Source organism: Brassica napus, chromosome A3 (genome assembly GCF_020379485.1).
Source record: "Brassica napus cultivar Da-Ae chromosome A3, Da-Ae, whole genome shotgun sequence".
Lineage (NCBI taxonomy): Eukaryota > Viridiplantae > Streptophyta > Magnoliopsida > Brassicales > Brassicaceae > Brassica > Brassica napus.
In genome coordinates this window covers 26879913-27002062 of record NC_063436.1, presented here as the reverse complement: position 1 = coordinate 27002062, position 122150 = coordinate 26879913, and the positions used below count along the sequence as shown (strand labels likewise).

The window sequence follows — 122150 nt, the reverse complement described above, 5'->3', positions numbered from 1 at the left end:
CCCATTGATCAATGCTATAAATATTGGGTTTCCAACATAAATTTTATGATTTACACTAGCATTATCAGCCAAGCTCTGGAACAATTGACTATTATTATTATACTCATTGGAACTTGCGAAAGAATGCATTTGTATATACAGAGGGGACTTCATTAATTTTTTCCTGCAGAAATAGGTGTTAATAATTGGCTGTATAATAATTGTGAGACTAGTTGTAAATATGACCGAGAGCACAAAAGTTCATCGACAATTAAAAAATACACATGGAGTATGTCAAGTTGTAACTTTACAATAATATCTTAGAATTAACTAGTACACTTGATTATGATCTTCAATCATTTTAAATAATGCATGAATGGGTCTCAATATATGTACGTATATATTATGAGGCTTCACTTTTGCAAAAGAAGAAAATAAATCATCAACCAACATTGCTAATAGCTTCCATTTTGGACACTGATTCTCATGTTCAAATATATATAAAAATATAGAAAAGAGAAAAAATTAATACTTAAATAAACAAATGTAAAAAGAGAATACGACAGTCTGTCCAATTCATATGCGCAGAAATAAACACACGTAAATGTATAACCTACTCCTTTTTCTAACATATAATCTACTCCCTTGTTTGATAAAAAAAAAAAAAAAATCTACTCCCTTAAGTGACCATTTTTCAAAACAGTTAATTCTACTGATGTCAACTAGATATGTATTTTGGTAATGTAAATAGTGAACTAATTTGTTAAACGTTTTTCTCGAACAAGAACAACCATGCTTTTAGATTTGTGGAGTTTACTTTCATATTAATCTATCATCTGCTTTATCTTTATTGCATGTGACTACGAGTAAATTGTACTACTAACAAGAAAAGTTTACGAACGCCTGCGTCTACGGTTTACAATATAGATAGATGTCTGGTTTCACAGAGTAACTCCAAGTACCCGATTAGGTTCAGATGCACGAATGTATAAAACAGATAAAACATGTGATAGATTAAAATTGTTGCTACGCGTGCAACTTAGTTTTAAATTTTCAAGTTGCTTTACGGATTTATTGACAGATAACTTCAGATATCGAGTTATACAGTAATTAACCAATATGATACTTTATATAGATTTGTCTTGGAGCATTTCTTTGCACACGAAGGTTGAAGGTTATGGGTCATATATATCTTCTCTATATTTACTGAAGACTCGAAAACAACAAACTGTATATGTTCATAAAAAAGAGTACACACTGCTTCTTTTTGCTGATGCATTTTTATTGTGCACGCTGTTTTTTTGAACGAGTAATGAATTTTCCGACTTAAGGTGGGTGTAAGGCGGGTATTTGCTTTTTTACGTGCAAGGCGGGTACTTGATACTTATCTATATAAAGTATAAAATGCATCAGCAAAACACGAGAGTTATTTTAAATAAAATATTTACACTTAATATATATAAAAAAAGGTGGAATTCGATAAGAAAATATTGTTTACTTCTTACAACAAAGAAATATTTGTTTAGGGATTTGGTTTTTATGGTTTAGTTATCATTTTTTTTAGTCGTAAAACAAGTAACGAGTAATATCAAGATGAGTCATAACTTTTTCTGTGATACTTGTTATTTGCCTTGTACTTGCAAATAGCAAAACTCAACGACTTGATACTTGATTTAGCAAAAATGAGTACTTGAAAAACCGAAGCGAGTACGGATTAAATAACGGATATAAGGCAAGTAACGAATATTCGTGCCCAACCCTACTAAAAAGAGGACCGGTTATTAACTTTCACGTGCTTTCCCTTTTATTTTTATTATTTCATTCTCTAAATACTCTTTGAAGATGGTCTAAAGTTGCTCTTAGAAAAAAAAACCTATTCAGGTCTTTCAAACTTCAGGCGTCTCTCTCTTAGTAATATAAACAGTATGACTTCTACTGGTCGAAGAGATCCAAGAAGCATAAATAAAAAAATTCATACAGGTTTCAAAAGGATAAAACTACTTTGCATTTTGCATTTTTTGAATCAGTTTTTAATTTTTAATGAAAAATGGATTACTTTCCAATAGTTGCATCTAAAATAAGCGAAGTGCCAGTTGTCATTCGAGTGTGGACCGCCAACAATATGGGCCTATGTAGTCCTTTTAAAAACTTCTCCATTGAATGAATTTGTTACTATATTTAAAAAGAATCATAAGCTCTTGTTGAACGTGTTTGCTTTCCTCGCCAAAATGTAAGCCTCTCTGTTGCATCTTCTTTGAATAGCTCTAAGTTTCACTCTCACAAATCTTGTTTCCACTTATAAATGTCCGTCTTAGATCTAACTTATTAATGGTCCGTCTTAGACTCTCACGAAGTATATCGACAAAGAATACATAGCTCCTAGACTTCTCACGAGGGCATATCTGGGCCAATAAATATCTCACAGTGGAGCTAAAAAGATTTTGGCTGGCAGCCTGGCACCATGGGGATGTCCATAAATGATCTAAAGACCCATGTTAAGAACTGATAAAATTTAGCTAAACGTAATTTTATATTTCTACAACAATACATGCACCAATGATGGTCTAGTTTTTTTGTTGAACCCAATGATGGCCTAATTATATACACGAAACATGTGAACTTGAAGACATCGTATTTAATTACATTGTATCGGAGGATTATAATCTTCAGCCGAGTGCATTTATGGTCTTATAATGTAAGAATATCTTCGATGTAAAATTTTATTTTTTCTACCAAAATAGAATAAAATAAAAATAAAAAAAAAATTGTTTTAACCCAATTCTATATTTTATTCTATAATGGAGTAATGAACAAACAAAAAATTGTTTATTAAGAACTCCATTATAGAATGAGATATGTAGTTGAGTTAGAATATTTCTTATTACATACTCTATTTCACTCTAGTAAAAAATAGAGTGTCATTATAAATGCCCTAAGTAAGTTAAGCTAAGAGGGTGGTTACAAGGTCTAACATTGGAGATAAAACTAAAAAGTTGCCGTTGCTCTTTAATTAATAAGACCTGGTTGTATAGCACACGAATTTAGTTACGTTGGCCATGATCTCAAGCTTAATACAACGATTCTTATTCACAGATCAACTATATTACCCTTTCTCTTTAAGTAATTAGAACATCTCTAATGTAAAACTTCATTTTTTACTTTAAAATGAAGTAAAATAGAATATATAGTAGGGTAATGAACAAAAAAAAAATTATTATATTTTTGGAGTAAACTCATGTTTTACACCATAATGGTGTTAAAAATAAAATAGGGTTAAAGCATTTATTACTTCATGCTTAATTTTGTTCCATTTTAGAATAAGAAATTGCGTGAAGTTGAGATGCCCTTGAAATGCTATTTTTGTGTGCATTATACACTAATCTTACCTATTGCTATATCTAGGTGTTTTCCTACACTATATGCAAAAATAAAAGTTTTAAAATTTAAATTTTATTTAAAAATAAAAGTTTGTAAATTTTTAGATTTCTTATTTGCTTACAATATTTAATTTTATTTTTAAAATTTAATTATATGTACAAAATAAGATAAATAAATGAGTTTTTATTTAAATTTGTATTTAATATATATATATATATATATATATGTATATATTTAAAATTATAATCTTGAAACGATTTTTTTGGTATTTCTTTTGGTTAAAATATATTAAATCAAACTCTAAAAAAATAAGAGGAAATTTTGTTAGATATATAACTATGAAAACGTAAAACAAATAATATTTCTAAAATACATAGATATTAAAAATTGTATTGGGATTATAAAACTACATTTTAAAAACTACATAAAATTTTGAAGAATTATTCTAGTAATAAAAATTATATAATTAGAAAAATAGAATTAGATAATATTTTAAAATTTCTATAATATTATTATGTTTCTATTTCTACTGTTATACTTCCTCTGTTTCATAAAGAATACTATTTTAGCTTTTTTTTATTTTGTTTCAAAAAGTGTTATTCTATATTTCTGATGTAAATTTTCACATTAAATCTTTTTCTTACTGTTTTAAATAACAAATATATGTTTAGTTAAATTATTTTTATTTAAATAATTGTATAATAAATAAGGGTAGATTCGCATATTTTTTTAGTTTCTTAATCTGCGTGAAATGTGTCTAAGTGATACTTATTATGAAATGCAAGGAATATTATTTATTATTATATTAATGATGATTTATGAATGATTATCATATTTTTAAAAACAATTATCAAAAACTATAAATCAAAAATAAATGTAAAATGTCTATGTCACAATTGGTTTCACTGCATATCATTGTTGTTAGTGTTCCATATCATCATTTTTCTTCTAAAATTATTGTGGTGATGCATGACAAATCGTTTCTCAAATAACTTTTAGGGGATTGCATACCAACCGATCCACACAAAAAGTATATCATATATATATATCTACTGAGAAACAATATCTGTAATGTTAAAAAGCAAAGACAATGTTTTACAACTTGACGAGATACCATATATATATAGTGATATAGAGATATGGAAAAATTAATGTAATTCGCATATTAATTCTCAAATTTCGAACGCAATAAATAAATGAAAAATCAAGAACAACCACATCCTCGGAATATCAAGCTCCATACAAAATAGTTTCATTATTAAAAACAATTAAACCCCATAAAGTTGGACTGACTGATATCGATCTATCACCGCAAGAACCAAACATAAACAACGTATACGATGGATTATGGTACCATTAATTATAATAATTCCCTAACTTCTTACCTAAAAACGTGAGTTTTGATTAAAAGATCACCCGTGTACCATTCCGTACGACAGAGCCATTAGTAAAATGGCAGCCTCCTTCTCATCTTGAGGAAAAACTTGCTGATAAGCTGAGCTTTTGCTCAAAATTATGGCTAGCTCATCAAAATAACACTTGTTTGAGGAGGAAGATGTTGAAGAAGACGACATTGTGGATTTGCCTTGAGTCTCCAAAGCCCCGGTTATTGCGCCCGCGCCGCCCGCGCCCTCCATCATCGGCACCGCCTCCGCCACAGATGTGGTCATACTCTTATATTTATGTACCTTTGAAGCCAAAGGAGAAGAGAGACTACCAACTTTATTTGATCTCTTGTTCTTGTTTTGAATCTTCTTCTTCAGGAGCGGCGGTGACACGTCAGAGGTTGTGGTTGCGCCTGAAGCGGCCATAGCAGCCCGTCTCGCTTTCCTTTGCCTTATCCCACATGCGTTACAAAGAGACTGTAATAAGACAAACCAAAATAAGAGTTAGCTAAATTATCTCGTGACCTAGTTAGGATTACTAATTAAGTAAAATTGGTTTTACGGATTAGTTTTTGATAGTGGTTTTATAGATTTACGATTCTTATATTATTAATTAGTTCTATAAAAAGAAATCAATTCTTTGAGTAATTTTTATGTGTGTGGTGATTACCTTGGGACCTCTCGGGCCACTTCTCCAAAGAGGAGTTTTGGTCGTGTTACAATCGGAGCAAATCCTAGTTACGCAGTTGTTGCTTCCGTTATAACCATTCTCGTTCGCAATCATATTGTAATGATTTTTCGAAATCTTATTGAGATGATCTTCTTCGAGATTGCTAACGTTCAAGGACTGGTCGTTCTTAACGTATTGTTTGTTGTTGTCGGTGGGGGTGATCATCGTCTTTCTCTTCATAAATCTCACCTTCGAAGACATCCACTTGAGCGAATTACTTTCTGTCTCGCCTTTTGTCGGATATTGAGGAAGATCGGTTTGGTCATGATGATTATCATTCTTCCTTATCGTCAATTTAAGTCGTGTCTCCTTCTCTGGCGTCATTTGATCGCTTGATGATGATCCACCATCATATACAAACTTTTTGGTCTGAAATTTCCATATACCATGATAAAATACTTTAGTTAATTAAATTTTTATGTGAATACTATACAACTTCTCAAGTATCATAAAAATATTGGTACATACGAGTTTCACTTTAAAAAAATTATACCTCAAGGGGCTGGGAGATATGAGGATCAAGAAAGCCATGAAAAGTATGGTTGTTATACCCAACATGTACTTGATCTTGGTGAGAGTTGATCAAGAAAGGGAGGTAGGAAAGAGATGGTGAAGCTAAAGAAGATGATGAAAAAGTGGGATTAGATAGAGCTTGGTGATGGTAAACATTTTGTTGATGATCATGATTTTGATGAATAGAGGATCCAAAAGAAGAGAAAAAAGGTTGATGGTTTTGATGATCTTCATTGAGATCTATAGTGTAACGAAAATTTGAACCCATGATTGATAAAGATCTATGAAACAAAAAAGAGATGTAAGAAGAGAGTTTGGGAGAGATCAGGGACAAGTATAGAAGGATCTAAGCATACTACTGTGTTTGACATTTTTTAAATAGGCAAGAGAAGGGACCACGTACGAACCGAAAACAAATTAGAATATATATATTCATCAACTTACACTAGCTAGTAGAACTTTGAAGAATTGAGAAGATATAAATGGATAAACTGTTATTTTTAATAGTTTTAATTTGTGAGCCAGTTTTTATTCAAGAAAATAGGATTAGTATGCATAAACAGGAAATAAGTTATCTAACAAATAAAACAAATCCGGACATTTATATCATTTTCAGCAGTGTTGGATCATATGTATTGAAACTCACTAACCTGAAGAAGGAACAACTTTTTTTCTTTTAGAAAGAATAACTAACTTTTTGTTTTATCAAAAAAGGAGTTAGCTATATCATAAATTGCTTAGTAATATAATTTAAAAAAACTATTATGTTCTAAAGTAAAATAATGTTGCAATTAGTTTATGTTACTGTGAAATATAATATAGACATATTTTTTAGAAGTAGCTTGTTGATGTTTTGCACCTTTGATAGAACCGAATAAATAATAATTGAACTATACCATTTCTGGTTAAGTTTGGGTAATTCGACCCACTCCAAATGGACTGAGATCTAAACTAATTATAATTATTACTTTCGTGAATGATTATTTATCGCTGTAAAACTCTGGGAGAAATCACACACAAAAACAATAATAAATCAAGAGGTTCACGTGAGCCCATATCCGAAAACAATTTGCATGAGACAAAATGTGTAGGAGTGGTACTGGACGACCCCATGGACAAGTAATGCCGCAACCCTAAGTCAGAATATGTCATCTCTCATGATAATGATCAAATAATATACCATACACAAAGTGTAGTATGTATCAATATCGGTAACACGTGATCTTTCCAGGGGCTGTGATTCATCAATAATCATTTTGAGAGAGAGGGAGAGAAAAGACAAGAGATAGGTTTAGAATGGCAAAGGAAGGTTGCTCAAAAAAAATGGCAAAGGAAGAAAACATCACCACCTTAGTATTCGCCAAAACCATTCAATTCCTTCTGATCAAAATTTTACAGGTCAGTCAGGACCCCCACATGAATTTTCTTTTTAAAATATAAAATTTATTGTATATTTTTAATGTCATAAGTCTACTAGCTGCTGCATGCTCTAAATAGTTGTATATCTACCGCTTTGCTTATGAAATTCTGCTTCATATCGCGGGTGAAACTGATAATTCGTCCAGGATTGCGTTAATTATAATATATCCAAATCTCATAGTTAAAGCTTGCATAATGGGATTCAAGGTTCTAGTAAAATTCGGGAGGATAAGGATGGAAGATACATTTGATCCAAAGGAGAAGAACGTCTAAAGCTTGAGGGTTTGTTAGAGGATCACTTTTACTCTTTGAAATTTAATTCAATATAATATTTCGAAAATATGAAATAGCTATGATCATTTCAGATTTTAGGAGGAACAAAAGATCTATAAAAAAAATCAAAAACCGGATCACAAACCAACAGAAGAAAATACAAAAGCGGTGGATCTTTCACCTTTCAACGTTCCTTAGCTACAACTTGCTTTGTGCATATACATCCAATTATAGTCTTATTACGTAGCCCCATCACATGCATGTCCATTTTAATTTTTTTATAGAAAATTTTTTGTACCTTTTGGGTAAGTAAATGATTAAAACTAAACATTAAAACTTAAAATTAAAATTAGTTTCCAGGTTCCAAAAGTCATTAACAACTCAAACAAAAAAGAGTGAAAGACGTGTAACGTATGCATGTATCTAATTTTTCTGAAGAAACCAAAAAAAAACAATGATAAGTTAATTTAAGGGAGAATTCGGTGTATATACATAAGAGAATATAAAATAAAGAATATAGCTATACTACAGTAATCACTATTTGATGGGACAATTTGACATATTTTTAATTTTATTCTTCTTACAAGCGTGTCTCATGTACATCTAAGTAATAAACATATTATACCGTACTATGTATATTAAGTAAATAGTATAGAAAAATACAGAAAAATATTCAAAAGTAGCTTGCATTTGAAAAGGAAGAGCAACAAGGGAAAAAGAGGAGATGAAGAGGAGGAGGAGGTGGAGGAAGAAGGAGGGATGAGAAGTAAGAGCAAGGGCAGGAGAGAGGAAGAAGAAGAGGAGGAGGGAGGAAGAAGAAGAAGAGGAGGGAGGAGGTGGAGGGAGAACCGGAGAAGGAAGGAGGTAGAAGAGGAAGAGGGAGCTCCAAAAAATTATACTATTTACGTAAATAGAATAATATACTGCTATAAATATTAGTAACACATTGTTTTATATACGTTTAATGAAATGTATTATTTTATTTTAATAAATAGTATAGTATAATTTTTGTCCGATATTGTTTTAAAATCTGTTTTAAAAATTTTAAGTTATGCCATATGTAAAAAAAATATGTATATCTTTAGTAACATAATAATTTGGTTGAATTATATTTGCTTTAAAAGATATACATCAATAAAATTTGGAGAGAAAAAGAATAAAAAAGACAAAGAAAAAAGGAAAATAAAAAAAAAACAAAAGAAAAATAAAAATTAATGGTTGAGATTGTTCAAAGAGTAAAATAAGTAATATTACATAAAATACGCAGAATACTCTAGCCTAATTATTGTTATGGACATATACTTTATTTCTTTTTTGTTATGTGCATGTGCCCTAATTTCCCTTAATTTAACTCCCGGTTGATTTCAACTGGTGTCCATCAATCAACTTCTAAAAGTTCTAGTTGCATCCATTGAAACATATCTAAGGGCAATTATGGAGCCTATACATGAAGAAGAATTTGAATAAAAATAAATGAAGTAAAATTCAGATAGATCTATATTTAGGAAAAACCAGAAGTGGCATGAGTTAAAAATAAAAATAAACGATTTAGAGATGGGATACGTATGTCCATAGGGATCACAAACTCCAACAAGGCAATAAGTGACACTTTGAGAGGAACAATACACATATTTAGACATACATATGGTGTTGTACGTATATCAATATATATGTGAATGTCAGTACAATTGGGGTCATGTCCAACGTTTTGGTACTTTTCACGACTTGTCTCTCTCTTTTTTTTTTTTGGTTTCTTCCGTATTAAAGATTTCACAAAAGGGACCATTGAATCTCTGATCTTCACCACCGTTTCATCTGTCTTGTGACACATCTCTTTCGCTTCCATATTCTCATCTAATATTTATCTCATTATCACATATATTTCATTCATTAATTAAATCGCATTTTCTAAGATTTTCTTTCGCTATTGTTCAGAATAATCTTTAGAAAAATGTGAATTATGTGGTGTTCAAATGTAGACGTCAAAGGATCTGAGTTTGGATTCTGTGTGAAGAAGTAACGTCGTCTTTCGAAGTATTTCACTCCCAATAATACTCCATATACTATGGTAAGAGTGAATAGGATTTTCAAAAGATACCCATTTAATCTACTAATAATAGCAATCCCAATTAATTCCAAAGGTTGTGAATCCACTTATGTTGAAAGGTTGTGTCTTTTGAAAAAGAAGTGTAAAGGATTGTGTCTTTTCTAAAAGTTCTATGTTGGAAGGTTGTATCTTTTCCAATTAATTTCTAAGATTGTGAATCCACTTATGTTGAAAGGTTGTGTCTTTTGAAAAAGTAGTGTAAAGGGTTGTGTCTTTTCTAAAAGTTCTATGTTGTAAGGTTGTGTCTTTTCCAATTAATTCCTAAGGTTGTGAACTTCAATTATGTTGAAAGGTTGTATCTTTTGAAAAATATGTGTAGAGAGTTGTGTCTTTTCTAAAAGTTATATGTTGTAAGGTTGTGTCCTTCTAAAAATAGTCTAAAAGTTGTGACTATTCACTAGTATCTTTTAAAAAGTGAGAAGTTGTGAGTATTAGAAGAATGCAACTATTCATATTGAAGGGTTGTGACTATTCAAATAGGCTTTAAAAAATCTATAAATAGTCTCTCCCATGCATTTTTCAAATCAAATTTTCACTAATCTACTAATAATAAAATGGTGAAAAAAATAATGTCAAAATTGCAACTTTTCATCTAAATAAGGTGTCTTTTCATCTCAAAGTGAGATTATTTTTCTACTAATAATAGCAATCCCAATTAATTCCAAAGGTTGTGAGTCCACTTATGTTGAAATGTTGTATCTTTTGAAAAAGAAGTGTAAAGGGTTGTGTCTTTTCTTTTTTTTTGTCACATGATGGGGTTGTGTCTTTTCTAAAAGTTTTATGTTGGAAGGTTGTGTCTTTTCCAATTAATTTCTAAGGTTGTGAATCCACTTATGTTGAAAGGTTGTGTCTTTTGAAAAAGTAGTGTAAAGGGTTGTGTCTTTTCTAAAAGTTCTATGTTGTAAGGTTGTGTCTTTTCCAATTAATTCCTAAGGTTGTGAACTTCAATTATGTTGAAAGGTTGTGTCTTTTGAAAAATATGTGTAGAGAGTTGTGTCTTTTCTAAAAGTTATATGTTGTAAGGTTGTGTCCTTCTAAAAATAGTCTAAAAGTTGTGACTATTCACTAGTATCTTTTAAAAAGTGAGAAGTTGTGAGTATTAGAAGAATGCGACTATTCATATTGAAGGGTTGTGACTATTCAAATAGGCTTTAAAAAAATCTATAAATAGTCTCTCCCATGAATTTTTCAAATCAAATTTTCACTAATCTACTAATAATAAAATGGTGAAAAAAATAATGTCAAAGTTACAACTTTTCATCTAAACAAGGTGTCTTTTAATCTCAAAGTGGGATTGCTTTAAAAAATATTGGTTTTATTTAAGTAATGTGTTAGTTTATATAATAAGTGTTGGTATTTTATAAGAACTCTCCCAAAAATTAAAAAAATATTATAAATGAGACGGGTTATATTAACGTAAATCAACATATATTTATTACAATATTCAATTTTCTGGATATTCATTTTCAATAAATAAAGCAGGTAGATAAATATACAAAATAACAATTACCAACATATAAATTATAATTGTTTAAAATTATAAACTAATAATTTTAATATTATGTCTTAAATAGGAAAAAAAATTATATATCATGCAAAAAAAATTGCATTTTGTTCAAAAAGTGGTTGAAGATAACTATCATGTGAAAAATGTATGAAAAAACTTAAAAATGATGAAGACATAATTGTATGCAATATGTGTTTTGATAAAAAATTAAAGGGAACATTAAGGTTTATAAAATATATATATATATATTTGAATACTTTGTAAATCATATTTTAATCATCAAAATTAAATTTAATTATTTATATGATTTAATTTTTTTTATCAGGCATATAAAATTATAAATTATAGATTATAATATATTCTTTATAAATGAGTTCCCGTGCGATATCGCACGGGCTCTTTGCCTAGTTATCATAGTATAAATGTAGAACAAACATGAACCAATACAGAACATTATATTGATATGTCGGTTTTAGTAGTAAACTTTCTTATGTTTTCATAAAAAGTAACCAAAAAGTTACTATTTTATTAAAAAATGCGTATGTTTAAAGTGGATGTTTCAGGAACTCTTAAGAAAATGTCATATTAGATAGCAATATAACAACTCACAGGCGGATATTTAAACTGGAAATATCTATGAAAAAAAAGAAGACATTTCGACGTGGTTGCACCAAATTGCTACTGAACCTGGACAACCTTTAGCTAGAACGCTTCTATAGTATTAGAATTGAAGTACTTTTTGGTATTATTTGAAAACATAGATATCAGTATAAATGAAAATTGTTTAGAAACATAAATACTAGTATTTTTTAGTACTTTCTTTTATTTACATATATAACCATTGTATTTACAATAAATTAAATACTTCTTTTTGTATTTCTTTCCGTTTGATATCCAAAAACTGCTCAGCAACAGTCGGACAAGTGGGAAATGTTGAGGTAAACCAGAAAAGTTTGGGTAGAGCCGGATCGAAATGTTGGCTAGGTAAACGTTTACAGATTCTATCACTACATTTAAAATTAATTTAAATTAACTAATTACAATATTGAAGCTTATTTAACCAAATCGATATTTTTATGTATTGACCATTATTAATATTATACAAATATTAACTAAATAGCATGTATTAAAGGGAGATAATCTTTTCCTATATTATATCAAATTGTATCAAATTATAAAATTTATAATATAATATTATGTACAAATAAAAAAAATTATCAAACGTCTATAATATAAAAAATATTTTATTATATATTCAAATTACAAAATATAAAAGATATACATAAGATTTTTTTATAAAACCAATGGTATATGAGTTTACGTTAAATATAAGTTAAATCAAACATCCGCGTGGAGAGCGCAGAAGTTCTAGTTATTAATTAAAAGTAAAGAGTTAGTACTAACAGGCCTTAATTAGAAGAAAATGTTAGCCCATTTGAACTTGAAATTTGGATGGACAAATCCGATTTACGTATGAGGAATCCAGTGGACTTATGGGAATATATGACTCAACTCCTCTCTATTTTTTATTTTTTTAAGAAGCACATGTGACTTTGACCAAAAAAAAAGAAGCACATGTGACATGTACGATGTGTAAACTAAGAGCACCATTAGACCACCCGCAACGCGGGTTCTTAGTTGTTTCTTAGCACTAATCTTTATGCAAAACAGATTAAAATAATATTATAAAAATTTTGTAAGCTAAGAAAGGGTCCTTAATTAAGGAGTTTAAGGACTTGGTCCTAGATGACTTGGCAACGTCTGATTGGTGCGAGTTAGGGTTGTGTTTCGTAAGGGGAAAAAAAGCATTCATACGGCAATATGCTTGGCCTACGGAATCATGTTCACATGTGAATTTGTCATATTCTACCGACATGCCTTCAAATCTCGGTAATATGCTTGGCCTACGGAATCATGTTCGTGATAGGCATATACATGAACAATTGAAATATGATTTAATTGAAAATATTTGGAACAAGTTTGGTAATGATGAATATGTATAATTATTGTATGTTTACATTTAATCATTCAATAAATAAAATTTTCAATTTAAATATTTTACAAATTTAATATTTTTTATTCTTAAGAACTTCATAATAGACATACAATTTTGATTAGAGTCCTTAACTATTCAAAAAAAAAATAATATTATTCTATTGTTAAGGACTCCAATGATGGGTAACTCCATTGGAGTTACTCTTAACCAAAGACTCATTTAGGGATTCTTATTTTTTTAATACTTTTAAGTTGTAAAAGTAAATTAAGAGACAACACTAAAAATCCAAACATTTTCGTGCTCCAATGGGAGTCTCTTATTTAGGGATTCTAAAAAAAAAAACTTTAAACATTTTTTTATTTTACTTAAAAAAATTGATTAAATAAAACATATTAGAAGATAATATTTTAAAAATAGATTTTTAAATAAAAACCTTAAAACAAAGATTAATAAAATAAATGAGAATAATTTGAAAAACATCCGAAATAAGAGAGTGCATGAAAAAGCCATGAGATGAAAACTGTTTTTGTTGTATGTGAAAATACAAATGCTTTCTGAGACTTTGGAACTTGAAGGCTAAGAAACATAGAAAGCAAAAGAGATAGCTTGAAGTCAGAAAGAATTTGAAGGAGAAGGGACTTGTAGAAAGAGAAGGCTTTCATTACACTTTCATTACACAAATACGCAGCAAATAATACATGTTTCTTTCCAACTTTTTCTAGAAACAGATTTGCTAGCAATCATCATCACCCAACACTCATCCAGATTCATCATACCACTAAACATCTTCACCACTAGATTTCCTCGTAGGACTGAACATGAGCAGTAACTCCAATGGAACTCTCTAACATCCTTGTCAACAATTGCTTCCAGATAGCTTTCTAGATCCCTCCAGAGTGTAAAATCTCCTACTTTGTTTAATCAACACAACCACAAACTCTATTCCAAATCCATATATATTCCTTCCAATATAATCTAAGCTCATAGCTCACTGCCACCATATTAAACTGATTCAAATCAAGCAACATCTAGTTCAAAACAAAATCTCATACGAAAACTCTTACAATTGCATTGAATTATCCCAAAACAAGTTCTGAAAATCTTTCCAATATCCAGCGGCAACTTAACGCATTATATACAAAAGCCATAAGATAAACTAAGAAGACAAAATCTAGTACAATTCGAATAAATGCTTTATCCTCTCTCAAGATCATAGAGCTTAGAGCTTAACCAAATACCATCAAGAAGCTCCTTTCAAGGCTTTCTTCAGCTCCTCCGCCACGTCACCCTCTTCCTTGCTTTTCTTCCCTCCACAATCCGACGACGCCGTTCTCTCGCTGCTCCACCTATTATCACCATGAATGTCAACTAAACCTCATTGCATAACTAAACCTCATTGCATAACTTCACTTATTGATTCTAATTAATATACCCGAGTACCCAGTAACCTCCCTTTTTCTTTTGGAATTCGTTGTTAACTTTACAATATGGTTTGGGTACCGCTTTGCCCACATTGTTCGTCTGATTTGTGACCAACATGTAGATTTTTAGTCAGTAAAATATTATATTTAAAAATCAAGAAAAATAGTGTTTTCAAAAATCTTTTGAGAAATAGTTCGTAAAGATATAAAAAAATTTGTAAATTACTCGACTGGTTCAACTTCAAGGTCACCCGGCCAAAGCAACAAGACTGGTGTCTCGTTGCCTTTCCCATAATTTACTTGGGAGAAGAAAATATATGCATTCCGACGTACAAAAAAATAAAGTAGACATATGCATTCAATAATCAATACATCTCTATAATGTTAATCTCTATAATGTTAATCTCTATAATGTTATTTGAAAAGTCAGTTTCTTATGTGGCGGGCTCAAGTTAATTCTTATGACGGTTAATTACAAATGTACTTTTAATGAAATAAAAATATTATACGTAATTGTCATTATTTAAAAAAAAAACTGATTTCCTTTTCTTTTTGTTAAAATTTAAGTTAAGTTTATAATTTAAAATTCCTTTTATTTATATTTTAACAAAATACACATATGATAAAAAGGAAATATTTACTCAGTTTGTAAATGTAAATATATTTAAATATAAATGTGTTTTCATTAAAAAGGAAATTTCACAAGAAATAAAAATTATATATAATTATTAAATATTTTACTACATAATTATATTAGTTTCTTCAACCAAATATAATAAAAATGTGAATATCAAAACAAATCTGAATTCTTATATTTGGGTTATAATATTTTGTGCATCTTCATACATCAAAATTATATAATGATCCGAATTAATAAAAATTAAAAGTAAAGAATAAATTATTTTTAAAATATTTTTATTTATGTGCGAACTTCGATTTTTTTTTTATATATTTTCGAGTCGGTCATCACTTTAGTTTTCTTGTTACAAGACAAGAAATATGAAATTATAAAACATATATGAAAATAAATATACACAACGTGGATGATGAAATAAACTAAATATAGTGACCACAACTGTTCGACTTTATTATTTGTAATAATATTTTATTCACTTTTATACATATAAATTAAAGAATGACTCAAACTTATAAATAAATTGAAATAAATTATTAACCAATTATCATAGCTAGGAACCGATCACCATTTTAGTTTATATTATTTCTATTTGTTTTTTCCAAATAACACAGGGAAAATTATATAAAGTTTACAAAAATCTATTATAAATCTAAGGCACAAAACTATACGGAATAAACGAAATTATTAAAAAAATTACCTAATTTTGAATAAAAAAGTTATGATTTAGTTTAGAACAATAAATACAATCAATCCAAATAATAATTAAACCAATCAAATATGTTATACCTAAAGTTACATTTCTAATTCAAAAAATACATAATATTATTTAAAATAATCTTTAATTTTATACAATTATTGATTGACTTTAATTATAAATAAATCAAATAAAAATACAAATAATTATTATAATTTATTTGTTTTGTAAATTTCAAATCCGTGTATATGCACTGGAGAATCACCTAGATCTATGGATCCGCATGTTAATGTAAAGGTTAGATGATTAAAAATTATTTAGGTAGTTAATCTAATCAAATTTGACAATTATAAAATGGAAAGTAAAAACAAACTAGTAAAGTCAGTCAATATTTCTTTTCAAGAAAAAAAGTCAGTCAATATTTCCATAGACTGCTTTAAATTTCATCTTTCTATATATTTTATTAAATAAATTACAGATTTAAAAATTGAAAATCTATATTTTCAAATGTAATGGAATTGTGAAATCAAATATTAAATTGTAAATAATTGCTCTAGATTTTTATAATTAAATAAGATGGCATGTGCATCAACCTTAATATATAAATAGCTTCAGAGAACCTCACTAGTTCCAAAACCCACGAATACCTCATCCAGTACCTAAAACTTTCGTTGGAATCTTCTTACCAGTTTGTCAAAACAAAAACATCCAAAGGTTTGGTTTTTGCAAATACAGGAAGAGATGGGGCTTAACTTTAGGTATAAAGCATGGGTTTTTCTGTGGGTTCTTTGTTGTTCATCGTTGATTTGTTCAGTCAAGGCAACAGTAACTTACGATCATAAAGCTGTGATAATCAATGGTCAGAGAAGGATCCTTCTATCTGGCTCCATTCACTACCCAAGAAGCACACCTGAGGTATTCTTCAACATTTTTAATTATGTAGAAAACAACCTCTTAGTGATATATGTATAGAGTATAGTTACGCACTTATGCTGAATCCAATTATATATTTTTTCTTCTCTTCTTTTCTATGAATTTTTATGTGTTGTCAATGAATCCTTGTTCCCAAAGTTTTTTGTGCATATGGGCGTTTACGGGTTTGCTTATAGTAAAAGATGATTAAATAAAAATCTTGTGAATGCTCTACTTTATATGCAGATGTGGCCTGAACTTATACAGAAGGCAAAAGAAGGAGGCCTGGATGTAATACAGACTTATGTTTTCTGGAATGGGCATGAACCTTCTCCTGGACAAGTGATTTTACAAAACTAAACAAATATATTGTTTGTTTTTGTTTAACTCATAATCCAAAATCATAACCCGTGACTAATGCTTTCTATTTTTTTTCTTTTGTTTAGTATTACTTTGAGGAAAGATATGATCTGGTTAAGTTCATCAAGCTAGTACAACAAGCTGGTCTCTACGTTCATCTCAGAATTGGTCCTTACGTTTGTGCTGAATGGAACTTTGGGTAAACTTATGTTTTAATGTAAATCAATTTTGTGGAATTGTTTCTCTTTATCACATTATATATTCAAACTTTGTGGATTTCAGAGGGTTTCCTGTTTGGCTCAAATTTGTTCCCGATATGGCTTTTAGGACCGACAATGAACCTTTCAAGGTTTAAAACTCTCATTTTCCTCTAGAAAGTTTCCGTTGTTTGGGGGTAATTTACTAACTTGAAAACAATTGATGTTATAATGAAAAGGCTGCAATGCAAAAATTCACTGAGAAGATTGTGGGGATGATGAAACAAGAAAAATTGTTTGAGACTCAAGGAGGACCCATCATTCTGTCGCAGGTTTGTATGTTTTCTTGTTGTTATTAGAAAAGCGAAAAAATATTATTTAGCGTTGACAAAAAATGAAAAATGAAGATTTACTGTCAAAAAAGTTTAGAATTTTATTGCATGTGTATAAAATATGGGGAAATGGGCAGATAGAGAATGAGTATGGACCAGTAGAGTGGGAGATAGGAGCACCAGGGAAGGCATACACAAAATGGGCAGCTCAAATGGCAGAAGGGCTCTCTACAGGTGTCCCATGGATTATGTGCAAGCAAGATGAAGATGTTCCTGATTCGATTGTATGTTTTCTTCTTTATTTTTTCTTTCAATTTTCTCCCTTTAATTATTACGCATCTGCTTTTATTTTTGTTTATCTGGTTATATATTCTGTAGGCAAAAGAATTAACTTTTTCCGTTTTCGTGTATTTAAAAAGAAAAGAAAAGAGAAAGCAAATACTTTTTCTATTACTATCTTGTTTCTCTTTAAATAATATCATAAACATACCTTCTTGTTCTTGTATTATTTCAGTTAAAGAAGAAGTTTGGTTAGTATTTCATTTTTTCTAGTTATATGTTCTTTAAGCAAAGAATTTTTTTTTCAAAAAACATTTTCTTGTCTTCTCTATATTTTCTCTTAATAATACGCATACGGCATACCTAATAATTATTATATATGTTTTCTTTAAGCAAAAGAAGTTGTTTGTTTATATATGTCTGAATTATTGAATCTCTTTTTGTGTTTTGTGTTCTATAGATCGAATCATCTTTCCTTATTTATTTTCTTGTTAGGTTACTTTTCTAGACACAACAATAAACTATTGAAAAATCTATTCACCACCATTGATTCGTTTTTTTTTTTGGTACTTGCTCAATAGATAAACACATGCAATGGTTTTTATTGTGAGGGTTTCAAACCAAAGTCAGACAACAAGCCGAAAATGTGGACTGAGAACTGGACTGGTTGGTAAGTCACACAACACAACTGTCCACACAAACCAACCAATTTTATTTAAAATATATCCAAACCGTAAATCCATGATTATTTAGGCATGTTTCACTACAAAAATAATGTGTGTGAATCTGCACATAATTAATCAGGTATCCTGAGTTTGGAGGTGCGGTACCATATAGACCAGCCGAAGACATCGCCTTCTCCGTGGCTCGTTTCATACACAACGGTGGCTCCTTCATGAATTACTATATGGTAAATTTATTCTTTTGAATGATAAATAAAAGATTTGATTATTAAATATATAAGAAGAGTTAAGAAATGTTGTTAAACAGTACCATGGAGGAACAAACTTCGACAGAACAGCCGGTCAATTCATCGCTACTAGCTATGATTACGACGCTCCACTTGATGAATATGGTAATTTTAACTCTAATAACCTGAAAACAAACAATAATGAACATTTTCTAAAGCTTTTTTTGGTTGTGTTCAAAAGGCTTACCGAGAGAACCCAAGTATAGTCACTTGACAAAGTTACATAAGGTGATCAAGCTCTGTGAGCCAGCATTGGTCTCTGTTGATCCTACAGTCACATGGCTAGGCGACAAACTAGAAGTAATGGATACAATACAAATACACATGAGAAGAGAAGAAAAATATTTAAATATTATTTAACTTTTTGTTTTTTTTTTCTTTCAGGCTCATGTGTTCAAGTCCAACTCATCTTGCGCGGCTTTTCTCTCAAACTACAATGATAGTTCTGCTGCAAGAGTCTCGTTCTGGGGATCAACATATGATCTGCCGCCTTGGTCTGTCAGTATTCTACCTGACTGCAAAACCGAGTACTACAACACTGCAAAGGTAGAATCAACATACAAAGCTTACCTTGTTGAGATCAGTGAGAGTGACCTCTGTCTTACATGTTACAGGTCCGTACACCAAGCATACATATGAAGATGGTTCCCACAAACACAAAACTATCGTGGGGATCATACAACGAAGAGATTCCTTCTCCAAATGACAATGACAATGGTACGTTTTCCCAAGATGGGCTTGTGGAACAGATAAGCATGACCAGAGACAAGACGGACTATTTGTGGTATCTAGCAGAGTAAGTAAATATACTTGGAAACTGATCTTGACTTGCTAAAACGTCACTCTCTTAACTGAGTTTATGGGAGGAACTCATGGTTGGTTCTGTTTGCGTATATAATCAGCGTTGAGGTCAGTGATGATGAGAAGTTCTTGACAACTGGTGAAGACCCTCTTCTTACTATTGAGTCATCTGGCCATGCTCTGAGTGTATTTGTTAATGGACAACTTGCAGGTAATATTAATACAGGCCAAACTCATCCTCATGGTAGCTTGTCTTTGTCTTTGTTAATTACAAAAAAAACTTCGCATTGTTTCAGGAACTGCTTACGGATCACTGGAGAACCCAAAGCTAACATTTAGTCAGAAGATCAAACTACATGCAGGAGTCAACAAACTTGCCCTGTTGAGCATAGCAGCGGGTCTCCCGGTTAGACATCTATATGAATTACTTAGTTTATCTCTTCAAGTTTTGCCCACAAAAAGGATTACATTCTGAGCTTTGTCTTCCCTTATTTCTCATAGAACGGTGGTGTGCATTATGAGACTTGGAATACTGGAGTTCTTGGCCCAGTCACACTGACGGGAGTTAACTCCGGAACATGGGACATGTCTAAGTGGAAATGGTCCTACAAGGTGGTTCTGAAATTAAAGAGAAATAACTTAACTCTATTTTTTTTTTGTTCTGAATCTTACCAAACATCATAACAATGAAATAAACATGCTTTTTTATCTATGTTACTCAAGCAGATTGGTACTAAGGGTGAGTCTATGAGCCTTCATACCGAGGGTTCCACCGTGGAATGGAAAGAAGGATCATTGGTGGCCACGAAACAACCCTTAACCTGGTACAAGGTAAGGGAAACACAAGGATTGATGAACTTTACGTGCCAATCAAGTTAGGTCGAAAAACGGGATTCTTACCATCTCTTTTTTTTTTTTGCAGGCTACTTTTGACACGCCAGCAGGCAATGAACCGTTGGCTTTGGACATGAACACAATGGGGAAAGGCCAAGTTTGGATAAACGGGAAGAACATCGGGAGACACTGGCCTGCATATACAGTTCGTGGGAATTGCGAACGCTGCAGCTATGCTGGAACCTTCACCGAGAAGAAATGTTTGAGTAACTGTGGAGAAGCTTCTCAAAGATGGTGAGTGAGAAAAACTACCTAATCTTCTTCTTCTTTAGGCCAAATTTAATCTTTCATTTTTGGGTCTCTTGTTTTCAGGTACCATGTGCCTCGTTCGTGGCTGAAGCCATCTGCAAACCTTATAGTTGTACTCGAGGAGTTGGGTGGTGACCCCAATGGGATCTCTCTTGTAATAAGAACAGGCAAACAATAGCTTCTGTCTCCATTTGTATAGGATGAAAAGCTGTTTGTTTGTGCCTCTCCTTTGAAAATTAAAGACAGAATTAGAAATCAGGGTTCTGTGCAAGTAAATTTTAAGAATAAAGGTTTCATCTGTATCATGTGTCTATTCATAAAGTACAAATTAGTGTTTAAAGAATATTTTACATTTTCTTATATATCTACATCTCCCTATTGTGAATGATTTATGTAACGTTAAGATCATCAAACCTTTAGATATTTTCTATCAGTTCTAGAGTAGTTTACGCTGGAGTTACTTGACATACTTCTGGTCTGATGTATACTTTTTCCTTGCTTTATGAATTTTACATGCTCGAATTATCCTCTCAGTAACGTGATTTTGTTTTATTCGTTAGGTATAAAGTAACCTGTATCATTAGTTAGTTTTAGTTTCCCATGTGTTATAAAAAAATATTTTTATTTAGTTAAAATCTTTACCCATGTATCTTGTATATCAATATTTCATATTTAATATAAATAAATATATATAAATGTAACTATAAAATAAACATATTTTTTTTTTTTGTTTTGATATCCATATGTATATATATCAAATATATATTAAATAGAATTTTTTTATTTGGTACAAATATATATCAATTGTGGTTAATAATCTCTATCCACATAACCTATGTTTGCTGATCACACGACTCTTGCTTTTGTCCTTCAAAAGAGATCCCTGACCACATAACATATGTCCTTAACCGTTTCTCAGTTCAAGCATATGCTCGAAGGTGGTGATTATGGTGGATTGTTCCTCCTTTAAGTCAGAGGAGATAGATTACGGGTTTTGATATTCTAGATCTACAATAGAAAGAAGGACATTTAGGTGAATCTATAACATATGATTAGTAGATTGAAAGGGTAAAAGATGTTCAGATCTGAAATTATTGATCCGCAGTGGTGAGAAAGATCAAATCATCAACGTCTAGTGTTAGAAGAGAAAGAGAGAGTAGATCATGATAGAGAGAAAATAGAAAACTAATTCTAATTTTGAAAGTAAATTAGACATTGTCATACAAAAAAGTATGCTACATGGAGAAACACATGGAGAAAGTACGTGTAAGTTATATGGACTCGAGAAAAAGTATGTGTAAGTATAAATTTTTCAGATATAAATGACTAATAACGTTCCTTATTTGAAAAACAAAATTTCTGCAGCAGATATTCAATCATCAAGTCGAAAACTAATAAGAAAGTTATAACACCGAAACAGGAAAACACTGACTCTGAAGCTCATTATAAAAATCAGTGGAGTCCAGAATCATCACCATTGTCTTAAGAGTCAGAGAACGGTGAAACTTCGAGATGGCAATTGGCAAGTCTCATAAAAAAAAATCTCTCATAGACGAAGAAGACTCTTATTGACTAATATAATTTCCACTTTCCAATATCGATATCGATTTCATTCAGAAATTTTATTGGGCCTCCAATAATAATGCCCATCTATAGGGAAGCCTAGCGTAATTGATATTTACAAAAGCTTTTTTTTGTCATTGAACTGAGAAGACATGTAGATATGATGGACTAGTAACATAGGTCATAGGGAAATAATATATAAGCTGGCCACATATTGATGCTTATCTCTCTAAGCTCCCGAAATTTCTATATGGTGATCAACCGCATGCAGGAATGGTTAACACTAGCAGCATTGATACATACTGATTCGTAGTTAGTACTTGATCCATTACACGTAATGATTCTCAGAATAAACTGTAATGATTGGGATGAATTGATAATCATAGAAACACTACTCAGGATGTGGTCCATTTACTTATGATGTTGTCATGAGTTTGTTGGAAAAAAATACTCAAGAGTTGAAAGCTTCTTTTTTTGTCAGAAAACTCAAGAGTTGATAAAATAAGCCTTTTCTTTGGTTGTCTGTGAATGTTTTTGTTGTAAAAAAATAAAGCCTTTTCTTTTGTTAATGGAAACAAGAGTATGTTGCATATCATAATACTCGAATAGTCTGTTTCACCCATAATGGGAGGCATCAATTATATGAATGGGATGTAAAGATAGACCACTTTATTCATTATTTTCAGAATATCACAAAACATATAAGTAACCTGGTATATAGTACAATTCTTTTGATTCTGGTTACTGGTTAGGTTTTGATTACGTTGAACATCCTTGCTTCTTCCCTTAACCGCATTCCCCGCAAGGAAAGCTAAAAGTATTAACATAAAAATAAGCAAACATATATTAAAACATCTATCCACTACAATACATGTTTTCTTGGCCATCTTCTCAATTTCTCTAAGATATATAAGAGCCTCTTATATATCATATTGATTTCAAAATATCTATGTTGTACAACTTTTTTATATTGGTTCATTGAATTTGAGGTGTCTTGGGTATTTTGTTCACTGCCCATACTCCAGAACCAACTTTCACATTTCCATTTCATTTACACATTGTCCAAAAGAAATACAGCACAAGTGGCACAAAACATATGGAACTTGATAAAAATATGTTGTATACTAGTAACGTTCTGTTGACAACCAATAGTATATTGTTTATTGGGAAATTGTACCCTATATACATGAAAAAAACAAAATATACTAACTAACCAAAATTTCTCTCTCTCTCTTACTTTTTCTTTCTATTTCTCTATTTTCTCTCCCAAAATCTAATTTTTCATTTTTTTTGGTTATTTGGCAAATAAGCCCTTGTTTATTTGACATATAAGATTCAAGAAAAAAAAAAGAGAGAGAGAGTTTAAAGACAAGATATTTACGAAATTTAATGGGTTGTCTTTGTCAGTGCAATGAATCTTTTTTTCTCTCGTCTAACACATCTCGAACCGTACACGTCACACTCTCTCGTTCACCAAAATAGACTTTTTCTTCCTCTACCTGTCGATCATCCACCGGTTTACCGCTGAACGTGGGACCATTATTATTCACGTTATTTTCTTTTTTTCTGAACAACATTCACGTTATTTTCTTTCTACGATTTTTGTTCTTTATTGTGATAAAAATATGTTCCATACAAATAGTTTTGTTTTCTGGTCAAATGGTCAATGCAAAGAGTAATTAGGTTCGAATTAATGGATTTCTATCAAAACATTTCGAAATAAAATGATTGCAACTAGGTTTTAACCCATTTTATAATTGCGAGACCGGTTATATTTTCGTGATGTTTACAGGAAAATACAAAGACCAAATTCTTTCTGTTGTGCAGAACCATTCTATATATGGAGTTTTAGTGGATTAAAGATTCAATTATATAGGTTATGAATATGGTTTGTTCCTACGCTAACAGATATATACAAACATAGTTTGAAGTTTGACCAAAAAAGGCTTACAAATTATAAAAATGATGATGTAATGATCCCCCTTAAATTATAATTATTAAGATATTTTACCGGTGGTCTTCTATTTTTCCAGAAAATAAGAACATCCAATTCTTTTCTTATCTTAATTATACGGATAAAATATTATTCTTATACTGAAAATGACAGAAGTTTTGATTATTATTTTGTTTAATTTTTAAATGGTATGCGAATATGATGTTTGGTTTATTTAGTCCAAAGGTTAGAAGTTACGAATAAACTTTCGTGTATTTCGGATTAAATCTGTATATATGACAAATAAATATATTGTAAATTACAAGACTTAAATCGGAATGTGACACGTACGTCTATAAGTGAAAGTCATCTACTAAAATATACTAGTACAATCTATATTATTAAATCAGAATCCTTCTTAAGATTATGCCCTTGGCTTTTTTAAAAAATTACAAAACATACCACAACTATTTTTAATATCTTTAATGATCTACAAAAATTTAAAGTCCATTTGATAGGTCCAAATTGAACCATTATTAACCCATTAGGCCCATTTTGTTTAAAATATATTTAGTGAAAATCATTAAAAATATTGTTTTACTTTTTTATATAGGGATTATACATTTAAGAGATAAACAAATATATTAACCCATTATACCAATTTGTGTAAAATATCTATACTTAGAATCATAAAAAGCCAGTTTTATTTTTAAGCTGAGATTTTACATTTAAGAAATAAACAAATTAATATATGTGATATATTTAAGAATTAAACAAACGACAGATTTGCAGTCCTATATGTGTAAACACAATTTTACTAATAACACATAAATTGCATTACAATTTATAAAAATAAAACCATATTAGATAATAAACTATTCAAACACATACTCACACTAATTAGAATTACAATTTATAAAAATAAAACCATATTAGATAATAAAATATTGAAACACATCCTCATCTAATTAGAAATAATATTAAAATTGAAAAATGACATTTTAATAGATAAAATACCCGCCCTTTCAAAGGGCGGGTCAATATCTAGTCTATATTATTAAAGCAGAATCCTTCTTATGATTATACCCCTGATTTTTCAAATTAATTACAAAAGTTTCCATTACCTTTTTCAATTAATTTAATTAATTACAAAAATTTCCATTCTTTTTTCAATTGTTTTCAGAAATTAAAAGTCCAACACATTTGTTTCTGTCCAACTAAATAAAACAGCCAAATAATTTAAATAATTTATCCATCATTTTTTAACCCCATTTCGTGTATGTTTACTAAGTTAGTAATACTAACATATCCATATTCGTTTGTGTTTTAACCCCATACCCTAAAATTCTATTCAAACCCTAACTCTATTCAAGCCCTATTAGCACCATCAAAACCCGTTGTCCAAAAAACACAAACCAAATATATAGATGTTCATTATAATGCTTGTGTCTTATATGGAATTCGCCTTTCAATAATATAGGGTTAGCATATTTTGAAATCATTGGTTCTCAATGTTATTGACCTTTTAAACAACAAATAATATTTAACACATTTTAATATTAATATTTATCAAAGTTGGTATATAAATATAAAACATAATAAATAGAAACTCACAAATTTTCGGATTCAAAACAAATAAATTCCAAGAATATTCTCTATAACATCCATTTTCGTAATTGCTAAATACAATAAATTCAAAAGATAATATATAGAAATAAAAAGTTTTGATTTAACTAAATTAACTTGATGACTACGCATAGAATATATTCTGTTTGACATGTTAACTGAAATTATATTAGTAATAAATAGAAACTCATAAATTTTCGGATTCAAAATAAATTAATTCCAAGAATATTCTCTATAACATCCATTTTTGTAACTGAATTTATATTAGTTGCCATATATTATGTTTGACATGGTAATTGAATTTATATTAGTTACCATATATTCTGTAAATCATATTAAATGTATTTAGTGATTAGTTTCATAAAATAAAAACTGACTATAAAAAATATAAAATCTATTAAAATATAGATTAAACAAATATTTATTAATTTAAATAACATTTTAAAAAGAAACGATCCCGTGCTTTGAAAGCGCGGATCAAAATCTAGTAATTTCATTAAACCGATTGCCTAACTAAAGTTAATGATTAAACAAAAAAATTTGGTGAAATGATTAAATAAGAGTTTTAGGTGATTTGTATTAAAATGACAAATTCACTATTATTCAAACATAAATTTTAAAAACTTATTTAAAATCCACTGTTATTAAATTTAACATTTCGTAGAATACTTTAAAATTCACTTTTATTGAAAATATTTTAAGTTGTGGACTTCGGTAATTTTATGATGTTTGGGTGGAGTTTCTTAGTTAAAAATAAAATAAAATTCAAATCATATGGTTTTAGGTTATATTCTAGAATGGTTTAACAAAAATCACATAAATCTCTACAACTTATTGAAATCAATTAAAACTTCGTTAAAAATCAAATCAGCTCAAGTGTTATATTGAATACATCCCCTTTAATTGAATGATGACTAAATATTAAATATTAAAGATAATGAGAATAAAAAGCATGTGATTTGTTTTATAAATTAATGGTTTATAAAGAAGTTTTAACGTAATGCAAATAAAACCATTCATTAAATTGTAAAATTCTGGTTAGTTAGATAATTTTTTTGTGAAGTTAACTTTTGTTTTCATAGTAGTTGTACTTATTCTAAAATTTTGTAATAGAATCATAAATTGTCTGATAAAATAACATAGGATTTTGGTTTTAGAATATTAGTCCGGCCGAAAAAACTACCAATGAAAAACCTACAGATTTTTGAACACTGAAAACGTATCTTTTATGATTTTAAAATTCCAAGAACGAAACATCTCCCCTTATTACAAAAAAAAACTAAAAGAAACAGATAATATAATAGAACATGACTTTATAATAAAATAAAATATAGATAAATACCTATATTTAAGTTAACATAAATAGCAGATTGTTGCCTTTGCATACCCTATATCCTCTTCCTTTTTTTTCTCTTTATATCTGTGAAGAAGAAGAAGGCACATGAAGTTTTAGAAGAAGAAAAAAAAACAGTCTTCTTTCAACTTTTAGGTAGTAGGAATTAATTAAAGAGAGAGAGAAATATTTGCACAGAGTCATTAAGAGGTTCTAACGAATTACCCACAATCTAGGAAACCCTGTTTGAAATTCAATTCAATTCATTCATCTTTCTTTTTGCCGTGTGGTTGATTTTTCCCGGGAAAATTGGTGTATCATCTGTTTCCTGCGGTAGCTAAAAGTTCCTTCTTTTTTTTATTCTTGGTGAGGAGTCATGGGCTTCTTGTCTACATAGCTTCTTCTAATAAAGTTGTTTCTCCTCAAATCTTTTTGTAGAAAATCTGTCGACTTTTCACTTTTGTTCCATTAAAGCTCAAAGCTTTACGATTCCAACAATGGAGGAAGTTTCTCCGGCGGTTGCTATGCCTTTCATGCCATTCCCCGAGACCCCCCAGATGGAGCTTGCAGGGATCATGCTGGGTAAAGGCTACTGCAACGGCCAATACTCATCTCAAGATTCCGACAACGGCGAAGAGACTTCTTCGTGTTCTGTTTCTGGAGCTCAACCTAGGATAGTTTCTTCGTCGTCAGACAAAGTCGCCGGAGAAGGGATCAACGGCTCGGACGAGAGATCGACGGTTCAGAGCGAGAAGAAGATGATCAGCAGGACGGAGAGCAGGAGCCTGTTCGAGTTCAAGAGTGTGCCTTTGTACGGTTTTACTTCGATCTGTGGGAGAAGACCGGAGATGGAAGATGCTGTCTCCGCGATACCTAGGTTCCTTCAATCTCCGACCAATTCGCTGGTGGATGGTCGGTTCAATCCTCAGTCAACCGCTCATTTCTTCGGTGTCTACGACGGCCACGGCGGTTCTCAGGTTAAAAAAAAGTCAACGGTCTCCCGAGTATATTCCGACCAGATCCGATGATTGCGTTGAAAAGTCAACCGCTCTGTGTTGTGTTGTGTTGTGTTGTGTAGGTAGCGGACTATTGTAGAGAGAGGATGCATCTGGCTTTAGCTGAGGAGATAGCCAGGGAGAATCCGATGCTCTGCGATGGCGACACGTGGCAGGAGAAGTGGAAGAGGGCTTTGTTCAACTCGTTCCTCCGCGTTGACTCGGAGATCGAGTCGGTGGCCCCGGAGACTGTTGGGTCAACCTCGGTGGTCGCTGTCGTTTTCCCGACTCATATCTTCGTCGCGAATTGCGGCGACTCCAGAGCCGTTCTTTGCCGTGGCAAAACTGCCCTTCCTTTGTCCACTGACCACAAAGTACGCATAATAGCTATTTTCCGACAAAACAGTTTGGATCTATAGTTAGATTGGCTGTGTCAGTTTTAAGAATCTATTTGTAATGTGTGTGTATGTAGCCGGATAGAGAAGATGAAGCGGAGAGGATTGAAGCAGCCGGGGGGAAAGTTATCAGGTGGAACGGAGCTCGTGTCTTTGGTGTTCTCGCCATGTCAAGATCCATTGGTAAGCTTTCCTAAAAAATCAATGGTTATTAAATAGATTTTTTTTTTCTTACAAAACATATATTGTGTGACAGGCGATAGATACTTGAAACCGTCGATCATTCCTGATCCGGAAGTGACGGCTGTGAGGAGAGTTAAAGAAGATGACTGTCTGATACTAGCGAGTGACGGTGTTTGGGATGTAATGACGGATGAGGAAGCGTGCGAGATGGCGCGGAAGCGGATTCTCTTGTGGCACAAGAAGAACGCAATGGCTGGAGATGCGTCGTTGCTCACGAATGAGAGGAGAGGAGAAGGGAAAGATCCGGCCGCAATGTCGGCAGCTGAGTACTTGTCAAAACTGGCGTTACAGAGAGGGAGCAAAGACAACATCACTGTGGTGGTGGTTGATTTGAAGCCTCAGAGGAAATTCAAGAGCAAACCCTTGAATTGAAGCAGATGGTCCTTGTTCTTCTCTTTTTTAATCACTGAATATGGGTCTCTCACATTATAATTTGTGTTTTCTTTTTAAAATTAATTTTTAACTAACATTATAAATTTACAAGCATATGATATAATGTAGCTTAAAGTGTTAAGCTCTTATTCGTAGCATATCCTAAAAGCCCCTTGTATTTTTCTTCCCGGGCTAATTGTAATATGGTTTTACAAACTTACAATATACATTATTGTTTATCCAAATAAATTTCAATACTTGAAAATATAAATGTCTATCAAGAGAATTCTCTCATAAGTCGCAACATCTCGTAAATATCGTCTCTTCCAGTGGATATAAAATACATATATATAACTTGGTGTTAAAAGGATTGTTCAAACTCGGTTCTAGCTGTTGGCTAGTGGGGGAATCAAAGATCCTGCGGCGGTGAAGTAAGACGAGAGATCCACATCCACATCTTCAAACATGTTTACGAACCTATGGTCCTAGGAATAGCAAGAAACAAAGAAACTTGTTAAGAGTGGTTTACAAGAAGAAAGATGACAGAGTTACTCTTGTATGATTACTCACCAGAAGCTCCATTGCTGATTTCCGGTCCCTTGGATCTTTTTGTACACTACACAAGTTACAAAGGCATCATTTCAAATCCTACTCAGGTACAGACATATAACGTGAAACGGTTTGAAAAAATCTGCCTAACCATTGCGAGATGAAGGAGCAAAACTCTGGAGAGAACAGGTGGGAAGGTGCACGAGGAGGCGGGTTTTCAACAATGGCGTCAACTAGCTCATACATGCTAGTCCATCCCTTCATGTTTTCAGGAGGAGTATACGGAAACTTACCCGTTGCACATTCGAGCAGAACCACTCCCAAACTCCAAATATCACACTTGTTCCCATACGCTTTCCCACTGATTCTCTCTGGCTGAAAAATAGATGAGAATAATACCCCGGTAATTCATGCAAAAGCTCATTTTGACTCTGATGCATGCAATATGTTCTAAAAATCGGTATAGAAGACAAATAAATTAAAGCCAAAACAATTTTCTTAAATTCCGATTTCTATGATTTAAATGGTTTAAATCGTATCGTAATAAAAAAATATTTTAAATCGGTTTAAATATATTTAAATCTAAATTTATTATATCAAAAAATAATGTTAGTGCACATAAATTTATCTATTATTTTTTATATATCTGATATTTATAATTCTTCAAAATAGTTTAATTTAAACTGAAAAATAAAACATATAAAATAAATATAGAAAATATTAAAATAAATTAATAATTCATTAATGTATAGGCCGCATAAGCACCAATAATACATTTAATAGCTAGTTTTCTAAATTTGTTGAACACTGATTTCATGCATGTTTGGTGAGTGTTGAGAGGTGAAACAGAGGAAACTACTCACCGACATATAGAAGTCTGTGCCCACGAAGGTATGCGCTAGACTGCTTGTGCTAGACAAGATCTTGCTGACACCAAAGTCTGCGATCTTGACTTCACCTCTGTGATTGATTAGCAAGTTGGAAGGCTTCAAATCCCGGTGAATGATTCGCCTCTCATCGTGAATATAGCACAAGCCTCGGAGCACCTAGTCGAAGAAAAAAAGCTTAGTTATGTGTTTTCCAAGAGCCAGATAAAAATAGAAACCGATGTTTTATAAGTTTTTCCGTAGAGTACTCGCTTGGAGATGGCAGCGAGCATGTTTTCAGGAACTCTCTGGACTTTCTTCAATAAATCCAAAAGAGATCCGCCGTCCATGAACTCCATTACGATTGAAACGAGACCGTTATGGTAGAAAGACTGATAACATGAGACTAGATATGGACATTGCGAGGCCAAGTTTATCCTCAGCTCCTGAGAAATGGCTCGACATGTGGACTCTTCTGTGTTTAACTGAATAACCTGAATATAATATAATGTCATCTTTTGTTCAGACAAGAGAAGAAGAACATTTGAAAAGAAACAACCAACAAAACAGAACCGGACCTTAGTAGCGAAAAACTGTTGAGTTAGTTTGTGTTTAACCAGCTGAACACTACCACTGCTTCCTTTGCCAATGACTTTGATCACTTCAAGATCAGCCAAACTCAACTGGTTGTCCAATGGATCAATAGGTGGTGGCTGCAAAAAAAAACAAAAAACAAAACGATTCAACTTTCTTATTGATTACAATGTAAGAGAAGAGTGTGAGATCTGATGTTTCAAGAAGCATGTTACAGCTCCAGGCTCAGACTGAGATACTGTCTGGATTCCATCTTTGTTCACTTGAAGGTCCCCATCCTTGAACGTTCCACTCTGTGTTCTAAACCATTTTCTTCAATGTTAGAAGACTCATCGACACATATTTGAACAATTTTTACACAATAGAATCACTTTTGGCAATGAAAACGAATCCTAAAAAGGTGAGAACAGTGTGCTCTGATTCGTCAAATCCTAACAAGAGATCTAGATTCGAGACGAGAGCATTTGAAAAATAAAAATAAAACAGAAACATTAGGAAGAATCCAAAAAGAGAGGGGAGAGAGAGAGAGGTACAAGAATTTGGAGATGGATTGCTCAGGAGGAGGGAGAGAGATGGGATTAAGACTCAAGCTGCCTCTCTTCATGTCTGATTAGAGAGATCAAAGCAACACGAACGGATAGACAGTAGCAGAGGTCAGAGAAATTAGAAGAATGACGAACGCTAGACCGACGTCGTGTAGCTCACCACTATGAATGAATATGAATAAGAAGAAGACGAAGACTATATGGTCATTGACTTCTGCTTGACTCGTATTTTCTTCCTTTTAAAAGTTTTTTTAATTTTATTACCAAACATCATTACATTTTAACTTCCCCACTTTTCAATGTTCCCATTAAGACAAAGAAGAGCGGCTAATGATGATGATTATTGTTTTAGTTGTACTAGTCTTATGATTAATTTTCTTTGAGGAATGGTCTTATTGTTGTGATATTATTGTTTATTTGCATTATTTAACAGCTTCTTGATATTAATTATTGCTTAAACACACAAAATACAATCCCCTATATATTAATCCCGTAGCATTACAACATGTTTTCGTAGCCACGTGTCATTACGAGAATAATTCTTAGAATTATTAGAAAAATAAGTTGGTCCATATAAACATATACTATGCTTTTTATTAAATTAACTATCAAATTAATTAATACTGTACAAAATAATATTTTTTATTTCCTTAAATAAAACATACGGAATTACCTAATATGATTAACATATATATGACAATTAATAATTATGAATAATACATATTTGATAAAAAAAAATTATAACCTCTCTTTTTGTTTAATTTTATATTATTAAATAAATTTAACAATCACATTAAGCATATAATAAAAACAATTAGATTTTTATATATTTTATTTTGAATTTTTAAAAACGACTATAAATTACTAAAAATGGTAAAAGTCCCACATTAAAATTTTGTGATCAATAGTTTAACTTTTTTTTGTTCAAGCAAGATACAACTTAAAATTATCATATATCATAGGAATGGACGTTCAGATACACGTTCGGATTTGTATCAGATATTTCAGTATAAAGGTATAGAACCTGTTTGGGTATTTCTACACTTCGAGTCGGGTTCGGGTATTTTATGTACGGTTTCAGATATTTTAGGTCGGGTTCGGATATTTAAAATTTGAAGAAAAAATATATAAATTATTTATTGTTTAAGTTTTTTGTATTTAAAATATATTTTAACTTAACTGCTTTTTTAAAAAAAATTTTAAAAGATTAAACTATTAATAGGTTTGGAGATAAAACTTTAAAAATAGAAGGACCCTAATTTAGTTGTTGTTTTGAAGTTTTAGATGCAACTTTTGTTAATGCAAGAAACAAGAACTTGATATGTATTTTAAGTGAGTAGCAAATGATTTTGTCCATAATTATACGTATATTATCTAATTTTGAGCAATAAGAATCATTAATATAAATATTTTGAATAAAATGAGAGAAATAAACTAGAAATATAAAGTTAAGTATACTTATGTTTGGTTATCTTCAGATAGATAACCATTCGGGTTTGGATATTACCCGTACGGATTCAGATATTACCCGAACTGGTGAAATAAGTAATTTGTTTTGTTGTTCTAATTATATGATTTTTATACCGAGCTGGTGAATATATACTAGACAAATATTTATATTTCGAGTCTGCACTTATATTCTATAACAGCTTGATATATTATATTTGAACACTAACTTGTTAATATAGTTTGCCGGTGATTTTTTAAAAAAATTTGATTCTTAGATATGTTTACGGAAATTTTACATATGTCTATTTTTTTTAATTGACACTTATATAATTCACTGAATACATAAAAGAAGTTAATAAAAAGAAATTTAACTCATATCAGTGAAAAAAAAGATGAGAACGAAAGCATAATTCTATAGAGGTAGAAAATGAAATCACTTATGGAGAGTCAATAGTAAGCAAATCGAGAGCAAAAAACCCAATTTCCTTTCGTCATTATACAATTGATGTTGCCTATTTGGTTTTGGTAATTTATATCGGCCGCAAAACTTAATTTCTTTTTGTGCATATAAAATTTTAAAAATAATTAAAATGAGATGTAATACATTAACTCTTCAACAAGGATGATATATTTAAGAGACCAAAATTTGTATTCATCATTTTATAATCGAGAAAAATTGTAGTGTTGCAAAATATTAAAATCATTTCATAAACAAAATTATTATAAGAACTCAGTCCGCGTTATCATCTAATCTATATTTAAATCGTCATGATTATTAAATAAACACTACATGAAAAAATAATAAAAAGTACAATATACATAAGTGATGTTGAGTTGGACGTAATTTAATATTTGTTGTACCTATTACCTAATTCTCTCTTTTTCAAAAAAAGTAAAAGCATTCTTTTTTTCTTTTCTTTTTTTGTAACAGTACAAGCATTCTTAAAACAAGTTTTTTTCTTTGAGAGTTTGATAAAACTATTTTTTAATTGGACTATTTGATCCACAATATAGGAGATCATGATAGACTATTATTCTACATGATTTTGATAGGGAATATGTGAGAATAGAAGTCTAAATCTCTATTAATGTGACTATTTGACCTAATATATATTTTGACTAAAACGAACGAAAAAAATCTGAATTGGTACTGTTTATGTGGTAACTAGTATTAAAAGAAGATGCTGTCTGAATTAGCAAAACTGATGCTTTGTTTGTTTGAAAAAAGTATTGTCCAAGGAAAGTTCCTCATAAAAGGTTGCCAAACAAAAGAAGAAACCATTGTATACTTATTTTTCTCAATCTCTTCATCTTTTCAACAAAAAGGAAAATTAAACACAATATGGTTTTGAAAAGTTACATATTATAGTCATTAGTCACTGGTTAAAAAATCATTTGATTTTTTTTTTAATTTGAAAATAACTGTTTTTAAATGGTTTAATCTTTCATAATTAACAAATCTATAATCTAAAAATCAGTTCACAATTACGAATATAAATAGTGCAATATATGAGCTGGTGATAAATACATAAACTGACAACTAAAACAATATACTTTGTGACATATATAGATACACAGTCTTGGAAGAATGAGTTATTGCTTATGAATTAGAATAATTTCCAAAATACTAAGAAAGAAGAAGACAACGTTGCTTTTGGTGTAAGAAAAAAAAAGTCATTGACTTCGATATTTCTTTTCTGCTCTCTCTCCGTAGTTAACGTTTACGAAGTTGAAGCAGCAGCCGAAGAAGAAGACGACGACTCTTCTCTTTCCAGATATTGTGATTATCTCAACTCTTCTCTTGCAATCAATCTCTTTCTCGAGTTTCTGCTCTTGAAAATTTCTGGTGAGTTATCTCTTTACTTGCCGAGCGATCTCCAGCTCGTTTATGAACGCTGGATCATTCAAAGTTCAAACCGATAGCTTGTAGTTGATATTTGTGGATCTATACTTATAGGGCATGATTAACCTCAATCTCTTAGTCGGGATTCTTAACGCATGATATGATTTGACATTTTTTTTTATATTTTTCGGCTAAAGACGACTTTTATATCTCTTATTTATGAGATGATTCTAAGCTTTTTTTAATTTAAAATCTAAAGAAAGCTAAGAACTGTATCTTAGCGGAAGTTAAGAACCCCAATTAAGAGACTGAAGTTAGTTATGGTCTTAGGCTTTGATTGGTAGAGCATTAGCATTAGCAGTAATAGTATGCTATAAAAGCAGTATGTTGCAGGAGCTGTATGCTTTTGATAAACTATGCAATTAGATGATTGGTAGAGAGCAGTACGAGTACGAGTATGTTATTTAAAATTATTATAAAAATTAGTATATAATATATAATATATTTATATTTAATAAATATATTTTCAATATATATATAAATATATTAACATATAAAATTAAAATGATATATAATTGATTTATTTTATTTAATAATTTAAATTTTATGTTTATATCAAAAAAATTTATTTTAAAATAAATTTTATAATTAAAATATCTACTTTTTAAAATAATTTTTCATCTTTAAAATAAATTAAATTATATTTTAAATGTGAAATACTATTTAAATTTTTTTTATTGTAAATTAATTTTAGAAATCAAAATTTTATTTTCTGGATATTAAAATAATTTTATGATATTATTAAATAAAATAAATGAATTAGTTATATATTTTCTTTAATTTTATAAATTATAAATGCAAATGTTCTTCTAAAGGTTACAACACCCGATAGATCATGTATGTACTTTCTAGGGGTCAATCCAAGGCGACCAACGGACCCATTACAGAGCTTAGGCTTCTGTGCCCCCAGCCACCGGACCACAGCCGCTCGATTTTTCAACGCTAAGTTTAGAATTCTAATTTGAATAAAATCATCATTTAGATGAAATTTTTGGTATATGTATAGTTTTGACGGTTTTTCCGGAACTATAATGCAACATCCCGAGTTGTGATATATGGAAAAAACATAAGAGAATTGATTTAGCTATCTATGTCACCAAAGTTGACTTACTTTTTCCGTCACTCTCGTTTAGAACTCCAAAGTTAAGCATGCTTGGGCTGGAATAGTGAAAGGATGGGTAACCTATCGGAAAGTGATTCGCGATACCGTGCAAGTGAGGTCAAAGTACAAGGAAATGTCATGTGGTGATTGTAGGACCAGCAAACATGACTTTCGGGCCTTAGAAAAATTAACGCACCGCCCGTCAGACGGGATAGAGCCACGGGCCAAGAGGGCGGACGTGAGTGGCCCATTAGCCGTGGGCGGCCAGGGCATTATAAGTGGTATTAGAACTAGTTAGCCATCTCGGTTCTGATCTGAGAAGCGTCTTGAGACATGTTGTGTGAATTGTAACAATCCGAGTTGTGATATATAGAAAAGGCATAAGAGAATTGATTTGGCTACCTATGTCACCAAAGTTGACTTTCTTTTTCCATCAAACATCCGTTTAAAACTCCAAAGTTAAGCATACTTTGGCTAGAGTAGCGAAAGGATGGCTGACCTATCGGAAAGTAATTCGCAATGACCAAAGTATGGGAAAAAGTCATGTGGTGATTGCAGGATCAGTAAAAAATGATTTCGGATCTTGGAAAATTTAACGCACCGCCCATTAGAACGGGATGGGGTCCACAGACCGAGTTAACGGGCGTGAATGGTCCATTAGCCATAGACGGTCGGGACGTTACATATAGTTTGACGGTTTCTAATTTGAATAAAATCATCGAAATTTCTTACTCTTGCATAATGTCATTCTCAGTGAGGTATTTGCCTCAAACTATACATATACCAAAAACTTATGCGGTGTTCTATGATTGGTTTAATCCAGTTATTTCTATCGGATTATTTGTGCAATTGACTGAAATCAAACATTTTTACACGATATTTCTGTTTTATCTCAAATGAGACTAAAATGTTCTAACCCTCTTTTTTTTACATCAAAAGGAAATGATGTAACCGATTTGGAGATCATTATCATTTAGTAAATATTTCTCTAAATGCTTTTCTAACAATTGTTGATTAGATAATGTAAAGCATAATGCTAATACTAATGTCCTACCAATCAAGGCCTAACCGTTCCACAAAAATTGATATTTTAGGAAAAAAATGTATTTCACAAGTATAATTTCTTTGAATTATTGAAAATTGATAATTGACTTTATTATAAATGATTTAGTGTACTTTATTAATACGTGTAAAAACTCTAAAAGTCTATCTAGAAGACTAGAACTGAGATGGTAGTAATTAATTCATTACAAATCTGATCTGCTGGACTCTGTTTTTTTTTTATTCTTTCATGGTTCTGTTTCAGCTCAGAAGTAGGAGCTTTGCATTCATCAACGCTCTCTTTCACTGAAGAACATATGGCAGAAAGTAAACAACCTTGACTTCTCCCTCTTTTCTTGTCTTAGTGATTTTCAAGTGATCCAAGTTTCATGAGTTTTGATCACTTTGTAGATGTTAAAGTGCATGGAGATGGAAGTGCAGAGCTGGTTAAATCCATGGGTGATAATAAATATGCTAGTCTCATGAGACCAGCTGGTAGATATTACTCTGCTATTAAAGGTACCATCTCTCTATGCATTAAGAAACTCTTTTAAGATGTAACCTTTAGACATCTTTTATTGAACTAAGTGACATTATGATAGATGCTACGGTTTGTGGGAAGGGAAGATATCCCTTATATATTAAAAGAGAAGCATTGTAATAAATGAATTCACATTATAATAGACACGTGGCAGCCTCACAATGATTTGATAATAAATATGTTAAACGCGTTCACACTATAGTCATAAATGTGTTCACACTATGTACTTTGTGATTTTTTTAATATAAAACTCACATACATAGTTCCAATAAAACTCTGGATTTTTCGGTTCGAATAAAAATAGATAACGAATCAAAAGCCAAACTATATATATATTATTTTTATTGTTTACATATAAAATTGAGCAAAATATTCATAAATTTTGATTCGATTTGTTATTCGTTTTGATTTGAACCAAAAAATCTTGATATTTGAAACTTTACGAAACAAATCAAATACTAAAATACAATATCCAAAAAAGAAGCAAATCACTAATACCAATATTTTTAGGAACATATATCTAATTCGATATGTTATATGCATATATATACATATATGAAAAGAATTATATATATTATACTTTATATCAGTTTTACAATATAAATTTATTATATTAGGTACTAAAATTAAAAGGTTATATAATGTTTTATTTTTGTAATAAAATGTTATTATATTATTTTTAAAATTTTATTTTATTTACGAATCAAATCGGATATTCTTTAAAATTCTAAAACATTTCGGATATCGGAGTCACCGAATATCTAGGTAACTAAAGATCGAATTGACAAGAATGCTTCCAAATATCCAGATACTTGATATGTGTCCAGCCCTATTTACGAATATAATTTTATTTTCTTTTGATGAAAAAATGACTAATGTCAAGGTCTTTTTTATTTTAAATAAATTTTAATTTTATCTTTCATGTATTATTCTGAACAAAAATGTCATTTAATATTAATTAACAATATCTTTATATATTTTTCAACTATTTTTATATACTTTTTACATAAACATACATGTGCACCTTGATGTGAGCATCTTATAACTAAGTATTCACCACAGCTGAAGTATCTAATTTTTTTGAAAGTTGAAATATTTTTTCTTAATGTTTCTTTCACTACCGACCAAATTGTAGTGAAATGATTTGTCTTAATAATTTTCTTTTCTTTTTCTTAAACTATTATCTGTTTAAAAACTATAATATGAAACTATTGGTTCGACATGACAACTATCTAAACTTCATAATATGAAAATAAACATATAACATTAATTTTAGGTTTTTATCCGAAAAAACCAAAAAATCAAATGTTTTAACCGAATAAACTAAAATGAATATTAATTTAAAATAATAGTTATATTTTAGAAGATTAAAAACAAAAAAACGTAAAACCTAACCAATATCCAGATTAAACAGATTTATTGTCTTTTTTATTAAAAATAACGAAACTAATAATCACATCCCGCGCAAGGCGCGGGTTATTACCTAGTACGCTTGTAAAAGACGTGGACGATGTGGAAAATGGAGCCTATGACAAACCTCTTCCATGCTTTGGTTGCGGAATCGGATGGTTCTCATGAGTAGAATATTCATTTAGTTTTTGTTTTGGGGTAAAATGTTAAATAATAGTATTCATTTTGTTTCCAAGTTAAGTCCACCATGCATGTCTGAATTAGCAAAACTGATGCTTTGTTTGTTTGAAAAAAGTATTGTCCAAGGAAAGTTCCTCATAAAAGGTTGCCAAACAAAAGAAGAAACCATTATATACTTATTTTTCTCAATCTCTTCAACTTTTCAACAAAAAGGAAAATTAAACACAATATGGTTTTGAAAAGTTACATATTAGAGCATCTCCAATGTAAAACTCCATTTTTTCCTTCAAAATAGAGTAAAAGTGAAAATGAAGTAAAATTGCTCCAACCCTACTTCATTTCCCACTCCATAATGGAGTGATGAACAAACAAAAAAAGAAATTACTCCATTTATAGAGTAAATTTCATTATGGAGTAAGATATGGAGTTGGGTTGGAGCATTTCTTACTTCATATTCACTTTTACTCCATTTTAGAGGAGAAAATGGAGTAGGGATGGAGATGCCCTTATAGTCATTAGTCACTGGTAAAAAAATCATTTGATTTTTTTTTTAATTTGAAAATAACTGTTTTTAAATGGTTTAATCTTTCATAATTAACAAATCTATAATCTAAAACTCAGTTCACAATTACGAATATAACTAGTGCAATATATGAGCTGGTGATAAATACATAAACTAACAACTAAAACAATATACTTTGTGACATATATAGATACACAGTCTTGGAAGAATGAGTTATTGCTTATGAATTAGAATAATTTCCAAAATACTAAGAAAGAAGAAGACAACGTTGCTTTTGGTGTAAGAAAAAAAAGGTCATTGACTTCCATATTTCTTTTCTGCTCTCTCTCCGTAGTTAACGTTTACGAAGTTGAAGCAGCAGCCGAAGAAGAAGACGACGACTCTTCTCTTTCCAGATATTGTGATTATCTCAACTCTTCTCTTGCAATCAATCTCTTTCTCGAGTTTCTGCTCTTGAAAATTTCTGGTGAGTTATCTCTTTACTTGCCGAGCGATCTCCAGCTCGTTTATGAACGCTGGATCATTCAAAGTTCAAACCGATAGCTTGTAGTTGATATTTGTGGATCTATACTTATAGGGCATGATTAACCCCGATCTCTTAGTTGGAATTCTTAACGCATGATATGATTTGACATTTTTTTTTATATTTTTCGGCTAAAGACGGCTCTTTTATCTAAAGAAAGCTAAGAACTGTATCTTAGCGGAAGTTAAGAACCCAAATTAAGAGACTGAGGTTAGTTATAGTCTTAGGCTTTGATTGGTAGAGCATTAGCATTAGCCGTAATAGTATGCTATAAAAGCAGTATGTTGCAGGAGCTGTATGCTTTTGATAAACTATGCAATTAGATGATTGGTAGAGAGCAGTACGAGTATGTTATTTAAAATTATTATAAAAATTAGTAGATAATATATAATATATTTATTTTCAATGAATATATTTTTAATATATATATAAATATATTAACATATAAAATTAGAATGATATATAATTGATTTATTTTATTTAATAATTTAAATTTTATGTTTATATCAAAAAATTTTATTTTAAAATAAATTTTATAATTAAAATATCTACTTTTTAAAATAATTTTTCATCTTTAAAATAAATTAAATTATATTTTAAATGTGAAATACTATTTAAATTTTTTTATTGTAAATTAATTTTAGAAATCAAAATTTTATTTTCTGGATATAAAAATAATTTTATGATATTATTAAATAAAATAAATGAATTAGTTATATATTTTCTTTAATTTTATAAATTATAAATGCAAATGTTCTTTTAAAGGTTACAACACCCGATAGATCATGTATGTACTTTCTAGGGGTCAATCCAAGGCGACCAACGGACCCATTACAGAGCTTAGGCTTCTGTGCCCCCAGCCACCGGACCATAGCCGCTCGATTTTTCAACGCTAAGTTTAGAATTCTAATTTGAATAAAATCATCATTTAGATGAAATTTTTGGTATATGTATAGTTTTGACGGCTTTTCCGGAACTATAATGTAACATTCCGAGTTGTGATATATGGAAAAAACATAAGAGAATTGATTTAGCTATCTATGTCACCAAAGTTGACTTACTTTTTCCGTCACTCTCGTTTAGAACTCCAAAGTTAAGCATGCTTGGGCTGGAATAGTGAAAAGATGGGTACCTATCGGAAAGTGATTCGCGATACCGTGCAAGTGAGGTCAAAGTACAAGGAAATGTCATGTGGTGATTGTAGGACCAGCAAACATGACTTTCGGGCCTTAGAAAAATTAACGCACCGCCCGTCAGACGGGATAGAGCCACGGGCCAAGAGGGCGGACGTGAGTGGCCCATTAGCCGTGGGCGGCCAGGGCATTATAAGTGGTATTAGAACTAGTTAGCCATCTCGGTTCTGATCTGAGAAGCGTCTTGAGACATGTTGTGTGAATTGTAACAATCCGAGTTGTGATATATAGAAAAGGCATAAGAGAATTGATTTGGCTACCTATGTCACCAAAGTTGACTTTCTTTTTCCATCAAACATCCGTTTAAAATTCCAAAGTTAAGCATACTTTGGCTAGAGTAGTGAAAGGATGGCTGACCTATCGGGAAGTAATTCGCAATGACCAAAGTATGGGAAAAAGTCATGTGGTGATTGCAGGATCAGTAAAAAATGATTTCGGATCTTGGAAAATTTAACGCACCGCCCATTAGAACGAGATGGGGTCCACGGACCGAGTTAACGGGCGTGAATGGTCCATTAGCCATAGACGGTCGGGACGTTACATATAGTTTGACGGTTTCTAATTTGAATAAAATCATCGAAATTTCTTATACTCTTGCATAATGTCATTCTCAGTTAGGTATTTACCTCAAACTATACATATACCAAAAACTTATGCGGTGTTCTATGATTGGTTTAATCCAGTTATTTCTATCGGATTATTTGTGCAATTGACTGAAATCAAACATTTTTACACGATATTTCTGTTTTATCTCAAACGAGACTAAAATGTTCTAACCCTCTTTTTTTGACATCAAAAGGAAATGTTGTAACCTTAAGAGTATTTGGAGATCATTATCATTTAGTAAATACTTCTCTAAATGCTTTTCTAACAATTGTTGATTAGATAATATAAAGCATAATACTAATACTAATGTCCTACCAATCAAAGCCTAACCGTTCCACAAAGATTGATATTTTAGGAAAAAAATGTATTTCACAAGTATAATTTCTTTGAATTATTGAAAATTGATAATTGACTTTATTATAAATGATTTAGTGTACTTTATTAATACGTGTAAAAACTCTAAAAGTGTATCTAGAAGACTAGAACTGAGATGGTAGTAATTAATTCATTACAAATCTGATCTGCTGGACTCTGTTTTTTTTTTCTTTCATGGTTCTGTTTCAGCTCAGAAGTAGGAGCTTTGCATTCATTAACGCTCTCTTTCACTGAAGAACATATGGCAGAAAGTAAACAACCTTGACTTCTCCCTCTTTTCTTGTCTTAGTGATTTTCAAGTGATCCAAGTTTCATGAGTTTTGATCACTTTGTAGATGTTAAAGAGCATGGAGATGGAAGTGCAGAGCTGGTTAAATCCATGGGTGATAATAAATATGCTAGTCTCATGAGACCAGCTGGTAGATATTACTCTGTTATTAAAGGTACCATCTCTCTATGCATTAAGAAACTCTTTTAAGATGTAACCTTTAGACATCTTTTATTGAACTAAGTGACATTATGATAGATGCTACGGTTTGTGGGAAGGGAAGATATACGCTTGTAAAAGACGTGGACGATGTTGAAAATGGAGCCTATGACAAACCTCTTCCATGCTTTGGTTGCGGAATCGGATGGTTCTCGTGAGTAGAATATTCATTTAGTTTTTTTTTTTGGGTAAAATGTTAAATAATAGTATTCATTTTGTTTCCAAGTTAAGTCCACCATGTCTAATTCATACTTACCTGCTAAATCTTCCTTTGACAGCTTTCTCATGGGGTTTGTATTCCCATTCTTGTGGTACTATTCGACGTTTCTCTATTTTGGGAACTACTACCGCAAGGATCCTAGAGAAAGAGCAGGACTTGCTGCTTCCGCAATCACTGTAATGCCTCTCTCCCTCTATCTCTCTTGACTATTTGAGATTTCCAACGAAATGATGATGATGAAGAAGTCTGGTGATGTTGCAGGCGATGGGATTCTCCCTCTTGCTACTGGTGATCGTTGCCTTCAGGTGGTTTTAGTGGCTTATTCTTACGTATAGACCATTATCTTGACATATATATGTATGATCTTGGTCCCGTTCTTGTCAAAAGGATTATAGAGGATGGACTTATATGTTTGTCTGTACATTCAATTTAAATACTATATACCTCATCTTTGCTCCAGCTCTCTATCATTTTCTTCTCGCAATCTACAATGTGTGTAAAGAGAAGAACAAAAGAAAATAAAATAAATGAGCAATTGTTTCCTTTGTTTCTTTCTTGAGGAGGTGATATGAGAATATGGTTTTAACGGTTTGGTTTTGACCCGGTAGAGAGCAAACCAATTAGATATTGGAATTACATTAATTTATTTAATGAAATTGAGGAAGTTGACGTTCACGCGCCACATATATAAAGCTTCTGTTTAATATAGTGTATTAGAAGAGTACTACAAGATGAACAAAAGGTTTGGGGGGAAGATACCGACCGGAACTCCGTCACTAGCGTTGTCAACTATCGTCGTTGTAGCCTCACTTCTCGGTGGAGCCTCCATCGTCCACAATTTATACAAACCAGATCTTGTAAGTTGTCTTTTTTTAAGAAGGCATGGAACATGTTCGATGAAATGTCTAGCCGAACCAAACATTTGTCCTGTTCTCTCTTATTGGTAGATATACCCATAGGATTGGAGAGATGATTGGAGATATTAATTTATATTTCTTGTTTAACCTTTCGTTGCAGAGATTACCTCAGATGGAAAATGATGAACCAGACAAGAAGAAAGAATCTGGAAACAAAGATTAAAAATCTTTTCTGATTAGTTACATTTCTTAATCTCCTCTGGCTTCGAATGTTGTGAACTTAAGACTCTCTGTATGTGATTTGCAACTTTCATTTACGTGGCGATTCCCAACACACTAAGTACAGATTTATGCATGCACAATAAAGATTAGCCTAAACCTAGATAGAAAACCTAGGTATTTATGGAGAGGAACGTTTGTTCTTCGGTTCCATCGTTTGAATAAACACACTATTGAGTAAAAAAAAAAGGCTAGATAGAAAACTAATTTATACTATTTAATTAGGTATTTTATTAGTTATCTCTTCTAATTCCCTGTATATAAGATAATTTGGACCGCGGCTGAAGGTTTTGGTCATGACTAGACTTATTATATCATCTACCCCAATATTTGTTTTCTCAAACAGGCTCGGACCAAGGCGGATAATACTGCATAGCACGACTGATATTTTTTTCAAATGCGATCTTTCATTACTTAGATATATACAAGATAACATGAACCAAATTATTATGTCAGGATTTACAAATGTGTTACAGCGGTAAAAAGCCACTCAAAAGTCTATAATACAGGGAAAAAGAACGCTACATGCGAAAAGAACAAACAAAAAATACAAGGAAACAACGTTGCATGCAAAAAAACAAAAGTAAAAGTAAAAGACTGTTTGGTGTAGATAAAAAGACAAAAGTAACCCTAGCTAATACCTCGGAGGAGAGAAATAAGCAGAGAATGGAGACAAGAGGCGTCTCGGGTTGAAGAGTGACACATGTCTCGGGGAAGCGATTCCGTCGATTTGGCGATAATCGGAGACGTTGATGAAGCCTCCCCTCTCGTTTCCATGGTGGTCACCGCCGGTTCTTCTTCCTGGAGACCTTCCCGGAGATGAGCTCAGGCCATTAAAGGTCTTGTACTTGACCATCTTACCAATGCCCCACAATTTTTTCTTCATCGGAGTTTCTTTATAAGACTCGGTCATCTTCTCGCTCATGTACAGCTTCACTGCTTCTAAACCTTGCTCCACCTTTTGTAACAGATCATCAAACTTAAACTATATCACAAACTTTATTATAAGCATAATGTAAGATTATTTTATAATTGATATCTATTCACGTCAGTGAAGTTTCTTGTATAATGTTAATTGATTGATTCCATAGTGCACTAAAAGAATGATCTTAGCGTTAACGTAACAAATATCATACACAAAACTGATATAATATTTTCATATAAAAACAATTCTTGCATTGTTTACAAATATCATACACACTAAAGATCAGAATGCTTGTGAGACAAGTTATGCTTTCTAGTCTAGTGAATATTCTGTTGGATGCGTCTTAATTAAATTCGATGTTATTACACTATAACATATGGCATAGTGATTTGTACCATATCGTCAAAAGAGTAGAATAATTTATGTTACTATGATAAAGTAAGATAAATTGTGTGTACCACTTCAAAAGGTGGGGAGACGAGGGGATTGCCCTCGAGGGAGAGCTTCTGAATCCGGCGAAGACAGCCTATGGAGTCCGGTAAAACCGTAATTCCGTTATAACTAACGTCAAGCTCCACGAGAGATATCAACAACCCCACGGAGTAAGGTAACTCCTTCAAGTGCTGGAAGTTCTGGCTAACGTTAAGGACCTGAAGGTTCACAAGGTTCTCTAGATCATCAGGGAGCGATCCAAGGCGATTAAGTCTGGCGTCGAGCACACGCAGCGACGTCAAGTGGCTAAGGGAGCTTGGTAACACGACAAGCTTGTTTGAGTTCACGGAGAGCTTCGCCAGATTCGTTAGCTCGAACCCTATTGTGTCTGGAAGCATGGTCAGTTCGTTGAAATTGGCGTTCAGCTCTTCCAGCGATCTGCGTTTTGGGTCGCGTTTTGCGTTTTGGTACATTGATAATAAGAGAGTTGGACGCGGTTGAAGGGGTCTTACCTGCAATCTTCTATAGTTTTGGGGAGATGCTGTAGATTATTTCCGGAGACATTAAGAACCTTAAGCTTGGAAAGACATCCAATGGAGTTGGGAAGTGTTTTGAGCTGATTGGAGTGCAAATCTAATGCCCACAAATTTAACATTCGTGCCACAAGAGATTCAGGAATTTGCTGCATGGGAAACTAAATATATGAGTTTTAACTAAATCATAAGTCGCACAAGTTCATAACTTGTGGAAATTCAAAAATTTATGTATAAACTTAAACTAAGGCTTGAATGGTAACCCGCTTCCCGCCCCGTCCCGCAGTTAACAGTAACAAAAATCTCTATATATACCCTATATCTATACATTTTTCTAACTGTTAAAACCGCACTACAACGGTTGTTTATTTAGAAAATAGTGTTACTGGCAGTCAGATGACAGATTCAATACAAGCAGAGTCAAAGAGAAGTAAATGTTCATATCAACTCGTATTTATCAATAATTATTGCTCTTCATTAATATTTTATTTATATAGAACAATTATGTCATGAAAACTTAAAAAAGAAAATAACGGACACTTGTGCCTTAATTGCTTATGCACCCAGGCGAATATGCTTTCCAAGGCTCGAGTTGACCAAATGAAAATGGGTTAGGAAAATTGTGTGCAAGATACCAAAGACAATACTTCATCCGTTTCCATCCGTTCCTGAAAGTAAGGTTTTTTAAATTTTTTTCTTGTTCCGCAAAAATATATTTTCTACCCTGTTCGGAAACTAGCTAGGCGTTCCTCGTACGCTCGGGTTACGCCTAGCGCCGAATGGAAAAATCGGGAATTATACAGAGACTAATCGGCGATTTTTCTAGACATATATTTTCGTTTGTTAAAATATACAATAAGGATCACATAGTGTAGCGGTTTTGTTGATCTGTTATTGGCAAACATCCCGGGTTCAAATAGCAGGAATGCCATTTATACATGTTTTTAAATGTCTTAAGCTAAATGAGGGGTAGTTTTGTCATTTCGAGTTCGTCTTCCTCTTTACAATATTAGGGTTTTCTGCAATTTCAAGCCCGACGGCTCTTTGATTTTGACGGATTTAAGATCACTTTTCTCTGTTTTTTTGTTGTTGTTTCCATGCATATTTCATAGATTCTATGCATATTAATTGATTCAGGCCGAAACATGCAATAACTGAAATTTTTTTTGAGATCCAACTTTTTCACCGAATTTTTTCAATTCGCCACGCTTGATGGCTGAGCAGCGCTTTTCTGGCGATTTTCCGGTTCTCGACGGTGCGTTTTTGAACAAGGATCTTCTATATTATTAAAATACTTTTTTATAATTTTAAGAAACATTAATTGAAATTATTTGAATTGATTAAATTTTATTGGTGGAAAATTATTAGAAAGTGTATAATAAAGTAAAAAATAAATTAAATTATACAATTCTTAATAAACGTGCATACTATAGAAAATCTTACTTTTGACAACAGAGAAAATATTAAATTTTCAGGAATTTTTTTTTAATCGGCAATCTATGATTTGTCTTGTTATGAATAATAGAAATTTGATTACTTTTTCTTTATTGAACAAAACAGGAAATGACAAATACCACAAAGTAAGGAATACAACGAATCATGCATATGCAAGAGATAATTTCGTTGCTTGAGTACATCTACGATTTTTATCATTTCTTTATCTGTTAGTTAGCAGCTTAGCAAAGATCTTTTATAATTAAAAATTAGAGCCCACAACTGCTCTAATTAATTCATTTAAATAGAGCACGACGGCCGCAACAAATTGTTATACTGTATAGTTTTATATATTTGTTAACCTATCGAGCCTTCGAGGAACACTAGTACTCTCAGATGATTTGTTTTTGTCTTTTGACTTAAGAAGTATATTATTTTTGATGATTTTTGTTGCTAAATAAATTTTATTAATTATCGTTCATACAAATTTATAAATGAATCATGAAATCATCAACTTTTTAAAAGATCGAGAAAACAATAACTTTTTAACAATTCAAGCACTTTTGAAATTTTGTAAGAGAAAGCTCCACTTAGGGTTGTAGTTTATTGTTAAGGTGTATTAATTTTTTCATTAGTGACAGAAATGTCTATTTTCATTAAAAAAAAATTATTTCCACGAAATTTTAGTCAAAAGCTGTATAATTACGGTTGATGAAAATTAGATATATGATCCAACATATTTATATATATACCTGAATATTGTTGTTAGAGAGATCGAGTTTTGAGATGGAAGCTAGGTTGATAGAAGATGCTGAGAGGGAAGCCAAGGACATGCCGCTAAGATCGAGAGTCTTGAGATTCCGTCGACGATCTCCTTCTCCAGCCATCACAGCTGCACCGCCATCAATGGCCGATACACTTCTCTTAGTCGTAATTTTCTTATGTGGAGTATTGATTGGTCCCATCTTATTGAAATTCTTCATCATCGCCGTTGTTGTCATTGTCATCTGATTCATCTGCTCGTAACCCATCATATCTTCCTATGTGTGTGTGCATATATATATTTGTATAATTGTATACACAGAGAAGAACCCACAAAGCGAGAATGCTTAGAGGAAATAGAGAGGAAGAAAAAGAGAGAGGTTATGTTGATTGTTATAAATGTGTTGAAAACATATCCTACTTATATAGTATATAATAAAGAAACTAGGTGATAACCCGCGCCGTGCGCGGAGTGTAAAATCTAGAAATAAAATTTGATTTGAATAATGTATAGAGTTTATATTACGTTGATTAGTGGTTATTGAACGTCTAAAATAATGAAAAAATATATTTTTGTCTCTACGCATAATAATTACAATTGGACCCGTATTATAAAATTAAGATATAAGGCCACAAAAGTTTGTACACCATACTGTATTGTATCTAACTTATTGGGCTTACAATATCAAATGGGCTATGTTTTTGTTTTGTTCTCTGTTTACTCAAGAGAAACGACAGAAAAAAAAATCTCTACGGTGTTTCGATGGTCGCAATAGAAAGGGGATAAGGGTTTCTCAATTCGGAGTGGACCCAACCAGCGAAAAAGGTGATGTTCCGTTGAACTTAATCAAATTGTAACCTAAATCTAGTTGTAAGATTGCAGAATATTTGTCGAATCTAATATTGTCGTTCTTTTGTTTTCAGATTCGATGGCTTAAACTGGTTCGCTTTCTTCAGCGAGGGTTCGTTTATCTCGCAAACCAACCGCTTCACCTTAGTCAATTCAGTCCCACCAATAGCATTCATATAGCAAGAAGATGACTTCATATTTGCAGAAGGTTAGTTCCGAATATAATTGTTGTGTTGATTGATTCAGTAATCATTGTAGGAAAAACAGCAACAGATCGTTTAGATAAATAAATATTTTTCTTAAATCTTAATCTTAATCTTAATAGTAACTAAAAAAGAACATCAGTACCTTACACATAGAAATCAATTGAGGAAAAAAAACAATAAGCAAAAACCAAAAAAAATAGCTCGAGTGTTCAAAACAAATAATAAGCAAAAAAACATATGAAAAAAGCTCCGCTGATTCTTCTTGCGTATTGAGTATCCATTCAAAAACAGGACTTGGGAATCCTGCAATTATGTATAATAAAACAAAGCCAAAATTAAAACTATTCTTTAGAGACTATGTAAAACTTTTAGACAAATAATAATTTAGTTTGAATGATTTTGCTTACCTCTTCTTAAATTCTTGAATTTCTGGTATGTCTTCATCAAACAAAATCTGAGAAACTTCTGTGTTTGTGATGAATTTGAAACCACCTACAATATACACAACATAAAAGCTATTATAACATATTGTATGAAACCATCGGTTTATTTTACTCTAAGTTGTAACATACTTGGACCCCACTCAATATATGTATAATTGTATACACAGAGAAGAACCCACAAAGCGAGAATGCTTAGAGGAAATAGAGAGGAAGAAAAAGAGAGAGGTTATGTTGATTGTTATAAATGTGTTGAAAACATATCCTACTTATATAGTATATAATAAAGAAATTGCAGAGAGAGTTAAAGATCGAAATGGAAGATATGTACGGATGATAACAGATGGCGTTGAAACCTGAAATTCTCTCTCTAGATTTATTCTTTTCTATCATATTATCTAAGGTAGTTTATCTCTTATAACCTTCTTTTTACATATCAAACAATTTTAATGTCAACTTTTTCTATATTTGTTTTACTTAGTTACGTACAAAAGCTGAAATCAGCTGCATATTGTATTAGTAAAAAAATGAACAAGCTTTTCTTATGAATTATGATATTGGTAACTAAAAATTGTACTTTGATGTTTTTCTGTCATTGGTTATGTACTTATATTGGATTTCTTTGTAGATTACTAAATTTAAAACAATAAAATTTCAAAATTTGTTCAGAAGACTGTAGTGCTTAAATAGTTTTGAAGTTGATAATTATTTTAATGGATAAGCTTAAACCTATATAATATATATATATATATATGCATATTTAACAACCCACCTACATAATTAGGTACTGCATATATAGTAATATATAATATATATAATACTATGTATAAAGACATATATAGCTGAGTACTGGACACAAACAAAAAGTTAATAAAAAGGATATGTTAGGACAGATATTTGTTAGGGCTTTATCATTCATTTTTACGATATTACTAGTGGTTTTCCGGCGCTACGCGCCGGTTTTTTAATTATTAATTGTTTAATTTTTATAAAATAATTTTAATTATAATAGCTAACTGTTAATATGTTTTTATGAAAATTAATCAATGACATACTCTTTTTCTGTAGCACTTTAGAAAATTTAAGTATAATAAATATGAATGTGTATTAATAATTTTATGAAAATATATTAGCCTTTTATATTTTGTATTAATTTTTAGTGGTTTAAAATACTTTGTAATAATTGGATATTATTTTTTACATTGTAGAAAGAGATACATGAATTTTGGATAGTAATATCTCATTTAGCTCATGATTATCTTTACAAAACTAAAAAGGTGACTTTGTTTTGTTACTTTGATATTATTTAAAAATATAATAAGATATATAAGTGGTCTAATATACTTTAATATTAGTACAATGGATGATTTATAATCTAAACCAAAGAATATAAAGCATACTTTGCATATTTTGGCAGAATATAGTTTCTGAAACAAACACACACACACACACATATATATATATTCACATATATTATTTAAAATATAGACCAATATCATCAAAACTGAAGTCTCATAATCGAGAGCAAAAAATATGAAGTATACTTTGCATATTTTGGCAGTGGCAAACATATATGAATTATTTAAAATAGACTAATGTCATCAAAAAGTGATGTCTCATAATCAAGAGCAAAAATCATTTTGACTTGACTATACAATAATTATATAAATAATTGTTATTCATATATATTTATTATGTTGGTTTGGTTGATGTATATTTTATTATGTTTAGAAAAATATAACTTTGATTATAAACTACACAAAGCTACTTTTGTAAGCCTAATACACCTGAAGTTCAATAAAATGTGTTTTTGAATTGTCAAGAACCTTGTTCTGTTTCTATGGCGCGAGATAAAGCGGTTCTGGTGCCTGAAGAACGCCTCACTTATTTAACTTTAACTGTTGCAGGCTGGTCTTTGCCAAGTTCCCCATAAGGTACAGTTTTTGTCTTCGCCATTAATGATTAAGAAACTTCAGAGCTTTTATGCTGAAGTAGTCAAGACATATGATATCGCAGGGTGGCTATGTAGGTAATGGAAAATGTTTATGTTAGGAGCTGGTAGAAAGAAATGTATAAACTTCTTCTGACTTCTGGGATTACTTTCTTGTCGCAGCCGTAACGGTTTATAAAATTAATGACCGGCCTGTTGTCAAAGGAAAATGATAAGTCTGTTTCGTGGGGTACATTTTTTATTGTGTTCAAACATATTGCGTTAAGGGTTTTTTTATGTTCTGTTTACTATCTAAATTGCTTTGAAGTAAGTTCAGTCATATTATTTTGTTGCTGATTTATGGAACTTTTGCTTTGATCCTGGTTCATGTGGCATTGTAGTTAACATTCTATTGCGATTGGTTATATATAGTGTTTGACCAAATAAGTTTAACAGAATCAACCTAATTATCAAAGTAATTTCGATGAGAGGTTATTCTCATACTAAAAACATAGAATTTGAGTACGAAGAGTTATTATTTTAGCATAAAATTCAGAGTATAAATCCCAGGAAACTCATTAAAAAAACAACATAGTTTTTTCAGGGCACGACTGTTCAAACCAGTGGTTGCTCTCTCGCCCTCAACAATCGAATCACCACTGCAGCCACTTTGGTTCAGGTCACGACTGTTCAAACCTATAGGACTCCTTTTCAAAGCACTACCACCAGGCATGTCATCACCACCCTGCCCATGAGTAATTGCAAAGAACAGTCAAGAACGGGAACCCGTTGGATACTTTATAGCAGCATTTTAACTTACATGATTCTCAAACAAAGGTAGTGGTGGTCGCTGGTGGCTTTTAAAAAAGCGAGAGATGGTGAAACTTTGATAGTTGGTAGAGAAGTTGAATGGAGAGAGTTTCAATTCAAAGGCCAGAATGCTGCCAACAATGTCTTCTAGACAATGTGATAGCGGCATTTCAGAAAGAGCCGACCTGTGTGCAAGCCAACCACATATGAGATGCTAATACCGCTTACAAAGAAATGTACCATTCAATGAGCAGAACAATAAGTAGATGTGATTAGCTAACACTCTCTTACAGGAGGCAAGCTGATGGTAAGTGTGAGAAACATTCGGAACGTTTGCTGGAAACTATTGTAGGGAGAGGTGAAGAGAGCGATGGTGTTTACCTCCAACTTACTTTGGGTTTATGTTTGCTGGCACTACCACCTTTGGTTCCACACCAGAGGCAGCAAACTTCTCATTGAGGAACTTAGCAAGGCAGTCAAATACACTGAGGTACACGCTTGACTCCCTGGATAGATCAAACCTAATACTATAATGAATTTCCAAACCAAGGAAACAGAGATAAGATGACCGGTTCAACATATTAAAACTTCTATGGTTGTCAAATACCTTTCAAATTTCATGGTTCCCATGATGCATTGAGTACTTTGGTCTCATCATTGGAAAACGTTTTGATACCCCTAACCTTCCCATAAGATAAATATCTACATGAAAACATAAAAATAAGGCAATAATAAAGTGAAATAATAAAAATGGAGTGATTATGAGGGGAATGTACTGAAACAGAACCTAACAAATCAGTTGGTGTTAGTGAGTGTCATGAGTTGGTCATAAAACGTTATGTCAAGATCGGTTGGCTGGGTGATGCGAGATCAACCAAGCCGGTCTGATCCGTAAATCTTATCGCGACAGAAGCGTCACCAAACTCATACAGCGAGCCTTGTCTCTGGAGATCTTTGAAGGTGTTAAGATGATGATAGAGGCTTAGATGAGCGTCGCCTGAAAGGAACAATAATCAACTGAATTTAAAAAATATTAAAACTCTAAATCTGAAATCAAATATTGAAATAAGGATTTAACCATCGAATCAATAAACATCACCTTTAGGGCCTCCCAAAACAAAGCAGTTTTGTCTGAAGAGTCTGTCTACAGCGGCTAACCTTCAGCTTTGAGAAATAAATTTGAGAAGTCAACATGGTCAGATCGGTTTGTATAATAATAAACAGAAGCTCTGGATTGGAAAAAGCAAAAGGAGTTCGATTTTTTGCTCATACGATTCGTATTTATATCCAACGAATCTGGTGAACGTCGAATTAAAGAAGCATTGAATATCAAGTAGTGGGAATAGTGGATACCTTGATTGATTAACATTTACGCAAAGTATGACCTCATATTCTGGGACCAATAGTTATTTTCAAAAGAGAAATATGGTAATTTCATAACCTTATTGTATACATATTAGAACTTTGAATTACTAACCTTTAACAAGTTGCTCTTTTTAGTCAATCCGATATCTTTCATCTGATCATATATTATCAGTATGGATGCAAAATGTTGTAGATAAACATGTAATTCACTAATTGATTGGGGCTAAAAATTTTTATAGAGATATCAAAAAACGGAACAAAACTGTACATAAAATAATATGAAAGATGGTGTTCTGTTCTTACTAAAAATGTCTTGATTAAAATGTACAAACTAGTGGAAGATGAATACGGTGAAAATGGTGGACGCCAAAATAATAAAACCAAAAAAAGAAGAAGAAGAAGAATTAAGGAGAAGAAAAGAGGTAGAAATAATCCTTCATCGACCATTTGACCCCTCTTTCTTTAGACCGTCCTCAATTTTAGACCTAATCATGGGCATTAACGTGGCTGTTAATAGATTTCTTCGAATGAATATTGTATGTGAGATCCAACACCAACAATCCATATGACACATACTAGAACCCAATAGCTATAACCATATCATACTTACTATGAATTCTTAATTACACGTACAGACACAGAAAATATAATTATAACACTAAATATTCTTTCGATTCTCATGTTTGTTTATTCTTAGTATTATTAAAACTTGTTTTTGTGTAGAAAACAAAAGGCAGTGAGATGGGTTTAGGTGCAAGCGCCCACAGAACTGCCACTAGGCATATGAGCACATGTGAAAGGGATATTAAGTCTTTGTTATCTTTGTAATTATTTGCTTTGTTGTTTGATATAAAGTTCACCATTTGTTCTAAAATTCAATATAATGATCAAAATATTGGATGCAATGAGTTCCTCCTCGAGAAGATTCAACTTAAATATACGTAAACACATTTTCTTCAACCGCTACGGAAGGTAGCGGTAAGAGCATCTCCAACCCCACTCTATTTTTCACTCTAAAATAGAGTTTAGAATAAAAAATGCTCAAATGGTACTCTATTTCTCACTCTATAATAGAGTAAAAAATAGGTTTACTCCAAATATAGAGTAATTTGTTTTTTTTTGTTCATTACTTTATTTTCTACTCTATTTTAGAGTACCATTGGAGCAAACTCAAACTCTATTATAGAGTTACTCTATTTTAGAGTAAAAAATAGAGTAAGTCATTGGAGATGGTCTAAGTTTTAAAAATAGATTTTCGTAATTGATAGGAGAGATAGCTTATATATATATATTAAAAATGCATATTCTAGGCTTAGTGCTAAGCTGTTAATCTGCTATCTTAGTCAAGTAGTAGTTAATTAATTGATTACCCGTTGTTTATTTGCTACTTGCAACTTTTCAAGAATATTTTGCTTGCAAGACGTACCTACTCACGATATTTTTTAGCCATTGCTTCTCCTCCAATTAATTAAATTTAATACATCTATCTTATTAAAGTAGAAATATTTTAAAATTTTGTTCGGAAACATTGATAGTAGTAAAAAAAAAATATAATGTTATTTGGAAACATGAATAACAGTAATTTAGAAAAAAAGAGTAATAAACTTATGCTATTAAAAAAATTAAAAGTCCATTACATTATATTAAAAATAATGAGTTTATGTTACTTGATATACATATTCAAATCAAAATAATAATTTAAAACTGATTTATATCAAAAATTCATTCAAAAATATACATATATTCAAAAGTTGATTTTTACTAACATATTTTACAATAATCATTATAAAAATGTTTTCAATATATATAAAAAATACAATATAAAAATGTTTTCAATATATATAAAAAATACATTACAAAGCCCAATTTCAAACACCAACTTAAATTATAGTTTTTATATTTCACATTGAAATTTAAAATTTTAATATATGTGATTATTTATATGATTGTACGTATAAAATATTATTAATTATAAGATTATTTATTTGATGGTACATATAAAATACGATTAATTATATGATAACAAATATTTTTGTAACCTATGATGACACATATAGGATATACTATAATAGTGATTAGGGGTGGGTGTTCGGATTCGTTTTTGGGTCTATTTGTGATTTCTTGTTCGGTTCAGATCTTTGAGGATTTGATTCAGAATTGGATAACTAATTTAAATTATTTTTAAAAATTAAAAATTTATTATATGCTTTAATTTTAAAAAAAATCTATAAACAATAGAATATATTACATATAAATTTGAATAACATATATCAGAGTACCTAACTTAACATATAAATTGGTTTGGTTTAAATATTTGGATAGAGAATTAATAATTATTTAAGTATTTTTGGAGTTTTGAATATATTTTAACTATTTTAGATATTTACGTTTGATTTTTTGTATATATTTTCAAGTATTTAAGCGAACTTAAAAGTATCATATATATTATGGATGTTTTTATATATATTAAATCTAAAAATAATTGATATATATAAGTATATAAATCTATTTTGGTTATCCAAATTACTTCAGTTCGGATCGGATTAGGTTTCAGTTATTCAAATACCAAAATTTTGAATAATTCAGATAATTAATCAATTTTGGTTCGGATTTAGTATTACTTATTCGGATTGAGATCGGTTATGTTCTTCAAATTCGAGTTTTTTGCCCAACCCTAAATAGTGACATAAAAAATAAATAATATCATATTTTTTTTAAATATATCCGCGTGAGCGCGTGGATCAAAATCTAATATATCTTATTTGTAGATCATCTAAGTATATGATTAGCCAATTGACAACAATGTTAGCTTAAAGAAATTATTTCAAATTTAATACAATATAAATTACACATAAAGACATTTTATTTTACTGTATATACATTAATACATACTATTTATAAAAGTTGTATTTTTTGTTATGAAATTTGGTTTTTGTTGAGTAATTATGGTTTACGCATTCACATATATTGGTTAGATAAAAAAAATAACTATTTTTTTAACGCTAGATGATTAGATTATCATTAAAACGAAGATTACACAAAATTTAAACTAAAGCCAATGAGTTATCAAAACTCCCGGAGTTCTAAACCAGCAGAAGAAAAACCATTCATTAGTGAGACACTTGAGCAAAAATATTCTTTAATGTATTCGGTCAATATAAAATTTATATATCAAATAAATTTGATCAATTAAAAAATATAGTCAGTCTTTTACAGAAAATATATAACTGATTTGTTTAGTTTTTGAAATAGAGAAACGTTTTACTAAAGCAAAATTGTGTATATATTTTAAGGAGGAATTTCAATTTCACCAAAAAATAGTATTATTTTCAAAATTTACGGACAACCATTTTGATATATATTTTAAATTTGTGATAAAAATTATTTTAAATCTTTAAATTCATATATAAATGTTTAAAAATAATTTATAAAATATTTATAAAATTTAATAGATCCAATATTACCCCCTAAATAATAATCACTAAATCTTAAACCCAAATACTAGATTATTTTTGATTGAATGTAGTTTAAGCAATTTCTATACATTTAATAGCAGGGCTACAAGACATTTTGATAAAATTTTGGTATTTAAAATCTGTTATTTTGTTATGAGACTTCTAGTTTAGTGGTTTGTTATTTTTTGTGCACGCTCAAACCAAATTTGCCAGAACTCTATTTTTGTTGGTTTAATAATTTTATTTAATTTTGTTATGGTTTTAACGGGTTCTATGGTTTTGATGTCACTAGTTTTGTAGTCTCCGCGCAAGCGCGGGGCCGGAGACAATGATGATGCTTGGATGGGATTTTGATGTTTGTTTTGTGAATATTTTTCTGTTCGGGTTTTAACGGAAAATGGTCAGGTTTGAAATTTGAATCTCCCAGCATGATTGAATTGATATAAAAATGATTAGGAATTCATATGCTTTTAATATTTCCATATATTATTTTATATGATGTTATCGAGTATTTGTGTTATTAGTGCTTTCATGTTCAAGAGTTGCGGTTTATGGTTCATAAGAGAAGCTTACATTAAAGGACACATTATGAGTTTTGTTTTCACTAGAAGACACATTGTAAAGATGAGACACTTTGTTGTGACAGCTGTATAAATTTGGACGAAAATAACCTTCCACTTGTGTAAGTAAGAGAATGTTGTTTTTAAGCATATAACCGTAAGTAACCAAATTCTTTTCTGGTTGCAATAAATGAAAAAGTTTTGAAAACAAAGGTAGGTATCGGAGATTGTTTTCGGGACGTTGGATTAACTGTTAGTAAGAAGATCTAATGGTTGAGAAACTTCCATCCTTAATGGCTGAGAAACTTCCATCCTTAATGGCTGAGAAACTCTCATCCTTCGATATACAAAGTTTGATTTTTACTTTTAAATACTTCTTATTGTAGTTTTGATTTTTAATTTTCATAAGCAGACTAACCGAGAACTATCATCATAATATAATCTCATGTGCTAATTTCTTATTGTCACGGTAAAATATCACTCATGATATCCACAGATCTGTTGTCCACGTATCTCATGTCCACCACTATCCTATCCACTGAATCTCTTGTCGAAGGAACTCATGTCCATCCATCTTCTACACATCGAAACTCATGTTGTTGTTTGCTATCCACAGAGTTGTTGTCCACGTATCTCATGTCCACGACTATCATATCCACCGATCTCCTATCCACGAAACTCTTGTCCATCCATCTTCATACACATCGAAACTCATCTTCTACCAGTCTCCAATCCATGCAACTCCCCTTAACTCATGTTGTTGTTTGCTATCCACAGAGCTGTTGTCCACGTATCCCATGTCCACGACTATCATATCCACCGATCCCCTATCCATACACATCGAAACTCATCTTCTACCAGTCTCGAATTCATACAACTCCCCTTCACCAATCTCTCATCCACCAAATGCCCATCCACAAGACCACAAGACGTCTCCAAATACATCGAAACTCATCTTCTACCAGTCTTCTATCTGTTGCGAAAAGCCTCTCGGGAAGGCGGTGGTCTTTTCCGTTCTCTGCAAAATCATTAAAAAAAAAAGACTAATTTTTGTTTTAGGCAGATAAGAAAAATTGGACTTATGTAATTGTTTGTGAAATCAAAAACTAACCTTCCCTGCTGGAGATTGAAACCGAAGCAAAGCGGCAGAAACATGTTGCAATCGATGAATCGGATTCTTGATTAGAGAAGGTTAGGCGATCCAATTTTGGATCGAGAAAGTGGAAACAGAGAAAAAGAGATTGGGGTTTTGTTCGTGAGAGGTTACTTGATTTTAGGAAAAAGAAAATTAAATTAATTGTTTTCAAAATAATCGGTTTGTTCTAGTTAGAAAATCCAATGAAACCCACTTTCACATAGTTGAGGGTTAAATTGGACAATTCAACAAGAGAAAGTACTCTATAAGACTAATGTGTCTTTATGGGTAATTGGAAACTTGGAATGTGTCTTCAAGTGTAATTTTTTCTGTTGTTATTATCTAATTAGTAGGTTGTTATTATATTATTGTTAAATAGTTGAATGACATTAAAAATAAAATGGTTTTCAAGATGTTTACAAATCTATTATATAATAGGAGAGTTTCTCTCCCCCTGATGCGACACGTCAGCGGTTTGTGGGTCCCACTTTTTAAAAGTGTGAAAAAGTGTCAAATATGTGATTCGAATCCAGGTTATTGAGATATAAACACCCACAACTATACCACTACACTAAAGGATACTTTGTACAATGATGGCCGAAACTAATATATATTATGAAGGTCGGAAATTAATATAACATTGTGGACCCCACCTTTTTTTTTTTTAAATTGATGGGTAACGAATGGACTTCGACAAAAAGTGGGCTTTGCGCTTATTGGTTTTCTGTTTATTAGGCTTTGTATCTGTCCAAAGTGGTGATACAGACAAAGCTAAGAAGATTAGGGAAGCCGCCATCTTCACCATCTCCTTCGTCGCTTGCGATTCTCCTTCCGGCAATCAGCTATTATGGTCGATCTTTAAGGCTCTATGCACGTTTTGCGCCTACCAAACGCTTAGTTTCTCCTCTAACGCCTTCAGAGCTCTCATATATATAGAATCCCTCGAGGTAAAAGCTCCATCTTGTCTCAAACTTTTCTTTCTCAGTTTTCCGATCGCTTTACTTTCTCACATCCGTCGCAAAAATGACTTATCCAGCTGCTCCAGCCGCTTCAGCCGCCATTGCCGCCGTTCCCTACTCCACCTTCAACTCTCTCCGCCTTGGAAGGTCCACTCAGTCCATTGTTGGTCGGCTCATCCGATTCTAGGATTCAAGTAACATTAACAAGAATTGAGAGTTTATGGACATCACCATTCTCCTCCTTGATGAACTGGTGATGATTGTTTCTAACTTATTTTTTATCACTTTAACTCTGCTTTGCTTATTCTTTGTTCATATATGAAACGTGTCTTCATGTTTTTGTTTTGGTTTTGTCTATGGGTTTTTTTATGAACAAATAATGATTTTTCTTTGTTTTTCTTACAGGATTCTGTGATCCACAGTTTCATCCCTGCAATCTCCAAACAAAATAGAAAAACTGAATGAATTATGTTTTTAGCAACCGAATCTAAAAGAAATAAAAGACATCTTACTTAACAAATTAAAACCTTTTATTTTGCAGATTCCGACGACGACGAAGCACCCGAGGACCAACGACAATGGAATGATGCGGACGAAGCCTAACTGATGTAAGTAAACTCCTCTTCAATAATGCATCACACTATTATCGCTCCCCAATCTCACAAACTTAAGCTCTAATCATGTCAGGGATCCCACAGGTGATGCTGTCCCGACGACAGAGAAAAAAAAAGAAAGATAACCTAACGTTTTTTATTTTTATTTTTAGTTTTTAAGTTCAAATCATGTTTTAGACATAGAGCCCAACATAACTTGAGCCCAAACATTTTAAACTCACAATTACTTTTTCATAATGTAAAAACGTCAACCTTCGTTTATGTTTTGTTAAACTATTTTAATCTTTATGTTTTGTTAAACTATTTCACACAGGGGGCAGATCTCCTTAGAAGGGGAGCCACTCACCACGATGCTTCCAGTTTCACCATTCTTGAAACTCTTATGAACCACAAAGCCAATATAAGAGCTCTGTTTCAATCCAACGGCTGGATTTTGTCACAGACCACCGCTAAGCCTGAAGAGGGAAGAGAAGTGGAGTGCTGCGTTTTGGAAGATGGTTACTTGGAGTTTACAAGATGAAGATGGAACCCGTGACGAGGAAGACGAGGAGAAGTGTTACTTGGAATATCCTAACGTTAAGGATGTAGACAATGTGTGATCTTAGCGATGAAAATTAGTGTAGCTTTAATATATGCTACTACGGTCCTTGAGCTCCCTAACAAGTACTAGCAAACAATGTGAATTTTGAAAAAATAAAATAATTTTGTAATGCAAGTAGTTTGAAATTTTGAGTATTTATTCAAACAACGGATATATACAGAGTTGATAACTTGATATGGACCCCCAAATAAGTTGGTGCTGCGCTGTCACAATATCTGTCTTTTTAATTTTCATATACCTGACGTAAGCTTCTTCATCTTCTTCTCTTTCCCTTTCCGTTGTTCCACGCTCTCTGTTTCATGTCTATGCCTTTTTCACATTCTCTATGTTTTACCTTAATTATACTTTTTGAATTTTTCTTCCGTTTTGGGAGATGTCTCTAACTTGAGTTAATCGTCAAAAGCTAAGATCAATTTTGTTGTCTTATTTCCGATAAATTTTATTCTTTAATTTGCACAAATCTTAAACAATACCAACAGCCCGTAAATCTTACCGTCCCACCGATATCCAAAGTAACCAGCCCCGCGCTTGCGCGGAGTGTCAGCACCTAGTTATACAAAGAAACATAGTTTAATCGATAGAAAAGAGAAAGAGGGATCATGCTTGTTTAGAGCTTGTGCGGAATGTTTAGAGGTTAATATTTATTAGTGAATAACTTTTTATTTACAGATAAAAGTTTAACAAATTGAATTGTGTCTGTATTTCCATATTTTATTTTTGTACGATTTAATCGGATTTTTACGTTATTAGCGATTTCATGACCGTAGGTAGCAAAACTTAGGTAATTGTTAATATAAAACTCTAATATTGGAACGTAAAACAGTTTTTTTTCCAAAAGAAATTTAATCAGTTTTTTTTTAAATGTGTCATGACATGTTTTTGAAAATATATAATTGTAGTATAGTTTCTTTTAGATAGATTAATAATGATATAATTTCATATAATTATATAGTTGTATGCCTATTTCATTCGTAGTTTTTTTATATTCCCTCTGTTTCATATTAAGTGTCGTTTTAGACTTGTGCACACAGATTAAGGAAACAATTAATTTTGCATGTTTTCTATATAAAAACACAATTACCTATACACCTAACCATATTTCAACCAATAGAAAAACAAATAACAGAATAAAATTAATAAATTTTGCATTAAAAACCGAAAACGGCACTTGTTTTGTAACAAAAAAATTTCTCTAAAATGACACTTAATATGTAACGGAGGGAGTATTTGGTAAAAATATTGTGGATAGTTTAAAAATGGGAATGGTGGACTAAAAAGGTTAAAGTGGTATAGGTTTATTTTCGAACACAATGAAAACGTAATAGCTGGGTTTTTAAATGCTTGGGCTTGAAAATCGGTGGGTCTTGAGTCACAATTTAGGTCTGAAACTGGAAAAATGTTTTAATCTCCTTTTATTTCCTCATCATCGACAGCTTCACAAGTTCTTGCGATTCCTGGCCTGATTGCATTTTCAGTGTGTGAGTTTGTAAAATTATAGTTATTCTAAAGCGTCATGGAAAAGAGATTTGCTCACCTCAGCTAAGGCTGTCTCTACTGCATTTCTTGCTCAGTGTTCATTTGTTGCTTTGTTGTTCTCGAAGTCTAAAATAAGAAGGTTTGAATTTGTTAATTGATTTTGACATTTAAATAAATTGATTATCAAGCTTGATGTGTTTCCCTTGTTAACATAGATCCATTAAACCACAAAATAAACAATAACTATTAAATATACTAAACACATAAACTACATTAAAATTCTAACTAAATTTATATAATATTAATTAAAAGAAATATTAAAATTTTTGACCAATGAAAAACAGATAAAAGGACAACCCTATGAATTGTTGGATAAATATAAATCTGAGGGTGCATATTTATTATTCTCTCTCTTTCTCTCTGCAGACACATATTTCTCATTCTCTTCTCTTCTTTTTGGTATGAATCTTCTCTTCCTCTTCTTTCTTACCATTTGCTTTTCATATTTGATCAACATAAAACATAAGAAAATGATAATGGAGTTGAAGAATACGAAGATTCGCTGGTGACGAAGCTCTGGAGGCTCTCTGGAGACGAATCCACGGCGGAGCTCAAGGTCGACTTCACGCCATCATCTCACATGTGCTCAAGCTCAACGTCACACCATCTTCGCATTCTCGCCGTCACGCCATCGGCTCGAGTTCGCCGTCAATCTAGCCTAACAGAGAGGAGGAAGATTCTTCCCAAATCTCCATTATTCTTTTTCATTTCTTGCTCTTTTAATCTGCCGACGCATGGATTTGATATGTTTGTGATGGTGAGATTTAATGTTCTTTTGTGGGTTTGATACCTAGAAGATCTTAAAGCTGAACCGAAGATCTACATATAATCTAACGGTTTAAAAAGCCTACGACAAAAAAAAAAGAAACTACGCAGCTGATATCATTAAATATGCCTTCAAATTGAAATATTCAAGTTTTAAAAAGATCTTACCATTTCTTCTTATATATTTTCATCATTTTATTCTCAGGGCATAATGAAGCAACTGTTTTTGTGATTCGAACGACATCGGATCTCCGTTTTTTTAGTTCAACTCACTCACGCTGAAATGCACGATAACTCAAAATTGAACAGTCTGCTGATGTTACCGACTTTCGTTGCTCTGTATTCTCCCTGAAGCTGCAACCAGTAGAAGAATCGTTGAGAGGTTTAGAGATGAAGGGTTGCTTTGTTTAAGATGAAGTATATATAAGGAGGATTTAAGGAGGTGTTACGAATTGAGACCATTAATAATGAATTGATTTAAGATGGGGAAATGGAGAAATTGACGAAGAGAAGCTGTTTCTTACTTTCCTGGAAACTCAAGAGTCAAAACCCATTTATAATAACATAATATCAAACTTTTTTATATTTTGAAGAAGCCCATTTATCATTATCACATTACATAATATCAAAAAAATAAAAAAAAATTTACTTTGAGTGAGACCCATATAATATGGCAGCTGTGTGGTTTGAACCCATAAACTTGTGTTCCTAATTAGAAGCCTTAGACCACTTGGTTAAAGTGTATTTTGTTGTTCATAGCTATCTTACAAAGATTATGGGCTTTTAAAAAATAAATGCGGGGCCTACAAACCTGCTGATGTGGCGCGCTGAAGAGTTTTGAAACTGCCTCATTATAGTGTGATATGGGTGATTTACTTGTGATTAGTGCGGACGATTTTTGAGTCTGGAGACAATTTTATTAGCTCATCAACTCATGTTTTTTTTTGGTAATAAATATTCCAGGCCCGGAACCACTGAAGTGACTCATTGGGTATTCAGAAACCAACTCAGTAACTCACCCAGTAGATCATGTATGTACTTTCTAGGGGTGAATTCAAGGCGACCAACGGACCAATTACAACGGACCAATTACAGAGCTTAGGCTTTTGTGCCCCCAGCCACCGGACCGCAGCCGCTCGGTTTTTCAACACTAAGTGTAAAATTCTAATTTTAATAAAATCATCATTTAGATTAAATTTTTGGTATATGTATAGTTTGACGGTTTTCCTAGAACTATAGTGTAAAATCCCGAGTTGTGATATATGGAAAAGACTTAAGAGAATTGATTTGGTTATCTATATCACTAAAGTTGATTTACTTTTTCCGCCACGCATCCATTTAGAATTCCAGAATTAAGCGTTTTTAGCCTGGAATAGTGAAAAGATAGGTGGCCTATCGGAAAGTGATTTGTGATACCATGCGAGCGAGGTCAAAGTACGGGGAAAGGTCATGTGGTAATTGCAGGGTTTGTAAACATGACTTTCGGGCCTTAGAAAAATTAACGCACCACCCGTCAGATAACAATACAATATATATATATATATATATATATATATTATCTTTTTTTTTAATTATATTTTTAGATTAATATTTAGTTATATAATTATGTTTTTAACTTTTCACTAAAAGACTTTTTCAGATAACAATACAATATACATAGAAATTATCTCTTTTTTAAATTATATTTTCAGATTTTAGGTAATTCTTACTATTATTAATTTTAATCAATTATCTGATCAAATAAATTAAATTTTCGTTTTTATTTTTTAATTTGTTTATATATTTTATTCATTAAGGGTATAAACGATATTAACCACTCTAACTTTTAACGTGAGAGCTCGATTACGAAAATTTATTTCGCAAATAATAGTATAGATTTATATTATATATATATATATATATATGTAATATGTATATTAATAACATTTGAAATAAATTATATACTATATAAAAATATGTTAATTTCAAAATTTCCAGTGAAAAATTATGGAAATCTTAATATTTTAATTTTGAAATTTGTATTGAAAAATCCCTCATTAAAAGTTTTGTGATTAACGGTTTAAATTTTTGTTACAGCAAATATACAAATGTTAAAAAAATAATATGAGTAGGAAGTGTCAATAATAAATATTTATATTAAAATATACTATATATCTATGTCAATATCAATATATTTCGAGTCTGCAGTTATATTCTATAATAGCTTGATATATTAGATGTGAACACTAACTTGTTAATATAGTTTTCGAGTGATTTTCTTCAAAATTTGATTCTAAGATATGTATCTGGAGTAGAACTAGTTTTTACAGATGTCCAAGTTTTTTAAATTGACACTTATCTAGATCACTTAATTCATAGAAGAAGTTACAAAAAAAAATTTAACTCATATCAATGCATAAAGAAGAGAACGAAAACACAATTTTATAAATGTAGAAAATGAATCACTTATAGAAAGTTAATAGTAAAAAAATCGAGAGCAGAAAACATAATCTTCTTTCGTCATTATTCAATCGATGTTGCCTATTTGGTTTTGGTGATTTGTGTCACCCGCAAAAATTAATTTCCTTTTGTGCATATGAAATATTAAAAATAATTAAAATCAGATGTAATACGTTAACTCTTTAACAACGATGATACATTTAAGAAACCAACATTTGTATTCGTCATTTTATAATTGATAAGATTGTAGTGTTGCAAAATATTAAGAGTATTTAAGAAAAAAAACATTATTATAAAAACTCACTCCGCGCATGCGCGCAGGTTATCATCTAGTACTTTTTTGTTTGTAGGTTATTCGCTTTTCTTTTGTTGGTGGTACTTGTGTATATTACATAGTTGGGACCGTTGCTAAATTTTATTGCGCTTCCATGTATTAGTACACTCTTATTCAAGTTATATTTTGAGTTTTTGACTGTTAAAAATTATTAATCTTAGTGACAATCACCATGGTAAGAAAATTTCTTTTCATTTCTTTTTGTTTCTATTGTGTTTATAAGTTTAGACCATTAATATTTAATAACATTATTTCAAATCTTTTGTCAAAGTACGGGGAAAGATCATGTGGTGATTGCAAGGTCTGTAAACATGACTTTCGGGCCTTAGAAAAATTAACGAACCACCCGTCAGACGGGATGGGGCCACGAGCCAAGAGAGACGACGTGGATGGTCCATTATCCGTGAGCAGCGGGGCGTTATAAGTGGTATCAGAAGTGGTTAGCCATCTCAGTTTTGACCTAAGAGGTGCCATGAGACCTTTTGTGGGACGCAACGAGGGTGTTGCGTTCTTTGAGAAGAAGTGAATTGTAACATCCCGAGTTGTGATATATTGAAAATGCATAAGAGAACTGATTTGGTTACCTATGTCACCAAAGTTGACTTACTTTTTCCATCACACATCCGTTTAGAACTCTAGAGTTAAGCATGCTTGGGCTAGAGTAGTGAAAAGATGGTTGACCTATCGAAAAATGATTCGCGATACCATGCAAGTGAGGCGAAAGTACGGAGAAAAGTCATGTGGTGATTGTAGGGTCAGTAAAAATGAGTTCGGGCCATAAAAAATTTAACGCACCGCCGTGGGCGGTCGGGCGTTACGTATCGTTTGACGGTTTCTAATTTGAATAAAATCATCGAAATTTCATATACTCTTGCATAATATCATTCTCAGTGAGATATGTGGTTCAAACTATACATATACCAAAAATTTATGCGGTGTTCTATGATTGGTTAAATCAAATTATTTCTATCGAATTCTTTGTGCAATCGACTGAAATCAAACATCTTTTACACAATATTTCTGTTTTATCTCAAACGACACTAAAATGTTCTAACTCGTTTTTTTTTACATCAAAAGAAAAATGTTGTAACCTTTAAATCATCAACAATGTGATGAATGTGAAAAGAAAACAAGAAAAAAGAAATTCAGCTTTATTTATTTTACATATATCATAAGTTAATACAAACATATAGATATTAATACTAAAAGCTTAATTCAAAATACATATTTCTTAACTTATATGATATTTGATTAATTAGTTTTAGAGCCACAGCTCTCTTCTGGAACTTTGTCCTCCGATTCGATCTTCCGAGCTTTACCATTGACTTCAGGATGACTTTGTTCACGATACCTTTTTTTAGTTCTTGCACAAGGTCCTTTCTCGTTTTCCTGATCTTTAGTCTCATTGCTAGAATGAACTAACCCCATGCGTGCAGCTGATATTATTGGTGAAATATCAAACTGACTGTGACACTGAGGACACATATATGAACCGTGATTTTCATTTGGTATGCCATGGGTTTGATACTTGTTTTCACCACCTTTGTCATTTGTGTCGACTTTAGTGTAATCGATAGGTTCAGGGTAAAAGGTTTCCCGGTTGTTATTAAAAACATTTGGAGGGTTAATGGTTGGATCAGAAGTTATGACACGTTCATGACCATTTTGGCTAGTGACCATATTATTGGTCGGAACCATAACATCATCATACATGTTTGAGATAGTTGGAGTGGCGTTACCAAAAACATTTGGAGAGTGATTTCTAATGGTTTGACCAGAAGTTATGACACGGTCATGACCATTTTGGCTAGTGACCATATTATTGGTTGGGACAGTAGCATGATGATACATGTTTGGGATGGTTGGAGTGGCCAAAACTGGAGAAAAATGAGGGTTAACAAATCCTGAGATTTGACGCATTCTCACAGCAGAAACCATGTTATTTCTCGGCTGATAAGCCATGCGTGAACTGTTGAATGTTAAGGTAGATGAATAGACTTGTGAAGCACGGTAAGAAGAAGTAAAAGGCGGAGATGGAGAAAACAAATTGGCATAGTTTGTGTTTCCAGAAGTAACGAACGTTGATCGAACCACCGTTCGGGTCTCGTTTCGGTTAATCTGGATGGGAACAAAATCATTTTGGGTCATGGTATTATCGGTATAAGGGATGAACTCATTTGGTAGGGAAGGCATCTTGAGAATGAGTGTGTGGTTTAGACCTTTGCATATCTATCTATTTATAGTGTTAGTATGCATACACATAGGCTAAAATATAAACTTTAAAATAGGAATCGCATATTCTATGTTGACTATTTTTAATTTCTACATATGAAAATCTTCTATTACATTTCTCAATATTGGTAATGAATACTTTTTATGTACATGGTCAGTCAACGCTTTTAATTCTTTTTTGGAGCTACTCGCTTAGATTTGTTAGGTGAGAATCATTTATGGTATGTGATCAAATATTTTATTTTTATTAGTGATTTTATGATATGCCATTAAATATTTTAGTTCTGTTTGTGATTTTTTTCACGTTTTTTATGAGTTTTATTTTTTTTTTGTTATGTGTAGCATACTTTTTATGTGTGAAAGAATATATCTTATCAAGTAATTTGAGCTAAATATGTGCAGTTGCAGTTTGGGAGATTGGTTGTTGCTATAACTCCTAACTAAGACTAACAGTAGAATATTTAGATGTTGTATTTTATGTGAATTGAAGCTTGTCATTTGCACTATACGGGGTTTTAATTGTTTCTATGGGTTGAACAACAAAAATAATTGTTTCTATGGGTTTACGTCTGGAGCTTCATCAGTTTTAATATATATCCACTATATATTAATCCTCGAGCATTACAACATGTTTTCGAAGTCACGTGTCATCACGAGAATGATTCTTAGAAAGATAAGTCAGTCCATATAAATTTATACTATGCTTTTATTAAACTACCTATCAAAATAATTTAGTATCGAATAATCATTTTTTCTTTCTTTAAATAAAATCTACGGAATTACCTAATTTGTTTAACATATATATGACAATTAATTGTTATGAATAATACATATTTGATAACAATTTTTGTATCCTCTCTCTTTCTGTTTAATTTTATATTATTAAAAGAAATTAAACAATTACTTTAAAGATATAATTAAAAAATTTAGTTTATTTCTTATATGTTATATTTTAAATTTTTAAAAACGACTCTAAATTACTAAAAATGGTAAAAGTCCCACATTAAAAATTTTGTGATCAGTGGTTTAACTTTTTGGTTCAAGCAAGAGACAAATGATCATATATCGTAGGAATGGGCGTTCGGATACACGTTCGGGTTTGTATCGGGTATTTAGAATTTTCAGGTATTTCAATATAAAGGTATAGAACCCGTTCGGGTATTTCTACACTTCGGGTGAGGTTCGGGTATTTTGTGTTTGGGTTTGAATATTTTGGGTCGGGTTCGGATATCTAAATTTTGAAGAAAAATTAAATAAATTATTTATTGTTTTAGTTTTGTTTTGTATTTAAAATATATTTTTAACTCAACTGATTTTCTAATTTTTAAGAGATTAAATTTTTAATAGGTTTGGAGATAAAACTTTAATAGGTTTGGAGATAAAACTTTAAAAATAGAAAACCACTAGTTTAGTTGTTGTTTTGTAATTTTGAAGCAAATGATTTTGTCCATAATTATATGTATAATATCTAATTTTAAGCAATGTGCATCATTAATAAAAATATTTTGAGTAAAATGAGAGAAATAAACTAGAAATATAGGGTTAAGTATACTTATGTTTGGTTATCTTCGGATATCCATTCGGGTTCAGATATTATCCATTCCGGTTTGGATATTACACGTTTGGGTTTGGATATCCAATCTCTCCGAATTCAATAATCGTTCGGATATTTTGCTATTTCGGTTGAGATTTTCGGATTGGATTCAAATAGGGGTTCGGGTATCGGATAAAATTCTCAACCCTAATAAATTGTATGAATATGAAGTCTCATTAACAGATATTCATATTATAAATATATATATATATGTAATATGTAAATTAATATCATTTGAAATAAATTATATACTATATGAAAATATGTTAATTTCAAAATTTCCAGTGAAAAATTGTTGAAATATTAATATTTATTTTTAAAATTTGTATTGAAAAATCTCACATTAAAAGTTTTGTGATTAACAGTTTAAATTTTTGTTACAACAAATATACAAATGTTAAAAAAAATATGAATAGGAAGTGTCAATAATAAATATGTATATTAAAATATACTATATATCTATGTCAATATCAATATATTTCGAGTTTGCAGTTATATTCTATAATAGTTTGATATATTAGATTTGAACACTAACTTGTTAATATAGTTTTCCAGTTATTTTCTTCAAAATTTGATTCTTAGATATGTATCTGGAGTAAAACTAATTTTTACAGATGTCCAACTTTTTAAATTGACACTTATCTAATTCACTGAATTCATAGAAGAAGTTAGAAAAAAAAAACTAAACTCATATTAATGCAACAAAGACGAGAACGAAACAATAATTTTATAAATGTAGAAAATAAATCTCTTATGGAAAGTTAATAGTAAACAAATTGAAAGCAGAAAACATAGTCTCCTTTCGTCATTATTCAATTGATGTTGCCTATTTTGTTTTGCTGATTTGTGTCACCCGCAAAAATTAATTTCCTTTTGTCCATATGAAATCTTAAAAACAATTAAAATGAGATGTAATACGATAACTCTTTAACAATGATGATACATTTAAGAAACCAACATTTGTATTCGTCATTTTATAATCGATAAGATTGTAGTGTTGCAAAATATTAAAATTATTTAAGAAAAAACATTATTATAAAAACTCACTCCGCGTATGCGCGCAAGTTATCATCTAGTATTTTTTTTGTTTGTGGGTTATTCGCTTTTATTTGGTACTTGTGTATATTACATAGTTGGCACCGTTTATAAATTTTTTTGCGCTTTCATGTATTAGTACACTCTTATTCAAGTTTTATTTAGAGTTTTTGACTGTTAAAAAATATTAATCTTAGTGACAATCACCATGGTAAGAAAATTTCGTTTCATTTCTTTTTATTTCTATTTTGTTTATAAGTTTAGACCATTAATATTTAATAACATTATTTCAAATATTTTGTCAAAGTACGAGGAAAGGTCATGTGGTGATTGCAGAGTCTGTAAACATGACTTTCAGGCCTTATAAAAATTACCGCACCGCCCGTCAGGCGAGATGGGGCCACGAGCCAAGAGAGAGGACGTGGATGGTTCATTAGCCGTGAGCAGTCGGGGCGTTATAAGTGGTATCAGAGGTGGTTAGCCATCTCAGTTTTGACCTAAGAGGTGCCATGAGACCTTTTGTGGGACGCAACGAGGGTGTTGCGTTCTTTGAGAAGAAGTGAATTGTAACATCCCGAGTTGTGATATATTGAAAATGCATAAGAGAACTGATTTGGTTACCTATGTCACCAAAGTTGACTTACTTTTTCCATCACACATCCGTTTAGAACTCTAGAGTTAAGCATGCTTGGGCTAGAGTAGTGAAAAGATGGTTGACCTATCGAAAAATGATTCGCGATACCATGCAAGTGAGGCGAAAGTACGGAGAAAAGTCATGTGGTGATTGTAGGGTCAGTAAAAATGAGTTCGGGCCATAAAAAATTTAACGCACCGCCGTGGGCGGTCGGGCGTTACGTATCGTTTGACGGTTTCTAATTTGAATAAAATCATCGAAATTTCATATACTCTTGCATAATATCATTCTCAGTGAGATATGTGGTTCAAACTATACATATACCAAAAATTTATGCGGTGTTCTATGATTGGTTAAATCAAATTATTTCTATCGAATTCTTTGTGCAATCGACTGAAATCAAACATCTTTTACACAATATTTCTGTTTTATCTCAAACGACACTAAAATGTTCTAACTCGTTTTTTTTTACATCAAAAGAAAAATGTTGTAACCTTTAAATCATCAACAATGTGATGAATGTGAAAAGAAAACAAGAAAAAAGAAATTCAGCTTTATTTATTTTACATATATCATAAGTTAATACAAACATATAGATATTAATACTAAAAGCTTAATTCAAAATACATATTTCTTAACTTATATGATATTTGATTAATTAGTTTTAGAGCCACAGCTCTCTTCTGGAACTTTGTCCTCCGATTCGATCTTCCGAGCTTTACCATTGACTTCAGGATGACTTTGTTCACGATACCTTTTTTTAGTTCTTGCACAAGGTCCTTTCTCGTTTTCCTGATCTTTAGTCTCATTGCTAGAATGAACTAACCCCATGCGTGCAGCTGATATTATTGGTGAAATATCAAACTGACTGTGACACTGAGGACACATATATGAACCGTGATTTTCATTTGGTATGCCATGGGTTTGATACTTGTTTTCACCACCTTTGTCATTTGTGTCGACTTTAGTGTAATCGATAGGTTCAGGGTAAAAGGTTTCCCGGTTGTTATTAAAAACATTTGGAGGGTTAATGGTTGGATCAGAAGTTATGACACGTTCATGACCATTTTGGCTAGTGACCATATTATTGGTCGGAACCATAACATCATCATACATGTTTGAGATAGTTGGAGTGGCGTTACCAAAAACATTTGGAGAGTGATTTCTAATGGTTTGACCAGAAGTTATGACACGGTCATGACCATTTTGGCTAGTGACCATATTATTGGTTGGGACAGTAGCATGATGATACATGTTTGGGATGGTTGGAGTGGCCAAAACTGGAGAAAAATGAGGGTTAACAAATCCTGAGATTTGACGCATTCTCACAGCAGAAACCATGTTATTTCTCGGCTGATAAGCCATGCGTGAACTGTTGAATGTTAAGGTAGATGAATAGACTTGTGAAGCACGGTAAGAAGAAGTAAAAGGCGGAGATGGAGAAAACAAATTGGCATAGTTTGTGTTTCCAGAAGTAACGAACGTTGATCGAACCACCGTTCGGGTCTCGTTTCGGTTAATCTGGATGGGAACAAAATCATTTTGGGTCATGGTATTATCGGTATAAGGGATGAACTCATTTGGTAGGGAAGGCATCTTGAGAATGAGTGTGTGGTTTAGACCTTTGCATATCTATCTATTTATAGTGTTAGTATGCATACACATAGACTAAAATATAAACTTTAAAATAGGAATCGCATATTCTATGTTGACTATTTTTAATTTCTACATATGAAAATCTTCTATTACATTTCTCAATATTGGTAATGAATACTTTTTATGTACATGGTCAGTCAACGCTTTTAATTCTTTTTTGGAGCTACTCGCTTAGATTTGTTAGGTGAGAATCATTTATGGTATGTGATCAAATATTTTATTTTTATTAGTGATTTTATGATATGCCATTAAATATTTTAGTTCTGTTTGTGATTTTTCCACGTTTCTTTTATGAGGAGTTTTTTTTTTTGTTATGTGTAGCATATTTTTTGTGTGTGAAAGAATATATCTTTTCAAGTAATTTGAGCTATATATGTGCAGTTGCAGTTTGGGAGATTGGTTGTTCCGATAACTCCTAACTAAGACTAACAGTAGAATATTTAGATGTTGTATTTTATGTGAATTGAAGCTTGTCATTTGCACTATACGGGGTTTTAATTGTTTCTATGGGGTTGTACAACAACAAAAAATTGTTTCTATGGGTTTACGTCTGGAGCTTCATCAGTTTTAATATATATCCACTATATATTAATCGTGGAGTATTACAAGATGTTTTCGAAGTCACGTGTCATCACGAGAATGATTTTTACAAAAATAAGTCGGTCCATATAAACTTATACGATGCTATTTATTAAACTACCTATCAAATTAATTTAGTACCAAAGAATAATCATTTTTTTTTCTTTAAATAAAATCTACGGAATTATCTAATTTAGTTAACATATATATGACAATTAATTGTTATGAATAATACATATTTGATAACAATTTTTGTATCCTCTCTTTTTCTGTTTAATTTTATATTATTAAAAGAAATTAAGCAATCACTTTAAAGATATAATTAAAAAATTTAGACTGTTTCTTATATGTTATATTTTGAATTTTTAAAAACGACTATAAATTACTAAAAATGGTAAAAGTCCCACATTGAAAAGTTTGTGATCAGTGGTTTCACTTTTTTGGTTCAAGCAAGAGACAAATGATCATATATCGTAGGGATGGGCATTCGGATACATGTTCGGGTTCGTATCGGGTATTTAATATTTTAGGTATTTCAATATAAAGGTATAGAACCCGTTCGGATATTTTTACACTTCGGGTGAGGTTCGGGTATTTTATGTTTGGGTTTGAATATTTTAGGTCGGGTTCGGATATCTAAATTTTGAAGAAAAATTAAATAAATTATTTACTGTTTAATTTTTGTTTTGTATTTTAAATATATTTTTAACTCAACTGATTTTCTAATTTTTAAAAGATTAAATTCTTAATAGGTTTGGAGAGAAAACTTTAAAAATAGAAAACCACTAGTTTAGTTGTTGTTTTGTAATTTTGGAGCAAATGATTTTGTCCATAATTATATGTATAATATCTAATTTTAAGCAATGTGCATCATTAATATAAATATTTTGAATAAAATGAGAGAAATAAACTAGAAATATAGGGTTAAGTATACTTATGTTTGATTATCTTCGGATATCCATTCGGGTTTAGATATTATCAGTTCCGGTTTGGATATTACACGTTTGGGTTTGGATATCCAATCTCTCCGAATTCACAATAATCGTTTGGATATTTTGCTATTTCGGTTGAGATTTTTGGATTGGATTCAGATACGGATTCGGGTATCGGATAAAATTCTCAACCCTAATTAATCGTATGAATACGAAGTCTCATTAATAGATATTCATATTATATATATAAATATATATATATATATATGTAATATGTATATTAATATCATTTGAAATAAATTATATACTATATTAAAATATGTTAATTTCAAATTTTTCAGTGAAAAATTATTGAAATATTAATGTTTTAATTTTGAAATTTGTATTGAAAAATCTCACATTAAAAGTTTTGTGATTAACGGTTTAAATTTTTGTTACAGCAAATACACAAATGTTAAAAAAATAATATGAGTAGGAAGTGTCAATAATAAATATTTATATTAAAATATACTATATATCTATGTCAATATCAATATATTTCGAGTCTGCACTTATATTTTATAATACTTTGATATATTGGATTTGAACACTAACTTGTTAATATAGTTTGCCAGTGATTTTTTTTCAAAATTTGATTCTTAGATATGTATCTGGAGTAGAACTAATTTTTACAGATGTCTAACTTTTTAAATTGACACTTATGTAATTCACTGAATCCATAGAAAAAGTTAGAAAAAAAAAACTAAACTCATATCAATGCAACAAATACAAGAACGAAAAAACAATTTTATAAAATGTTGAAAATGTTGAAAATGAATCACTTATGAAAAGTTAATAGTAAACAAATCGAGAACATAATCTCCTTTTGTCATTATTCAATCGATGTTGCCTATTTGGTTTTGATGATTTGTGTTACCTGCAAAATTTAATTTTTTTTGTGCATATGAAATCTTAAAAACAATTAAAATGAGATGTAATACGTTAACTCTTTAACAACAATGATAAATTTAAGAAACCAACATTTGTATTCGTTATTTTATAATTTATAAGATTGTAATATTGCAAAATATTAAAACTATTTAAGAAAAAAAATATTATTATAAAAACTTACTCCCCGCACGCATGTTATCATCTAGTAATTTTTTGTTTGTGGGTTATTCGCTTTTATTTTGTTTGTGGTACTTGTGTGTATTATAGGGGTGTTCAATCCGGATATCGGTTCGGTTTCGGTTCGGTTTTTTTCGGTTTTCGGTATTTCGGTTAGTAAAATATAACTACCATTCTAAATCCATATTTACTTCGGTTCGGTTCGGTTTATATACCGTCGGTTTTCGGTTTATTCGGTTTTATACCAAAAAACATAATTATTTATTTTGAGATCATATTATATGAATTTTAGAGTCATATTGTCAACATAGTCATTAATTAAAAATATATTACATGTTCAAATAAATGAACAAAAAAGTAAAAATGCTTCTACCATCAAATAAAATAATCAAATCTATAACTAAAATCAAAGCTTCAAATTTTGAAAATAAAAATAAGAAACAAAACAGAAATACGAAAGAAACGTTTTTTCACTCTTCCCTATTTATTGTTCATTAAAGTCATTTTTTTTCAATTGAACACGAAACTCTGTTTGTTTACAGATAAGAAAAAAGTTGTAAAAATTTTCCATTAATTATTGTCCATCAAATTTATAATTTTCATATTAATTTAGTGAAGATTAAAATAAAGCAAAAAGATCAAAAGAAGACTTAGAAAATAAGATGTATGAATTGCGATGTATTGTTATTTAATTATAGTTCAAGTGTTTTACAAATTAAGGCTCTTTATTACTATAAAATTTTAGTAATAGTTATTAACATAAATTTAACTTATGTAACAAATAGATTTTCATGTATTGTTATAAAATAGATACATATTTACGTGTTTCTACTTTTAATCGGTTTTGTTCGGTTTATTCGGTTTAATCGGTTATATACCAAACCATATCCAAATCCTACGGTTTTTATAAAATTATATCCATTCGGTTTATATGGTATATACCAAAACCAAACCATATTGTCTATTTCGGTTCGGTTCGGTTCGGTACGGTTCGGTTTTACCATATTGAACAGCCCTAGTGTATTACACAGTTGGGACCGTTTCTAAATTTTTTTGCGCTTCCATGTATTAGTACTCTTATCCAAGTTATATATTGAGTTTTTGACTGTTAAAATATATTAATCTTAGTGACAATCACCATGGTAAGAAAATTTCGTTTCATATCTTTTTATTTCTATTGTGTTTATAAGTTTAGACCATGAATATTTAATAACATTATTTCAAATCTTTTGTCAGTAACAATTTAACAATTGGTATTACAGTCGTTTGAGTCTCTTACTATGATGTCGAACCACATACTATGTGGTAAGAATTGAAACTTATTGAACCTCATATGTTATTAATATAACGTAAAAATGTCATTATAATAAGGTCTATAAAATATTTTTAACGACATACCGTAAAACTACTAACAGAAATAAAATATTTAGTGACATTCCATAACACCATGAAACAAATTTTAGTCTTCTATACATCATCATATAAAGTAAGATAAATTTGATTTTGAAAACGAATTAGCAATTACGATACTGAAGAGTACGAGAGCCACACGATGACATCGACGGTCCAGATTACTCAGCATGTTTCCTAAGAAAAGCCTCTCGAATTTGAAATCCCTAACAGTACCAGTCGAGTAAGAAAGCTCAAATCGAAGAATCATGGCGGCAACAAGCGACGAGCAGATGCGTTTGCTTCTCTCCAGCTTCGATCAGATCTACGAGGTGAAGTTTCTCGATACTCTCTTCCGATCTCTTGTTCATCGAGTAGAGCTCAGAATATTCTGTTTCTGTTTCTCTGATCGGATTCGATTATGCCGAGATCTCTATCTGAACCGATTGAAATTGAAATCTAGAAACTACGATCTGCTCATTGCTTAGGCTTCAGTTATACTACTGTCATCATCATTCATAGCTTGATTTGTTGCTCAGGATTTCAAAAGCGGGATGAGCGAGATGAACGTGTTCAGATCGAGGAGCAATGTGGAAACCAGTAGAAGAGAGGCGCTTGAGATTAGCAATAAGACTCTTAAAGAAGGTTCTGGTTTGATTGTGTTATTCTTTGTATTCACTAGTGGTAATCTAATTTTAAGTGATGAACCTGCAGAGAACGAAAGGCTGAAGAAGCTACATACAGAATCGTTAAACAACTTTGTCGATCAGGTCTTCTTTCCTTTTGAATCCTTCTCTAGTTAATATGTTTCGTGTGTGTGTGATTCTTGATTCTGGGAAAAATACAGCTTGAGCATCGAACTAAGTGCCACGGCTTGAAAGAAGAACTGAAGAGAGTGAATGATGAAAACAGAAGCAAAGAGCATGTGAGACTCCAAACAGAAGCAAAGATGATGCTTTGATCGTGTTCCTATCTGTTCTGAGATGCTTTATAAGCTGTGGCAGGAACATAGGAATGCTTTGGAGTCGCTTATGCAGAAGCATGTAGCAAAGGTTGAAGAGCTAGAGAACAAAATCAGGTTTATAAGCACCACGTTCACTACTCTTATTATAACTGACATATGTATTGTATTGTGTCTCATCTTTTCGATATTTACATACAGAAGCCTTTTGGTTGAAAAGGCAACAAACGAGATGGTGATTGATAGGCTGCGCCAGGATTTGGCAGCTAACAAATCGCATATTCAAGCAATGTCGAGGAAGCTGGATCGAGTCTATTCCGAAGTGGAATCCAAGTGTAAGACTTGGCAGACGCCTTATGTTTGCTTTAAGTTTGTGTTTATGTTGCTGCATACATATATTGGCTTCCTAATGGTAATCATTTTATAGATGAAGTCGAGGTTCAGGATCTGAAGGACTGTCTTCTCATGGAGCAAGAAGAGAAAATTGATATTACTAACAAACTTCAGAGTCTGCAGAAGGAACGTAAGAGTTTCTCCTCTTTGCTAACTCAGTGTCTGAAAATGCTTTTTAAAAGTGATGGATTACTAAGTTCCTGAGACGCTCTAGTTTGGTTTTATGGTTTTCGTTAGCGAGAGTAAGAGCTTCACATTACATTTTTAGTCAGTATATTGCAAACCTTAATGGCAGGTCCCTTTATATTCTATGCAGTGGTTATAAGTAGAACAACAGTAGCCGAAAAGCAGAGGGATACAACTTCATATCGACAGGTGGAGACTTTGAAGCAGAAGCTAATGAAACTGAGAAAAGAGAATGAGATCCTTAAACGGAAACTGTCTTCTTCATAGAACAGCCAGGAACAAAAACTTTGCTTGGCAAACACTTACTGCTCGGTCACTCAACGAGTAAGTTCCACAAAACCAAACCATTTTTAAATTCAAATGATACAGTTGAAAACATACAACACCACAAAGCCTGAATAAGAACTCAATATTAAAAAGATAATAAAGTACATGCAACACGCAAATCAATTTTGAACGGATAAATAAAACAAGATCCCGGAGAAAGCACACTTCCGGATTTGATTATTTGTTAGAAAACAAACATAGGATTCCTGTTGGTCTTTAGATTAAGGACCGTGTAGAATCAACGTCCGTTGTTGAAGACTCTGCAGTTTCTTCTGATCTCTCCAGCACGTCCGGTAAGGACTCCAATGGTACCCATTTTCTCCATTGCCTGAGCAAATCTCTGTCTGAAGAGTGAATTGCTTTGTGCAAAACTCGACACAATTCCACGGGTTGCTCCATCGAAAGCCAAGTTTGAATCAATCCTCATGACTGCTCTTTGTCTTTGCATCTCTCCAAAGATTGCGTTATCCACAACGAATGGAGTCCTTTGGTCCAAGAACACGGATGGGTCATTTGGGGCACGACATGTGTTCCTCAACCTTTGAAAAGAGATGTATTAGTTGGTCAGATATACATAAAATTGATGTTCATTTGATGCTATGTGTCAAAATACGTACTGAGCGTTCAGTGAGCGGTCCATGGCAGGGTCATTAAGCCTATCCTGGAAAAGACTGCAATGAATAGAACCAACACTGTGGCCACCACCAATTAGTGTAACCATATCGTTCACACTCATGCCTTTAGCTGCAAATGCTTGGATGGATGCGGACACAGGAATTGTTGGTCCGGGCAAGTTCACATCGGCTGGGTTTGACCTTAATCCATCACGTCTTCCTGTTTTTATCAAGAAGCTTGGACCACCAGCTAATTTGATCGCATCTCTGGTCGCTAGAGCTACAATGTCTGCGCATGAGACAATTCCGGGGCACGCAACCTCGAGCTGTCTCTTAATCTCATCAATGACCTCATAGCCTCTCACGCTTGCATTTGGTCCTGTGCTTTTCTCTGATGGCCTTCCTGGTCTTGGGTCAATCAAAAGGGAAGCATCACAACCCTACACAATCATTCCAAACATTAGTTGATCAATGTTAGTTACGTCTAGATATATTAGTGAGTTCATTATAATACATATTCACATACACAAGGAGAAGCTTACGAACCGTAACAAAGCAATCATGAAACTGCATACGAAGCAATGCTGCAGTAATGCTAGGGTCACGACGGAAACGTTCAGCGACGACAGAAGAAATGATAGATCCAGTGCGGTGGCATGAGGGACCGTAGAACGCAAACTTGAGTTGCGCCAAAGCAGAGGGAACAAGGAAACAGAAAAGTAAAAACAAAGCTGTAATTGACTTCATTTCCTTGCCTCTCCTGTGAAAACTTAGAAATATTTTTGGGTTGTGTTGTAATTGTTAGTCGTAGATTGCATATTTATATGTAAATTGATGAACACGACATTGACAAAGAGAATGTTTCATATCAAAGACGTGCATAGGGTAAAGGTAGATATTCACAATTGATGGTTTTATGTTTTAACATTATCTATATAGTAGTTGTGATTTAATAAATGTTTCCATAAACCTCTTCTATACTTCAAAAGACTGGTTCCGGCCAACTTGGAATATGTTTTGCGACATTCTGTCAATTTTGAATAGGTATATACCATTTCTATTTCGAGAGGTGGATGCCTACTCAGTAAAATATGCAATTTGTTTCAGTTTTTTTATTATATTTTCCCTCTCAAATAAAACAAGTTGTAAAAGAAAAAGAAACAAAGAAAAGTCTGCATGGTCTGGTTCTTGCTGTACAAGACGTAAAAATAAGATAGAAAATAATATAATACGCGTGTATTAGTGAATATAATCATTCAGGAATATGATTTGGTTGACAATTGTCCTTCAAGCCGACGCGTTCAAGTTTAACTAGAGCGTCTGGATTTTTACTCAGTCAAGACACTCCTGTACTCTCCTTTTCTTTGCACGTACACAACCGAGGCAGTTTTAGAGAAGCTCTCGCTTGTACACTCGTCTAGATCCAACCAAAAAAATACTAACCAAGTTCGACCAAGTTTCGTCCAAACGAGAAAGTTTCGACCCAATTTATTTCGGGACCAACTTGGTTCGTATGTGTTTGTATGTAAGCGTTATGTTAGCTTTTATAACCCTCGAGCTTGATTTAATTAGCTAATCTCTTTTGAATCTAAGAATACATTTTGGTAGACCTCCAAAAAGATTAGCGTTTCCCTGCTTCTTTAAAGAGGATTTTTTTTCATCTTTACATTTACAATTATACAATTTAGTATGTTTTACCTTCATCTTGTCTTTTAGTTTTTCTTGCAATGTTTTAGGGCCTACTTATTAGTCACAAAAAAAGTGTATCACATCGGTAATTGGAAGGGATTTGAAGCAATATATAAAATAGATGGACCACTTCTCTTTATCACCAATTGATTTTAGGTTGAAAGTTCATCTACCTTAACACTACTATATGTATGAGTAGTCTACTACTTGAGTCTTACGGTAGACCAATGATTACCGTGATGTGGTGATTAATTAATTTGTTAGTATATCTGATTAAATCCTTCATTTAAAGTATGCGTCTATGCCATAAGAACTTTGATCATTCTGTTCTAGACCATAAGTTTTTTTACGCACCAAAATTTGTTTGAAGAAAGGCATTTGCCGTAAAAAAATGCGTCAAGTAAACCTAAGTGAATAGTTTTTATCTTAACCACTAAGAAGATGTTTGAAAGGATTATACGTTTACTGGACTTAATTATTAATACTTGCTAATCATTCACAAATGAGAGTTTAATAACTTCCAATAGTTAGCAAAAGAAATCTAGGGCCATTGCGCTGAGAGCTGATTTGAATGAAATTAGTGGTAATGCTGTAGAATTGTGCTTAGTTTATGCATTTCAATTGTTTCGTTGCCTATATAATGATTTGCACTCTTGATCCAAACCACTACTATATATATGTGAGTGTACTGGTCTCGTTTAGTATATCACTAAATGAGTTTAAAAGTTTGTTTTTATCATATCATAATTAGAAGTGAAATTATAAAGGGTATTATAAAAGAACAACGAACAAATAGTTAACCAACATAAAAATGCACACAATAGAACAACATGAAAGTAACAAATTAAAGAAATTATGAAAAGTCATTAGAAAATGCAGTTACATATCAATTCATGGAAATAATAAAATATGATAGCAGAAATAAATAAAAAACAAACTTCGGTTTCGGTTGATTATTCAAAAGAGTAAAAATGGGAAAAGAACGAAAAAGAGTGAAAATAAGCAATGGTCAGGACAGTGTAGAATCAACGTCCGTTGTTGAAGACTCTACAGTTTCTCCTGATCTCTCCAGAACGTCCGGTAAGAACCCCAATCCTACCCATTTTCACCATTGCTTCAGCAAATCTCTTCCTAAAGAGTGCATTGCTTTGTGCAAAGCTCGACACAATTCCACGGGTTGACCTGTCAAGACCCATGTTTTGATCAATCCTCATGACTCCTCTCTGCCTTCGGATCTCTCCGTAGATTGCGTTATCCACGATGAATGGTGTCCTTTGGTCCAAGAATACCGATGGGTCATTTGGAGAACGGCATGTGTTCCTCAACCTAAAGAAATGTATTAGTGGGTCACATTCACATACATCATTTGATACATAAAATAATAACACATTTAGTCAAGTGATTTGTGTTAGTATTCACACACACACACACACACGTACCTAGCATTTAAAGTGCGGTCCATGGCAGGGTCATTAAGCCTATCCTGGAAAAGACTGCAATGAATAGAACCAACACTGTGGCCACCACCAATAAGTGTAACCATGTCGTTCGCATTCATACCTTTAGCTGCAAATGCTTGGATGGATGCAGACACAGGGATTGTTGGTCCGGGCAAGTTCACATCATTGGGACTTGACCTTAATCCATCACGTCTTCCTGTTGGTACTGAGAACCTTGGACCACCAGCTAATGCGACTGAGTCTCTGGTGGCTAGAGTTACAATGTCTGCGCATGAGACAGTTCGGGGGCATGCAGCCTCGAGCTGTCTTTTGGCCTCATCAATGATCTCGTAGCCTCTGACACTTGCATTGGGTCCGGTGCTTTTCTCTGATGGCCTTCCGGGTCTTGGGTCGATCAAGAGGGAAGCATCACAACCCTATACAACCGTATCAAACATTGATTGGTCAACGTAACGTCAAAAAGATAAATTAGAACATCAGCATTCATATAGTCTGTAACTAAAGTATTTAGTGATATAGTATTAATATAATGTAATATTCTAATCAATTTTTAACCAAAAACGACTATTGACAAGAAAACAAATCTTATATGAGTTTCTATTAAAAAAAAATTGAATTTCTTTTTTTTGCTAAAAAAAAAAAAAAAAAAAAAAAAAAATTGAATTTCTCAATCGGAAATTTCTTTAATCTTTCATCATATTTTATATTTTTGTATTTATTTTCTTAATTTTAATTATGAGAAACTCTTCTAGAGACTATGGATAGAGAGGATATATATGCGTGTGCACACAACATAATAAGGAGAAGCTTACTAACCCTGACAAAGCAATCATGAAACTGCATACGAAGCAATGCTGCAGTGATGCTACGGTCACGGCGGAAACGGTTGGCAACAACATTAGCAACGATAGATTCCGCGCGGGGGCATGATCGGCCGTAGAACCCAAAGCGGAGCTGCGCCAAGGCAGATGGGACAAGGAAACAGAAAAGGAAAAACAAAGCTGTGATTGACCTCATTTTGAATTATGAGCTCTTCTTTGCCTCTCCTGTAAATGTTACTTTTGGTGATGATATTCTAAGTGTCCATAACATACATATTTATATATGAATTTAGGGACAGGACGTAGGCAAAGAGAATGTCTCATTTAGAAGACGTGCATAGAGTAAAGGTGGATACATTGTCAATTTAACTGGTTTAAAGGAATATACATGATGTATCATTGTGTTTTAATAATGTTTCAGAAAATGTTTTAGCGTTTCTTCTCCACACGTCGAAGATTCAACATGGCCAACTTGGAATATTTATTGAAAAACTTGCGTTCAACATTGAGTCGGCTTTGAAATGTACCATTTCTATGTCGAGAAGTGGATTTAGTTTAGTGCTAACCCGAGTCGACGTAAAATTGGACCCTAAAGACCATCAGGACTAGAACAGCTGCTTGATTTGCTTCCCCTAGAGGCCGACACTGGTGCTGTCGCATTAAAACAGAATTTAAATTTATTTCTATTTTGTTTATTTGTTTATTGTGTTCCTCGTATCATCAGCACTAAGGCGATATTTTGACCAAGTTGTAAAGTAAATTTCCGATTTGTATAAATGAAAAAAATAATTCATATCTAGGTCTTCTAACTTCTGTCAACATCTCTCAAAACTAACAGGATTTCTTTTTAAATAAAAAAAAAAACAAGAAACTGTTCTTATTTGAAAGTAACAAGACCTGTCGTGTAAACATATCAAGATTCAAGTAAAAAAGAACAGGCACCTAGCTTTACATTACACAATCAACAACATTGGCTCTCTTGCACTTGTTCTTTCCCCCCTCTATCATAAATGAGCCACCTCTCTAAACCTCGTAAACAACCCACACAGCAAACGATTCATAAATTATAAGTGTTGTAGCCACCAGCATCAGAAGCTGGTCTATATTCCGTTCCATAAGTTTGCCCATTCAGTGACGGCGTGTATGCAGACGCTGACGGACCAGCAAGCTGAGAGTATGCTGTTGGTCTGTACTGCACCGTCTCTGTGCCCATGTAGCTGCTCGCGAGCGACTCTTGAAGGTTGCTCAGCTGAGGAGGGTACGCAGGTACATAACCAGTATCCACTCTAGCATATCCCCCTGAAACCGAAGCCGGTTCCTTGTGATTGCTGATGAACTCCTACACATAGGTAAACGACAAATACGGGCTTTTTACAATTCCATTTCGGGTAACATTTAAATATAGATGGAATGTGTTCTTACTTGGATTAGTTGCTGGGCAGTCTGTACTTGAGAAGACGTGCCTTTGATTTCCACTGTGATTTGATCAGGATGTGGACTTTCTTGAATGGTAATGGTAGCGCCGCTTCTTCTACGGATGAAGGCTATATTAGCTCCTTCTAAACCAATGATATCCTCCGCATAGGAGAAAGGTATTTGCATCGTTTGAGATACCTGGCAAGAAAAAACCATAACAGAAAAATATTCACTACTTCCAAGAGATTAGCTTAGAAGTGATAAGATCAAAGACACTAGTAGAAGACCAAAAAAGAATAAGTAAGAACGTGATAACTAACCTGTGTAACAAAAGCAGCAGAAACTCGAGCAAGGCCAGGGGAGTGTCTAGCGGCCAATGCAGGATCCTGACTGTAGATGGAAGCTCCCGAAGGCTGAACAAATGACTCCACCCGAGTATCCCGCTCCAAAAACAGAGCTTCCCTCCGTGCCAAGAGATCAGACTCGATTGCATTTGACAAAGCAGCATGGAGAGCTGACTTGTTGTTAGCTAACGGTTCCTCCTGACGAACTTGAGAGACTCTAGCTAGATACTACAGATCAAAAAAATTAACAAAAGCTAGATAAAACAGAGAGAAACGCAAGGAAGAAGTCGTTTCAGAGAATCAAGCTCACTTGTTTCTCGAAGAGAGGAACCACAGAATGGTCGACTAGAAATTTCCTCAAGTGTCCTACAACACCTTCTAACGCCTTTACGATCTTTAAAGCTTCCCCCTGCAAATCCACTATCCTCTCATCTTGCGCAGCATAAAACGGTGTGTCCTCTGTCAACAAGAAAATACAGTTTACTTATTATCATCCGGTTTAACAACTCCAGAGATGACAATTAACTGAGAAATAACAAACATAGATGATGATGTTAGTACCGTCTGATAAAATGCGAACCGATGCACCAGAGTTCTCTACTATAGATTTAATAGAGGACCCTTGTTTCCCGATTAAATTAATCGCCTGGGAAGAAGCAACTAATAAACGCACTGAAGAGAAAGCAACTCCAGCGTTCTGAAGATCCTCATCATCATCACTATCAGGCAACCCCGAAACTCTTCTGAACACCCTCACGACTGCCTCCATTGCAGGGGACATGTACGCCTCTGGCTCTTCCTTTGCAGATATCATCACCTAAACATAACAGTGGACACTTAAAACTACAATAAAACCCATAGAGCAATCAAAACTGAAACTTCGAATTAAAACGGAATAACTCAAGTGGACACTTCAAACTACAATCAAACCCAGAAAGCTTACAACTTTATCTAGAAAGAGCATCGCTATGATCATACCCCCATGAATATGAACACTGATGCTAACGAAACCCTAATTTTCTCTAATTAGGTTTAAGAAAGTTACAGCCTTTAGAAATAAGAAAAATCCCAATTCGGAACGATAAAGGAGAGATACTAACGATGCGATCAGGAGTTGTGGTGGGACCGTCGAGGACTTTGATGCGAGCGCGAGTCTCCTCGCACATCTTTCTGATGATATCTCCTTTGCGTCCGATAATAGCTCCGACCTTAGATACCGGAACGATCACACGGAACACGCAATCCCCAGGCCATCCTGGCCATCTCTCCGCCGCGGAATCGTTTGCATCGGGGGCGGTTTCAGAAGCTAAGCTATCCGGCTGATTCGATTCGGGGAAGGCGACGGAGGCTTCGTTGAGCAATGAGGAGGCAGTGACTCCCGAAGGTGTGAGGGTTTCATTCTCGGGGAAGTTTGTAGCACCGTTCTCGGCGGAATCGGCGACGGCGGCCATTAGAATCGGAACAAATTAAAAAAGGGGATAGCGAGCGAGGAGGAGAAGATGATTTGACCTTGGGTTATATACGATGTCGTTTCAGTTCAGATGTTTTGGGCTTTGGGCATGTTATGTAGATTAGGGCCGTAATGATATTCATTTGGGCTTCTTTTAGCCCATTAGCTATATACTTTTTTCTTCCGACAAACAGCCCACTATAAGACCAATAATATTTGAACTCGTACTTTATGTATATGTTTCAAGTTTTATCCCCGATTCGGTTACGTTTGTCTGCTCTGACTGTCTGCTTAACACTCCAGACGATATTATCCCTTATGGAATCTTTATTCTTTTTAATTATGGGATCATCTTTATTCTTTTTAAGTATGTTAGTTTACCTCTTATTACACAAAGTCAGTGTATGTTTTATGGGTTAATATATTCTCTGCCTCACGTGAAATGGTTGCATTATTCGTTTTACCGTAAGTTGGGATATCTTATGTTTTGTATGCTATGGAAGATTTAGTTTGCACATCTTGTCCTCATTTGCAATAGGCAATGAAAAAGAAAGGGACGTGACGTAGAAATTATGTGCTGGCCCAGAAGATACTTATCCCTTTGCGAGTCTTTTTTTGTATTTTAGGTTTTTATTCTTTCGACTCAAAAGCTTTTTTATTCCTATGTTTCAAAATTTATAGATCTCAGTTTCCTTTGGAACTAGAAAATATGGATCATACTTAGCAAAAAAAAAAGAAATATGGATCATATACAGCTGAAACATGCAGCATCTTTATGACCGGTTGAACTACTATTATGTAGATTTTATAGTCATCAAAACTTCGAGAAATGGTGTTCTTTGAAAGATATAGTCTTATATAGTTTTTGACTTTTCATTATTTTTATATGTTTTCATATTTTTCGAAGTACTATTGAATAATCATCACTAATCACTATCTAAAATGTTATCCTCCATTTCTTATACTCACCAATTACTTTTCGACATCATCATCAATATTTTAAACTCTATTATCTTTAGTATAATCTCGTTATGCGTTAGTTAATTATTACGGTAGTTCTTTTCGTTCTTGTTCTTTTTTTAAAGACGATTGTTTTTGTTTATTTTATATTTTCATTGTTTGGGTTACCCAAAAGGTTTCGAGAGTTTAGGACAAATTAAACGCATATTATATGTGTATATGTTAATGGTCCCCTCAATACACGCACATAGAAGAGAGTTCACTTGTAGTTTGTAACCATTTGAATCAATCTTGTACAGTGCCCTAATTGACTCTCAAGGGTCACGTGCTTAACAACATACTTAAACATTATCACATTTCCAGTTACATGTAATTTTTATGGTAGTCTTTCTTAATTTTTTTTTTTATAAAAACGAGGATCTTACTTATTTTTAGCACACTTTCTTTATTTCCTTTACATCATAATTAACATCTTTCCAACACCTACGAAAGGTAACATCTACCGTTGAAAACCCCGAAATAATGTTTTTATCCAAAGGTAAACACATCATCTGATGTGAGTGAAGATAACTCATCAAACATCAATAGCTTCGTGAAACAACTGTTAGAAGAAAAAAGTCAAATACACAATTGAATCTTCTATGTCCATCGAGCTAATGATGCTTCACAACAATTAGTTAACCATTCCAATAGTGACAAAGAAAAAGGTAACCATTCCAGAAGACATGCATTTGTGTTTTAGAATCAAATATCTTTTTTTTATTTTCTTGATTTAAACATTAAGAAAGAAAGAAAAAGTAACTGATTTAAAAGGAAAAAAAAGAGGAAAAGAAAAGAAGGAGAGGTCACATGTCATATGAAAAGAAGTGTAATAACATAAGAAGATTCCAAAAAAAAGGAACAGGGATGGACTTTGGAGACAGTGGGCAGAGTTCGCAGACAGGTTTATCCTCTCTTTACATCTTCCTCGTTAGATAAATCTCATGCAGCTTCACCATTGCTAAGTTCACCTACACATATTCACTCCACAAACATAAATATTATTTTTGTTTTTGTTTTTAATATGAAGAAAATGTGTTTACACACTATTGTTAAAACAAAAAAAGATTGGATTTTTTTTATCAAGATATGTAAGCACTAATAAGCAATGAGGATCATTCTACTGCCGTAATTTTGACTTTAAAATATATGGGTGATTACACTACTATTATGACTGCAGTACGTATTGTTTGAAACGATGTCTTCTCGTTTTAGTGGTCCAAAAAGACTACAGTAAATGACACAGAGAGACAGCATGAAGTCAAGTACTTTACTACTCCTATAATCACTGAAGATTAGTAGTTATTTTAAACTTGTACATTAAAAAATAATATAAGAAATTTTGTGAAGAGTTCCAACTTGGGACAAAATTTAGTTAACTTATTTTTTTTTCTTTTGCAACTTATTTCTTTCTTTATAGCAAAAAGAATTATGAAACCTCATAACTCAAAAGTTCACGAACGAGTTATCTTTTTGTCAGTTTTATGAAGATGGTGAAAGGTTTCAGAGTGTAAAGGAAAAGCACCACGTCATTGCAGAAATCTAACACATGCAATGAAATCAGGCCACATACACAGACATGATGTTTTGGGTTTTCTGCATACAAAGCTTAAATGTTTTAGAAGTGAGTGCTTTAGAGCATCAACATTAACCAAATTTTAATATTATAATAATATTAACCATTAAGAACTTGACGAATGTTAAATGATTTTTTTATAAGTTGTCGAGTTTCTTAAACAAGAAAATTTGCATTCTTTTTTTCTTCTTTTTTTCCTTTTTTAAATTTTGGTAAAGTGCTTTACTGAAATAGAGAGATTCACTGCTGCTGTGTTCTATTTTCGAAAAGGTTATTTCAATTTCTTTTTGTAGTATTATTATTGTTAATCCAACAAGCTGAGAACTTTGTTTTCTTTTGAAAGTCACAAAAATGTATTACTACTTTTTCTCAAAAAATAAATAAATGTAATACTATACTACTATTCATTATCTTCCAAGACATTACATGTTTTGTGTTTAATTCCCTATAGCCCTACTTTTACTCTACCTCTGTCTCACTTTTCACCTTTTACAGAGACTGTTTTCGCCGCAACTAACAGAGAGCCTCCATCTAATTGACTATATATATAACTTTGACAAACCCTAACGGATCTTTTCTCTTTTCTTGTACCATCTCGTGACTCTCCCTATCCAGTCGGTGACTCTATCTCTCTCTCTCTGTCTAATCTTAGATGTTCATTGGGTTTTCTTTCTTTCTTTCTTCAAGGTGTCAAATGAACATCTCTATCTTTTCATTTCCTTTCTAGTACATAGAATCTTCCTTTTCCCTCCTTAAAGTGTTGACATTTTTGCTAAATTTAGTAAACAAAGATTTTGTCAGAGGGTTTAAGGGTTTATCATCACCCTACACAGATAAACACCCCAAAACAAATCAAGATTCATTTCCCAAAGCCTTATTGTAACTTTCCTAAAAAGGAAACCTTAAATCTTCTCTCTCACACGATCATTTGAGTTGGTACAATTCTCAGAAATTTTCTGAATCGACTTTTAAAAAGAAAACTTAATTAAGAGTTAACCACCTCCTCAAGTCCAACAGTTATCAGAACAGTACTCCTCTGTTTTTTTTTTCTCTCTCTCTCATCGGCAGAGAAATGTCGTCTTGTCTAAGCGGCGGCGCCACCTGTACTTTCAAGCTGAAAACGATGAAATCTCCGCCGTCGAGAGCCGCCTCCTCACACAACACTCCTTCACCGTCATCTACAATCTCCGAATCCAACTCGCCTCCGTTCACAATCTCCACAAGAAGGCCAAGGACTCGGCGGAAACGACCAAACCAAACTTACAACGAAGCGGCGGCTCTCCTCTCCACCGCATACCCAAACATCTTCTCCTCCATGAGAAACACTCTGTTTCCCGGGACTAAGTCTCCTCTCAGCGACTACGACGAAGCCTCCCAGTTACTTCTTCCCTTTGAGACAATCGACGAGGTGTTCAATCCCGCAATACAGACCGAACCGTATCAGTTCTTGGAGAAGAAAGAGCTCAGTTTCAACTCGGAGGTGACTCGGTTTGAGTTATTAGACGCCTTCGACGCGGAATCGATTATTCTTGATGATGAGGAGATTGAAGAAGGGATAGATAGTTTTATGGGGAGCAACGAATCCAACGACGGAGAATGTACGACGATGCCTTGGTACCGAAGCTCCATAGGATTCAGCTCCCCCGGAAACTCCCTGTTAGGGCTCGGCTTGAGGAGCTCTCTTCGGGAAGAAGACGACGATGATGATGGGAGCTTGTGTAGATATCCCACTGTAGAACTCAAGCACATCTCGCCGAGAATTCAGACCACCACAACCGCCGCCGCATCAACCGATGACGTAGCCGTGGATAGTATCAAGAGTAAGAAAAAAAAGACGAAGAAGAAGAAGAAGAAGAAAGTGGCTGCGGCGGCGGCGGAATCAAGGAGCGTTGAAGATTTGACGACGGAGAAGAGAGTGAGTACGTTTTTGAAGCTTGACTACGAGAGGGTTTTAGAGGCTTGGTCGGATAAGGAGTCGCCTTTCTCCGATGAGATTCTTGGCTCGCACGCTACCGAAGTAGACATCCATGTACGTTATACTTTTATCCTCTAATTAATCTTTCTTTCCCGCCACATTTTTCAATTTTTTTTAACCATATCTTTAATCCTTGTAATTAATTTATTTACAAGACTTGAAAGTGGTTTGTTAACTTGTATTTTCTACTCTATTTTGTTTTAAAACTCTTAATAGTTTTCTTTTGTTCAATAGTCTTTTCAAAATGAGTGAGCTTTTGAAATTCTTAAACCAAGAAATTTAATGTTTTCTTCTCTATAACGGCACAGATTTAATCAAAAAACATTAGATGATGCTTTAATAAAGGATAAAAGATTTTGTAGCAGCAAATGCAAAAGTTACTTATGTATGAGGGTTTTTGGGACAGGCAATGTTGGCTGAGATAGATTTGTTTGGAGAAAGTGGAATGAGAGAAGCTAGTGTGTTGAGGTATAAAGAGAAACGGATGAATCGACTCTTCTCCAACTCTAAACAAATTCGATATCAAGTTCGTAAACTCAGTGCCGATCAACGACCCCGTATGAAGGTAATATCTCTATATTATTGTCTTTAAATGGTTATATATATGCATTGATGATTAGAGTAGAATGATACTATTGTTAATACATTTTTCATGTGAGCTGCGGTTTTAGGACAAAGATTCTAATATAATAATATGGTTTGTTATCTCATCGACAGGGACGATTTGTGAGACGGCCCAACGTAAGGAACTTAAGTGGGTTATTGTGAGAAGAAAAGAGTGGAATCTCTTTTGTTTATTCATGTTTAATGATCAAAGTTGTCTTTTTTTGTTGATCATTAGAGTTTATAAAACGCATGTAAACTTGCCAACAGTAATCAAGATGATCGGTATAATAACATATGATTAACATAACCAACAACGAATATAAAGTAAGATTAATATTTCCCCCAAAACCAAATTAAGAGTTTTAAATAATTTAACTATATAGTATTTAAGGATGTTGTTGCTGCTGGCTGCTGCTGAAGATTGAAGAGGTTAAAATACGGACCAACCTTGTTCAGAACTAGCCAACGGTGGCTGCCTTGCTGTACGATTTTTCCTCCATGTAATACACTTATTGTATCAGCGTTCTTGATCGTTGATAACCGGTGAGCTATCACCACCGTTGTTCGGTTTGTCATTAACCGATCCAATGCTTGTTGTACCTAATATTCATTCCACATATATCATAAACCCATAAGTCTATGTGGATCAAACCCTTAGAAAATCAAGTTCTTAAGAACTTACCACACGCTCAGATTCAGTGTCCAAAGCGCTTGTGGCTTCGTCAAGTAGCAGAATCTCTGGATTCCTGAGGATGGCTCTAGCGATAGCGATCCTCTGTCGCTGACCACCTGACATCTGAACACCACGTTCACCTACTTTAGTATTGTAACCTTCCGGGAGAGAGGTGATGAAGCTGTGAGCGTTTGCGAACATAGCTGACTCTATGACTTCAGAATGAGAAGCTTCTTCGTTTCCGTACAGAATGTTCTCGTAGATTGTGGTTGCAAAAAGCGCTGGCTCTTGTTGAACCAGACCAATGTGCTTCCTCAGGGCTTTCAAATCTAGTTTCTTGATGTCTTTTCCTGCAAAAGAAGCCAGCTTAATAAGCTAAGTAACTTCCTTTTGACGCAAGAAACCTAGGTTTCTCAGACTTTACTTGAGACACAAGAAACTTTGTGTTAATAGTACCAAGGCGAGAGCACTCACCCTCTATCATGATTGTTCCTGCGGTCGGGTCATAGAACCGGAGAATAAGTGAAATGACCGAGCTTTTCCCAGACCCACTCTGTCCGACAAGCGCCATGCTCTGTCCGGACCGAACTATCAAATCAAAGTCCTTGAAAACTACAACATGTGGTCTTGAAGGGTAGCTGAACTGGATGCCTTTGAGCTCAATCGTGCCTTCCACATTAGTCAGCTCCTCGCTGGTTTCTCCAACAAGCTGACTTTTACGGTCCAAGATCTCAAATACGGACGCAATCATCTGGTTTCCTTTAAGCAGATCCGGAGCTAGAGCCAATATTTCACCCATTGCTAATGCCGTCACGATCAAAACCATGAATGTTTTCATCACTGATTTAAAGCTAGATATTTTATTATCCATCAACGTTGATCCGTACCTATCAAATTAAACAATAAACAGTTCAAAAACATATACCAAACATACATTTGTTTACTATAATATTTATCAGAATATATGATTTATTAGTATTTTTATTAAACTAACCAAACCCTAACTTCAAACATACTCTCCGCAAGGCCAAAAACATTTGGAACTCCTAAGGCCTATAGGTGAAACTTTCTATATAGAGACATACCATAGAGCGAGGCCATAGGAAGAGAAAATGAAAAACTGAGAGATGCCATAGAATAGGCCAGCTATTTGTCCTCGCCTGAAAGAACGTTTGGAAGGTTCTAAAAGCTCTTTTGAGTAAAGTTCTAGAACCTTCTCTTCAGCACAGAAGGTGGCCACCGTGCGGATGTTGCTTACAGACTCTCCGGCCAACATGTTGGCCTTCAGATACGCTTTGCTCAAGTTTCCTCCATAGCCTTGCATGAAAAGTTTCTATACATACAACAAATATGACAAATAGGTTAAACTTAACTTATTGCCCACGTAAACTCAACCAGTGAATTTGAAAGACGCGAACCACTGCGTTTACCTCGCTGATATGTCCGCTTATAACCAACGGGTATGTGGCCAAAACGACAAGAGTGAGTCGCCAGTTGAGCATGAAGGAAATAACGAAAGACGTCACAACGAGACCTAAGTTCTGAAGTAGAATCGTCGACCTATCGACCACTATGGTCTTAAGCAAAGTTGCGTCGCTCTCAAGCCGCGACGCTAACATCGAGCTCGTGTTGTCCACCTCATCAAACCACCCCATTTCGTTCTTCAAGATCGCTACATAACCAAAAAAATAAATTTATTACTCATTTTAAAACTTGCAAAGAACTTCAAAGTAGTTTGAGACGAACCTAAGAACATCTTTTCGCGGACGCGGCGAGTGAGACGCTCGCCCATAATACCGAAGCAAAGATGCTCAATAGTGTAGACGATGAGGGTGATGGCTGAAGCAAAGCAGAAGAGGATAGCGATCTTCTTCACCTCTTTTTGAGTGTTGTCCCAACCCTTCTCGTAATAGGAAACTAAGGAGTGCGAGACTCCAAGGGCGAAAAGAGGCATCAGAGATCCAGCAATAAAGGCACATAACGTTCCACAAATACCGTACAACCAGTCCGGGCGGATCATAGAATAAAGACGTCTCATCGTTACTTTAGCCTCTTTGGACTGATCTTCACCGTCCTCTCGAGTTACTGATTCTTTCTCCAAGCAGGAGCTTGTTCTTGATTGTTCCCTCGAGTATTGTATACTGAAAATGCAAAAAAGAATGTTGGTAAAAAGATCTCACATCACATCAAAAAAATTAAAAAGATACTTAAAAGTAAAATATTATTCATTTATGGTCAATTGGTTTTAAGTCGTAAACTTAAAAAAAAACAATAAGAATTTGGTTTTCAATTTGTATTAGGTTTTGATTGTAAAAAAAACAGTTCTAATGAAAAAATTGAGTATACAGCAAATAGTACCTAGGTGGCCTGCTTAACGTGCGATCCAAGGAAGGGTTGCGCTCGAAGGAGGAAGCTTCCTGGAGACGAAGGAGAGCAGAGTAGGCTCCATCGAGATTAGATATGAGATTCTCATGATTTCCAAACTCTACGATCTTCCCTTCGTGAACAACTGCTATTACATCAGCATTTCTTACTGTTGAGAGTCTGTGAGCCACAACCACCGTTGTTCTTCCAACCATCACTCCCTCCAACGCTTCTTGCACATTCTTCTCCGACTCTGCATCTAGAGCACTTGTCGCCTCGTCGAGTAAGAGTATCGATGGATTCTTCAGGATTGCTCTTGATATCGCAATCCTCTGTTTCTGTCCACCTGAAAGTTGTATCCCCCTCTCTCCAACCTAAGAAAAGGCGCAAGAACATCAGTGTTTATAGTAATTTCTTGTGTCACAAGGTATCTATTTTGACCTACCTGCGTCTCAAATCCTTCGGGAAGGTTGTTGATAAATGAAAAGGCTTCTGAGAGCTTTGCAGCACGGCCAATCTCCTCATCCGTCGCGCCATCTTTGCCATACATAATGTTCTCGCGAATCGTTGTAGCAAATAGAGCTGGCTCTTGACTAACCAAACCAATATGTCCCCTTAACCACTTAATATCCAGCTCTTTGATATCACTCCCGTCCAGCAACACGGCTCCGGATGTGGGCTCGTAGAACCGCTCTATCAAGGATATGACCGTGCTCTTCCCTGAACCACTTCCTCCAACAAGCGCCACGGTTTTCCCGGCAGGGATGGCTAGGTTTAGCTTGTCAAAGATTACCACATCAGGGCGAGATGGGTAGCTAAAAGTCACGTCCGTGAATTGAATGTGGCCGTCTACTTTGCTGAGTTTACGGCCAGATTTTGCGCTTGTTTTAGCCGCTGTGTCACGTTCAATCATCTGAAAAATTGGATGCGCAGAAGCTTTGGCTCGTACAAAGGCTGAAATATCCGGCGCTGCCTGTCCAAGTGACCTACACGAACACGAGAACAAAGAGTTTGTGATACATAAAAGATACAAAGGAAACGTGTAGAGCAAGCAAGCAAGATGATAGTATACAGGCCGGCGATGACAACGTTGAGCATGGTAGTGAATGACTCGCCAGCATTGGCGATACCCTTGTGGACAACAACGCTTGTGAACCAGACGAGCAAGGCCCATGATAGAAACAAGACACAGTGCAACGAACCAAGACCTAGTCCTTTAATTAAACCGGCTTTTCTTCCGTACTTGTACGTGTTCTTGAGAGCTTCCCGGTATAATTTCGCTGCCCTTTCTTCACCGGTAAATGCTTGTACGGTCCTCACATTACCAATCACCTGAGTTCCGACAGTGAAATATAAAGTACACACAAAATCTTTGAGCTTTCCTTGTCAGAGAAGTAACTAACCTCTTCCGCAACCTGGCCGGCCTTGATGTATGATTTCCGGACACGGGAGATAAGTCCGATGGCGACAAACGCATAGAAGCCGCCAGCTAGAGCAATGAGAGGGACTATGGCCAGAGTGACAAGACTTATTTGCCATACGCTCGTGAATCCGATTGCAAAACCGGCTATGAACCGGCTTATATAGTGCAAGAAATTCCCTACCTGCAACGATTTTTACCGGTTATCATAAACCATGAACAAGATTTGCGTGATCACCTTAAAATTTTGAGATTAAGCGACCAGGCTGTTTAAGTGGCTGGCTTGATGGAAATAACCAAATATAGGTCAACATTTAAAATATAAACTAAATCGTATCAAACTCAAACGCCTTAAAAATGCAACATGCAATGCAACTATAATTTATTGGAGTAACAGAAAAAAATAAAAATATCAGTTTAAAGATTACCTAAAAGGCCAAAACCAAAGGAAATGCATGTAAATAATATTAATTCATTGGACTAAGCCATGGACCATATGGTGATACACATTAAAAATGATACGGAGTAGACAACCCATGTGTAGGTAAAAAACACAATCCATGTACAAGGTTTCTGAATTTTAATACCTATATATGTCATGTCTATAGCTAGTGTTGATCGACCAACGCGTTAGGCGGTATTTACACAAAAAAAAAACAAATGCATTTAGTAACTAATGTGTACCACACAAAAAAATTAATTAGCTATTATGAATCAAGTCAAAAAACGCAACACAAGTACACAAGCAAATTATACAATTAGGAGTTGATACCAGTTTCATTCGGCTTAAAGAGGTACCTTCTCGGAGAGTGCATCTTGGACGACGAGAATGTCAGAGGTGATGGCGGATATGACTTCTCCGGAGGAAGCTTCAGTATCAAATAAGCTTATGTCTTGACTTAAGATTGACCGGAGATAAGCTCTCCTCATTTTTGCTGCTTGCCTCTCTCCCGTATGCATCCAACATGCAACCTCTGTTTCCATTTTATTATATTTTATCTACTACTTACTTACAAATGAATTATAATTCAGAGACATTGCTTTGTTTTTTAAAAAAATTGAATTACGTATTTATTTACCTAGCCATGATGAGAAAAGTATAGCCACACTGAGATATACAAAATCCAACGAGTACTGCACCAAATAAATTAGAAAACAATTAAGCCGAGCAATCATAAATACAAAAAAAATATACGTGATTAGCATTTCACTCGAATTTTATTTGGAGTAAATATTAATTTAATTCTGCTACAAACAACAATTTTTTATAGGTAAACTTCTATTCAGTTTTCAAAACCTTGGCGACTTTGTGAGAGGCTTGGTGTCTATCCATATAAGCAATACCAATAATGTTGATAAGTTTGCCAAAAAATATGAAAAAGACCGGAACGGAAGCGCCGTGAATGCAAGCACCGATTGATCCGAGAGTCATGAGAACGCAATCGTTGAAATTTGCGAAGGAGAAGAGCTTAAGAAATGACACCTTTGGCGTCGCCGCCTTCTTCTCCTTCTCCACCTCCGTCGCCAGATCATCTGACGGCTCCATTGTTATCGGAAAGTGTGTCTTTAGTTGTTGGAGAGGAAATATGAGAGAAAAAAGGAAGATAAAATAAATTGGGAAAGTGTTTAGAGAGGAAGAAACGAGAGGTGATACATTAAATGAAAGACGACATATAAAACCAAGTTTTTTTGGTTTCGGTGAGAATAGTTTGGTATGAAGCTGTGTGTGTGTGTATGTGACCCTTACTGATAAGGGAGTGTCTAACAAAGTATGATCTCCCGCTTTATTTTGAATTGTTTGTAGTCGTTACCGTATTATAGTGGTAGTTATTTACTTGAAGTATTAAGTTTGCTCAAGGTAATGTAATGAATCCAAAAAGGTTAATAATGGTGAAAGGAACAAGTATCAGATCTTAGTGTACGAGTTTGCGACTTTGCGTAACTGAGGTAATTATAACTTCTAACTAGGATAAGACCTGCGCCTTGCGCATGGTGAGTTTATTTGTATATATTATCGATAGTTTCTTTTATACATTTGATCATTTTATTTATATATATAAAATATTTATTGTTGTTATTATATAATTTCTTTCCAATGAATCGGATCAATTTTTATTAAAAATAATGGAACAAAAGTATAATTAATACATCATGAGTTGATCGGATTGGACATTAAACAAATTATGACTTAAAACCTTATTTTTTTCATCGAACACATTCTTGAAAAAAGTGAACAGTATTGTTTTCACAGTTGAATTATTTTGACTTTTATCTTCTATATGGTTTTGAAAACTTTCAAATCAACCATCGAATTGATACATGTCATTTTAATGTTTTTAGTCGTATACTTACGGAAAACTTACATTAATTTAAAATCGTTTTTAAAAAATCAAAATATAACATATAAGAAAAAATCTAACATATAAGAAAATATAACATATAAGGTGTCCTCATTTTTGTATTTTAAATTCGTTTAAAAAAAAAATAACATATAAGGTTTCCTCATTTTTATAATTTAAAGTCATTTTAAGAAATTCAAAATATAACATATAAGAAAAAATCTAATTTTTTTATTATATGGTTAATGTGATTGTTTATTTTTTTAATAATATAAAATTAAACAAAATGAAGAAGGATGCAAAAATTGTTATCAAATATTTATTATTCATAATCATTAATTACCATATATATGTAAATAATATTAGGTAATTTAGTAGAATTTATTTAGGGAAAGAATACACACATCTTATATTTTAGGTTAATATAATGTTCTCTAGTGGACATTAAACAAATTATGACATAAAAACCTTATTTTTCCCCTCGAACACATTCTTGAAAAAGTGAACAGTATTGTTTTCATATTTGAATTATTTTGACTTTTATCTTACATATGGTTTTGAAAACTTTCAAATCAACCAGCAAACTGATACATGTCATTTCAATGTTTTTAGTGGTATACTTAAGAAAAACTTATTTTTTTGTAATTTAAAGTCGTTTTAAAAAATTCAAAATATAACATATAAGAAAAATGTAACATATAAGAAAAATATAACATATAAGGTGTCTTCATTTTTGTATTTTAAAGTCGTTTTAAAGAAATATATAACATATAAGGTTTCTTCATTTTTGTAATTTAAAATCATTTAAAAAAATTCAAAATATAACATATAAGAAAACATCTAATTTTTAATTATATGGTTAATGTGATTGTTTATTTTTTTAAAAAATATAAAATTAAACAAAAATGAAGAAGGATGCAAAAATTGTTATCAAATCTTTATTATTCAAAATCATCAATTGTCATATATATGTAAATCATATTAGGTAATTCGGTAACTTTTATTTAAGGAAAGAATACACACTTCTTATATTTTAGGTTAATATAATGTTCTCTACTGAACATTAAACAAATTATGACATAAAAACCTTATTTTTTTTATCGAACACATTTTTGAAAAAAGTTAACAGTATTGTTTCCACAGTTAAATTATTTTGAATTTTATCTTGCATATGGTTTTGAAAGCTTTCAAATCAACCATCGAATTGATACATGTCCTTTTAATGTTTTTAGTCGTTTATTTAAGGTAAACTTACATTTTTGTAATTTAAAGTTTTTTAAAAAAAATTCAAAATATAACATATAAGAAAATTCTAACATATAAGAAAAATATAACATATAAGGTGTCCTCATTTTTGTATTTTAAAGTCATTTAAAAAATATATATATAACATATAAGGTTTCCTCATTTTTGTAATTTAAAGTCATTTTAAAAAATTAAAAATATAACATATAAGAAAAAATCTAATTTTTTTTATTATATGGTTAATGTGATTGTTTAATTTTTTTTAATAATATAACTTTAAACAAAAATGAAGAATGATGCAAAAATTGTTATCAAATCTTCATTATTCATAATAATTAATTGTCATTATTCATAATAATTAATTGCCATATATATGTAAATCATATTAGGTAATTCCGTAGCTTTTATTTAAGGAAATAATACACACTTCCTATATTTTAGGTTAATATAATGTTCTCTAGTGTTATATAATTATAAAATAATGTGACACCATTAGATTAAACTATACTTTATATTAAATGCTCTAGAATTATTTGAAATAGAATTTAGAAGGCATTTAGAGTGCCACCTAGGATTTGAGGTTTTTTTTAATTAATACAAAATTAAGGTTCTAATTTTTCAAATGCTTCTCAATTAATATATAGGGGATATATACTATCTTCTAAGATTTTTGTAAATTTATCTGAGAGCATTTTAATTTCATCTCTATGGTCTCATTAAACTTTTTTTAGCAAATATTAAATACTATATAATATTAATATGAAATGTTTAAATCTCCAAACTTGAATTATATTTTAAATATTTATTTTCTAAATAATAGGTCAAATAGTTCATTTAATTTTTTTTAAATATTCAAATTCCGCCATTTTATGACTTTCTGAATCATTTTAAAACATACATGCAAGATGACAAAAAAACATCCATGCAATTCGGAAAGTGATAATGATACAGTGAGATAGTTTATGTACCTTGAACGCACTACAAAATAAAGGTTGTTTAACATCATTTATATTATATATTTGCATTAGTTATAAATGATGTAAAATAAATTTACATCACTTAATTAAATGACTCTGAAAGTGGTGATGCAAATAATTTGCATCATTTTATTAATAACTGATACAAATATTTTTATTATTTACATCAATTAGTGTAATTGATTTTAATATGTATCAATTGCAAAAAGGGGGATAGAAAAAAAGAATATGCTTTTGGATAAGAAAAAACTGTTAAGAATAAAGTACAACTAAATTAGAGCCACAAACAAATATTAAAGCTACAAAATCTTAACTACATCGTAATCCTTTTTTTTGGTTGAAATTTTAGCTATTTAAAAAAATTCTTATAACAAATATTTAAATGATAAAAATAAGATAAATAACATCATTTTTATTAAATAGATGTTAGAATAATATATAATTACATAATTTTTATTAGTATCATTTTTATAGTGATTAAGTTTTGTATCAAATATATAAGTGATGTTAAACAAAATAAGTAAACGTATCAATTATTTAACTGATACAGTTACATATAATAATATCATTTGTGTTAAATTGATACAAATGAATAAAAAGCATATCACTTATATTGAATTGATGCAAAATAAATTAAAAGTGACATTACTTATTATAATTGATGCTAAATAATATATATTTGTCTCATTTGTAGATAAGTAATTTAAAACAGAATCATTTAATTTTCTGATACAATTTAAGTGATTTAATTCACCTCTTTTTTTGTAGTGACGTAATATCAACAATTGTTATAAGTGGATTTGTTTATATCATTTATATGATATATAAATATATTACATGTTGTATCATTGTTCTAGAATTTCAAGTGAAAATTTGAGATCTTTTATTTTATTTTTTAGATAATCTTTTAATCATTTTTGGATTGCTTCAGTATTTGTGGATAAAAGAGGGAAATATAAAATCTAGAAGTAGACGCATCGATCGATACTTCTTATGCCCATCTACTAGATTCTATATAAAGTATAGAGAGATCGACCCAAGGGAAAATCTTCAACTTATAATAAAGTTTTATTCATCTCCGGAAATTTTGAAGGATGGGATACAATACTTGTTCGTCACCCGGAAACCAACCGTGCATGTGCAAGATGAGACATGAGGGAAATCAAATTCATACATGTGCAATATTCCATTGCCATTGCTTATTCTATTGTTAGGTTTCAATAAACTTATAGATATAGAGAAAAATGTCTGTGCAACAAATATTGCTTTTAGCAATTTTCAAGACATTCTTTTTTTTTTTGAAACTTAAGACATTCTTTGTTGAAGAACAACAAAAATCAACAAACAAAAAGGAGACAAAAACATCAAAGTATGGCCTCTGAACAGCAACCATATATTTAACCAAACCATTGCCGCGTTAAACGCAATGATGACAACAGCTCCGCTCGAGACCACTATCACCGCTTTGAATCGTAGAAGACAAGACGCTATGAGGATAACTAAAAATAACCACATCCTATTGATCACCATCTTATATTGTGAATTTGATTGTATTTTTACATGATTCTTACTTTGTTTTCCAACTCTAACGACTTGTTTATGTTGAAAATTCTATAATTTTATCATAGTTATTATCTTTCAAATAGGGAATGCATGGTGCAAGATTAAATGCAAATTAATGATCTAACTGCATGTGCATGATTTAGTTATTTTGGGCATTAAGAGTTCTTTTGCATTTGTGCGAGTGAAGATGACGTATTTGAGCTGGTTATTAAAGGTCAAACTAATAATTTTATTTTTCCTAACTTTGCGAACTCGTTATGTGACCCATTCAGAGCTGAGGATCAGCGACGTAGATACCTCATAAATGTATATATTCACTAGCATGCAATGACCATTGTCTTCTTTTATGATCATGTTCAGTAGCCACTGTGATATGCAGCCCCTTGAGAAAGTATTTTACGTTTATAATCCCTTTTATTTCAATTCACACAACATTCTTACATCGATTCTGATCCGGGGATCACGCAATGTTTTGCAAACACATTCTAATATTCAAAAAAGTTAGTCAGAAACTAACTCCATAAACCAAGGAGAGAAAAGCTCTCCATCTAATTAAAACCATAACCAAAGATGCTCATATCAACAGATTCCATCTCTGGCATAAAAATTTGCAAAAGAATAAACACAAGTCTTCACTTTCTTTGAGGAGAACACAAGCCATGGATTCATTAAGAGGCCAAGGTGGGATTCAGATGCTTTTAACTGCTGAACAAGAAGCAGGCTGGATCGTTTCAGCTGCTAGAACCGGTATAGTCTTTCTCTTGAGGGTTTCTCAGGACAGACCCTGAAATTTTGGAGGCTTTAAACAATGTAATAAACACTTAGAAAGAAGAAAATATAAACCAGTTTGGAGTCTATGTCCACATGTTTAACTCGAAAACAAAAAAAAATTTGGGGGTGGGGTACAAATCCAATGTTTCACTTAGGTAGGGACAAGACATGTTTATGCGGTTTCTTGGCCTGATCATCTTTTGCTTTTTATTTATTTTTGATGGATGAATCAATGATCAGCAAAACTAGCAAGAATGAAGCAAGCAAAAGACGAGGCTGAGAAGGAGATGGAAGTGTATCGGTCCCGATTAGAAGAAGAGTATCAGACACAAATCTCTGGGGTAAATCAGCACCGAAACAAAAAAAAACTACCTACAAAGCTTGATGTTGTACTCATTCTTTACCTTTTATTTTCAGACGGAACAAGAGGCAGCTGCAAAACGTTTAGAAGAGGAGACAGACGGCAGGATCCAGAACCTTAAGGAGTCTAGTTCAAAGGTCTCTAAGGAGATTGTCAAAATGCTCATCAAGTATGTTACCACTACTGGAGCATGATATTCTAAATACACTCACCACTTAGTTCCTTATTTTGTTGCTATCTTGCTATTTTATTTTACTTATTGCCATGTGATATGCAAAACGACGTTGCATTTACGCTCTAATGTGATGACATACTTGATGATTTGGCATGAATAAAACTGTCCAGAAAAGTTTGAAATTGTCTTTGATGAATCCACAAACCAGTTACAAATACGAGTGTACACTACTGATACAATTATCAATATTTACCAACATGGCCACACAGTCATCACAACGGCTATGATCAAATTCTAAAGTACAAACAACATTCTTCACAATCATTGTGGATTGTGAAGTGAACCTTTGCAATGAATCTCCAGCTTTCATGAAATAGCGAATTGTATCTCGACTATATCTGAATCAGTCACTGTATTGAATCAGAAGAGCCACTCATCGCCTTGATTCTCGGCTTTCTACAGAACACATAAAACAACAATGACCCATAAAACAAATCATTTCAAGTCTATTCAGTCCCTATGCACATGTCAATTTTGAACAATCCATTTTAGCATAGAACTCTATTTGGTTGTGTATATAAGACATCAAGACAAATCTTTTATATTCTTAAGATTGTGAGGAAGTTAGTAGTACCTTGACCAAAGGGCTGTTCCAAACGAGTGACAATATGTTTCCCATAAGTGTACTTCTTCAAAGCAGAAGCGTGCATCCTGACTCTGCTGACCAACACCACACGCTGATCAACACTACACGTCTCGAATATCTTCTGCACCACATAGTTACCGTACTGGTCCTTCATCATCATCTGTTAAAGGTATCTTACAGTTAATAATATCCTATCAAAATAAGATTAAAAAGTTTGGTCCACTTTTTTTGCTCACCAATAGACTATCATAGCTCTCATCAGCCCCTGCAATCTCTTTGATGATGAGATCTCGCTCAATTCGACCACCATGCTCCAGACACTTCTCTATAACATTTGATGCAAATTTATGCAGGCTAAGCTGCACGATGTGCCCTGATAGTTTCCTCACGATTCTCTCACGTTCTTCAGATGTCCCTTTCTCCAATACATGCTGCCAAAATAGTCAACATTGGTTTTAAGTAATGATTGGTTTGGAAACTGCGGATATTTATGACAGACCTGTATGACGTAATTGCCGTATTGATCCTTGCAAAGGACACGTGCTGACTCCAGTATCTCCTCTGTGATGAAATGACACTGATGCTCATTTGAGCAACGCTCCATAAGCCTCTATACATTTAACACATTTGTTCTTTGAGTACTAATGCATAGAAACATAGTATGTTTAAGTGAGTTTCTTAGTTACCTGTATGACACGGCAGCCATAAGGATGCATAGAGAGAGAGGAGACTTGACCACGGAATGCAGATAACATGAAACCAACTCTGTCTGCGTGAATACTCTCAATGCATTTCTGGATGACATGGTTTCCATTTTGGTCTCGAACACATCTCATGACCTCCCCGTCAAGCTCACGTGCTAAACGAACTCTCTGGTCAGGCTCTATGACATCAAGTGCCTACACCAGGAACAAAGTTTCAACCATGAGTCTTTAAACAAACTCCAAGTCCAGACAAAAAAATGGAAGTGGCTTGGTTACCTTTTGTATCACGCGACAACCGTACATCTGCATACTAAGTGGTACTATTTGTCCCATGAGCTGATCAGCAAGTTCCATTCTCTGTGATGGGGTTCCGTACTCGAAAAACTGAAACAGATATCGCTAATAATCAGTCTGAGATATAATGCATTGGTAAGACATAGGCTCAAGTACTAGTAACATACCTTTTGAATGACATAATTGCCAAACACATCTGTCATTAGTTTGCAAGCATGAGGAAGAAGCTCCCTAAACACAGCTTCTTTCTCTTCTGGATTACAGTTCTCAAGCTTCTGCTGAATGAATCGGCTCCCGTGCTGATCCGCACTGTAAAGACAACAAGGTTTTAATAAAATTTTGTTACCAAAACCAAGACAAGACTGGTGAAAAGAAAGACGAAAAAAAAACTTGCCTGAACTCAACAATGTGTCCTGTGATGTCTGATAAACCAAACCTCCTGCCTTTTCCAGACTTCAGATCTTCAAGAAAATTGCACAATCTCGGACCATTGGTACCTTCCAAGCTTCCCTGCTGCTGCCATCCAGGGTATGCCTCTACATAGGGAACATAGCCCGGTGAAGGAGGAGCACTAGGCAGATATTGCACCATATTTGGCTGGACTCCATAGTAATTAAGACCCATATTAGAGTTATTTGGTCCCCTCATTTGCCGGACAAACCTGGACTCATCTTTATGAGGCTCAGGAGCATTCTTATGGTTCCCTCTAGGAGCATTCATATGTCCTAATGCCTGTTGACTGTAGTGCATATACATAGGATCTGGAAAAGAAGGTTGCCCTGGTGGAGCATAGAAACTCTCGGCACCTCTGTGAGCTACATTCCCCGCACTCGGCCCATGTAACTGAGGGATATATTCTGGACGGACAATAAGAGGAACTGAACCATGGGAAGGGTATCCAGGTATGAACTGTGGGTGTGGTGGGATCATGTTAGTGTACGGTCCATAACCATATTGTGGAGAGTAGACACCAGGAGACTGCATGTTATAGACTTGAGCTGGTGAAGTCACATAACCCGTTTGCGTAGGCGGTGTAAAGCCTGGAGACTGATGAAGCACATGCTGCTGACCATAATGAAACTGTCCCGTGGTCCCGTTAACACTCTGATAACCCATGTTGCCGCCATTTTGAATCCATGTTACATTACTTTGTTGTGGATACATCTGCCTTTCTGGCCTTGCATTCCTTTGTTGTTCTCTAGGGTGTTTAGCCGTCCCGGGCCCAGATATGTTAGTGTTCTTCATCTTGGAGATGATAGTAGACTCATCGAGACTCTTCTCAGTGCCAACTGAAGCAGGATTATCTTTAACCACGACGTCACCTGACATCTCCGAGAAGTTACCACTCTCATCCGCTGTGTTCATTTCACCATCTGAAGAGTTAGGCCGACTATGCTGAGGGGTTGGACCAGAAGAACTACCATCCTGCAACCAAAAAGAGATACAACTTTAAACTTACCACAATTATCAAAAACCTTGAACTTCGAGAAAAGGAAGCAGAAGCCGAACCTGCCTAGTATCTGCCAGGCCTTGTGAAAGACTAGTGTCCACCACATTAGTCCTATCTGAAACACTATTAACAGAATGCTGTTGAGGAGAGACTTCATCCTCAGACACTTCCTTGTGAGTAGAAAGTGTAGCTTGGGGAGAATGAATGGGAATGTTGACTATACTCAATCCCTGGTTACTTCTAAAGCTACCTACACGACTGTCTACGAGCTGATACTCAGTAGTAGGGTAATAAACAGGTGGAGAAGGTGTGCGGGTCAGGTTGTGTTTATTAGGATGAGTGTTCAGAGGCTCCTGAGCTGCCCTGTCGTGACCCTGTCGTGACAAGAGACTATCAACAGCTAGAAACGATCCCTCCATGCTAGGAGGCGCGCTTTCACTTCGGTTAGGAACAGAAACTGGCCTAGAGTTAGACCATCTTTCGTTGTTACCAGACATCCTAATAGGATTCTCAGTTGCCATTGCTCCAAAGGTTGTTGCTTTCGTTAGTCTACAACATGAACAAGAAGGGACAATTAACACAAACTAGTCATATTCAAACACACACTAATTCATCAACATGATAAGTTAATGAGCTTGTTTGTGAAATCATGCTCATAAACAGAGCAAGTGATACATTGCTTCTTAATAAAAATCTCTAATTTGCCTCAATTTAATACATTTCTCAAGGAAACAAGGAAGAGTCTGCAGAAAGTTTGAACCTTTCGAGTAGTAAAAAGTGTATAACTTGAAAAAGTAAAGAACACAGAACAACCAAGAGCAGAAACTTAAAGACTTATGACATATAATCTTTATCAAAATCTCTAATTTTACCCATCCCTCTAGATAACAAGTGTATGAACACGCAAGAAAGTTTAAACCTTTTTTCAAAATCGAGTAGTAATAAAAAGTGTATAACTTGAAAAGGTAAAGAACACAGAACAACCAAGACTATGACATATCTACATGACCCGAAACGAGAAGCAGAGAGAAAGAGAAGAAACAGAGAAAAACTTAGATTGCGTGTCCTAAAAGAACCCTAGAAACAAAGCAAGAAGTGAAACTGCTTCGGCTTACCAGAGAGCGGGGACTATTGGGGGAGGAAGCGGATAGATTCACTGTTAACAAACCCTAGAGTCTGCTGCTCTTATTAAGTCGTCAGAGTCAAAGAGACAAGGAGGAGAGAGAGAGAAGAGACAAGGGTATTGATTGCATTGGTGTCTTAAAACATAAAGTGACTATCTTTGGTTAACTCAGTCAGATTTTTTAAAATGTTTTAGATTTTTTCCGGTAATGGCAATAAAAAAAAGAGCAAGGCTATTTCCACCCTTACGGTGCTTTCTTTCTTTCTTTCTTTCTTTCTTTCTTTCTTTCTTTCTTTCTTCCACGAAGTTTGTGGAGTTTTGACTTTTTGACCATTATCGGTTAACCAAATTATTAGTCCTTCTATTTTTTCTTCATTATATAAGACATGTTTGTTGGCTCTTGAATTACACTTACTCCAACTACAACCCCTGTTCCGGAACGCGGTAGCCGCTAGTCGGACGGTCGGATTGGACCTAACACACAAAAAGAAAATCGGGAATTAATCGAAAACTATACATGACAGAATTTTTAGATTGTTTACTATGTTATAAAACATGTTAATCTTAATTTGTGTATAACATTAATATATTTTCATGTTTAAAAACTGTATAAAACACACAAATATAATATATAAACTTAATATAGTGTAATTTTCATCAAAATTATGAATACAAATGATATTTATAAAATTTTAGATCAAATAAATAAATAAATATATTATTAAAAGTAAAATAAAAATTATAAAATAAAATAAAATAAAAAATAGATTAGGCGGCCATCTAGGCAGCTAGGCGGTCATTTAGGCGGTTTATGCGGAAAAAAATCAGATATCCGATTTTTTAAACCGATTTGGCATAAATCGGGACGGAAAAGTGACGTGTAGTGCCCAGACGGCTAGGCGGCCGATTTTTAGAACATGGACTACAACTAACCTAATTAATCTGTTTTAATTATTGATTTGAAATACTCTACATAATTTTATGTTTAACAAGTTTATATAAATGTATTTTAAACAGTGTTTAATATATAATATTATTAGTGTGAACAAAAAAGTTTTAACAAATTCTTAATGAAATTTGGATATTCATAAAACATACAGAACAAGTTTATGTATCTTAAAAGTCAAGGATTTCTTAAGGAGATTGCAAATAATAAGTGGAATTAATCCTTTAAACTCAGATGAACTGAATTCGAAAAGAAGAAAAAACTAAACAAGGAAATCCACACAAGCCATACAAAACTAGCACCTACATTGTCCTGATTTGCTGATGACAGAGAAGTGGTGTCAGCTTCAAACCTGAGACGTGAAGGGTCCAAGTCAACTAATGTCTTATCGGGTAAAACAGATTCTGGATTAGAGGTGATTCTTCCAACTTTTCAATGCTTCTAAACTTCCTTCTGGATTACTATTCGTGATTCATAAATTTCTAGCGATTTTAGAAAATAATAAATTGACTAGGTTGTAAAGAAAATATTTAAAATTTATCTAAAAACTAATTTATAAAAACAGATGACCTTGATATAATTTAATCCAGTACATGTTTGGTAAGAAGTTGGCTAGGTTCTTGAGAAATGGGAAATGAAATATGACGAAACTTTGTTAGAAAACAAAATACTTCTATTTTGTGTGCTCTTTACCATAAATATAAACCATATAAGTAAATTTTATTCTAGCTAATTAAGAAAATGTATAATTGGAGGTTTTATATACAATCTGACCAAGCTCTACACCTATCCCAAAACCCAAAACCAAAAGACTCTATTACACTGGTTTATACTATACCGGTTTATAATATACATGACTCTGCGTACATGATTAAAGCTATATATATACAGGGATCCCGCTATATACATGAGTGCACATCAATATCGAATTTAAATACCATCATATCCACTTGCGTTCGTGGCCACTTTTAGTTCTTGTATGTTTTTGCGCAGAGTCAATAGCTCTGCTTGTAGTATGGACCTTCACCTTCCACAGAGAAAGAGAGTGCGAGTCATGATCTCAGGTTAATTCGAGTTTCGTTGCTAATAAAAAATAATCAAATAAATTAATGTCCGTAAGCAGGTCTTCCGGCGTCGTTGTAGGAACAAAACGGCGAGTGTCCTGAAGGGTTAAGTGCGATGATAGGACTTAATTCATTATTTAGACCATCCACTTGGTAACATTTATGTTCCATTACCCATTAAAAATAAAATTAAAAAGGTTCAAAGAGTCGTGAAGCCAACTCAAATCCAACACAAAATAGAAATGTAGATCCTTTTGATCTAACTAGAGTCCGTATCCGCGCGAAACCGCGCTTCGCGCGGATTACATGTTTAATTAAAGAATAGTTTAATTAAAATTGGAAGTTTTAAAGTTTCTGAAAGTGTAAGTTAAGTTTTGTTTCTTTTATAATGTGAAGACGTTGGAAGCGGTGATCACTTTTTTTTATAAACTAAAGTAAGTTTGAATAATAAATTATGTTGATGAATTTAATATTCGTAAGAGAAAATAGTATTTGAGTGTGCCTATTTAATTGACGTAGAAAGCTGTAACGTAAATTTTAAAAAAGTTGACTGGTGTCGTTTGCTATGAAGCTTAGGATAGACATTTATTCTTCTTTTGGAAGCGTTGTATGATATCAATATTGTTGTCAAAGTAGAAGCGCGATCCAGGTGTGGTTGTGAGTGATAGTTTCCCTGAAAAAATGAAATATTTGTAAGAATTTAGTTTGACATAAACTTTATGTTTAGTTTATTACCTTCATGTAACCGTAGAATGACACTTGTGATGATTACGATTTAGTTTTTTCTGGTAGATATGCGATTTTACTCCCTGAAATTAGACGTCTCCTTGTCCCACAAAGTTTAACGTACCAGTTATCTACAAATAATTATTGTATTATATTTCAAATTTTTATATTTTCTATATATCTAGGGTATTAGGGTCATTTTGGGCATTTTGCTACATGCCATCTCTACAATTAAAAAAATAAACATGAGACGGATAATTTTATTTAATGTTGGTAATATCTTATGCATCATCTATAAAATAAATATATATTCATATATACCATTCCAGATTTAGTAATATTATTATTTTTATATAATTATACAATTTGTATTACTAAAGCTTTTAAAAATATGCAATTCTTAAACATCTAATATCTAATCGTATGATATTTAGTTTCTTATATATCTACAAAATTTTAAAAATATTGTTTAGGCCAAATGTTTGATAATTATACAATTTTATATCATTTTTATTAGTTTTATATAATTTGATATAATATATATCAAATCTATATTAAATTTTATTAAGATAATAGTAAAATCTATAACATTTAATAAAATTTATTTTTAAATATAAGTTAGAACAACACTAAGAACCTCAATTGAAATAGTATAATAATGGGATGCGTGAGAAGCTTTGTGATTCAACACGCATCCGGTCACTGTGGCGAAAGACTAAACAAAAGCATGTAATTTCATAAAATAGAATGAGCTTCTTAGTTTCTTGATATCATATACCGTAAATGGATATTGGGCTGACTTCAGTATTGACTGGGATTTAAATAAATTGTTTGGGCTTCGTAATTGACATGGATATCAGCCCAGTTTGAGATGAGCTGTTAGATTGATTGGCCAGGAATTTTTTGCATATGTGGCACACTTTAGAAACCTTTAAAATAGCTCCTTTTATATAGTAGGATAACAAAATATTAAGAGAAAATAGAAAACAAGACATGCTGATTCACCAAAAAAGTCTCTAGTGATCAAAGTATAAAAAGACCCAATGAAAAGGCTCTGAAGCGTCTTGACATTAACAGTTTACTTGTGTGCATGCTTTTAGAAATTAAAAAAAAAAACACACTCCTTTTCTCTCTCTCTCTCTCTTTCGACCATATATTCGCAGAATCACTCCTGTTTGCTGCCCTAGATCTTGAAGAAGAGGATCAAAGTTGACTTTTTGAGATCTGGGTTTGGACAAAGACTCTGTCTTTCTTCATTCTACCGTTTTGTTTCAGCTCAGCTCGAAGTTTTATTAAGGTAAACATGCACTTTGAGTGCCTCTTTAAAGTCTTTGTAACTGCTCTTATGCTGGAAAGCGAATCTGAGATTTATAGCTTTTGGACTTTAGCTTGCTCACGAGACTTACTTAGACTTCAGTTAAGTTCCTACGTGTGCTAGAGTGAGGACTGAATCACGGGAACAACGTGCATTTTTTTTGCGGTTTTCACAATTCTTCATTTTGCTGATTGGATTCTTCTTCTTTAAAGATTAGTTTGAAACGTTACTTAATATCTCCGTGTTTTCCGGTCTGGATCTTTCTTCTTCAGGCAATGCCACTTTAAAAGAAGTATGAAATAAAGATTCAATCTTTGTATGCCTTTCAACTAGAAGGCACGACAAGGGAGGTGTGTTTGGAGGCGTGATTTGGTTTCATCAAATGGTTGAGGCGCAGAAGAATTATCAAGGGCCGCCACGTCACCACACATCTCTCAAGAAGCCCCTATGGCTCGTCTTGTCAGTTTCAGTGTTCAGCATGCTTCTCATCTGCACTCGCATGTCCCCACGACACAGCAATAACTCCTCTAAGGCTCTCTCCTCGTGGCTACCTGTTCACGTCAGGAAACACACCGACGAGGAGGTGGCAGCTAGAGCAGTGGTCAGAGACATACTTAAAACGCCTCCCTTCGTAACCGAAAACTCCAAAATAGCCTTCTTGTTCTTGACTCCTGGTACTTTGCCGTTTGAGAAGCTCTGGGATGAGTTCTTCACGGTAACAAACACACCTCAACCAAGCTTCGTTGGATTATATTCGCTAATGAATCATGGTTTTAATCTGAAGGGTCATGAAGGGAAGTTCTCGATTTACATCCACCCGTCCAAGGAACGGCCAGTTCATATCAGTAGTCACTTTTCTGATAGGGAGATCCATAGTGATGAGGTCACTTGGGGAAGGATCTCAATGGTTGATGCAGAGAAGAGGTTGCTAGTTAGTGCTCTTGAAGATCCTGACAACCAACACTTTGTTCTTCTTTCAGAGAGGTAACGCTTGTGTCTCAATTAAGTTCTTCTCCACAACTCAAAAAAATAACTTTATTCCTCTATGCAGTTGTATACCCTTGCATACTTTTGACTACACCTATAGATATTTGCTCTATTCCAACGTCAGCTTCATTGAGAGGTAAATTAATCTCTTTAATCAAAAGAAAAGAGTTTTTTGTTTGATGTTCATTGACACAAGGTTCAATTATCTTTGTTTTATCTCAAGTTTTGTGGATCCTGGTCCTCATGGAACTGGTAGACATATGGAACACATGTTACCTGAGATTGCTAGGGAAGATTTTAGAAAGGGTGCTCAGGTAAAAAGACAAGCCTTAGTCTTTAAGAGCTTGTCTTAACTAGTAGTATGTTGCTACTCCTGTTGACTGTTTGTGGTGTCTTTTATTCTGGCCAGTGGTTCACAATGAAGCGACAACACGCGGTTATAGTGATGGCTGATGGTCTCTACTACTCAAGGTTCCGAGAGTATTGTGGAGTAAGTTTGTCCTGCTCCTGCAGCTGATTAGTTTTGGTTTTTAGTTCTCTTCAGTTCTGATTATGACGAGAAAGTTTTTATATGAATTTCAGCCAGGGATAGAGGCTGACAAGAACTGTATTGCAGATGAACATTACTTGCCAACATTCTTCAGTGTGAGGATATGCTTCTTAACTCACACACACCCATCTTCTGCACTCTTCTTGATGCTGAAACATTTTTGTTTGTTTGCTGGATCTTTTTTTCAGATGATTGATCCTATGGGGATCTCGAACTGGTCAGTGACTTATGTTGATTGGTCTGAACGACAGTGGCATCCAAAGACTCACACGGCAAATGAGATATCACTAGAGTTCATGAAAAACGTCACGGTATGTTTAGAAAACACAATCTCTTGAAAGTTGTCATGATTAGCTTCTTATTATCCTCGTTTCTCGCTTGTCAGACCGAAGAGATGAGTACACACGTCACAAGTGTGGGAGAGGTATATGCTCTCTAGCAGATCTCTCTTTTGTGGTCTTTACTTCTCTCTTCTCTTTCTTTATAATTTTGGACTTGTGGTTTTGAAGCATGGAGATGAGCTGCATTGGCCATGTACATGGAACGGGATTAGACGGCCTTGTTATCTGTTTGCGAGGAAGTTTCATCCTGATACTCTCGACACATTGGTCAACCTCTTCCCTAACTACACAAGCACAGTTATCTGAGGGAAGGATTCTAGAGCCGAAACAGGCAATTCTTGAATTCATTTTTGTTCCAGATATGTTGGATCTTTTAGATATTGTAAATTTTCCGAAAAACAAAAACTGAAATGATTCGTGGAAGTTGATGTTTCTTGATGGACCTGAAGAGTTGGTTTATACAAAATTAGAGCAGAAATTTTTTGGTTAAAAAGACTTTCATATTGCTGGTATATCCCTTTGCTTCGTCTCTAACTCTCTATCAACAAGTTTATGTTCATGACATTGTAATCACTATCAACAACACAGAGTTTTGGTAATGTCGAAGTCACTCACCAAACCATATTAAAGTATTCGAATTTTATTATGAAATCATAACATGAAAGAAAAAATACCCCAACAGGAATCAAATCGTTTTATTGTCAGTCAAGTGTATGAACATTGTTTCCCATACAGCCAGACTACAGGTCTTCAATCATAAAAGAATAAAACCGAGCCAGTCAAGTATCATGTGGCTTGAGGATAATGTTACACTGAAGCTTTGTGGTCTTAGTTTTGTGAATCCTCGAAAGGAGGTAAGCCCCATTCCTCTGGTTTGAAATGTAGCAGAGAGGCTAGAACTTGATCTGCAACGGTACAGTAGGACTTGTCCAATCTTGGATCCGGTACCATTATCACATTCCTGCTCACACACCATCGAAGAAAGAATCACATGTTAACCTTTTAGGGACTCTCAAACTCAATCACTAACTGCTCATCCGCTGAGGGGACTTGCAGAATGTTGTCAGAAACCAACTTACATTCCAGCATTTTTAGCTGCCATGACTCCCGAAGGAGCATCTTCAAACACCAGAGCCTTGCGTGGATCTACAGGACCGTCCTATAAAACCCACAAAGAAGAGTGGGACATACATTATTAGTTTACTACCTCTCAATTTATTTTGAAGGTCGAAAGACCACTAGCTAGTACAGTCATGTATAGTATTAATGACCTCAAATCTCCTAGCGGCAGCAAGAAAACCGTCAGGAGCAGGCTTCCCTTGCTTCACCTCTGGATCATCTCCACGCACTATGTGATGCATCAGTGAAAAAAGCTCCCGGTGTCTTTGCGTTTTCAGATCAAAATGTCGTGTGTGTGTACTGCATATCATTAAGGATACCAAACAGATCAGATACGGCAAAAAGATAAAAAAGGAAACTGAAAACGCCATTTGCAATCTAAATGTTGTAGTATTGTGATGGTGATGCAGAAACAGATACCCTGTGGCCACACAAATTGGAATCCCTTTCCCATGGAGATGTCTGAGAAGTCGGCTAGCTCCTATATCAGAGAAAGAGATCATGTCACCAAAAGTTATATATATATATATATCTCCTGTTGTGTTCAACCAATGAACACAACCGGAGAAAAATTTGTCTTTGTGTTAATAGTCTCATTGTATTGTAACCTGGCATTAAGTCACTTGTGGGAAAGAGGTCTTGCAACATAGACTCTCTCTCTACAATGAAAGCTTCAGGGGAAAGAGAGTCACTGATTCCACATTCCTCAACGAAAAGCGTGGCAGCTTCTATCGCTTTCCTCCCCATCATCTTCGCTTTCAAAGACCAGTCAAATGTTTTGTTGTATCTCGCAAGTATCTTCTCCTGTACCTCCGTGTAAAACTTCTCAGTGTCTACAAAAAACAGACATGACAATAGGGGGAGAGTTTAGGACAAGCAAAGACACATCTTTTACCAAACATTTAAGTAATCTCACAAAGTTGTTGACTTTTACCACTGAATGCTCACAAATTAGCATAAAGTTTCCAACTTTAAACAAATTCTTAAGACCGGAGACAAGGAAGTTACCTAGAAGGAGACCATCCATGTCGAATATGACGTGAGTGATCGAACCTCTCCCGGCGTCTGTGACGGCGTTGACGGAAGTGGTTGACATAGCTGCTACGATTCGAGCTGAAGCTTTGGTCACTGATCGCTGCGGTAAACCTCTGGGAAAGGGAGGAATGAAGCTCGTTGGAATCGTATTAGAAGATCGGAGTGTGATTCTTTGAGCAACGAATCTAGTTGGAGATGCTAACATAGTTCGACAACGTAGTAAGCTTTGACCTTTGAGCTATTTATAAGCGTCATCATTAATTGGGCTTTAAAATTTGTTGGGCTTTACTTTAATAATGGGCTGTGGGCCTGTGGCTGGTAATTTGGAGGTTTTGAACTGCGTCGTTTCATGAGCTTTGAGCAATTGGCATTTCTAAAATCGTTTCTTTTAACACATGTAGTGTGTTGTGTTGAAAAGCAAGGGATGAACCAGCCAACTCTTAAATGGAGCACTTCACCGTCAGATACTCTGAAGCGTAATATAGATAGTCTTTTGGTATGATGGTCCGAATAGATGTGGCATAGGATGTGTACATCCAAATGATAAATTATTGGTTATATGGTACAATGCAAAGGCTTTTTCTCGTTTTCAATCTTCCCTTGAAGCTGAAGCTACTCTGTGTTTTCTTTTGCAATATCTTGGATAATATAGGGACTGAAGATGTCCTTTTTGAAAGCCATTCTCGAATTTTTATTGAAACCTCAAGAAAAAACCTACAGGAACATGGTTGAGATTATGGAAGTTTACATGTAAGATACTTGGAAGGAGAAGAAGGGTGTTGAAGCCAAGATTTAGGTTTCACAAGTCAACTCATTGTTTTACATTGTATAACTGTGTGTACTTTGCAACCTTCTTATGCCGTAACTAATTGGCTAAGAGCATGATTAATTGAGAATTCTTAGGGTGAATTCTTAGCGGAATATAAAAAATCGTTTCTTAATTTTTAACTAAAAAAACTAAGAAACGGCTGTTAGATAGGTTTTTAAATAAGATATCTAATAGCCGGTTTTTAATTTTTTTAGTTAAAAATTAAGAAACGATTTTTTATATTCCGCTAAGAACTCACTCTAACAACTCCCGTTAATCATGCTATAAGGCCCAATTATGAAAGTGGAGATCCTTCATGCAGGTTCTCAAGTACTACAAAGAAAAGAAAAGTATGAGTCCGAGTCAGATATTGGACATAAGAAGTCATAGTTTTCACAGCTTTTCCGACAAAAGCCTAATGTACATGCATCACCTCCAACTCACTTCTAAATCAAATCTTCCTATAGTTTTCACCGAATCCCCACAAAAGCTACTCTTTTCAATTTGGCTTTTTGGATACTTTCTTGTACACCATTATTATTTCATGACGTTAAACTTTGTTAGTTTATCTATTTTGGAAACTTCAACTCTCGTTCTGATTGTGGAAATGTGACTAACTAAAGACATCCAAATCTTATCAATACATATTAACGCTTATTGTGTCAATTTTAGTGTCTTGTTAGAAATGGAATTATTGGTTGGAGATGATGTTCAACAATATTATTATTTTATCTATCCACAATTCACTCGTAATTTATTTAATATTGTCGTTGGACATATTCAATTTGTTTGGTCAGTTAGTCAATTAGCACAAGCATGAAATTTGTTGCTTCTCTATATAAATCTATAATCTGTATTATAAACAAATTTAAGAAATATTAAACAAAAGAACATTAAACTTGTAGCATATAATAGCATATAAGGTTTGGCATGTAATAGAGATCAACTTATACATATTCAAATTGTAGATGTTAACTCTTATCTTCCACAGTATTATCCTTCCTATTAATGTTACATGACAAAACTAGATTTCAGTGAAATGGTATAAATATGAATAACATGTTTGAAATTAAAATGATTACTTTGTCATTGAAGAAAGTGAGAACTTCTACTTTTATGAGCATCTCCAATGTATGTCTCTATATTTTCTTCTAAAATAGAGATCTCTATTATAGAGGTGGATTTGCTCCAATGTATGCCTCTATAATAGAGTTCCTCTATTTTAGAGGAAAATATAGAGAAATCCTATTTTTTACCTCTATATTTAGAGATGAAAATAGCAAATCTCTATATTTTCCCCTATAAATAGAGGAACTCTATTATAGAGGCATACATTGGAGCAAATCCACCTCTATAATAGAGTTTCTCTATTTTAGAGAAAAATATAGAGATAAAAATAGAGGTGGGTTGGAGATTAAACAGATGGTCACGTCACTATACTTAGAACATTTTTTCCCCTATGTAAAAAGGTTACAACTTCTAACTGTTCTTTTTTACTCAAAAGTCTACCGAAACCCAAAACCGGATTCGAACATCGTTTCCTTAGAGGAGAGTAGGTCCATATCTAAATCTCAAAACAAGTCTGCACTGACTTGTATATAAATTATTAATCTTGGGATACTTAATCAACTAAAGCAGATAGTTTAAATACAAACTCCCATACGGCCGTACATAACAATATATGATAACCATGATATTCTATAACACTACTATTATTATAAGTCATAACACATCATATGCCAATGGTTTATCCAGTGATTCTCTTTGCATTTTCTAATCCCCACATACAAAAAATCTCCAGCACCACCATTGGCTCTTTTCAACTAACTCTCTAAATCCTTTTATTCTTCCCCATTCACTTTAGCTCACTTCTAAAAGCCGACTTCCCAAAAGGGCGAAAGAGAAAGACAAGGATCACAACTTTCACATTGTGTAAACATAGAATGTTAGAAAAACTCAAGAACAATGAAACATTAGAACACTTAATCTTCACTACTCTTGCAAATGCTGTCCTCAATCTCTTCTTCTTCTCCATAAGAACTGTCCAAAGCCCTCTTCTCCTGCTCCTCCGCGTCGTCAGCCACAGCCAACCTCCCAATTTGACCCCTTAGCTTCCCATGCTTCTCATTTCTCTCCGCCCTTCTTTTCATATCCTCCAACAGCTCACTCACAGCTCTCTCTTTATCCCTCTTATTCTTAATAAGACACTCGCTTACATCAGCAGGCGTAATCTCCGCCTTATCCACCACCCTCTCAAGCTCCTTCAAAACGTCGTCGCTTAAATCTCCTTCCTCGTATCCCAAGTAATTCTTCAACAAGATCTTAACCGAAGCAAACGTACAGTAACTCATGTACACATGCATATCCATCCTCCCGCTCCTAAGCAACGCGGGGTCAAGCTTCTCAATGTGATTGGTCGTGAACACAAAGATCCTCTCGCTACCGCAACAAGACCAAAGCCCATCGGTAAAGTTCAACAAACCGGACAAAGTGATCGTGTTCCCATTACCCTCATCGCCTCCTAAACCGGACCCGGTTAGCATCATCTCCGGTTCATAATAACTCTGTTTCTTTTTGCTCCGGTTCTTTAAATTGATCGAGCAGTCAATATCCTCGATCACAATTATCGACTTCGAGCTCGTCTTCATCAACAGCTTCCTCAGCTCCGAGTTGCTCCTCACCTCCGCGAGCTCAAGATCGTAAATGTCGTATCCGAGATAGTTAGCCATGGCTGCGATCATACTCGACTTCCCTGTTCCCGGTGGTCCGTAAAGCAAGTACCCTCTCTTCCAAGCTCGGCCGGTCTTCCGGTAAAAAGACTCACACTCGGCGAAGTCCTTGAGATCCTCCATGATCTCTCTCTTCTTCGCCGGGTCCATCGCCAGCGTCTCGAACGTGCTCGGATGCTTAAAGGGAACAGACTCCCAAGGGAGGCCCCTCGAGTCCATTCCCCCGCCACCGCGCGAGTTCGTGTAAAGAAACCGATCTTGATTCTTGCGGCGAATCTCGTTAGCTGTTTCCATGATGTGGTCCAGGTAAGAGCCGAGGATAAAGCTTTTGTCTTTCTTCTCGACGCGGAGCGTGAAGCCGCGCTTCTCATCGGGCATTGGCCGCCACGCGAAGGTCTGAGTTTGTCTCTGCGCGACGACGTGCTCCCAGAGGACGGTGGCGGAGTCGAAGGTGTCGGCGATGGAGTCGTTGCTGGAGAGGGAGAATGTGGTGGAGGAGGAGTTGGTGGCGCGGGTGAGGCTGAGGCGGTTGGAGGTGACGGTGGAGGAGGTTAGGTAGAGCTGGACGGCGTCGTAGAGCTCGTTGGTGTTGACGCCGTCGATCTCCGTTATGTCGAAGTAGCAGTAGGAGGAGAAGAGTTGGAAGAGTGTGTTGAAGTGTTTGGTGACGGCGAAACGGAGCTCTGGTGGGAAGACTGAGTTCATGAGGGTCTGGCAGAAGGCTATAACGCCGAGAAGGGAAGCTAGAGAGGTCCAATACTCTTTCATTGTCTTTGAGAGAGAGGAGAGAGAAACAGAGGTGTTTTAATGGATAGGTTGAAAAGGTGATAACTTTACGGCTGAAACAAGTTGAAAGGTGACAACTTTGATTGATTTGTCTTGTAATAATCAAATTGTTAGATTTTGAATAGAGTTTTCTTGAACAACGAGTCTCTCGTTTTTTTTCCAGGAGGAAGCTTTTAGTGATCAAGCTTGTGATGAAGCAGCTGGATGTAACTTTAGAGAAGAAAAAACAATGTGGGTTTTCTCTCAATTTATACATACAATTGAACTGTTTTTTTGTTTGATTTGAAACCCTTTTAGTTTTTTTTTTATTTGGGGAAGAGATAAAAATTAATAAATGTGACAAAAATGTTATTAAAATATAAGGAGTTCATACTTCATAGGGCCATTTAAATATTTTTTGGTAGCCAAAAAAAAGGAATTACAAGGTTGGACCATTATGGATATAAGAGCACCCACAATGGGAATCCTTAAAGGGGAGTCCTTAGGAAAAAAATAATTAAATAATCGGTAGACTCCACCAAAAGCTAAGGATTCAATCCTTAAAATTCCTAAATAAGGACTCTTTCTTAGTGAATCATTGCACTATTTGCGGGTTCCGACGACATGTGGCGACCCGTGATTGGTTGATATTTATTTTTTTTATCTAAAAAAGAAAAAATAAATAATAATATTTAAAAAATCAAAATACACTTTTTCTAAGGACTCCTCTTAGAGTAACACCATTGCAGGTGTTCTAACACCATCTGCAACAATGATCCTTAGCACAAATCCTTAAGAAAAAAATTATTATAAAATTATGTTAGCCCCACTTCATCTATGTTTTTGTGCCAATAAAAACTCATA

General features: G+C 33.2%; 21 protein-coding genes and 4 long non-coding RNA genes across 30 annotated transcripts; 11 read left to right on the top strand and 14 right to left on the bottom strand.

Moving 5' to 3' along the window:
- Positions 1 to 4522: 4522 nt before the first annotated feature.
- LOC106440876 (putative GATA transcription factor 22) lies at positions 4523 to 6389 on the bottom strand. Its single transcript, XM_048763741.1, has 3 exons — positions 5966 to 6389; positions 5413 to 5841; positions 4523 to 5219 (listed from the first exon to the last, which is right to left on the bottom strand). Exons 1-3 carry the CDS (start codon positions 6251 to 6253, stop codon positions 4770 to 4772), a joined length of 1167 nt encoding a protein of 388 aa, XP_048619698.1. The 5' UTR covers positions 6254 to 6389; the 3' UTR covers positions 4523 to 4769.
- Positions 6390 to 16100: 9711 nt separating this feature from the next.
- LOC106440875 (beta-galactosidase 12) lies at positions 16101 to 21338 on the top strand. Its single transcript, XM_013882640.3, has 18 exons — positions 16101 to 16954; positions 17198 to 17293; positions 17398 to 17510; positions 17594 to 17660; positions 17748 to 17840; positions 17978 to 18124; positions 18701 to 18789; positions 18924 to 19029; positions 19110 to 19194; positions 19271 to 19389; positions 19474 to 19635; positions 19704 to 19885; positions 19992 to 20101; positions 20187 to 20296; positions 20392 to 20502; positions 20617 to 20721; positions 20813 to 21018; positions 21097 to 21338. Exons 1-18 carry the CDS (start codon positions 16781 to 16783, stop codon positions 21209 to 21211), a joined length of 2190 nt encoding a protein of 729 aa, XP_013738094.1. The 5' UTR covers positions 16101 to 16780; the 3' UTR covers positions 21212 to 21338.
- Positions 21339 to 25781: 4443 nt separating this feature from the next.
- Positions 25782 to 29738, top strand: LOC106440872 (protein phosphatase 2C 56). Of its 3 annotated transcripts, none has more exons than XM_022716929.2 (5): positions 25782 to 27644; positions 27927 to 28465; positions 28567 to 28857; positions 28956 to 29061; positions 29135 to 29738. In XM_022716929.2, exons 2-5 carry the CDS (start codon positions 27986 to 27988, stop codon positions 29491 to 29493), a joined length of 1236 nt encoding a protein of 411 aa, XP_022572650.1. In that variant the 5' UTR covers positions 25782 to 27644; positions 27927 to 27985; the 3' UTR covers positions 29494 to 29738. The 3 variants fall into 3 exon arrangements, with proteins under 3 accessions (XP_022572650.1, XP_022572649.1, XP_013738092.1); XM_022716928.2 differs by having other exon boundaries at positions 25782 to 27698; XM_013882638.3 differs by having other exon boundaries at positions 25782 to 27821.
- Positions 29739 to 29879: 141 nt separating this feature from the next.
- On the bottom strand, positions 29880 to 32106 carry LOC106440874 (mitogen-activated protein kinase kinase 1-like). The gene is given in 8 exon segments (NM_001316089.1): positions 29880 to 29978; positions 30064 to 30109; positions 30194 to 30417; positions 30906 to 31088; positions 31178 to 31402; positions 31487 to 31621; positions 31718 to 31802; positions 32036 to 32106. Coding segments are annotated over 8 exon segments (1068 nt in total).
- Positions 32107 to 33868: 1762 nt separating this feature from the next.
- LOC106444637 lies at positions 33869 to 38172 on the top strand. Its single transcript, XR_001288301.3, has 4 exons — positions 33869 to 35342; positions 37808 to 37869; positions 37954 to 38061; positions 38145 to 38172. It is a non-coding gene; the product is annotated as an uncharacterized LOC106444637 (long non-coding RNA).
- Positions 38173 to 39556: 1384 nt separating this feature from the next.
- Positions 39557 to 44062, top strand: LOC106444634. The gene is made up of 6 exons (XM_013886088.3): positions 39557 to 40662; positions 43083 to 43144; positions 43229 to 43336; positions 43420 to 43534; positions 43659 to 43776; positions 43862 to 44062. Exons 2-6 carry the CDS (start codon positions 43135 to 43137, stop codon positions 43913 to 43915), a joined length of 405 nt encoding a protein of 134 aa, XP_013741542.1. The 5' UTR covers positions 39557 to 40662; positions 43083 to 43134; the 3' UTR covers positions 43916 to 44062.
- A 51-nt stretch (positions 44063 to 44113) lies between these two features.
- LOC106444635 lies at positions 44114 to 44791 on the top strand. Its single transcript, XM_022716927.2, has 2 exons — positions 44114 to 44457; positions 44618 to 44791. The coding sequence occupies exons 1-2, from the start codon at positions 44332 to 44334 to the stop codon at positions 44678 to 44680; spliced, it is 189 nt and encodes a 62-aa protein (XP_022572648.1). The 5' UTR covers positions 44114 to 44331; the 3' UTR covers positions 44681 to 44791.
- Positions 44792 to 45219: 428 nt separating this feature from the next.
- Positions 45220 to 49349, bottom strand: LOC106440869 (plant intracellular Ras-group-related LRR protein 8). The gene is made up of 4 exons (XM_013882637.3): positions 48813 to 49349; positions 46606 to 46775; positions 46120 to 46531; positions 45220 to 45694 (listed from the first exon to the last, which is right to left on the bottom strand). Exons 1-4 carry the CDS (start codon positions 49092 to 49094, stop codon positions 45371 to 45373), a joined length of 1188 nt encoding a protein of 395 aa, XP_013738091.1. The 5' UTR covers positions 49095 to 49349; the 3' UTR covers positions 45220 to 45370.
- A 192-nt stretch (positions 49350 to 49541) lies between these two features.
- LOC106440870 lies at positions 49542 to 52588 on the top strand. The gene is made up of 4 exons (XR_001287779.3): positions 49542 to 49648; positions 49747 to 49880; positions 52226 to 52252; positions 52335 to 52588. It is a non-coding gene; the product is annotated as an uncharacterized LOC106440870 (long non-coding RNA).
- A 139-nt stretch (positions 52589 to 52727) lies between these two features.
- LOC111214304 lies at positions 52728 to 54036 on the bottom strand. Of its 2 annotated transcripts, none has more exons than XR_002663822.2 (4): positions 53666 to 54036; positions 53440 to 53585; positions 53069 to 53243; positions 52728 to 52993 (listed from the first exon to the last, which is right to left on the bottom strand). It is a non-coding gene; the product is annotated as an uncharacterized LOC111214304 (long non-coding RNA). The 2 variants fall into 2 exon arrangements; XR_007326607.1 differs by having other exon boundaries at positions 53440 to 53564; positions 53666 to 54031.
- Positions 54037 to 60002: 5966 nt separating this feature from the next.
- On the top strand, positions 60003 to 61881 carry LOC106440871. 2 transcript variants are annotated; one of them, XM_022717732.2, is made up of 4 exons: positions 60003 to 60520; positions 60610 to 60785; positions 60938 to 61140; positions 61460 to 61881. In XM_022717732.2, exons 1-3 carry the CDS (start codon positions 60257 to 60259, stop codon positions 60945 to 60947), a joined length of 450 nt encoding a protein of 149 aa, XP_022573453.1. In that variant the 5' UTR covers positions 60003 to 60256; the 3' UTR covers positions 60948 to 61140; positions 61460 to 61881. The 2 variants fall into 2 exon arrangements, with proteins under 2 accessions (XP_022573453.1, XP_022573454.1); XM_022717733.2 differs by having other exon boundaries at positions 61220 to 61881.
- Positions 61882 to 68072: 6191 nt separating this feature from the next.
- LOC106442755 lies at positions 68073 to 69014 on the bottom strand. Its single transcript, XM_013884404.1, has one exon. The coding sequence runs from the start codon at positions 69012 to 69014 to the stop codon at positions 68073 to 68075; it is 942 nt and encodes a 313-aa protein (XP_013739858.1).
- Positions 69015 to 72827: 3813 nt separating this feature from the next.
- LOC106442754 lies at positions 72828 to 75127 on the bottom strand. The gene has a single exon (XM_013884403.3). The coding sequence runs from the start codon at positions 73910 to 73912 to the stop codon at positions 72971 to 72973; it is 942 nt and encodes a 313-aa protein (XP_013739857.1). The 5' UTR covers positions 73913 to 75127; the 3' UTR covers positions 72828 to 72970.
- A 3032-nt stretch (positions 75128 to 78159) lies between these two features.
- Positions 78160 to 79976, top strand: LOC106440868 (protein At-4/1). Its single transcript, XM_013882636.3, has 8 exons — positions 78160 to 78311; positions 78519 to 78624; positions 78694 to 78749; positions 78827 to 78904; positions 78984 to 79057; positions 79142 to 79275; positions 79368 to 79463; positions 79650 to 79976. Exons 1-8 carry the CDS (start codon positions 78249 to 78251, stop codon positions 79784 to 79786), a joined length of 744 nt encoding a protein of 247 aa, XP_013738090.1. The 5' UTR covers positions 78160 to 78248; the 3' UTR covers positions 79787 to 79976.
- Positions 79856 to 81380, bottom strand: LOC106440867 (peroxidase 44). Its single transcript, XM_013882635.3, has 3 exons — positions 81007 to 81380; positions 80464 to 80900; positions 79856 to 80385 (listed from the first exon to the last, which is right to left on the bottom strand). The coding sequence occupies exons 1-3, from the start codon at positions 81205 to 81207 to the stop codon at positions 80085 to 80087; spliced, it is 939 nt and encodes a 312-aa protein (XP_013738089.2). The 5' UTR covers positions 81208 to 81380; the 3' UTR covers positions 79856 to 80084.
- A 1597-nt stretch (positions 81381 to 82977) lies between these two features.
- LOC125575326 (peroxidase 44-like) lies at positions 82978 to 84691 on the bottom strand. Its single transcript, XM_048763700.1, has 3 exons — positions 84426 to 84691; positions 83589 to 84025; positions 82978 to 83475 (listed from the first exon to the last, which is right to left on the bottom strand). Exons 1-3 carry the CDS (start codon positions 84624 to 84626, stop codon positions 83175 to 83177), a joined length of 939 nt encoding a protein of 312 aa, XP_048619657.1. The 5' UTR covers positions 84627 to 84691; the 3' UTR covers positions 82978 to 83174.
- A 591-nt stretch (positions 84692 to 85282) lies between these two features.
- On the bottom strand, positions 85283 to 87689 carry LOC106440866 (RNA-binding KH domain-containing protein PEPPER). The gene is made up of 6 exons (XM_013882634.3): positions 87291 to 87689; positions 86752 to 87007; positions 86501 to 86649; positions 86167 to 86418; positions 85853 to 86044; positions 85283 to 85769 (listed from the first exon to the last, which is right to left on the bottom strand). Exons 1-6 carry the CDS (start codon positions 87639 to 87641, stop codon positions 85488 to 85490), a joined length of 1482 nt encoding a protein of 493 aa, XP_013738088.1. The 5' UTR covers positions 87642 to 87689; the 3' UTR covers positions 85283 to 85487.
- A 2856-nt stretch (positions 87690 to 90545) lies between these two features.
- LOC106444633 (protein CHLOROPLAST IMPORT APPARATUS 2-like) lies at positions 90546 to 93097 on the top strand. Of its 2 annotated transcripts, XM_013886085.3 has the most exons (3): positions 90546 to 92244; positions 92597 to 92755; positions 92908 to 93097. In XM_013886085.3, the coding sequence occupies exons 1-3, from the start codon at positions 91288 to 91290 to the stop codon at positions 92956 to 92958; spliced, it is 1167 nt and encodes a 388-aa protein (XP_013741539.1). In that variant the 5' UTR covers positions 90546 to 91287; the 3' UTR covers positions 92959 to 93097. The 2 variants fall into 2 exon arrangements, with proteins under 2 accessions (XP_013741539.1, XP_048619645.1); XM_048763688.1 differs by lacking the exon at positions 92908 to 93097 and having other exon boundaries at positions 92499 to 92741.
- Positions 93098 to 93171: 74 nt separating this feature from the next.
- On the bottom strand, positions 93172 to 98829 carry LOC106444632 (ABC transporter B family member 2-like). The gene is made up of 13 exons (XM_048763691.1): positions 98551 to 98829; positions 98333 to 98387; positions 98052 to 98227; positions 97237 to 97437; positions 96906 to 97165; positions 96279 to 96819; positions 95828 to 96207; positions 95216 to 95610; positions 94900 to 95141; positions 94555 to 94802; positions 93944 to 94356; positions 93479 to 93819; positions 93172 to 93396 (listed from the first exon to the last, which is right to left on the bottom strand). Exons 1-13 carry the CDS (start codon positions 98797 to 98799, stop codon positions 93172 to 93174), a joined length of 3726 nt encoding a protein of 1241 aa, XP_048619648.1. The 5' UTR covers positions 98800 to 98829.
- Positions 98830 to 103832: 5003 nt separating this feature from the next.
- LOC106444631 (V-type proton ATPase subunit G3-like) lies at positions 103833 to 105105 on the top strand. The gene is made up of 3 exons (XM_022716925.2): positions 103833 to 104124; positions 104389 to 104489; positions 104566 to 105105. Exons 1-3 carry the CDS (start codon positions 104037 to 104039, stop codon positions 104701 to 104703), a joined length of 327 nt encoding a protein of 108 aa, XP_022572646.1. The 5' UTR covers positions 103833 to 104036; the 3' UTR covers positions 104704 to 105105.
- Positions 104848 to 109121, bottom strand: LOC106440865 (pumilio homolog 6, chloroplastic-like). Its single transcript, XM_048763682.1, has 10 exons — positions 108894 to 109121; positions 107838 to 108327; positions 106723 to 107753; positions 106496 to 106637; positions 106311 to 106418; positions 106017 to 106229; positions 105830 to 105940; positions 105567 to 105761; positions 105319 to 105490; positions 104848 to 105140 (listed from the first exon to the last, which is right to left on the bottom strand). Exons 2-10 carry the CDS (start codon positions 108297 to 108299, stop codon positions 105118 to 105120), a joined length of 2457 nt encoding a protein of 818 aa, XP_048619639.1. The 5' UTR covers positions 108300 to 108327; positions 108894 to 109121; the 3' UTR covers positions 104848 to 105117.
- Positions 109122 to 111346: 2225 nt separating this feature from the next.
- Positions 111347 to 111771, bottom strand: LOC111214714. The gene is made up of 2 exons (XR_002664060.2): positions 111647 to 111771; positions 111347 to 111584 (listed from the first exon to the last, which is right to left on the bottom strand). It is a non-coding gene; the product is annotated as an uncharacterized LOC111214714 (long non-coding RNA).
- A 920-nt stretch (positions 111772 to 112691) lies between these two features.
- Positions 112692 to 115308, top strand: BNAA03G47650D (glycosyltransferase BC10). Its single transcript, XM_013882631.3, has 10 exons — positions 112692 to 112934; positions 113225 to 113667; positions 113737 to 113936; positions 114004 to 114075; positions 114163 to 114253; positions 114349 to 114429; positions 114522 to 114584; positions 114678 to 114800; positions 114875 to 114913; positions 114999 to 115308. Exons 2-10 carry the CDS (start codon positions 113335 to 113337, stop codon positions 115134 to 115136), a joined length of 1140 nt encoding a protein of 379 aa, XP_013738085.1. The 5' UTR covers positions 112692 to 112934; positions 113225 to 113334; the 3' UTR covers positions 115137 to 115308.
- A 144-nt stretch (positions 115309 to 115452) lies between these two features.
- LOC106440864 ((DL)-glycerol-3-phosphatase 2-like) lies at positions 115453 to 117212 on the bottom strand. Its single transcript, XM_013882632.3, has 6 exons — positions 116958 to 117212; positions 116558 to 116782; positions 116370 to 116430; positions 116102 to 116249; positions 115910 to 115989; positions 115453 to 115791 (listed from the first exon to the last, which is right to left on the bottom strand). The coding sequence occupies exons 1-6, from the start codon at positions 117187 to 117189 to the stop codon at positions 115659 to 115661; spliced, it is 879 nt and encodes a 292-aa protein (XP_013738086.1). The 5' UTR covers positions 117190 to 117212; the 3' UTR covers positions 115453 to 115658.
- A 2301-nt stretch (positions 117213 to 119513) lies between these two features.
- LOC106444630 (AAA-ATPase At4g25835-like) lies at positions 119514 to 121451 on the bottom strand. The gene has a single exon (XM_013886084.3). It carries the CDS (start codon positions 121287 to 121289, stop codon positions 119775 to 119777), a length of 1515 nt encoding a protein of 504 aa, XP_013741538.1. The 5' UTR covers positions 121290 to 121451; the 3' UTR covers positions 119514 to 119774.
- Between the last annotated feature and the right edge of the window lie 699 nt (positions 121452 to 122150).

Bases quoted from the DNA above. Each gene is read 5' to 3' on its own strand.
- LOC106440876 (XM_048763741.1), bottom strand. From the start codon at position 6,253: ATGGGTTCAAATTTTCGTTACACTATAGATCTCAATGAAGATCATCAA. The intron at 5,842-5,965 runs GTATAATTTTTT...TGGAAATTTCAG, and splicing joins ATATCTCCCAGCCCCTTGAG to ACCAAAAAGTTTGTATATGA. The intron at 5,220-5,412 runs GTAATCACCACA...GTCTTATTACAG, and splicing joins GTGGCCCGAGAGGTCCCAAG to TCTCTTTGTAACGCATGTGG.
- LOC106440875 (XM_013882640.3), top strand. From the start codon at position 16,781: ATGGGGCTTAACTTTAGGTATAAAGCATGGGTTTTTCTGTGGGTTCTT. The intron at 19,195-19,270 runs GTAATTTTAACT...TGTGTTCAAAAG, and splicing joins CGCTCCACTTGATGAATATG to GCTTACCGAGAGAACCCAAG. The intron at 21,019-21,096 runs GTGAGTGAGAAA...TCTTGTTTTCAG, and splicing joins GGAGAAGCTTCTCAAAGATG to GTACCATGTGCCTCGTTCGT.
- LOC106440872 (XM_022716929.2), top strand. From the start codon at position 27,986: ATGGAGGAAGTTTCTCCGGCGGTTGCTATGCCTTTCATGCCATTCCCC. The intron at 28,466-28,566 runs GTTAAAAAAAAG...TGTGTTGTGTAG, and splicing joins ACGGCCACGGCGGTTCTCAG to GTAGCGGACTATTGTAGAGA. The intron at 29,062-29,134 runs GTAAGCTTTCCT...ATTGTGTGACAG, and splicing joins CGCCATGTCAAGATCCATTG to GCGATAGATACTTGAAACCG.
- LOC106444634 (XM_013886088.3), top strand. The intron at 43,337-43,419 runs GTACCATCTCTC...ACATTATGATAG, and splicing joins ATATTACTCTGTTATTAAAG to ATGCTACGGTTTGTGGGAAG. The intron at 43,535-43,658 runs GTGAGTAGAATA...TTCCTTTGACAG, and splicing joins TGCGGAATCGGATGGTTCTC to CTTTCTCATGGGGTTTGTAT.
- LOC106444635 (XM_022716927.2), top strand. From the start codon at position 44,332: ATGAACAAAAGGTTTGGGGGGAAGATACCGACCGGAACTCCGTCACTA. The intron at 44,458-44,617 runs GTAAGTTGTCTT...CTTTCGTTGCAG, and splicing joins ATTTATACAAACCAGATCTT to AGATTACCTCAGATGGAAAA.
- LOC106440869 (XM_013882637.3), bottom strand. From the start codon at position 49,094: ATGATGGGTTACGAGCAGATGAATCAGATGACAATGACAACAACGGCG. The intron at 46,776-48,812 runs GTATATATATAA...TTTCCCATGCAG, and splicing joins TCTCTAACAACAATATTCAG to CAAATTCCTGAATCTCTTGT. The intron at 46,532-46,605 runs GTAAGACCCCTT...CCCAAAACGCAG, and splicing joins AAAACTATAGAAGATTGCAG to ATCGCTGGAAGAGCTGAACG.
- LOC106440871 (XM_022717732.2), top strand. From the start codon at position 60,257: ATGGACTTCGACAAAAAGTGGGCTTTGCGCTTATTGGTTTTCTGTTTA. The intron at 60,521-60,609 runs GTAAAAGCTCCA...TGACTTATCCAG, and splicing joins TATATATAGAATCCCTCGAG to CTGCTCCAGCCGCTTCAGCC.
- LOC106442755 (XM_013884404.1), bottom strand. From the start codon at position 69,014: ATGCCTTCCCTACCAAATGAGTTCATCCCTTATACCGATAATACCATG.
- LOC106442754 (XM_013884403.3), bottom strand. From the start codon at position 73,912: ATGCCTTCCCTACCAAATGAGTTCATCCCTTATACCGATAATACCATG.
- LOC106440868 (XM_013882636.3), top strand. From the start codon at position 78,249: ATGGCGGCAACAAGCGACGAGCAGATGCGTTTGCTTCTCTCCAGCTTC. The intron at 78,905-78,983 runs GTGAGACTCCAA...AAGCTGTGGCAG, and splicing joins AAAACAGAAGCAAAGAGCAT to GAACATAGGAATGCTTTGGA. The intron at 79,276-79,367 runs GTAAGACTTGGC...ATCATTTTATAG, and splicing joins TTCCGAAGTGGAATCCAAGT to ATGAAGTCGAGGTTCAGGAT.
- LOC106440867 (XM_013882635.3), bottom strand. From the start codon at position 81,207: ATGAAGTCAATTACAGCTTTGTTTTTACTTTTCTGTTTCCTTGTTCCC. The intron at 80,901-81,006 runs GTTCGTAAGCTT...ATGATTGTGTAG, and splicing joins TTCATGATTGCTTTGTTACG to GGTTGTGATGCTTCCCTTTT. The intron at 80,386-80,463 runs GTACGTATTTTG...CTCTTTTCAAAG, and splicing joins GACCGCTCACTGAACGCTCA to GTTGAGGAACACATGTCGTG.
- LOC125575326 (XM_048763700.1), bottom strand. From the start codon at position 84,626: ATGAGGTCAATCACAGCTTTGTTTTTCCTTTTCTGTTTCCTTGTCCCA. The intron at 84,026-84,425 runs GTTAGTAAGCTT...ACGGTTGTATAG, and splicing joins TTCATGATTGCTTTGTCAGG to GGTTGTGATGCTTCCCTCTT. The intron at 83,476-83,588 runs GTACGTGTGTGT...ACATTTCTTTAG, and splicing joins GACCGCACTTTAAATGCTAG to GTTGAGGAACACATGCCGTT.
- LOC106440866 (XM_013882634.3), bottom strand. From the start codon at position 87,641: ATGGCCGCCGTCGCCGATTCCGCCGAGAACGGTGCTACAAACTTCCCC. The intron at 86,650-86,751 runs GTACTAACATCA...TCTTGTTGACAG, and splicing joins GGTTCGCATTTTATCAGACG to AGGACACACCGTTTTATGCT. The intron at 85,770-85,852 runs GTAAGAACACAT...ACCTATGTGTAG, and splicing joins CTGCCCAGCAACTAATCCAA to GAGTTCATCAGCAATCACAA.
- LOC106444633 (XM_013886085.3), top strand. From the start codon at position 91,288: ATGTCGTCTTGTCTAAGCGGCGGCGCCACCTGTACTTTCAAGCTGAAA. The intron at 92,245-92,596 runs GTACGTTATACT...TTTTTGGGACAG, and splicing joins CTACCGAAGTAGACATCCAT to GCAATGTTGGCTGAGATAGA. The intron at 92,756-92,907 runs GTAATATCTCTA...TCTCATCGACAG, and splicing joins ATCAACGACCCCGTATGAAG to GGACGATTTGTGAGACGGCC.
- LOC106444632 (XM_048763691.1), bottom strand. From the start codon at position 98,799: ATGGAGCCGTCAGATGATCTGGCGACGGAGGTGGAGAAGGAGAAGAAG. The intron at 94,357-94,554 runs GTATGTCTCTAT...TTAATTTGATAG, and splicing joins TCCTATGGCCTCGCTCTATG to GTACGGATCAACGTTGATGG. The intron at 93,820-93,943 runs GTGAGTGCTCTC...CTTCTTTTGCAG, and splicing joins AGGAACAATCATGATAGAGG to GAAAAGACATCAAGAAACTA.
- LOC106444631 (XM_022716925.2), top strand. From the start codon at position 104,037: ATGGATTCATTAAGAGGCCAAGGTGGGATTCAGATGCTTTTAACTGCT. The intron at 104,125-104,388 runs GTATAGTCTTTC...ATCAATGATCAG, and splicing joins CGTTTCAGCTGCTAGAACCG to CAAAACTAGCAAGAATGAAG. The intron at 104,490-104,565 runs GTAAATCAGCAC...TTTTATTTTCAG, and splicing joins ATCAGACACAAATCTCTGGG to ACGGAACAAGAGGCAGCTGC.
- LOC106440865 (XM_048763682.1), bottom strand. From the start codon at position 108,299: ATGGCAACTGAGAATCCTATTAGGATGTCTGGTAACAACGAAAGATGG. The intron at 105,762-105,829 runs GTCTGTCATAAA...CTATTTTGGCAG, and splicing joins ACGGCAATTACGTCATACAG to CATGTATTGGAGAAAGGGAC. The intron at 105,491-105,566 runs GTGAGCAAAAAA...TACCTTTAACAG, and splicing joins AGAGCTATGATAGTCTATTG to ATGATGATGAAGGACCAGTA.
- BNAA03G47650D (XM_013882631.3), top strand. From the start codon at position 113,335: ATGGTTGAGGCGCAGAAGAATTATCAAGGGCCGCCACGTCACCACACA. The intron at 114,430-114,521 runs GTAAGTTTGTCC...TATGAATTTCAG, and splicing joins GGTTCCGAGAGTATTGTGGA to CCAGGGATAGAGGCTGACAA. The intron at 114,801-114,874 runs GTATGTTTAGAA...CTCGCTTGTCAG, and splicing joins AGTTCATGAAAAACGTCACG to ACCGAAGAGATGAGTACACA.
- LOC106440864 (XM_013882632.3), bottom strand. From the start codon at position 117,189: ATGTTAGCATCTCCAACTAGATTCGTTGCTCAAAGAATCACACTCCGA. The intron at 116,431-116,557 runs GTTACAATACAA...TCTCTGATATAG, and splicing joins CACAAGTGACTTAATGCCAG to GAGCTAGCCGACTTCTCAGA. The intron at 116,250-116,369 runs GTATCTGTTTCT...AATGATATGCAG, and splicing joins CCAATTTGTGTGGCCACAGG to TACACACACACGACATTTTG.
- LOC106444630 (XM_013886084.3), bottom strand. From the start codon at position 121,289: ATGAAAGAGTATTGGACCTCTCTAGCTTCCCTTCTCGGCGTTATAGCC.